Genomic DNA, 144,179 nt, shown 5'->3' with positions numbered 1-144,179 from the left:
GGCACTCATCATTCTTCACATTTTCCAAGCTTTTATTAAATATAAAATACTTACATTTAAAAACAGGTGCAAGGGAGGGAAGGCCTTATCAGTATTCAATTGTGCAAACCACTAATGTCAATAGAAAAATACTACACAGGCCACAAAGATGTACAAAATGGGGCACATTTACTTATCCGGTCCTGTGCGTTCCCCAAATTGGGAGTGTCCAACAGGAATGAACTTTGCCGCAATTCACTTGCATTCTGCGCCCGATTTCCTACATGTGTCGCTCCCCGCTCAGGTCCGCCGGAGTTCAACATCTTTTTCCCAGTGCATATACGTCACAATTTTAAAGTTAAATTCTGCGCTCTGTGCGAATCAGTCGGATCGTCCAACGGCCCTCCCCGATTCCTGTCGCATGAAAGCCGGAGACTATGCGACAAAATACAATCGCGTGCGACATAATCCCCTTCTAAATCCCTGTCCCAGCAGCACAATCCCCGAAAATGTCGGAAAACCCGACGGAAATGCAGCCGCGGGACCCTTAGTAAATAAGGAAGTGGCTGTGGAATTCATGGGTATGTGCATGAGGCCATAGAAAGTAATGCTAACTGCTGAAAAAATGGCTAGCATACTGCCTCAAAACATGTTCGTGTTCAGGAGGTTGTGCCCGCTATCAGGGTTACTGCTCCTTTCCTAGGAGCACTCTTTTTTGCCCCAATTCTTAGTGTCTTCTTTCTTAGGAAATTTTCCTTTTATTTTCCTTATTTGCATAAAAACAGTAATATTATAAAACTTGCTCCATAGAAACTAAAATAAAATGAAATGTATGACATGGGGTGAGTACCAAAACCAATCTTACAGGCATACAAACAAGATAACTACATAGATACAGGACCAGAACCAAGATTACTACATAAATTCATTACCAGAACCAATCTTACTACATAGATGGATTATCAGAACCAAGATTACTACATCCAGTAGGTTTGGTACCAGAACCAAGCAGAGTGATACAGGGTTATACTGCAACTGCTTTTTCACAGTGTCTGATGCTGGATGATAAATGTGATGCAGTATAATACTATCTCCATGTAGGTAGCCTTATAGGAGAACATAACTGAGAGTCACAGCACGAGTGAGATGCTACAGAATTGTGAGCTCATGTGTGAGCTAAAAATAAATCTGGTGACAGGCGATCACTTCTGCCATGACTTGTCTGTGCAGATTTAGGCTACATTCACACGAACGTATTTGGGAACGTATATAAGTGGCCGACGTATATATATGGGCAACGTATATACGCCGTATATACGTCTCCCATACATTTCAATGGCCTCACAGCACCATACGGGAGTGGTACGGTGCCGCACACGCCGGGCCCTATGTTACTCTATGGAGGAGAAGGGGGGGGAAGCACCGCTCACCCCCTTGCTCCTCTCCCTGGCACGACGGTATACGGTGGGCATACATTGTGTGATATAAATCTGGTGACAGATGATCACTTCTGTCATGACTTGTCTTTGCATATCTAGGCTACATTCACATGAACGTATGGGGGACGTATAAAAATGGCCAATGTATATACGGCCGACGTATATACGGCATATATACATCCCCCATACAATGGCCTCAAGGCACCATACAGGAGTGGTACGGTGCCACACACGCCGGGACCCATGTTACTCTATGGAGAGGGGCGGGGCTGAGCAGTGCTCATCTCCTGCTCTTCTCCCCGGCGTAGCCTTAGTCACAGTGCCCCCCTCCACAATGGCCAAGTTACATTGCGTCCCATAGTAGCCGAATCACAGTACCCCCCAATAGTATCCAAGTCACAGGGTCCCCCACACAATAGCCAAGTCCCAGGGCCCCCCATGGCAGCAAAGTCACAGGCATATGATATCCCCACCGCCCATACGGCGCAGACTGTCTTGATGTATCCATCGGGTGGCTGTGAACCATCTATTTCTGCTCCAGGTCCTAACTGTCATGAAAATAAATGCAACCTGGTGACTTATGAAAAGTCACTGGCTTCAGTGAGTGCCTCGGCGCATGGACAGGTACGCCCCACTGCTCGACTGATCCACTGCCCCCTCCATGTCGGCTGCGCCCCCTTTATGCCTCTCCACGCCCCCTTAGCATGAAGGTGCTGTAAATAATCACATAATCTGCTACCTTCTTGATAACATTCCACTTATGGATACTCAACCCATTTTTAAGGTTTCTTATAGAATTTTTAATGAATACAACATTTTTAATGAATCTTGTGAGGTTGTAAGCAGAATCTACTACCTGTCGTAAAGTCATAATCAGTGCAAGAAAATAAGTGTCATGTGTTTTATATTGAATGTTGCAATTGTGAGAAAGATGGGATATTCCATAGAAGTTGAAGTATTTCAATGATTCTTGCCATATAATTACACAATAGAGGAGATAATATTTTTCACTATGTTTTTTTGAGTCATATTTTGTTCAGAAGATGTTAGAAATCAGTAAACCGCAATTCTGACCAATGTTTACACATTGGTGGTTTTCAACTTCTGCATACAAGACCTACCCAGGAAAGCATGATTCATGGAGATACTCGCAGCTTGTAATTTACATGTACACATAACACTCTTGTGGTTTAAAGTGATGAGACCCAATGTTTTGCTTCAGGTCACGGAAATGCTTATTGCTGAATAGGTCATAAATGGTTGTTTTGAGAGATTTGGGGTATCACAATATCCAATGTGAGTTGTAATGATTATTAGCAGTCTATTAATAATAATAATCTTTATTTATATAGCGCCAAAATCATATTATTATTACATACATTATAATTATTACTTTTATTTAGTCATTAGTCAAGTTGAGCTAGGTGGATTGTCCAATTAGAGATTAACAGATGCCCCTATATGAAAGCTCATTAATAGAGATGAGCGAGCACTAAAATGCTCGGGTAGTCGTTATTCGCGACGAACTTTTCCCGATGCACGAGTGCTCGTCTCGAATAACGAGCCCCATTGAAGTCAATGGGAGACTCGAGCATTTTTCAAGGGGACCAAGGCTCTGCACAGGGAAGCTTGGCCAAACACCTGGGAACCTCAGAAAAGGATGGAAACACCACGGAAATGGACAGGAAACAGCAGGGGCAGCATGCATGGATGCCTCTGAGGCTGCTTAATCGCACCATTATGCCAAAATTATGGGCAACAGCATGGCCATGACAGAGTGACAGAATGAAGCTAGATAGCATCTAAAACATCCAATAATTGACCCTGACACTATAGGGGACGGCATGCAGAGGCAGCGGCAGCAGGCTAGAGAGTGTCATGGCGACATACCCTAAATGGACTCAGGCTTCAAACCAATGGGTGGCAGAAAGGAACCAAAGGAGGTGAGCAAGAAGCGCTCAAATAATATCGGTACATGATAAAAGTTTGCCAGTATATTTTGTGGATTACACAGCAGGGTGGCGACAAAGTTAACATGGAAGCCATGAAAACAACCCAAAATTCTGCCTGACACAGCTCGTTTGATAAGGGGACCATGTATGGAGGCAGTGAACTAGTAGTAGATTAAAGGTGCTGCAGTTAAAACTATGTTAGTTGGATCTTGGCATGGAGCTGGCTCGCCGCTGCCAGGCGAGCTTTCGCCAATCCAAGCCCCTGTCTCTAGGCTACTCCCCAAACAGCACTTCTAAGAACCTTTTGTATAAGATCAAGTGTAGTAGCGTTCTTATAAGTTTGGGATATGGCGGGTGAGGGGAATGTAAACAGATGCGCAAGAAGCGCATGATGCGCATGGAGCTGGCGCTCCGCTGCCAGGTGAGCTTTCGCCAATCCAAGCCCCTGTCTCTAGGCTACTCCCCAAACAGCACTTCTAAGAACCTTTTGTATAAGATCAAGTGTAGTAGCGTTCTTATAAGTTTAGGATATGGTGGGTGAGGGGAATGTAAACAGATGCGCAAGAAGCGCTGAAATAATATCGGTAAATGATAAAAGTTTGCAAGTATATTTTGTGGATTACACAGCAGGGTGGCGACAAAGTTAACAAGTTTGATGTGGGATGCCCTGTAATAGCTCTTGGGCGGTGTGCCTTTTATCGCCTAGGCTCAGCAGTTTGAGCACCGCCTGCTGTCGCTTAGCGACGGCACTGCTGCTGTGCCTAGAGCTACCGACTGATGGCGCCATGGCCACGGATGGTAATTCGGAGGAGGAGGAGGTGGAGGAGGGGTGGGAGGAGGAGGAGGTATACTAGACCTTTGAGACCTGGACCGAGGTAGGCCCCGCAATTCTCTGCGTCGGCAGTATATGACCAGCTCCGGGGTCAGACTCAGTCCCAGCCTGCACCAAGTTAAGTGTAGTAGCGTTCTTATAAGTTTGGGATATGGCGGGTGAGGGGAATGTAAACAGATGCGCAAGAAGCGCATGATGCGCATGGAGCTGGCGCTCCGCTGCCAGGCGAGCTTTCGCCAATCCAAGCCCCTGTCTCTAGGCTACTCCCCAAACAGCACTTCTAAGAACCTTTTGTATAAGATCAAGTGTAGTAGCGTTCTTATAAGTTTAGGATATGCCGGGTGAGGGGAATGTAAACAGATGCGCAAGAAGCGCTGAAATAATATTGGTAAATGATAAAAGTTTGCCAGTATATTTTGTGGATAACACAGCTGGGTGGCGACAAAGTTAACAACTTTGATGTGGAATCCATGAAAACAACCCAAATTTCTGCCTGACACACCTCGTTTGATAAGGGGACGATGTATGGAGGCAGCTATATGGACGACTTTTGGAGGTAGCAATGGAGACAACGTGTGGAGGCTGCTATGGAGACAATTTAATTTGGATAGTGCCTGTATGTGGCAGTCCAAAAAAGTTTTCAAACCAGAGGAGCAGGTAGGTGGCCCTCCAGAAAAATGAAATAGATTGAGTGCCTGTATGTGGCAGTCCAAAAAAGTTTTCAAACCAGAGGAGCAGGTAGGTGGCCCTCCAGAAAAATGAAATAGATTGAGTGCCTGTATGTGGCAGTCCAAAAAAGTTTTCAAACCAGAGGAGCGGGTAGGTGGCCCTCCAGGAAAATGAAATAGATTGAGTGCCTGTATGTGGCAGTCCAAAAAACTTTTCAAACCAGAGGAGCAGGTAGGTGGCCTTCCAGTAAAATGGAATAGATTGAGTGCCTGTATGTGGCAGTCCAAAAAAGTTTTCAAACCAGAGGAGCGGGTAGGTGGCCCTCCAGAAAAATTGAATAGATTGAGTGCCTGTATGTGGCAGTCCAAAAAACTTTTCAAACCAGAGGAGCAGGTAGGTGGCCCTCCAGTAAAATGGAATAGATTGAGTGCCTGTATGTGGCAGTCCAAAAAAGTTTTCAAACCAGAGGAGCAGGTAGGTGGCCCTCCAGAAAAATTGAATAGATTGAGTGCCTGTATGTGGCACTCCCAAAAATTGTTTAAAACAGAGGACCGGGTAGGTGGCCCTCCAGAAAAATTGAATAGATTGAGTGCCTGTATGTGGCACTCCCAAAAATTGTTTAAAACAGAGGACCGGGTAGGTGGCCCTCCAGAAAAATTAAATGCATAAAGTACTATAGCTAGAGCCAGTGGGCCCTGTCAAAAAATAGCCAGTTTCCTCTGCTTTACTGTACAAAGAGGAGGAGAAGGAGGAAAATGAGGAGGAGGAGGAGTGGATAAATTATTCAGGTTGAGCTTCCTTCACCTGGTGGAGATTGGAAATTATGAGAAATCCAGGCTTTATTCATCTTAATAAGCGTCACCCTGTCAGCGCTGTCAGTCGACAGGCGTGAACGCTTATCGGTGATGATGCCACCAGCTGCACTGAAAACCCGCTCGGACAAGACGCTAGCGGCAGGGCAGGCAAGAACCTCCAAGGCGTACAGCGCCAGTTCGTGCCACATGTCCAGCTTTGAAACCCAGTAGTTGTAGGGAGCTGTGTGATCATTTAGGACGATGGTATGGTCAGCTACGTATTCCCTCACCATCTTTCTGTAAAGATCAGCCCTACTCTGCCGAGACTGGGGACAGGTGACAGTGTCTTGCTGGGGTGACATAAAGCTGGCAAAAGCCTTGTAAAGCGTACCCTTGCCAGTGCTGGACAAGCTGCCTGCTCGCCTACTCTCCCTCGCTACTTGTCCCGCAGAACTACGCACTCTGCCGCTAGCGCTGTCAGAAGGGAAATACTGTTTCAGCTTGTGAACCAGGGCCTGCTGGTATTCATGCATTCTCACACTCCTTTCCTCTCCAGGGATGAGAGTGGAAAGATTTTGCTTGTACCGTGGGTCCAGGAGAGTGAACACCCAGTAATCGGTGCTGGAATAAATTCTTTGAACGCGAGGGTCACGGGATAGGCAGCCTAGCATGAAATCTGCCATATGCGCCAGAGTACCAACGCGTAAGAATTCACTCCCCTCACTGGCCTGACTGTCCATTTCCTCCTCCTCCAACTCCTCCAACTCCTCTTCTTCTGCCCATACACGCTGAACAGTGAAGGACTCAACAATGGTCCCCTCTTGTGTCTCGCCAACATTCTCCTCCTCTTCCTCCTCATCCTCCTCCACCTCCACCTCCTCCGATATGCGCTGAGAAACAGACCTAAGGGTGCTATGGCTATCAACAAGGGAATCTTCTTCCCCCGTCTCTTGTGACGAGCGCAAAGCTTCCGACTTCATGCTGATCAGAGAGTTTTTCAACAGGCCAAGCAGCGGGATGGTGAGGCTGATGATGGCGGCATCGCCACTGACCATCTGTGTTGACTCCTCAAAGTTACTCAGCACCTGACAGATATCAGACATCCACGTCCACTCCTCATTGTAGACTTGAGGAAGCTGACTGACCTGACTACCAGTTCTGGTGGAAGTTGACATCTGGCAGTCTACAATCGCTCGGCGCTGCTGGTAAACTCTGGATAACATGGTCAGTGTTGAATTCCACCTCGTGGGCACGTCGCACAACAGTCGGTGAGCGGGCAGTTGGAGGCGGCGCTGCGCTGCCCTGAGAGTGGCAGCATCTGTGCTGGACTTCCTGAAATGCGCACAGATGCGGCGCACCTTCGTGAGCAAATCAGACAGATTGGGGTATGTCTTGAGGAAACGCTGAACTATCAGATTTAACACATGGGCCAGGCATGGCACATGTGTCAGTCTGCCGAGTTGCAGAGCCGCCACCAGGTTACGGCCGTTGTCACACACAACCATGCCTGGCTTCAGGTTCAGCGGTGCCAGCCACACATCAGTCTGCGTCGTGATGCCCTGTAATAGCTCTTGGGCGGTGTGCCTTTTATCGCCTAGGCTCAGCAGTTTGAGCACCGCCTGCTGTCGCTTAGCGACGGCACTGCTGCTGTGCCTAGAGCTACCGACTGATGGCGCCATGCCCACGGATGGTAATTCGGAGGAGGAGGAGGTGGAGGAGGGGTGGGAGGAGGAGGAGGCATAGTAGGCCTGAAACACCTGGACCGAGGTAGGCCCCGCAATCCTCGGCGTCGGCAGTATATGACCAGCCGCAGGGTCAGACTCGGTCCCAGCCTCCACCAAGTTAACCCAATGTGCCGTCAGCGATAAATAGTGGCCCTGCCCGGCAGCACTCGTCCACGTGTCCGTGGTCAGGTGGACCTTGTCAGAAACGGCGTTGGTCAGGGCACGGATGATGTTGTCTGACACGTGCTGGTGGTCATCCGGTGTTTCCTTAAAGAACCTCCAGACTTCTGAAAATCTAGCCCTCGCCGCAGGAGCCCTCGCCACGGGAGCTTCACTAGTTGACACATTTGGCGCTGATGCACCAGCTCTGGCCCTGCCTCTCCGTCTGGCCCCACCACTGCCTCTTCCAACCTGTTCTGGTCGAGGACTCTCCTCTGTCTCAGAAGCACTGTGTTCACCCGGCCTATCAACCCAGCTTGGGTCTGTCACCTCATCATCCTCCGATCCCTCAGTCTGCTCCCCCCTCGGACTTCCTGCCCTGACAACAACTTCCCCACTGTCTGACAACCGTGTCTCCTCATCGTCGGACACCTCTTTAGACACTTCTTCCACTACGTCAAGAAGGTCATCATCACCCACAGACTGCGACTGGTGGAAAACCTGGGCATCGGAAAATTGCTCAGCAGCAACCGGACAAGTGGTTTGTGACTGTGGGAAGGGTCCAGAAAACAGTTCCTCAGAGTATGCCGGTTCAAATGCCAAATTTTCCTTGGAGGGGGCAGACTGGGGGGGAGGAGGCTGAGGTGCAGGAGCTGGAGGAGTGCCGATTTCGGTGACATGGGTGGACTGCGTGGAAGACTGACTGGTGGACAAATTGCTCGAAGCATTGTCGGCGATCCACGACATCACCTGTTCGCACTGTTCTGGCCTCAACAGTGCTCTACCACGAGTCCCAGTAACTTCAGACATGAACCTAGGGAGTGTAGCTCTGCGGCGTTCCCCTGCTCCCTCATAAGCAGGTGGTGTCTCACCCCGGCCAGGACCACGGCCTCTGACCCCTGCAGTAGTTGGACGCCCACGTCCCCGCCCTCGTCCTCTACCCCTAGCCCTCGGGTTAAACATTTTTAAAATGAGTGTTATAACTTTAATTTTTTTTTAACTTTTTTTTGTGTTTTTTTGTTTTTTTTTGTGTTTTTTAGTTTTTAAAACCAAACGATGCTATCCTATTGCTATGGCTATTTTCTAGCCAAGTATGAAAGCACACTACTATGCCAGATGAGATGACGCTGAGTTATTAAAAAAATAAACGTAAAATAAAAAAGGAAATGGCAGACTGTGCCTAATTGAAATCCAACCCCTAATAAATTTTCCCACTTCGGTCTTTGCAATGGATATGTGCGTCACTAAGCGCAAAACACAGCGGTCGCAAGTCTCACTACAAATTGCTCACAATTTGCTAGTAGATGCACTGCAGCAAGTACAGCCACCAGCAGATCAACCAGAAATCAAATATATATAACGCTACTGTAGGCGTAAGTAAGCCGTTTGGATTTTCCTATGGCTATTTTCTAGCCAAGTATGAAAGCACACTACTATGCCAGATGAGATGACGCTGAGTTATTAAACAAAATAAACGTAAAATAAAAAAGGAAATGGCAGACTGTGCCTAATTGAAATCCAACCCCTAATAAATTTTCCCACTTCGGTCTTTGCAATGGATATGTGCGTCACTAAGCGCAAAACACAGCGGTCGCAAGTCTCACTACAAATTGCTCACAATTTGCTAGTAGATGCACTGCAGCAAGTACAGCCACCACCAGATCAACCAGAAATCAAATATATATAACGCTACTGTAGGCGTAAGTAAGCCGTTTGGATTCTCCTATGGCTATTTTCTAGCCAAGTATGAAAGCACACTACTTTGCAAGATGAGATGACACTGAGTTATTAGAAAAATAAACGTAAAATAAAAAAGGAAATGGCAGACTGTGCCTAATTGAAATCCAACCCCTAATAAATTTTCCCACTTCGGTCTTTGCAATGGATATGTGCGTCACTAAGCGCAAAACACAGCGGTCGCAAATCTCACTACAAATTGCTCACAATTTGCTAGTAGATGCACTGCAGCAAGTACAGCCACCAGCAGATCAACCAGAAATCAAATATATATAACGCTACTGTAGGCGTAAGTAAGCCGTTTGGATTCTCCTATGGCTATTTTCTAGCCAAGTATGAAAGCACACTACTTTGCAAGATGAGATGACACTGAGTTATTAAAAAAATAAACGTAAAATAAAAAAGGAAATGGCAGACTGTGCCTAATTGAAATCCAACCCCTAATAAATTTTCCCACTTCGGTCTTTGCAATGGATATGTGCGTCACTAAGCGCAAAACACAGCGGTCGCAAGTCTCACTACAAATTGCTCACAATTTGCTAGTAGATGCACTGCAGCAAGTACAGCCACCAGCAGATCAACCAGAAATCAAATATATATAACGCTACTGTAGGCGTAAGTAAGCCGTTTGGATTCTCCTATGGCTATTTTCTAGCCAAGTATGAAAGCACACTACTTTGCAAGATGAGATGACACTGAGTTATTAAAAAAATAAACGTAAAATAAAAAAGGAAATGGCAGACTGTGCCTAATTGAAATCCAACCCCTAATAAATTTTCCCACTTCGGTCTTTGCAATGGATATGTGCGTCACTAAGCGCAAAACACAGCAGTCGCAAGTCTCACTACAAATTGCTCACAATTTGCTAGTAGATGCACTGCAGCAAGTACAGCCACCAGCAGATCAACCAGAAATCAAATATATATAACGCTACTGTAGGCGTAAGTAAGCCGTTTTGATTCTCCTATGGCTATTTTCTAGCCAAGTATGAAAGCACACTACTATGCAAGATGAGATGACACTGAGTTATTAAAAAAATAAACGTAAAATAAAAAGTAAATGGCAGACTGTGCCTAATTGAAATCAAACCCCTAATAAATTTTCCCACTTTGATGTTTGAGGTGGATATGTGTGTCACTAAGAGCTAAACACAACGGTAGCAAGTCCCCCTGCAAATTCCTCACAATATGGTACTAGCTGCAAATAAAAAAAAAAAAGTATAACGTTATTGTAGCCCTAAAAAGGGCTGTTGGGTTCTTGGAGAATCACTCCTGCCTAACAGTAAGCTAATAGAACACCCTAACGCTTTCCCTGACCAGCAGCAGCTCTCTCCCTAGCGGCATCCAGACACAGAATGATCCGAGCAGCGCGGGCAGCGGCTAGTCTATCCCAGGGGCACCTGATCTGGCCAGCCAACCACTGCTATCGACGTGTAAGGGTACCACGTCATGCTGGGTGGAGTGCAGAGTCTCCTGGCTTGTGATTGGCTCTGTTTCTGGCCGCCAAAAAGCAAAACGGCGGGAGCTGCCATTTTCTCGAGCGGGCGAAGTATTCGTCCGAGCAACGAGCAGTTTCGAGTACGCTAATGCTCGACCGAGCATGTTCGCTCATCTCTACTCATTAACAAATGACGGATAGAACTGCCCTCCAAACTCAACTACTGTTTTAAAGCATAGAAATAGCAGAAATTGGTTTCCATCAGGGATTTTGGGGTCCAACTCAGGCAAATATTTAGCCCCCAATCCATATCTAGGTCAAATTACATCATGCAGAATCTCACTTCCATGAAATTGCACAGGCTTATCTAAAAAAGAAAGTTGATTAATGCCTGATGACATCCGCCACTCTGTAAGGCAGACTTGAAACTTGTCTTACTATGGAGAGATGTATGAATCAATGACTCCAGTACTGCTCAGACACAGGCAGAAGTGCTACCAGAAACCTACAGGTGATGTCTGTGCTCCAGTGACGTATTCCGGATATGACTTCACACTGCAGAATTGGCTGGAAGTTTTCTGCTCCTTGAAGCAGATCTAAACATTGAACCACTGTAAATAGCACAGTCAAGTACCATATATAACTATATCCCACACTGTGCACCTAAATGATATATACACCTCAAGACAGTGCTTTGCCAAAGTACCCCTCATACCACAACTGACCATGCTGTCTCTCTTGTACATAACATCAAAAACATTTTGGCTCATCGGTATATTATTTTATATTATATTTCCTGGATAAATAAAAATATAAAATAGTTCCCACTAAATATATATTGTGTGCATACCTAAAAATAATCATTTATGCAGATTTTTCTTAATTAATTATGATACCATATACTCGAGTATAAGCCTAGTTTTCAGCACAAAAAATGTGCTGAAAACCCAAACTTGGCTTATACTCAAGTAAAAAAAAATATATCAAAACTCACCTTTCCGGCTTTCCCTGCTGCTGGCTATATACTGGGGCAGGGGGCTGGCTATATACTGGGGCAGGGGGCTGGCTATATACTGGGGGATATGGGCTTGCAGGCTATATACTGGGGGGCAGGTGCTGGTTATATACTATGGGGCAGGGTCCGGCAGGCTATATACTGGGGAGGCTGTGACCAATGCATTTCCCACCCTCGGCTTATACTTGAGTCAATAGGTTTAGGGGCCTCGGCTTATACTTGGGTCAGTTTATACCCGAGTTTATACGGTATATATAGTCTACCTGAATTTATTAGAACATAGTGTTCTATATGTGTGTGTGTGTCCTGTCAGGCTTTAAAAATTATGCAAATTGGCCTGAGGGGCTCCACAGGTGTTAATGGAGCTTTCAGTCTCAGAAGAGCAGCGCACAATGGTAAGTCCCCTGTGCACTGCTGCGGTAATCTTACATATGTCAATACCTTCTAGTCAGAGTGCATTAGTGTCCCTGTTCTGTAAGATTAAAAAATGAAGACATGTCGGTATTATTTGATGTACCATACGTAGCAGTAATTAGTTAGCACATTTAGATGCACAATTGCAGACTGCCCGGCTCTTCCTCAAACATTTGTTGTCAACACAGATCATGGTCGCCTTTATATGAGGCCTCAATGTGCCATTTATATATCTAATTGGCTCCAGCTATATAAGTTTTGTAGTGTCTTCACATGATGTGTAGGTGCACTTATCTATGAGACACACCGCTGTTTTCAGTTCATACTCAGGGTGCCATTGCAACAGTGCTAGTTTATTTAAGTTATTTTTGTCCATATATCTAGTCTTGACAGGGCAGGCGCCAGTAGTGGGCAAACCTGGGCAAGTGCTGGGGCGTGGAGCTGCTGGGGGGCCCACAAAAGGCTGAACATAAAGAATCCAGGGGGTTGAAGGGATATTTTAGGGAACAGGATGTTTTAGTTTCTGAATTTTTAATGCCACCATTTGAGTTTACTACAAAGGGGCCCACTGAGGTTCTGTCGCAAGAAGCCGACCCTGAGTCCTGATGATGGTGGCTAAGTCCATCAACAAACCATCCAGACAAGTTTTCCTTGAGAGTAATGTGAAGACAAAGCTGTACAAGGTGTGGCAGGGTAGCTGCCACTACAGTAGATTTTGGGTATAGAATGAGTATGTTGCTGGATGGATGTGGGAAAGCTGGGTTTTTTGCCAATAATGAGGATTCATTTGCATCCAGCTGGAAGTCCTGCATAACTACCTGGTGCAGACTTCCCACAATGGCTCCACCCTGGGGAAGAGACAGGCTACGTCAAAGGCCTGTGGAGCTGTGGCAGTGAACTGTTACTGAGTTTTTGGGGTGCCTGGCAGTAGGCCAGCACCTGGTGAGGTAGGGAACCTCAATGTGTAGTTAGTGCCGCTGCTTATTTGCCTCTGACCTATGAGATAAACAGGCATGTTGGAATTGATATTTAATATTTTACCTAACGACACTGTCATTTTAGTGGTGTTAAAGCTGAATTATGACTTACTTGAAATTATAATCATTTGGTGGCCATGGACCTGACACTAAGTACTCTAGCTACGGCAGTAAGTTTGCAGACATAAGACAGTTCTCCATTTGGCATCCATCAATTTCTATCTCCTTGGACTTCTAAAAGAAGACTCTTCGACTTAAAATGAAGGGGAGAAAATATCTGCCCAAATATAGTATCAAAATTTTCAATAAAAATATTACAAGAATTAAGCATTAAATATAGAAGGAAAGTATCAGTCTATAAATGGAACAATCTGAAACATGTGGGTCATTGGGAAAAGATCATAAACTAGAGTAAAAAACCTATCCCACAATGCTCAGCTCATCTTGAGGGCCGTGTGTGAGGTGAGGGATGTTTTTCACATTCACTAGAACTGGATAAAATGTCTGTTTAAATTACTTACATCCAACTTGGTCTCTTTGGGCACAGTTGTGTTTCAGGAATGCTCAGACTGGCTCCCAAAATTCGCCCACCTCGTTTAGTGGAATGCACATTTTTAACCAGCAACGTAATGAGAGCTTGTTTTGTAACAACATCAAAACACGACGGAGAAAAATAATAGTTTGAACATTTTTTAGGAAGCGACTGATAAAATGAGGAGCCTGCAGAATGTCATGGTCTGATCTATTTGGTAAATGCTCAACTTAATTGCTTAAATCCTCTGCCAGGCCCGCCCCGTTCTATTTGACTTCCTTTGCTGCCCTCATATTTGAACTGGAAATAATATTTAGTTAAATAAATAGATGGCTGAAGTGGAAGTCTATTTACAGGACAGGGAATTCAGGAACATATTTTTTTTCATTGGCTTTGCCTAGATGTTTTTTCTGAAGAGGCCTAATCTATCTTGGTGAACATCAAATATTTTTACTATGGCCTCACTAAAATAAGCTCTGTAAAGGCAAACATGGAGTTTTATTTCTATAAGCTTATTAGGATAACACAGGAAACCTAAATTTTTTTTAAAAGCACAAAAAATTACAACGGGGCCATCCAAGGACATGGGAGCCCAGTGCAGGTTTTCCTTTTCCTACGGATACATTGTTATACAACAAGAGTTGAATACGGCTCTGAGTGGCATATTTACTTAAATGTGACCTTTGTGGGGTCCATAACACTCTCAATTGAGAAAAAAGTGACAACTACCTTTATAAGAACTGTAGCAATTGCTGTTGCTTCCTCCAAGGTACAAGGAAATTTTTCTTTCATCCATTGTTACAGCCATCAAAGGGCTTTATATATAGTCTACATATAAAAACTGCCTGATCCATGGTCTCTGATTCTATATAGAGAAAAACCAGTATAGACATACAGTATTTACATACAGTATTTACCTATTTTATGAGTATAGCTCTTCATAACTCATATGGTGGCATTGACGGAAAATGAAACACTTTTTGCAAGGTTCTCCCTGCAACAGTACAGGCAGTCCCCGCTTTACGTACAAGATAGGTTCTTTAGGTTTGTTCTTAAGTTGCATTTGTATGTAAGTCAGAACTGTATATTTTATCATTGTAACTCCAGATAAATTTTTGGTCTCTGTGACGATTGGATTTTAAAAATTTTGGATTGTCATAGGAACCAGGATTAACAATAAAGCTTAATTACAGACACCTTTAATAACTGTTATAGCTGTTTATTGTAACCTTGGGCTAAAGTAGAGTAAATTACCAATTACCATAGGTCCATTTGTAACTAGGGGTTGTCTTTAAGTCGCGTGTTCTTAAGTAGGGGACCGCCTGTGTTCCATATCACCATGTGGCAAATAAGATTGCCCAAAGCCTCAGATTTGTCAAGAACACCCATCTCATAAGAACAAATTATAGGAAATATTTCAATATCACATATACTACAATTTTTGAGACAGAACCATAAATGACGTGTGACTTCGATATGAAATTCGGTTATAGGGAAATTGAAAAATGTTGGAGAGCTCCCTAATAATCCTTATTTTCTCTGTTTTCCAGGTCTGCATTACATGCCAGGGGACTGTCTTTCTCAGGGTGGTCCTACGAGTATCAGTTTGGTGCAACCAGCTCACACTTTTCCCCAGTTGGCAACACACCCTTCCTCATTGCTGAAGAACTAATGGGAAATATTTAGCTTCTACATAGATTTGTAAAAGCAAAGAGTTGACGCATTTTGAATCTTTAAAAATGCTTAGTCATAACTTAATAGCTAGTTTTAGGTATGACTAAGAACCGGCAGCATTGAAATGTGTCAGCTTTATTTATGGAATTAATGTTTTCTTTTTACATAATCGTGGATATGAGTGCAACCTCTTTGTAGATTCACAGTTGCATTTACAACAAGGACGTCAGGGATCTCAGGCGGCCAAATTCTTCCTCTTTAGGAAAGTTACAGTAATAACAATAATTCCTTTATTTATATAGCGCACACAGATTACGCAGCGCTGCATAGGCCATCTGAGCAGGCTAGGGCTGCATTTAATGATAACAATTCCTTTATTTATTTAGCACACACAGATTACTCAGCACTACACAGAGCTTGCCAAATCAGTCCCTGTCACCAATGTGGCTCACAATCTAATCAACCTACCTGTATGTTTTGGAGTGTGGTAGGAAACCAGAGAACCTGGAGGAACCCCGCAAACACGGAGAGAACATACAAACTCTTTGCAGATGTTGACCTGGATGTGACTTGAACCCAGGACCCCAGTGCTGTAAGGCTGAAGTGCTAACCACTGAGCCATCATGCTCAGAGCTCTTGGCTAGCTCTCAGGTCATAGTTACTAATGACTTAATCCCTTGGGTTTCTGTATGTAGCTATAAAAAAAAAAAAACATCCAGACACTCGGCATATATGTTATACTCTTTCAGCCCATAGATGGTAAATTAAGGTCCACTTCTTGTTCAAATGGATAAGGACCAGGAGGCAAAAGAGGTGATCCAATAGGTAGTTAGAATTTGCAGTTACAAATGTCTGTAACATGGAAGCATGTAAACTTTTTAATCTTTAGTATGCTTGAGACCTATGCCCAAAGCTGCCACATTCACTCTTACTGTGAAAATAAGACATGATGCTGGGTGGTGATTATTTTATTTGATGTTTTTGAATGACTATTATTTTAATTTGGCTGAATGCTTTTGTAGGTTACAAACTCTTTGAATATGTCCCTACTATCTTCTTTGTTATTGGATGAAATATAATGGCAACCACATCCAACGTTTATGTGGGCTTGTAGGTTACAGTGAGTCAGGGATTTTCTCTGGCAAGATGCACCATTTGAACTGTTTCCTAAGTCACAAAACCTAAGAACTTATGTAGCATGTGAAAATCAGTGGTTCAATGTCCCAAATTGTAAATCCTGTACCCATCATTCTTAGAAAAGCGGTGTGGTAGATTTCTAGAAGTTAGACCTTTTCCAGGAACATTAATTCTCTAAAGACCTTAGACCTTTTTTCTTTAATATTCTCTTGCCAAAACTTTAGTCCAAAAGTTATAAAATCAGTCAGACTGTTTTTATGAGATAATTATCCTATGTATAAAAAGGAATAATAATTACTATGCCTGCAGTCACTTGAAGACCTTTGGTCATCAATATAATCCTTGCTGAGTTAAAAGAAAAAATGAGGCACGTGTAAACCCTATTTGACTCTTAATCCACTAAAATTAAGATTCCCATAAACATGAATTAGTATCATTGAGTGAATTGAGTGAAACTGAACTAAATCAACTGTTGTTCTAGCTCTACATCTACACAACTACCCAAATAATTAATAAAGCTTTTGGAAATGCCATGATAGCCATCAAGGTCCACCAACCTTCTTTAAGGAACTGATGCAGTCATATTGAAAGTTCACCAACAATAGCATGTCTAGGGAGCTAATAGACCTTGTTTTAGGATTGTACAAACAAGGTCCACCAAAAGTCTTAACATATCCTCTCCCAAAGTCCACCAACAATTTATTGACTAAATAAATGATACATTTTTGCTCACGGTCCATTAACTTTCTGAAGTCTAAAGACAAATCTTTATTAAACTCCATGCTTCCTCTGGCTCTATGCAAACAAACGTCTATGTGTAAATTATGACTCAATAATGTATTATTGTATAATCTTTGCGACTTTTATAATTTTTGCGACTATTTGGGACTTTTCACTGTGACTTATTCTGTGTTTTTTCAAGTACACCTTGGTCAGTGTGCCTCCTGTATCATTGTATCTTTGTTTTCCAGATGTTCTGTGTGATTTTTCACTTATGTATCACTTTTTTTGCTTATTTTTGCGACTTTTCAGGCGCAAATCTGCACCTGGTCCAGGGCAGGTGCAAAGGAAGGATTGTTTTAGGCCACTGGTCTTGCTTATCCAATGCCCACAGAGGCAGACTAGACCTGTGTCTGGCATGTTCCTGTTATGGTTACTAGATGCATAATGTTCTGTGCCAAACTATAAGGGCATGGATTTACTTGGCCAGGCCAGATGAGTATATTGTTGGGACATAAAGCTAGGGCAACTTTAACCAAATTTAACCAAAGATTTGTAGAAATGGGCTACGAATAGTTTGTGCCCAGTTGCCTCCACATATTTTTATGCTGTATACAGTTAGTAAGATGAATAACCTTCTCCAGCCTTTGCATTAAATCCTTATATAACATAACCCACGGTAACTCAGCTCTGTGAGATTCCTGGAAAGAATGTGAAATGTCACATTAAGGTTGCTGATGGTGCATATTGTCAGGAAGCTGGGAGTATTAAAAGCACATGGCCACACAGCTGGGCCTGAAGAGCCGGCTCTTACATCATCATTGCTACACCAGCAATGATAAATGATAACAATATCTATCTATCTATCTATCTATCTATCTATCTATCTATTACTCCGGAATGCTGCCTATTCTTGGACTTATTTACTGCGGTCCTATGCCATTATCTATTTAGCTCATACATGGTAATCTCTCTCTTAATAATATGTATCTATTTCTTCTATCTTTAGCCATCTCATATCTTCCTATCTATCTACATCTATTATGTGCTTCACTTCAATATAAAAAAGGATTTCATCAGTATAAATACTGCATGCATATCTATATCCACTTCCTTATATTTCCGCAATGTCTCACAGCTCACACCAGGCTTGCTGTTGAGTAGATACATGTGTACAGGGTTTAAATGAGGACACTCGCATCTGAAAATCAATTTTAGGTCAATAAGATTTACCTCTCTCACAGTTGGATCCTCTGTGCCAGTTTCTAAGGAGCAATTTAAATGATAAATTCTTAAGAAAAAAATGCTGAGAAGCTGAGAGGCAGCTAATCCTGGCAGAACACCTCCAGGCTGATGGGAGTAAAGAGTGATTGTGTGCCAAACCATCGACACAATAAATGCAATCCCAATGGCTATTGGCAATCATTAACTGGTTCCCAGTTGAGATTCATTGTATTCATTTGTATCCATCTCCCCTAACATTTGAGTATAAACTACTGTGTCAAGGCAATCCTGCAGATCACAGTGATGAAAACTATAGCTTTATAATTATGTGATTATTCTATTACTTATATGCCTTCTCATATAATATATATAACTTATATACCTTCTCATAATATATATATATATATATATATATATATATATATATATATATATATATATTTATATATACACACTACATATAACTTTTCTGTGGTGCCTATGTCTCAGTCTCCTCTCCTCCACACTCATGCAGCTCCCTCCATCCCTCTTCTTTGAGGAGGAAGGTGAGGGAATGGAATGATGTTTAGGAGAGGCACACAGGCTCCTTCAGTTGCTCCCCCCATTTCCCCTGAGACTCACCACATGCTGCTAGTTGGGAGCCAGATAGTGTGAAATAAAGTTTTATAAACTACTGAAATGGTACAGACCATGCTGAGGGGAGTTCAATGTATTCTTGGTATCTGGGCAATTCAGTAATGATGAAGGTTTTTAAATTATCTCATTAGCAAATTACACTCTATAAGGGTAAATTTTCTATTCATTATCATAAGTACTATTCTTATTATCCTTGAAGAAAGTTGGCGAGAATGATCAAAGGGACAATGTTGCGAAAACTCGAGCATTTATGTTTATACCAAGAATACACTGAACTACCCTCACATATAATCACGTTAACCATTTCTGCAATTGTGGTTGACTTCCTCAATACTATAATCATTCCCTAAATAAAAGGAACTTCCTTAGACTGCCTTTATTTGTTACCCAAACCCTCATTGTTTTGCTATTTCATACTTATTTTTTTTATGGAAGTTGGATGAAACCAATGAACCAACAGTTGTCAGACAAGTGTATTGAAATTGGAAAAACAGGTTATTTATTCCAGCTTTCCATAACTAGTAACATCCAAAGTGCAAGGTTCAAGATAATCTTTGTGACATCTCATATGTGTTAAGATATTAAAATGCTATTTAGCTAGTTCAAACTGATCCTGAAAAATCCGGGTGACTGATTTTATTTAATCAGAATAAACCCAGTATTAGATATAAGATAGGTTGGTTGTTTGTCATCCATCTTTTCCAGGTACTGATATGTATTCTGATACAATAAGTGTTAACGGTTTAAATTTTCTTAATCATAATATACAAAATTGGTGAGAAGTGGTATTGCGGTATTCTGCGTCCCCCAGATAATAATTAAGCCGTGATGAATTGTACGCGGCCGCTGTTCGAGGTGGCGGCTCTTTCTGTTATGTGAAATGTGCAGAGTTACATAAAGTTTTATCCTGTCCTTAAATAACCTCAGAAATTGTGCAGCAGCAGCAGGCAGCGAGCGTCTCCTCTCGCTGTAACTTCTATCTTTTCTACGAGAATTTGTGAGCGTTTCTCCTCATATTCTGACTTGATGCCTGTCAGGTGTTAAATAATTTTTTTAAATTCTAATTACTGAGATCTGTAAGAATACACCATAAATATTTCAAGATGTTGGCATCATTTAATTTTTTTTCTTCTGTCTTAAGTACTTTTATGGGAATGTATTTAAGTGAGAAAAAATTTTATTTGATGTTTTGAATTGTCTGTGTACAGGTCAATGATAGCACTGATGGATGATGATGAGATGTAGCAGGGCTAAATGTGTTATTATACTGCTACTTGTCCTACTAAAAGATAATAGGATGACTTGTAGTCCTCTCTTGGCCTAAATAAAGGAGCTCTCCAAGATTTGGACCTCCCCCTTGGGTTTTTATCAGAACAGATGTTATAGGGTCACTTACACTGAGCATGTAGTTGTCAAGCCAATTCATGGCCTTATTGATCACATACTTTTCATTCAATCGTGTCTCTAAAACCCCTTCAAGGTCTTGACTGATTTGCAGATAAAATTGGCCTCTTGATATATCCAGTTGATAGCTTGCAGCAGGACAGTTGAATGCCAGGTCTGCCTGGTGTAAAATTGTGCCATATCCTCCATCGGGCATGGCCTCCTTCACACTCAAGTATTGGTATTTGCTGCAGACAGCTGGTTTCCAGACAGCCAGGATGTGTTGCGTTAAAATAATAGTGAATATGGAATGTCCTGGCTGCCTGGGACTGTAACAAATGAAGAGGGGTGTAGGGAAAAGTGGGTGGTGTATTTGGACTGGGTGTGTGTGTGCATAGGAGGTGTCTTTTTATAGTATGCCTTAGGGTACATACACACGCGGTATGCGTTTCGTGCAGGCATACCGGCGTGTGCTGTAGAGGAGGAGGAGGTGACCCTTCCTCCCTCCATAGAAAACAGCGGCACACGGCCGCACACTCACCGAAAGATAGAGCATGCTCTATCATTTTGCGGCGTGCGGCCCGGATCGGTGCCACACATGTGTCCCCGCTGTGCCGCTATTGCCGTCCATGGGGACGTTCATGCGGCTGCAAATTTGCAAAGAGGCTTGGTTCACCTCTGCCTCGACTTCTTTGCTATTAGGTCTCTTCAATGCGCTACTCTACAACTCTTCTTTAAGTAGTAACTAGCTTCTGCTTGCATACTAAAGCAGTCATAAAGGGTGATTTCCCCATTTGCACAATTTAAATCCTGAAATGTGTTTTTTTCATGTGTTATTAATGAGTTATTGTTGCTACTAACAAAATATACAAAGTTATGGTTATATAGATTTCCAAGGATGCCAGGCTACACTATCTGCAGCTTTGGGTGGTAAAAATTGCTGGTAGATTGCCTTTCAAGTTAAAGGTTTGGTATTAATATGTTAGTGCTGTTTGAGCTACTAGGATTATAGACAGTTGTATGATGTCCTAAATAAGGTAAAGTATTCCTTTGACAGATCAGCTTCTGACATACAAGGCCAAATAAAAGGACCGTGTAGTACCAAATTAAAAGAAAACAACAAATAAAAGTGCCAACAGTGTTACCTGGAGTCTACAGAATGCTACATCCAAGACTAAGAATTATATTAATATTACAGATATCCTGCTTGCCTTGGCCCATCATGGTACTGAATGTCAGCCTCAAGACAATTGTTATGGATTCAGCTCTACAGATATGGAAAACTCATATGCATCTTCTTAATCTCCCTTCTTCTACTTACTTTGTTACTTTGCTAAAACTATAAAATTCTGTTCACACATTGCAATTAAATTTACATAAAGACTGTGTTTTAAAAATGAGTTTTAATTTTTATGTGGCTTTATGCAGTTTCCTAACCCCTTAACTACACAGTTTCATTAAGGAGAGATGAAGAAAGAGCTCATGAGCAGAGGCCGCTTCATACAGGGTGGGTAACTGCTAAATTGTTATAACCTAAAGCACCATCAACTCTGAATCCACCTCTTTAAGATTCATTTGTGATACAATGTAAACTGTAATATTTGAAGGCACTTTGAGTGGGAACTTGCAGCTGCATCTCCCTCCTCTGCTCTGTTCCTGATTTCCTACTTAATCTAGCATTCTGTACTTTTTTGACTAATGTAGAGATTTCTGATCATGTACATAAGATATAGTACACATTTTTGTAGATTTTGTCTGTTGTTAAAGACCATAGAAGGTAGATAATTGAAAATGCAAAACAGGAAGCTGTGTTCAAGGAGCAAAAGCTCATCCCAGCTTAAGCAGTCCCCCAGCCTGGTATGGCAGCTTTCCATGGTCTAACAATAAGTGGAGTGAAAGAAAATAAACACAAAAAGCCCTCGACTAGTTACAGGTTCGTTATTAAACAAAATCCATAAAAGCCATTCACAAACAGCGAGCCGGTGAAAGCAGCAAAAAACAGCGGGGTGAGTGGTGGATCGAGGACAATACAAATCTCCAGGGTATAAGCTAAAACCATGAAATAAAATTGACACAAAAAGCAAATATTTGGGATAGGAGGAGGTCTGGGGGCGACCTGGTGTCAGAACAGAAAGAGCTTATGCTGATCGGATCATAAAATGCAAATTCTTGGAAAGTTTCCTTGTACTGTAAAGACGAGTGTGCACGTACTCGGAAATTCCCACAGGTCTTTACATTAGACTGGGCCTGACTGACAACTCAGAGCTATGGGACTCATTATTTGAAGCCAAGTGACCGCAGAAAGTGCACGTAAACTTAATAACCTTACATTAGGAAAAAAAGATTCATGTGTCCAGTAAATTTACTTATAAAATGGAGTCCAGTACGTAAGAGGGGAACAAACACACCTCATATGACTTGATGTAGGAATTTGGCCCTCGAGCAATGAAGGTTCAGTCTCTCACCCAGAAGAATTATATATAAGAAAAGAGATTTGGAATGGAATAGATTAATGTTCCAGTGGAGGAAATTATTAATTTGTGTTAAATGTCATTTGTTTAAAATTATATTTTTTGCTATTTTTTTTACAGTTATTAAATATGCTTTATGCTAGCACATAATCGTAATTTGTCATAATTGCTTCAAAAAACGGAAAGGTTTTACACAATTTTATACACTTTTCAAACTACCGTAAATCAACAAAAGGGAAATGACTTCATAAAAAAGGGAGGGGCCTTTTCGGGAAAGGTTAGTGTGAAAAAAATTATGAAAATACACCAAATTGTGGGTGAAGTTTTCAAAACAAGAACTGTTCTTAACCCCTTAAGGCACAGTCTTTTTCATTTTGAGTTTACATTTTTCCATATATAGAGCTTTATGAGGGTGTCACAGCCTCATCCGTGATCCTCATCCTTCCGTGTGGCACGGCAACCCCCGGTGTGGACTTCCCTCTCCAACGCTCCTGCTTCCCGACAAGGTCGCGATCCAGCTGCCTGTATGCGCACGACGGCTCTTCAAGATTTAAGGGGCCAGTATCCTCCTGATTGGCACTGGCCAATCTGGCTCGTCCTTATAATCCGGCACCTCCCTTCATTCCTGGCTGGATCTTCAGCATTCTACAAGGAACTTCAAGGTTTCAACACCTCGCATCCCACAGCGGTTCCTGTTGAATAGAAAGCCCTCCCAATGTTTCCAGACGCTCCTGTTCTTCCAGCATTTCCAGATGCCTCCATGTCTTCAGTGTGTCTTCAGCATTTCCAGATGCCTCCGTGTCTCCTGTGTTTCTTCAAGGACCTGTCTGTTCCAGTCTGCCTGGGTCAAGTGGCAGCTCGTTCCTGCTTGCCTGCCGTGAGTTCCAGCTCATCCTTCCAAGCCATATTTCTGCTGTAATCCCAGGCTCGGACTGTGTCCTGTTATCCCTGTTTCCCTGGCTGCCACCGTGGGCCTGGTCGCACCATGCCGCAGAAAGACCATCCCGCTTTGCAGCGGGCTCTGGTGAGGACCAGGTGCCACTTAGACTCCGGTCCCAGGTTGCGGCTAGCTCCATCACCTCCCGTGGTGGTCCAGAGGGGCCACTGGTTCACAGACTCCTCCTCTCAGACTCTTCCCACTTTTCCCAGGCCTATAGAAGGTCTATTTTTTTCAAGGCATTTTTGGACTGTACAACCTTTTTTGTTTACTTATAATTCCAAATTTTATATGTTGCTAAATCGCACAAAATTGTCATTTTGGACATTTGAGTTCTATTTTCTGAACATGTTTATGATTTTGTTGTTTATTTTTTAATCAGTTCTAGGGAAAGGGTTTTTTAAAAATGTTTTTCTTCATTTTTTCTTAAATAGTTATCTAGGGTAGTCATCATCTGAGCCACATTGGCTCATGTTGGGCATTTACAATGTACAACTGGGCTATTAATTCTGTCACTTTTTTCTTAGCTTTTTTCAAGTGTTAGGAAACCTAATCCCAGAGGTCTATATAATTTTTTCTCAGCGCTGTTGTGTCTATCGTATTGCTGAAGTGCTACCACCTGGTTCTCATTACTTAAAGTTGATATTACTTTCTGCACACTTGTACATCATACTTATACTGAAAGAACTAGCAACGATGTCCACATAACTTCATAGCATTGTAATTAATCTGACCATAATTAAAATAGCAGGCTGCTGTTCTCTTTGGAATTAAAACAAATGTATCATATTCACAAATATACTGTACTGCTATATTATGGGCCTTAAAAAGGACTGTAAAGCCAATGGCCAAGTTTTTTGTAAATTCTAAGACATATTAGGCACAAACAGGAAGGCATGGTTAAAATCATGGGGCAAATTTACTTACCCGTTCACTGGAGTTCACTGAAATGGCATTGTCTATAATGTACCGTGCAGCGATTCACTAAGATTGTGCATGTGTTGCTTCCCCACTCAGGTCCGACAGAGTTCACCATCTTTTTAGTGGTACATCTTAGATCTTTGGGCTGTCCGACAACACGCCCCCTAATTTGTGTCGCATAGAAGTCAGCGCAGCTGCGCCTCAAATAAGGTTGCATGTGCCACAATCCCTGCGCATTCACTTTTTAAATGCCTGTGCAAGCGGTTTTAGCCGCAAAAAAAGTGAACAGTCCAACTAAAGTGTGCACGCGACCCTTAGTAAATGAGCCCCAATGTGCCATTGTTTGATAAATCCCCCACTGTGTATATTTAATAACACTGTATAGTGTCCAATTAATAGACCCACACACTTTACAAGTAATATTGTGATTCTGTATCAAGATGCATTAAAATATCACAGTACAATGAAATAAACAAACAATTAGTAAAATTTACACAGCTTTCAATAATATAATGTCTCAGAGCCCATATAAAATACACTGCTTTTATTTTTTACTATTTATTATCTAGCACAAGTCACATTTATCAGTGTTCTCTTAACATACATTATGGAAGAGGTCCCCTTTTAATTTCCTATTGCTGCTCCTTCTACAAAAAAAAAATCGACTTATTTGCAAATCTCCAGATGAAGCAAAGAGGATACAAACCAAAATGTTATTATAACCCCAACATAATCCTGGAGCAGCCGCATAACTAAGCACTGAGTACAGGATTTCTTACCCAACAACACACATATGTTATATTCTAATTGAGATACAAAAATATTGTGCAAAAAAAATTATCCAAAAAAAGTTAACCATAGACGCACACTACAGATTTTTGGGGGGTTTTCAGCCTGCAAAGAGGTTGCTTTACAATATAAGCCAGCAGTGTCTGACAACACCTAATGTGATATCTACCAACTTAACCACTGCTAAAATGGGGACATTCAAGTCCTGCAACAACAATGACTGGTCCCACCCATAAAAGAAGCAGAGCCGTCACTTTGTGTGTGGTTTTACAAGCCTAGTCCCCTTTTTGTACCAGGATCATTGGGGTTCAATGTAAGACCCCCCTCAAATCTCATACTCAAGTGTAGTGGTTTTTCAAACTACTAAAAAGAGGTTTTTCAGCACTATATAGGTCAGCAATTCTAAGTAACTAATAAAAAGATCATGAATGCATACAGCTCCTTCACAGTGTAGTGGCAAAACTGGGTAACTGGAGCTCAGAACCCATTCAAATAAATATTAGCTGATCTGCAGTAATCTAGTCTGACCACTACACAGAGAGGGTGCTTCCTTTTTTCTGTTTCATTCTCTGTTTATCAGATGCTGAAAATAAGTTATCTATGGGACCCCAGCTTATTGATATTAATAACTTATTATATGGATATATTATCAATTTATTTTTAGCCTGGAAAAGAAAAAAAAAAGTCTTCCATTTGTACTATCCATGAATTACTGACTATACACATGAAAAGCAATTGCCTCCGCCATTAACAACTTATTACAGTATCTCTTTTATTGATCTCTACTCCTAGCATCGTCCTATTAGCATGGATTCTGGTTATGGATCAGGAGGAAAACTAATCGTAAAACGGTTGAAGTGCATAAAATTAAAAGTGATTAAAGAGATAATAAAAATAGTGATCAGCACCAGTTGGAAGGCAATACCTTCCACTGTACTATCCTGGTAGATTCTGAATGACATCCTCTCCTAAATACTACTCATGTTGTGCCTAAGCAGCAGTACAGTTGCTTGTGGTAGAACCCACAAGGCAGTACTTGGCTTCAGGGCTAGTCCAAGTGTACTGGCTGTAGTGAAATATGTTCTGTTGAGCACATTCCAATGGTTGGAAAGGCTAAAGTACAAAATGGAGAAATATTCACATGCCACAAAAGCAAAACATGTTTTCAACAGAAGAATGTCATTTATGGGAAACACGCTGCCTACGGTACAGGACATCTTCCATGGCTTTACAACCAATACTTATGGGGGGGGCATAGAAATATAACTCACATTGGCCCACACAAAATGAAGCATATGTCAAAATAGATCTGATAAATCGTGGTCAACCACTGTTGCTGTTTGTGTGGCAAGCTGGGATAATTTGCTTTATTGGCTGTGTTCAATGAACACCACAGCTCCTTGGATAGAGGAGATTCATAGTAAAACCCTGCAGCTGCCTGTGTTGTATTTCATTCTCAATGGAGGCAATCGTTTTTGGTGCACTTTCTCTTCAACTGGAGCCCTTGGAAGCTGCTAAAGATTGTACAGATTTCTCTCATTGCTGCCCACCTGAACTATTGTATGCTGCACCTGGTAGTCACATGGTAGTCAGAGATTACCCACAGGTCCAACCAAAGGATGGCCTATGCAGATCTCGAGCAGCTCCAAAATCTCAGAAAAGGACTTCTCTTTCAGTCCTCTTTACGAATTCTAGATGTAAGAATCCTAGATCGGATTATTAAAGGATATCTATCACCAGATCAAGGATTGTAAATAGAGATGAGCGAACATACTCGTCCGAGCTTGATGTTCGAGCATTAGCGTACTCGAAACTGCTCGTTGCTCAGACGAATACTTCGCCCGCTCGAGAAAATGGCATCTCCCGCCGTTTTGCTTTATGGCGGCCAGAAACAGAGCCAATCACAAGCCAGGAGACTCTGCACTCCACCCAGCATGACGTGGTACCCTTACACGTCGATAGCAGTGGTTGGCTGGCCAGATCAGGTGACCCTGGAATAGACTAGCCCCTGCCTGCGCTGCTCGGATCATTCTGTGTCTGGATGCCACTAGGGAGAGAGCTGCTGCTGGTCAGGGAAAGCGTTAGGGTGTTCTATTAGAATAGTGTTAGGCAGGAGTGATTCAACAAGAACCCAACAGCCCTTCTTAGGGCTACAATAACGTTATACATTTTTTCTTTTATTTGCTAGTGGCTGGGCTTGCTGGCACTAGTAGTGCAGCTAGTACCATATTGTGAGGAATTTGCAGGGGAACTTGCTACCGTTGTGTTTAGCTCTTAGTGACACACATATCCACCTCAAACACCAAAGTGGGACAATTTATTAGGGGTTTGATTAGAATTAGGCAGAGTCTGCTGATTTTTTTTTTTTTTACCTTTATTTCATTTTATAGCTCAAAGTCATCAGGCACAGCACAAAATCCAGTTGTGTGCTGTCAGTGTAGGTTAGAAACTAGCCATAGCAATAGGATAGCATCGTTTTGTTAAAAAATAAATAAAAATTAAAAAAAATAAACACAAAAAAAAAAAAATTAAAAGTTTACACTTTAATTTGGAAAATGTTTAACCCGAGGGCTAGGGGTAGAGGACGAGGGCGTGGACGTGGGCGTCCAACTACTGCAGGGGTCAGAGGCCGTGGTCCTGGGCGGGGTGAGACACCACCTGCTGATGAGGGAGCAGGGGAACGCCGCAGAGCTACACTCCCTAGGTTCATCATGTCTCAAGTTACTGGGACTCGTGGTAGAGCACTATTGAGGCCAGAACAGTGCGAAGAGGTGATGTCGTGGATTGCGGACAATGCTTCTAGCCATTTGTCCACCAGTCAGTCTTCCACGCAGTCCACCCATGTCACCGAAATCAGCACTCCTCCAGCTCCTCCACCTCAGCCTCCTTCCCCCCAGTCTGCCCCCTCCCAGCAAAATTTGGCATTTGAACCGGCATACTCTGAGGAACTGTTTTCTGGACCCTTCCCACAGTCACAAACCACTTGTCCGGTTGCTGCTGAGCAATTTTCCGATGCCCAGGTTTTCCACCAGTCGCAGTCTGTGGGTGATGATGACATTATTGACGTAGTGGAAGAAGTGTGTAAAGAGGTGTCGGACGATGAGGAGACACGGTTGTCAGACAGTGGTGAAGTTGTTGTCAGGGCAGGAAGTCCGAGGGGGGAGCAGACTGAGGGATCGGAGGATGATGAGGTGACAGACCCAAGCTGGGTTGATAGGCCGGGTGAACACAGTGCTTCTGAGACGGAGGCGAGTCCTATAGCAGGACAAGTTGGAAGAGGCAGTGGTGGGAACAGACGGAGAGGCAGGGCCAGAGCTGGTGCATCAGCGCCAAATGTTGCCCGTAGTCAAGCTCCCGTGGCGAGGGCTAGATTTTCAGAAGTCTGGAGGTTCTTTAAAGAAACACCGGATGACCGACGGACTGTGGTGTGCAACCTCTGCCAAACCAGGATCAGCAGGGGTTCCACCACTACCAGATTAACTACCACCAGTATGCGCAGGCATATGAATGCTAAACACCCCACTCAATGGCACCAAGCCCGTTCACCTCCGGCCGGGCACACCACTGCTCCTTCCCCTGTGTCATCTGCTAGTCAGCCCCCTGCCCAGGACCACGGCCCAAACACCTCTCGTGCGAAAACCCCATCTTCGCCTCCACGATCCTCCACAGCATCCACCAGCGTTCAGCTCTCCATACCCCAGACGCTGGAGCGCAAAAGGAAGTATAGCGCAACCCACCCACACGCCCAAGCCCTCAACGTCCACATCTCCAAGTTGCTTAGCCTGGAGATGCTACCCTATAGGCTGGTAGAGACCGAGGCCTTTCGAAACCTCATGGCGGCGGCCGCCCCTCGGTATTTGGTCCCCAGCCGCCACTACTTTTCCCGATGTGCCGTCCCAGCCCTGCACAAGCACGTGTCAGAGAACATCATCCGTGCCCTGACCAACGCCGTTTCTGACAAGGTCCACCTGACCACGGACACGTGGACGAGTGCTGCCGGGCAGGGCCACTATATATCGCTGACGGCACATTGGGTTAACTTGGTGGAGGCTGGGACCGAGTCTGACCCTGGGGCTGCTCATATACTGCCGACGCCGAGGATTGTGGGGCCTACCTCGGTCCAGGTCTCAAAGGCCTACTATGCCTCCTCCTCCTCCCACCCCTCCTCCACCTCCTCCTCCTCCGAATTACCATCCGTGGGCATGGCGCCATCAGTCGGTAGCTCTAGGCACAGCAGCAGTGCCATCGCTAAGCGACAGCAGGCGGTGCTCAAACTGCTGAGCCTAGGCGATAATTACAGGGCATCACGGCGCAGACTGATCTGTGGCTGGCACCGCTGAACCTGAAGCCAGGCATGGTTGTGTGTGACAACGGCCGTAACCTGCTGGCGGCTCTGCAACTCGGCAGACTGACACATGGACCATGCCTGCTGTGTAATCCACAAAATATACAGGCAAACTTTTATCATTTACCAATATTATTTCAGCGCTTCTTGCGCATCTGTTTACATTCCCCTCACCCGCCATATCCTAAACTTATAAGAACGCTACTACACTTGATCTTATACAAAAGGTTCTTAGAAGTGCTGTTTGGGGAGTAGCCTAGAGACAGGGGCTTGGATTGGCGAAAGCTCGCCTGGCAGCGGAGCGCCAGCTCCATCTCAATATCCAACTAACATCGTTTTAACTGCAGCACCTTTAATCTACTACTAGTTCACTGCCTCCATACATCGTCCCCTTATCAAACGAGCTGTGTCAGGCAGAATTTTCAGGTGTTTCACCAGATACATAGTGGAACTCGGCCCATCTGTCGCCGCCATGCTGGAGACCTGAAGTTGCAATCATAGCAGCGCAATATGGATGCCCCATACTGTCGCTCTTAATCATGGAAGTCGTCTCCATGGCTGCCTCCACATGTCGTCCCCTTATCAAAAGAGCTGTGGCAGGCTCATTTTTCGGGTGTTTCACCAGATACGTTATGGAACTTGGTCACTATGTCGCCACCATGCTGTGTTATCAACTAAATATACCGTCAACCTTTTGTTCACATAGGAAATCATTTCACCTCCTTTGGTGAAACCTGAGTCCATTTAGGGTATGTCGCCATGAGACTCTCTAGCCTGCCACTGCTGCCGCTGCCTCTGCATGCCGTCCCCTATAGTGTCAGGGTCAATTATTGGATGTTTTAGATGCTATCTAGCCTCATTCGGTCACTCTGTCATGGCCATGCTGTTGCCCATAATTTTGGCATAATGGTGCGATTAAGCAGCCTCAGAGGCATCCATGCATTCTGCCCCTGCTGTTTCCTGTCCATTTCCGTGGTGTTTCCATCCTTTTCTGAGGTTCCCAGGTGTTTGGCCAAGCTTCCCTGTGCAGAGCCTTGGTCCCCTTGAAAAATGCTCGAGTCTCCCATTGACTTCAATGGGGCTCGTTATTCGAGACGAGCACTCGAGCATCGGGAAAAGTTCGTCTCGAATAACGAGTACCCGAGCATTTTAGTGCTCGCTCATCTCTAATTGTAAACCAAACATACAGACATACTGGTGTGTGCTCCCTCTGGCAGGATCTCCTCTTCTTTTAGCTTCTTTTGCCCTCTGTTTTTAAGAAAAAGGGGCTTTGGAAATTATGCAAATGAGCCAGAGGGGCACGAGGCCCCATTAACTCCTATGGAGACTGGAGCCCCTCCGCTTCATTTACATAATTTAAAATCCTTTTTTCTTCTTAAAAACAAGGGCATTCAAGGCTAAAGGATGAGCAGATCCTGTCAGAGGGGACACACAGTATGTCAGTGTGCTTGGTTTATAATCCTTCATCTGGTGATAGATGTCCCAAGCCAGGAATCTGGCTGTACACGACCTTGAATGGCTTTGCAAATAGCAGAAGTTCTAGGTTTACACCAGATTAAGGGGGTAAAATAGTCCTGTGAGACTTTTTAGCTCACAAAGTCACACAAAACCACCAAAAAAGGCCATGTCTGTTTTTTGGAGCTCTACTGCTTGTCAGATTAATTAAATTAGCAAAATGCATAAACATAAACATCCCAGAACATACGCCAACAGGGGACAGGAGGGACCATGAGACTTTTTATGGGACTTTTTGCAAAGGTCCCAAATCATGTATCTGGCTTGCACTAGCAGTATGTTTACACCAGGATAGTCAAGTGGGGGAAATAGCCCCGTGAAACTTTTTAGCATTGAAAAGTCCCAAAAAACTTCAGTGCAGCTTTTTTGAGACTTTTTTATGCCAAATAATCCCACAAAATCCTATGATAAATAATCCCTATTTGTTATCATTATGGTCACATGACATTATTGCTGAATGCTAAGAAGGCATGATGGATTCAGCCTGAGGAGGCCACGCCCCTTCTGACTCACTGTAGATATCCATGGATACCAGGCAAGATTATAAAGTTGATTACATGGAGATCTGAGGGAAACTATTTTCAGCTGAAAGAAGGGTGTCAGTTAGGTAATAAGGCTCTATTGATACCTGGCATACACAATAGTGTGGGCGGGCACTACTGGAAAAATAGACACTAATGGTATCCCCCCAAGGGCAAAGCCGGAGGGAAGAGAGGAATAACCAATGCAATATGTAAGAATGAACAAAAGTTATTTTATTGCTTACAAAGATATGAATAAACAAGACATATAAACATAGTACATCCAGTGTGGTGATGACACAGAAAGAGTGGCGGTCAGAGCCTAAGGCAGTAAGGGAACTTTAAAAGTATGCATTATAGTGATAAAGCAGGTGGACTGTGTACAACAGGGGATCCACTAAAATGCTGGCTGGTAAAGAATACCGTGCCTGGCCATAAACCAATAATGTGGGAATCTACCCAATATTGACCCAAGTCCTTACCAATTTGCGGTGATGACAGAATGTTCCACTGCCTGGGATGACCGCCCGCCCCGACGCGCGTTTCGGCTCAGGATGAGCCTTCGTCTGGGGGTGAGGGGAGGGATGTGGAGCAGACCCCACGCGTATCGTCACCTGAGGAAGTCACCAGTCAGGTGAGGATACGCGTGGGGTCTGCTCCACATCCCTCCCCGTCTGACTTGGTCTGCCTGCGGCACTGGTTTTCACCTTTATCCAGATAGGTATCGCTCACGCATTGCCCCATTCAGTGGCATTGCATTCCTTTACAGGCAGCCTTGTTCTGATCACCAGGTTTTTGTATACCCAGTTTCATTCAGCTATTGATTTTTCACTTGAAATGATATTGTTAATTGCGGTCTGGACACCTGGTGTCATCCTGTACATTTATTGACACATACCTTCAGATTGTCTGCACGTGGGAGGGACCACAGGGTTCATTGACCCTTGGTAGCTAGATACACCTTGGTGTGTATCTGTTTAAGTGTTTTTAATTTTCTTTTCTGTCCTGTTTATATGTGTGGTTATTTACAATAAAATATTTTGTTATTTATGGTCAGTCCTTTGTACGTATCCCATCTTTTTCTTCAGTGTTGTCATATGCTCTATTGATACCTGTCACTAGCAGTATTTGTGAAAAATGTGGCTAGGGGTTCCTTTTAAGTATACTGAGAAGTGAGCTGGCTTGTTGGATCACCATCTGTGCTTACACCACCCTTTACCTTCCTTTTCACTGTAGCGACCCCTGCAGTAGCCAGCAGACTACAGAGACCAGTCGGATTAGCCCACTAGCTGCTGTGGCTCGAGTGCTAGACAGCCAGCCCGACTTTTTAAGAAGCAAGACTGCCACTAGAGGGACTAGCCATCATAAAGTCTGTGACTGCTGACTAGGGGAAAACCAGCACTCGCTGCATATCTCTATTAAAGATGGAGGAAAAAGACACTAGTCCTGCATCAGACCCACATCATTACAGACCCAAATTATATTCAGACTAGAAAAAAAAAAATATAGACCTCAAGATAAGTACAGTCCTCGAATTAAAGTCAGGCCGCGGAACAGATGGAAATCACCGAACAGATACTGTCAAACCCAAAAAAGTACAACATAAGTGCAACCCCCAAATAAAATCCAGACCCCAGACCAGATTCTTGAATTCAGTTCCCAGACCCCTGACTGAACTCCAAAACACATTCAGATACTGTATTCAAAGAAAACAGAGACCAGAGTAGATACCGTCCTAAAATCCAGAAGTAAATACAGACAAGAGTAAACAATAATTGCAGATCAGAGAATATATTCAGACTCTGGAATAAATTCCGATTTGCACTTATTTAACACTATATGTAATCTTATCAAGTGATAATATTAACAAATGTGCATTTTACAGCTTAAAAAGAAAAGTTAGAGTTTCAACTTGAATAACACATTTCCACATGTTGCAAAATCTCCAAAATTTCCTGTTGTTTTCCTTTTTTTCCCCAACCAAAAATTTAAGACTAATTTTGGAACTTCCCCTTTCTCCATCAGTTGATTTATAACACTTCCTTGAACGGGGACCTTGCACGAACTAATAGAGATGAGAACCACCTGGAGCGAGGCCTGCAGTAACTTGCCAGAAGATTTCTTATCCTAAGCAGCAGACTCGCCGTCAGTTGCTCCAAGTCTCTGCTGCTTTTATTGGCCATTATTCCTATGAATGATTTGTTTTTTACAGCAAGTGGTAGTAAAGCAAAAAATTATGCAACCATTTTTTTAAAGAAAATAAATGGAAATATTAGGTTTGCACATTATCAAAATTATTATAGGGAAGTCCTATGTTTTTTTTATTATTAGTAACAAGGGGCTATTGCTGTCATATAACATACAATACTCTATCATTACCCTAACTAGTATGTAACCACTGATATCTCCAGAACACTAATTTAGTACTAGAAAGAATTGATTAGCATTTTAGAGAAGTGATTTTTATGTTTAATGTACATCAGTTGTAGAAATAAGGGATCTATTTGTTGATTCAAAGATCTGGTACAAATCACCATTTGGATCCATTTTTTAAAATTCATTTAGAACAAACCAATGTGGCTCCAATTGTCCTAGAAATTGGTATATAACTACTTTAGTCCTAAAATTCCTCCTTTAACCCTAATGCTAATGCTAACCCTAATGAAAAGATTTGTAGGAAATTAACAAAATGAGATTTTTTTAAATAAAATAAATCTTTGTTTTAGAGGACTAGAGTAGATCACATATCAATTTCCAGAACAATTCGAGCAACACCAGATCAGACCAATTTGATTTGGACTTGAACTAAATCTTTTGAAAAATGTGACAAAGCTTCAGCTCATATCTAATCAGGTGGTTGATGGACATAGGCCTCTTCCTTTGCTTCCATTGCTCTGCCCTGGACTGTGCCAACACCCCTTGTCTCCACAGCACCTCCTTGTCTGTCCTCCATTTAATTCCACCCGCTGCTGTGACATCCCTGCACTTGATATGATATGCCGGGTATGTAAAACTTGGTAGCTCACCAACACATGCATAGTGAGCTGAGGCACATCTGCCAAGCTGAGGACAACAATGCAGGACACCTGTTTGTAGAGTCAGAGGTTAAGGTTTCTCTCTCACCAAACCAAGGTGCTATAGTTTCCCAGCTGGTATAAGTACAGGTCATCATTATATCTGCTTTGCCATTTTTGTTTCTATAATACCATTCTGGCTGCATGATTGCTGAAGAAGAACTGCTGGTACTGGTGTGAGGAAAAGTCTTTGAAATGAAGTCACTAGTTGTCGGGCCATTCTCCACATTGACCACAGTGTTTGGGCAGTTGGTTTCCCAGGGACCTGAGTGGTTGGCTGTAGTATGGCCTAGTCAGAATGTGTTGCAGTGGCTTGGTCCACAGAAAAAGGCCTTGTACACTCCCATCAGGAAGTGGGAAGATGCAAGAAGAGGGGGAGGCAATGGTGTAGATAAGGAATACTTCTAAGGCAATTCTGTTGTGTATATGGTAACGAATCCCTGGGCTGATGGTGAATGGGAGGCCAGTGGTAGTAGCAGCAGGCCAGGGATCACAGTTGAACATGAAAATATTTAAATTACTCACATTTTCTTTAATGGCACACAGTCCGCACAGCAGTAGGTAGCAATCTGAAAAGGGACCTTTCTGCAGGCACACACAAATTGGTGGATTGGTTGGCTGTTGCAACAATTCCCTTGTGAAGTAGAAATTTAGGAGCTCTGATCCAGTAGTCAGGCTGTTGGAAATAGGAGCCAGGTTGGCTCTGCTGCTTGGGCAACAATCTATGTCCAGAGATAAAAAGATAAAGGCAAAAGACCTATAAATCTAGACAGAAAATCTATAAGGATTCTGGGGATTTCCAGGATACCTACCAATCACAGCCTGTTATTCTGCAGGAAAGATAACAAATGTTGCAACATAACATAAAAATCACATTTCAACCCTTCAGAAATAGGCAGGTGTCAAATACTACATTTGGGCAGTAGTTTGCAGCAAAGGATACTTATTGTAATTATTATCTATCAAAATCAGTGAATAAAGCTGGCCAAACCCTCTCTATCCAACCAGGAAAATAACTGGAGATAAATTTAATTATGATCCGCCCAGCCGGACATTATAGAAGAAGAATCTAGTTCATTTCAGTTGCAGTTTATTAGTATTTGTTCTAGGCCACTTAACTATGATCTGTAGGATAGATTGATTTTGCATTGATTTAGAAAGTCTCAACATGGTTAGGCATTTCCTTCATAACAAGGTGGTAGTGATAATTGAATACTGTGAAGACTGTGGCATGCTGAGGAATTGGTGTGGCTGATAACTGTGGTACTACAAGAGTAGAAGCTGCATACACATGGTTTCCTAACTCAGGAATCTGCAGTACCTCTCTGCTCTGTTTGACTTTCTGATGTTCTGCCATATGCTGCTCTACAGTATATTGTCGTGTAGCTGTCCAGGATTATCTTTCAGCACTCCCGACCACTTCTAATATGCATATAGGCAGTAAAAAGGTAAATGGTTATGAACATCTTTGAGGTCTTTTTATTCTAAACTTCTTCTGTGAAGACACTCTTAGCCCAAATAGCCATGAAATTTTGTTTGTTATCTTTGCATTGAAGATTGAACCAGAAGTGTTTTGCTGTACTGTCAATGTAGCTGTGTGTGGGCTTACTTTTTGTGTGATTATATAGTTTTCGTGTGATTTTATGTGAGTCGTAGTTTTAAATGTTGCCACTTTGGAGTGCAAATCTGATTAACCGCTTAAGGACCAGGCCCTTTCCTGTTTTTTCATTTCCATTTTTCACTCCCCACCTTCAAAAATCTTTGACTTTTTTTATTTTTACACGTAAAGAGCTCTGTGATGGCTTGTTTCCTGCGTAACAAATTGCACTTCCTAGTGATGGTATTCAATATTCAATGCCATATATTGGGAAGCGAGAAAAAAATCCAAATGCAGTGAAATGGTGAAAAAAACACATTTGCGCTGTTTTCTTCCGGGCTTGGATTTTACGGCTTTCACTTTGCACGCCAAATCCCATGGTGATACCAAATTTGTATAGGTTTTATAATGTTTTCATAAATTTACAAAAATTAAAACCTCCTGTACAAAATTTTTATTTTGATTTTGCCATCTTCTGGCGCTACTAACTTTTTCATACTTCGTTGTACGCAGCTGTGGGTGGTGTCATTTTTTGAGACTTTTGATGATGTTTTCAATTATATAATTTTTAGGACTTTACAACCTTTTTATCACTTTTTATAAATTTTATTTATATTTTTCAAAATGGCAAAAAAGTGCCATTATCGACGTTGGACGCTACTTTCTGTTACAGGGTTTAATGCAGTGAAAAAAATGTTATTATATTTTGATAGATCGGGCATTTTCGGATACGTTGATACCTAATGTGTTTAGGATTTTTACTTTTTATTTATATCAGTTCTGGGGAAATGGGGATGATTAGAATTTTTATTTTTTTTAATATAATTTTTTTTTTACTTTTTTTAATTTTTACTTTTTTTCAGACTCCCTAGGGTACTTTAACCTTAGGTTGTCTGATCGATCCTACAGTATGGCAGTATATGGGGATTTTCCTCCTCATTCATTATAATGTGCTAAAATGGGTTAAAACGAGACAGCCTCGGGTCTTTGTCATGGCGACGGATCGCTGCTCCTCGATGATGTCACGGGGATCCGGCAAGATGCCGGCACCCGTCATTTTGAAGCCGGCGGCAAAGACTTAGCGGCTATGGAGAGGGCTCAGCCTGTGAGCCCTCACCATGCACCGGGACCCGATGCCCGCCGTGAATACACGACGGACAGTTGTGAACCGTTTAAAGCGGTTTTCCAGAGGTTGATGAACTTGGCTTATTTCTTCAAAAACTGTTCCACACCAGACAACAGTTTATGCTGGTATTGTAGCTCATCTGTAATGAAATGAATAGAGCTTAAGGACAATAGCACAAACAAAACATGATCAGGTGTTGAGTTAATTTTGGAAGAAAGTATTATGTCTGTTTCTGGGTGAAAAGGAATGAAAACACAATTCTGCAAGTGGGTTTTAAAATGAAAAATTTGTGCAGCACAAAAATAACTAAAATAAGTTCATTATTTGGCACAATTTAATTACAATCATGCTAATGTATATTGTTTTAATGCAGTAATCGCCCTCTTCTCCCCGATCTTAGTGCTGGTCTTCTTCAAGCTTGACACAAAAAAAGCAGCTGGGAGCGCCATGATGGGATGTTAATTATTCATGTCTCCTGTGTGATGCCTCCTCCCTCTCTCAGGACAGAGCTGGCTTTCCAAATCAGTTTGTCCAGGAGCTCCTCTCCTTAACTGAGAAGCTTCTTCCCAAGAAGACTACACCAAGAGATTAAATAGGTCTTACGAAGTGCCCCTGGACTCCAAATGCCCTCAGCAGGCATAGCCTGATCTGACCCTTCCTGTGAAGTACATTTATGTTCTCAGCCCAATCCAGTTTATTGTTGAGGAGGACACCCAAGTACTTATCGGACTTCACTATCTCAATGTCTGTCTTCTGGATGACCACTGGTTGAGAAGGAGGACTGCGCTTACGGACATCCACTACTATCTCATTGATCTTCCCAGCATTTATCCTGGATGCTTTTGCTGGCATCAATCCACAAATCCTCTGGTCAATACTCCGTGTCATTCTCGCTGGTAATGAGGTCTATTATAGCCGAGTCATCATAGAACTTCTGAAGGTAGCAGCTAGTTGAATTGTAACTGAAGTCTGTTGTGTACAATGTGAAGAGGAGAGGAGCCAGGACTGTACCTTGAGGTGCACCTGTACTACAAATCACAGTGTCTGACACACAGTTCCAGTTTAGGTTCCAACTAGAAAGGTTATTGTCCACTCCAGCTAGATCCAGTTTGTCTTTTAGTAATCTTGGCTATATAGTGTTGAAAGCACTGGAGAAATCAAAGAACATAATTCTCACAGTGTTTCTATGTTTTTCCAGGTGAGAAAGAACTTAATGGCATCATCCGCCCCAATTCCAGGCCGATAAGCAAATTGTAGGGGGTCCATAGATGAGCTGACTAAAAGGCAGATATGTGTGAGATCCAACCTCTTTCCAGACTTTTCCGTTCTCTTCTCAACTGGGAACCCATAACAATCACACTGTAACCTGATGACTGACAGCTGGTTTGACTGATCTGGAGATGAGGGCTAACAGCAGGGGATCTAGTGGGGGAGTTTACATTTGTAATAGTCCCATTAACCTGGAATTGAAAACATTTTTGAATTTGAAGTTGCATTTACCTGGAATTGAAAAAAAAATCACTAAATAAAGGGTGGGAACACTGAAAATGTGATCACACAGCACACACTTTAAGCATCACTTCCCGCAAGGCTGTATAGTTAGCCAGGAACCTTTGCACGACTAAGTTGAGCACATGTACAATGGGACGTGTATCACTGGCAGCAACCACTCAACTGGATCCCAGTACACAGATCTATGGTTGCCCAAGTAGTTGTAGCTCGAAACTTCATACTGTGGAATAGCTGCCACCAGGGCCAGATTAAAGGAGGGGCTCCCGGGGCTTGCGCCCTGGGGCCCCCACCACTTTCACTTTTAAGCTGAGTCGTGACTGTCTCTGTGTGCGATGCATCACACAAAGGGGTTTAGGATGTCAGCTGTGTCAGTGAGACACAGCTGCCATTGCTGAGGGAGATCGCCGATGCAGCAGGTTGTGATGGGACGCCGGCGGCAAGTGATGACATCATGCTGTCAGCGTTTGATCACTACATTCTGCTGCCAAAACAGTGCACCCGCGATCTCCCCCAGCAATGGCAGCTGTGTCTTCAGTGGCCGGCGGCTGCCCGAAGAATGAGGAAGAGCCTGCAGCATTGTGGGATCACTGGAATGGAAGATGAGGTAAGTATAAAGTTTATTATTTTTTGGCTAATAGGGGACTGGCGGCTGTATTCTACAGGGGGCTGGTGGCTTTATACTACTGGGGGCTGGCTGGCTGTATACTACTAGGGGCTGGCAGGCTGTATAATGCTGGGGGCAGGCTAGCTGTATACTACATGGGGGCAGGCAGGCTGTATGCTACTAGGGACTGGCTGTATACTACTAGGGGCTGGTTGTATACTACTGGGGGCTGGCAGGCTGTATACTACTGGGGGCTGGGTATATGCTACTGGGGGCTGGTGGCTGTATTCTACAGGGGGCTGGCAGCTATATTCTACAGGGGGTTGGCTGGCAGGCTGTATTCTACAGGGGACTGGCAGCTATATACTACAGGGGGATGGCAACTATAGTCTACAGGGGCTCGCAACTATATTCTACAGGGAGCTGGCTAGCTATATTCTACAGGGGGCTGGCTGTATACTACAGGGGGCTCGCAGGCTATATACTACAGGGGGCTGGCAGGCTGTATTCTACAGGGTGCTGGCTGGCTGCATTCTACAGGGGGCTGGCAGGCTGTATTCTACAGGGGGCTGGCAGCTATATACTACAGGGGGCTGGCAGGCTATATTCTACAGGGGGCTGGCAGGCTATATTCTACAAGGGCTGACTGGCTAAATACTTCCAAAAACATTGTTGGAAGGGCCCCCACCAGTTTGCGCCCACCCTTGATCCGGCCCTGGCTGCCACCAACAGATCTATTAAGCTTTCTGTCTCCACTAGCCTGAATGGGAGCATTTCAAAGGCAAGCAATTTAGAAATGCTCCTATTTAGGACCTGAGCTAGTGCATGCGATGGGCCAAACTTTCACTTTCTCTTCATGATTTGTGGGATGGAGAGATGAACGGATAGTGTGGACAGGCTTGGTGAAGGTGGTGCTGCTGGTGGTGGTAGTAGCGGTGGTGGCATCACATCTTCCCTTAGTGGGGAGACATCCTCTCTGGTGTCTCAGCCACTGCAGCTCACATTTATTCTGCAGGTACCTGGTCATACATGAGGTTCTCAAATTGTTAAAGCTTTGGCAATGCTTTATGGACTGGTGGCAGAGCCTGAAATTGACAAATGTTCTGTCTTCTGCATTCAGTGAGAAAATATGCCATGCTGCAAACACCCTGTAGGATGGCCTTTGTTTCCTGGGTCCTTGGGCGCAGGCAGTAGCAGTCTATCTTAATTAAGATAATTGTGAAAAACTGAAAAAACGGTCAAAAACATAAGGATGCTGTCACATGGTCTTGGTCCGTTTTTTCAACAGACTGAAAACTGAAAAAAGCGTTTTTTTGTTCTATTCAGCAGGCGTTGTTAAACGCATGCACAAGTATTTTCAGTACATTTAAAAATGGTCCGAGAATGCACTCTGACAGCACCCTGAAACTACCTCAAGATTAAAATGTGTGAACCCAGCCTCAATGAATGAACTTCTTATGGCTTGTTACAGCTGTATCCAGTCCAGATAATAATTTAAAAGTAGCAACATTTTTTCTTGTTTGAGGGTGCATTTACACGTGGCATTAACGCATGTGTTTCAAAACATGATGCCTAATTAAATTAATGTTAACATTTGTGTTAACCATTAATGTGTTAACCTTGCATTAATGTGTGTGTTAGTTAACACATTGTTGACATATGCGTTAGAGGTTGTGTTATGTAAACACAACTGTTAACAGCGATTTAATTAGCTAAATCTCTCTTCAGCTGTTGCATTGGGGCAGGTTTACTTACCTGGTCCAGTCGCAATCCCGCGGTGCGTTGTCCGACGTGGATTCGGGTTTCACTAAGATCGTGCATCCGAGTTCCTTCCTGTGTCGCTGCTGCGCTGAGGTTCGCCGGAGTTCACCTGCTTCTTCCTGGTGCATGTGAGCGCTTGATCTTGCGACACAAAACCTTTTTTAAATTCCGCGGTTTGTCCGAATCCATCGGGTTGTCCGACGGCCACGCCCCCGATTTCTGTCGCGTGCAAGCCGGCGCCGATGCACCAAAATCTGATCACGTGCACCAAAATCCCAGGGCAATTCGGCGCAAATCGGAAATATTCAGGAAACCCAACGAAAGTGCGTCCGACGGACCCTTAGTAAATGAGCCCCATTGTGTTTTGAAAAGCATGCATTAAACGCTAGGTGTGGATGCGCCCTAAGAGTTTAGGCAAAAAGTTCTTACCATTCCGAAACATTTTTCCAAATAGCTATTTTTTTTATAAAATACACAAACAATTTTTATTCACCGAAAGCAAACAGAGCTTTGAACGACAGTGAGTACAAAGCAAAAGATTGTTCATTAAAAATTCATGATTATTGGAGACACCGTAACCCCTGATATGATGCAAAATATATACCCCGTGTGTTGTTCCATTTAATGACATGTTTTAATATTTTAATAAATACGGACAGACCACACATAAAAATCCCCCATTATTGAGATCCAAAACTAGGAAAGTGAAACCACTGGAATTATATGAGAAATCTGACTACGCAGGTCCCTCTCCATCTACATGTTTGTGGTCTTTAATTGACATCTTGTAATACTGAATCTACCTAAACCAAAACCCATAGCACAACCTAGTGTTAAATATCGTAATTGCATATTGTAGAGAAAATAGCAGTTTTGGAGGGCAGATCAGTAATGATGAAATATCTGAGAAAATTTCTAAATGGATGTAACAAAGATCCTTGAACCATATGCGCTGAACCATATATTGTCATGTTTTTTTAATTTGTTACACCTATACAAGCAACCTTGCTCAAAAACAACTTGCAGACTCATGGTTGGCAGCTTGTAAAGATAACCACAAAGTTTTATAGCATACTACATGCACAACTGCTACATGAAATCTTACCAATAGGCTGCATTCATGCAGTCATTGTGTGGACGTATATTGCGGCCAGATATACATCCCCATAGGTGGCTATGGCGGCGGATAGAGAGAGAGCATTCTCTACCAATGCCCGTAGGGACAGCCGAGCCGCTCTATTTTCTCCTGCTCTCCAGACGTCGCCATATACTTGCCCGGTTACAGCCAGGCGGACATATGTTAGTGTGAATGGACCCTCCTCTGACTTTTTCATCTTGCCCAGTCAGCTCACACGTGGAGACGTGGAAAACACTGCAATGTATGAATTTATTAAACAAGATGAAAACATATGCTAGCTGCAAATACAGAGACTAGCATTTGGCCCGCAAAAATGATAGAGTGCCAGAGGCCTAAGTGAGGTGTGATACATAAAGACAACAACACTTGGCCCAATCTCCCTAGTGGTGGTAGCCACTGTTAGCACGATTATAGGGAAGCAAAACAACACAAGCCATTTTCATTGTCATTCACAAGTCCCACATTTTTGTGTAATATAGTCTTTAACAAAACCACTTAACTGTGTAATATAGCCTACACCAAAATGTACAAAATATCTGATATTTTCATCCCATTATAGTAACCTAAAGCTATTGACAAAATATCTTTATAAATTATCAATGTTGCCTGTTGCAAGTGTTGCCCTATAAGTGTCTATTTCAAGTGTTGAGTTCCAAGACTGATGGTTTTGGGTCCCTCCGTGGAATGTATGCACTGTAGCCCATTAGTGGATCTCACACTCTGATGACAGTCGGGCCCCAAACAATGGTCCACCGGACTGCACTACAAGAGTAAAGGGAAGGCTCCTGCACAGAAAGTTCTAGCAAGTATAAGTGCACATATTTTTGTATAAGGGCCGACCTACCTCAGGCGAGTGAGTAGTATTGAGTGATCACTGGACAGCAGTTTTGTCATCAGCTGCATGTCCTGGATATTTTGTGGGGGGTTGTGGTTGTCAGAAGGGTTGTCAAAGCCGAGGGTCCTACTGAAGGCCTATATTTTCCAGTAGGCTAGTTTCTTGGAGCGTCAATTTAATTTGGCTGTTTGGTCGCCAATCTGTCATTACGTCCGGATTCGGCAACCTGCGTTTTTCACACTTGTGTCATGCGTGTGTATATGACGTGCAGAAATTGACGTGCACTCTGACCCATTGGGGCTTGTTTACTAAGGGTCCGCGGATTTAATTTCCCAACATTTTTGGGGATTGCGCGGCTGTGACAGCTATTTTGGATTGTGTCACACACGATCAGATTGTGGCGTAGCTGCGGCCGACTGATTCGGACTGAGTGCATTCAAATTGTGTCCCAAGATCAAGCACTTACATGCACCAGGAAGAAGAAGGTGAGTGGACAATGCACTTCGGGTGAACTCCGTCGGGCGGGTAAGTAAATGTGCCCCAGTGTATTCAATGGTTGTGGTTACTCTGACATTTTTTTCATGGGCATTAAAATCTCAGCGTGCTCTACTTTTTCAAGCCAAGAAAAACTCTATGAAGACGCATCAAAAAGGCATTGCACTCTGATGACACATATGCAAGTGCAATGCGTTTTTCACTGATCAATTGGCATAGAAAAGATAGACCACAGTCATGAGTCTTTTTCACGTGCACTGTCTGCGCGTTAAAAACGCATTGAAAACACCAAAAAAAGCACATGAAAAACTGAGACACTGGGGCAGATTTACTTACCCGGTCCATTCGCGATCCAGCGGCGCATTCTCTGTGGAGGGTTCGGGTCCGGCCGGGATTCACTAAGGTATGCGCCCGATGTCCACTAGGTGTCGCTGCTGCACTGAAATCTGTCGGAGTTCACTGAAGTTCACCAAGCTATCCTGGGTGCAGGTAAGTGCGTGTCAAGTGTATTTTTAAAAATACGGTGGTTTTTCTGAATCCGTCGGTTTTTCTCATGGCCTCTCCCCCCTGATTTCCGTCGCGTGCATGCCGGCGCCAATGTGCCACAATCCGATTGCGTGTGCCAAAACCTGGGGGAATTCAGGGAAAATCGGCGCAAAGCGGTAAAATTTGGGTAACCCGGCGGAAAAACACGATTCGGACCCTTAGTAAATGACCAGCACTGAATAAACTCTGACTGAAAACTGATTGAACTCTGATCAGACTCTGACGTGATCTGCAATGCAAGTGTGAAAGGGGTCTAACCCGAACCTCAAACCGGAATGTGGGGTACACTTATCTCTAATTATGATGATGAAGACCGAGCCTGATTCTAATTGTAACCCTCAAAATAGCTTCAGCCTTATTATATACATAAGATTGTATAGTACATACCAGTGTAGATTTATAGTCCATGTGATCATATCTCAGTAGGACAATAATTGTACCTAATTACCCAAACCCAGACACAGGCAGAAGATGGACAATACTTGCTGCACACAATGACATTATTGTATGATAACATTGTTCTACAATAGACATACCAGACATTGCTGGACACAGCTTCCCAAAATTTTACAGAGCATTTCCCATAATCTCTGGCTCATTTGCAGGACTTGGATTTTAAAATAATCAGCTTCATGCCTCCCCCTCATTAGTCATTGTTACATCGTATGCATCATCTGGCAGCCGTCCCCGCTCTGATCGGACGCTCACTACTGCTACTGAACACTTATCCTCATGTAGACTCCCAATCCTTCTTTAATTATCCACAGATTCATAATAAATTGAAATGAGTAAATATTACAAGAACATAAACCAGGGAGAGTTTACAACATTTGGCATTATTCCATACTCCCAAGGTGTCCAGTTTCTATCTATAGCCTTTCTCACATTATTATTATTATTATTATTATTAAAAGCGATAATAATACCCCCTCAGTAGCCAGTAGTCAAAGAAATGCTCACCAGGACAGCCAGGTGTCTCAGAGATGCCCGTTAGAGAAGCCAGTAGTCACAGAGATGCCCACTCAGTAGCCAGCAGTGAGAAAGATAATCCCCACAGAAACCAGTAGTCACATAGATGCCCCCAGAGTAGCCAGAATTTACAAAGAGATGCCTCCAGGAGTAGCCAGCAGTCACAGTGATGCCCCATAGAGTAACCAGTAGTCACAGATATGCTCCTCAGAGTAGCAAGCAGTCATAAGGATGCCCCCAGAGTAGCCAGGTGTCACAGAGATGCCTCCAGAGTAGCCAGGTGTCACACAGATGCCCCCGAGAAAAGCCAGCAGTCAAAGAGATGCCCTGTGAGTAGCGAGATGTCACATACATACCCCCAGAGTAGCTAGCAGTCACAGAGATGACTCTTAGAGGAGCCAGCAGTCACAGAGATTCCCCACACAGTATCCAGTAGTCACAGAGATGCTTCCGAGAGTAGCCAGCAGTCACATAGATGCCCCCAGAGTAGCCAGTATTCACGCAGATGACCCCCAGAGTAGACAGTAGTCATATAAAAGCCCCCAAAGTAGCCATTAGTCACAGAGAGGACCCCCAGAGTATCCAGCAATCATAGATATTCCCCCAAGAGTAGCCAGTAGTCACAAAGATGCTCCTTAGTATAGCCAGTAGTCACATAGATGCGATGAGAGCAGCCAGCAGTCACAGCAATGCCCCCCAGAAAAGCCAGCAGTCAAAGAAATGCCCCGTGAGTAGCGAGGTATCACATAGATACCCCCAGAGTCGCTAGCAGTCACAGATATGACTCCCAGAGTAACCAGCAGTCACTGAGATTCCCCACACAGTAGCCAGTAGTCATATAAAAGCCCACAAAGTAGCCATTAGTCACAGAGAACCCCCCCCAGAGTATCCAGCAATCATAGATATGCCCCCAAGAGTAGCCAGTAGTCACAAAGATGCTCCTCAGTATAGCCAGTCATCACATAGATGCGATGAGAGCAGCCAGCAGTCACAGCAATGCCCCCCAGAAAAGCCAGCAGTCAAAGAAATGCCCCGTGAGTAGCGAGGTGTTACATAGATACCCCCAGAGTAGCTAGCAGTCACAGAGATGACTCCCAGATTAGCCAGCAGTCATAGAGATTCCCCACACAGTAGCCAGTAGTCACAGAGATGCTGCCCAGAGTAGCCAGTAGTCACATAGATGCCCCCAGAGTAGCCAGCAGTCACATTGATGCCCCCAGAGTAGCCAGTATTTACACAGATGACCCCAGAGTAGACAGTATTCACACATATGACCCCCAGAGTAGCCAGTAGTCATATAAAAGCCCCCAAAGTAGACATTAGTCCCAGAGAGCCCCCCCCCCAGAGTATCCAGCAATCATAGATATGCCCCCAAGAGTAGCCAGTAGTCACATAGATGCGATGAGAGCAGCCAGCAGTCACAGCAATGCCCCCCAGAGTAGCCAGCAGTCACAGAGATGTCCCGCAGAGTAGCCAGTAGTCACATAAATGTCCCAAAAGTAGCCATCAGTCACAGATATGCCCTGCAGAGTAGGCAGTAGTCACATAGATACCTCAAGAGTAGCTAGCAGGCACAGTGATGCCCCCAGAGTAGCCAGCAGTCTCAGAGATGCCTACAGAGTAGCCAGCTATCACAAAGATGCTCTCCAGAGTAAACTGTAGTCACAGAGATGCCCCAGAGTAGTCAAGCATTATAGCAATGCCCCACAGAGTAGCCAGTAGTCACAGTGATGCCCCCAGAGTAGCCAGTAGTCAAAGTGATGTTCCCCCAAAGAGTAACCAGCAGTCACAGAGATACCCCCGGAGTACCCTGCCATCAGAAAAGTTGTCGAAACGAGTAACCAGCAGTCATAGAGATGCCCCCCAGAGTAGCCAGCAGTCAAAGAGATGCTCCTCAGAGCAGCCAGGTGTCACAGAGATGCCCCATAGAGTAGCCAGCAGTCACAAAGATGCTCTCTGAGAAGCAAGCAGTTACAGAGATGCTCTCTGAGTAGCTAGCAGTCACAAAGATGCCCTCTGAGAAGCGAGCAGTTACAGAGATGCCCTGTGAGTAGCCAGCAGTCACAGAGATGCCCACTGAATAGCAATCAGTCACATAGATGACCACAAAGTAGCCAGCAGCCCCAGGGATGACCCCCAAAGTAGCCAGCAGTCACAAAGATGCCCCCAGAGTAGCCAGGTGTCACACAAATGCTCCCCAGAACAGCCAGCAGTCGCAGAGTAGCCAGTATGCATAAAGATGATACCATAGTAGCCCGTAGTCATATAAATGCTCCCAGAGTAGCCAGTTGTCACAGAGATGCCTCCAGAGTAGCCAAGTGTCACACAGATGCCCCCAAAAAGTAGCCAGAAGTCAAAGTGATGCCCCCAGAGTAGCCAGCATTCACAGAGATGCCCACAGGGTATCCAGCCATCACAGAGAAGCCCCAAAGAGTAACCAGAAGTCACAAAGATGCTCCACAGGGTTGCCAGTAGTCACATACATGCCTCCAGAGTAGCTAGCAGTCACAGTAATCCCCCCAGAGAAGCCAGTATTCACAGAGATGAGCCCGAGAGTAGCCAGATGTCACAGAGATGTCCCCCAGAGTAGCCAGTAGTCACAAAAATACCCCAAAAGTAGCCAGCAGTCACATAGATACCCCCAAGAGTAGCCAGGTATCACAAAGATGCCCCAAAAGTAACCAGCAGTAACATAGATACCCCAAGAGTAGCCAGGCATCACAGAGATGCCCCAATAGTAACCAGCAGTCACATAGATGATAACAGTGATGCCCCCAGAGTAGCAAGCAGTCACAGAGGTGCCTTCAGAATAGCCAGCAGTCACAGAGTTGCCCCTCGAGTTTCTAGCCGTCATAGAGATGCCCCCCTGAGTAGCCAGTACTCACAGAAATGCCCCGCAGAGTAGCCAGCAGTCACAGAGCTGCTTCCAGAGTATCCAGCCATCACAAAGATACTCTCCAGCTTGGCGTGTAGTCAAGGCGATGCCCCATAGAGTAGAAAGCAGTCACAGAGATGCCCTTAGAGTAGCCAGCCATCACATAGATGCCCCTCAGAGTAGCCAGTACTCACAGTGATGTCCCGGAGTAGCCAGTAGTCACAGTGATGTCCTCAAAGAGTATCCAGAAGTCACAGAGATGCCCGCCAGAGTAGCCAGGTGTCACAGAGATACGCCTTGGAGTAGCCAGCAGTCACAAAGATGCCCCATGAATAATGAGTAGGTACAGAGATGCCCCCTGAGTGGCCTGCAGTGACAGAAATGCTTACTGAGAGTAAGTACCCCGTGAGCAATGAGCAGTTACAGAGATGCCCCTTGAGTAGCCAGCAGTCACAAAGATGCCCACTGAGAGTGAGTGCCCTGTGAGTAAAGAGCAGTTACAGAGACACCCCCTGAGTAGCCAGCAGTCACAGAGATGCCGACTGAGTAGCCAGCAGTCACAAGGATAGCCCCCAGAGTATCCAGTAGTCACATAGATGAAACTAGAGTAGCCATCAGTCACATAGATGAAACTAGAGTAGCCATCAGTCATGGGAATGACCCCTTGAGTAGCCAGTAGTCAGAAAGTTACTCCAAGAGTAGTCAGTAGTCAGAAAGATACCCCAAGAGTAGCCAGTAGTCAGATAGATGCCCCCCAGAGTGGTAAGCAGTCACAGAGATGCCCCCTGAGTAGTCAACAGTCAGAGATGCCAACTGAGCAACCAGAAGTCATTGATATGCCCCCAGAGTGGCCAGCAGTCACAGAGATGCCCACCAGAGTAGTCAGCAGTCACAGAGGTGCCCCCCAGAGTATCCAGCAGTCACAAGGATGCCCCCAGTGTAGCCCGTAGTCAAAAGTAGCCCTCAAAAGTAGCCAGCAGTAACAGAGATGCCCCCAGAGTATCCAGCCATCGCAGAGATGCCCCCAAAGTAGACAGCAGTCACATAGATGCCCCCAGAGTATCCAGTCATCGCAGAGATGACCTCCAGAGTAGCCAATAGTCACTGAGATACCCCCCAGAGTAGTCAGCAGTCACATAGATGCCCCCCAGAGTAGCCAGCCATCGCAGAGATGCCCCCAGAGTAGTCTGCAGTCACAGAGATTCCCCCCAGAGTAGCCAGCCACCGCAGAGATGCCCCCCAAAGTAGCCACCAGTCGCACAGATGCCCCCAGAATATTCAGCCGTCACAGAGATGCTCTCAGACTAGCCAATGGTCACAGTGCTTCACAGGAAGCATGAGATCGGTCACAATATTCTTAAATAACTAAAGGTCTTAAAGAAATTCTTGTCGGGATGGCAGGGAGAGGAGAGCACTTTGGAAACTCTGCTCTGATCGGGTGAAAAGCCTAACCAGCCATTAGCTGTGTTTCTCTGCATGGCCATAGCTCTTCAGTGCATCCATCAAAGCCCATGGGCCTGCAGCCACTGCTCCCCCTGACCCCCCCCTTTCCTTCCCTGGTACCTATGCCTCTGCATTGATGTGATTACAAAGGCTTGTAAAATTAGGAGACCAGGTTTCATAGTTTCATAGTTTATACGGTTGAAAAAAGACACTTGTCCATCAAGTTCAACCAAGGAAGGGAAGGGATTGGATGAGGAAGGGATTTAGGGGAAACAATTCTATATAACATAACCATCAATGTTATTTAGGTGTAAAAAGGCATCTAGACCCTTCTTAAAGCTCTCTGCTGTCCCTGCTGTGACCAGCGCCTGAGGCAGGCTATTCCACAGAGTGACAGTTCTCATAGTAAAAAAGCCCTGTCGCCTCCGGTGATTAAACCGTGTTTTCTCCAGACGGAGACAGTGCCCCCTCGTCTTTTGATTTGATATAATCTGAAACAACTTACCACCATATTTTTTGTATGGACCATTCATATATTTAAATAAATTAATCATGTCCCCTCGTAGTCGTCTTTTTTCCAGACTAAATAAATCTAGTTGTTTTAATCTTTCCTCATAACTAAGACCCTCCATACCCCTTATCAGTTTTGTGGCTCTACGTTGAACCCTCTCCAGCTCCAGGGCATCCTTTTTATGGACCGGTGCCCAGAACTGGACAGCATATTCCAGGTGAGGCCGAACCAGTGCCTTGTACAGGGGTAATATTACATCCCTATCACGAGAGTCCATACCACTTTTGATACACGACAAGATCCTACTAGCTTTAGAGGCAGATGATTGACATTGCATGCTGTTATTCAATTTATGATCTACTAGTACCCCCAGGTCCTTCTCAACAAGGGACTCTCCCAGATTTACTCCCCCAAGGACATATTTTGCCTTTGGATTATTGGCCCCCAGGTGCATAACCTTACATTTATCCACATTAAACCTCATTTGCCAAGTGGATGACCAAACATTCAGTTTTGCCAAGTGGATGACCAAACATTCAGGTGACCAAGCTACAACTCCATTGATAAGAGTTGTAGTCTAGTGTATGTTTTAATGCTGCAAAGAAGAAGGACATGTTGAAAATCATAATGAAATTTACAAAACAAAATAGGGGGATCCCTTTGCAATAAGTTTCTTCAGTAATTTCAGCCAACAAGAATATAAAATAAAGCATACTCTAAAGCATGCTCTACATAGACATTGTAAAGAACAATTTTTAATATTCTAGTTTCTAAATACACGCCAAGCATCTGCTGGAATGGTATAATGGCACCTAGAAACACATTTTCTGGAGCCTGAATGATGTAAAATGGACATGATGGATGTAATAGAAAAGATAAATCTGAGGATTCTGATGGTTGGGTAACAACAAAGCTTGGCATCTGAACCAAATTTGTGGGATCATTTTTCAGAAGACCTTCAACTAGGCAAGGAAGAAGGAGTTGTTAAAGAAGTTATAAAAGTGTCGGAAAACTTCCCTGGTCTTTACCCTAGGAACCTAGTGTGCCGATTAGATCAAAGTATTTAAAGGAATTCTACCATCAAAATCAATTATGAAAAACCAAAAACACTCATAGATCCAGGCACCGTAACTGTGATAATGTTATAATATTTGTTATCCATGGCATCCTGCCTTCTAAAATCAACTTTTATAATGATGCTAATGAGCTAGGAGGGCTCTGGGGGTGTTAGTAGAGCCCCACTGCACTGCACTGTAGCTTCACAGGCTTTCACACTGTGCAGGATCGCTTCCCCTTCTCACTGTGTGCTTAAACTTCATCTGCTGCAGTGGGATAACACCAGGCAGGGTGGGGCAGGGTGAGATGCTAAAGAACAGAGGGGGAGGGAGAGGCAGCCTAACAGCCTGTGAAGCCGCAGCACAGAGGGGCTCTGCTATCACCTCCTTCTGACATAATTAGCGTAATTTAAAAGTTGACTTTCTAAGAAAAAATGCTATAAATAAAACATAAAGATTACGACAGTCACAGTTCCTGGATCTATGAGTAGATCTGGTGGTAGATTTCCTTTGATGTCTAAGCATTGTCATGCCAGGGTTATTGTCATGGTGGCTCAATGCTAGGAACTATCATATGTCAGCAATGAAAAAAAATCCTGAATATCCATTTTAAATTACAAATCAGATGACTACTGCTTATATGTTAAATATAGTATTTCAGTGCTTCACACAAATTCGTTTGCCAGGATTCAATACGGTAACATTAAAGTTGGCAGAGAGTGTTTGGGAGATTTAGCCTATGAAAGTTACAGAGACTTCCCATAGATTTCATTATTAAAAAATGAGTGTCCATCTCTATGGTGCATATGATGAACGAAGAACCATCTATGAGGGCAGGTGGAGCAACGTCCCAAACTGTTATAACTCCAACATCTATCCCATGTGTTCTTCCTTGAAGCTTGTAAGATTAAAAAAAGAGGTTTGAGGAGTATTAACAATTTAGAAGCAAATCAATGTTTCTGCATTGAGAGAAAACTCAGACAACTGGAGGCTGCAACACCAGAACCAAGAAAGGACAAACCTCATATTAATGGCTGTGCTACTGTCATCATACGGACATGTTCTGAGGTTTCAAAAACTTTTTTACTTTTTGAAAAAGAAAGATAGACAAACCAACTGTGACCCTATGTACTTTGCAGCAATAGGAACAAGACAAAGCTCCTGGATTAATAAGGACTGGCCAATGTCTCACAAATTTGGGTTATAGGAATCTTGGGGGTCTGAGACGTCTTAGAGGATTAATGTTCGGAGGTCTTTATGTTGATAGCTAAAAATAGCTACACATATTACTGAAACACCAAGCACAGCGGGGTCTGCCCCAGAAGAATACCTTCATAAATATCTCCAAACAAATACAGAGTACATTCTTTGATAAGATTACTGGGACTCCTTTGCAGGGCAAGGGGCTGGGAAGCTTAAAAGTTGCATTTTCCAAAACAGTTCATTAATTGGGGATTTTTCTCTGTCTATTTTTAGATTCTCCTATTTATAAACGGCTTAAATATTGCATAGGTTTTTTTTGCTCCTTTTAGGGCTAAAGAAAACAATTAGTCTGCTTTAATCGCTATTTTGTTGCTGTTCTATGCTAATGTATAAAGTGGCTGTGCGATCTTGGGAAAAGAACAGATTGGGTATTTAATTGAAGCTGGCAAAGACTACAGCCTTCAAGTCAACACAAATTTACAGTAACCAAAGGAAAATCTGCAATGTTACTAAAGATAATCACTTTTGACAAGGAAATATCTTCTTGGGTTTGTATTGACACGATCATGAATAGAATGCAAGTATTGCAGTAGAGACTGTCATGTCTACTGAGGAAGGTCATGGTACCTTAAAATCACATGAATTAATTCTATGAAAATTATAGGCTATGGAAAGCAAGGTAATATTGTCCCATAATGGGTTTGTTGTCATTCAGATAATTTACACAATTTAAGGCTACTAGATGGATTTATTAGAGTGACCACAGTGTAGAGGACAGCACTTCATGCAGCATGATTATATGCATGATATGATTATATCCTTCCTCCCCCTCAAAACAGCAGCACCTACCTATAATTATAATGACAGTTCAATGTTGTTATCTGGAGAAGAACATACTCCTTGCATCTACATAATTAGTCCTGCCCTCTGTGGTCGCTCCATGAAATCCGGCTAGTATGCATTCCATGATGCAGCAATTAACTACTGTTGTGTATCAGTGGTCTTACTCGTTGTCTTAAATGACAAGTACACTGAGTTAGGCAATGGTATGGCTGCTTACTAGGGAACATGGCTATAACCAAATGGAGTTTTGGGGGTACAAAATACAATGGAAGATCTTGAACCCCTTAATGACCAGACCCTTTTTCGTTTTGAGTTTTTATTTTTTACTCCCCACACTGAAAAATCTATAACTTTTTTTTATTTTTCCTTGTGAAGAGCTGTGTGAGGGCTTGTTTTCTGCTTACCAAATTGCACTTCATAGTGATGGTATTTAATATTTCACACCATTTACTGTGAAGAAGGAAAAAATTCCAAATGCAGTGAAATTGTTGAAAAAAATGCGTTTGTACCATATTCTTGTGGGCTTGGATTTCTACGGTTTTCACTCTGCACCCCAAATGACATGTCTCGTTTATGGGATGTTCTTGGGTTGGTTTGATCATATGGGATACCAAATAAATGATACCAAATTTAGTTAAAGTTTTTTTGTGTTTTAATACATTTAAAAAAATTATAACATTCTGTTATAAAAATAATTCTTCATTTAGTGGTCTTCTAGCGCTAATAATATGTACAGAGCTACATGTCATTTTTTGCAAGTTGAGATGATGTTTACATTGCTACCATTTTTGAGGACTGTCCGACATTTTGATCACATTTTATTACATTGCAAAATGCCAAAAAAGTGGAGCTTTGAACATTTGAGCGCTAATTGCTGGGATAAACCGTTATTATATTTTGATGGTAATGCATTTTGGGACAAGGCGATATATGTATATATGTAGCCCAGTGTATATGTAGCCAGTGGCCCAGCACATGCCCCCAGTATATATGTAGCACATCTGACATTCTTCTTGTTCCCGTATATGTTCTCATCAAGGACGCCAGCAACATGCTTCCAACATTCTCTCTATGAAACACGCAGTGCCGACGACGGGGATTTTAGGTTTTTTAGTGAAAATTTGCACAACTAATAACAAGTATTTTCTACACTAGAATGGAACTGAAGTGAATTTTTGTGCCTAAATGAGCAACTTTTTGAAAAGTTGCACTTCATAAATCTATCTAGCACATCTGGTTTCACTTTATTAATCTGGCGTAATCATCTTAAAGTGATAAAGTTGAGTGTTCTAAAACATAGTGAAACAATGTCACATCTGCATCTGGACATCCATAATTTCTTCTGGAACTATAACAATGACAATGGATGTCTAAACGTACCATTAAAGTGTCCATTGATTCCATTTCATTAGTGTATGTGTCATGTAAACAGAAATATGAAGACTTGAATATTGGGGACTAATCAGGGTAAAGGCTCTGATACATGGTTCTGGAACAGGCTGCATACAGGCTCAGGGTTTTGAGTTCTGCAAAACACAAACGGACAGAAGTACTGCAAGTCACAGGAGAAAGTATAACCAGTCCTGAGTGAACTGGGGAATCGGTTCTTTATCCAGATTCCACTACAGCCAGTTAACTGGCTAGCCCTTGCTTTAATATGATCAGAATGTTTCTGTTCACTGATAGTAATAAATTTAAACTTATAATATTAATATAATAAGTTGAAAAATTTTTTATTACTACTATGTAACACAGACCGCCTCCCACCATGAATTTACTTGCAGTGGTATGTTTGCCTTCATCTTCACAAAGAACATGACACAGCAGGAGACTGTTTTGATGATCTCCTATTATGACACTAAAGTAAAAGTGACAAAATGTTTGGGAAGGTACATCCTGTACACCAACTTCCATAGTAACGTTCCTTTTGTAGCTGCAGCCTAGCAACAGACACCTATTATAGTATCTGCTGTACTAAAATATGCTGCAAAATGGATAAATAAATAGAGACGTCCTGTGAGTGGGGGCAGCAGGTGTTGCTGGGCACATATTGAATATTAAAATTCCCATGTTTTCTACAATTTCACAGCAGTTTCATTCTTTTAAATATGAGAGTGGAAGATTCCATAATATACAGAACTGTCACTTCTCCGACACTAAACCGAGATCATTGTATGTTATTCCATTACTGTCCAGCTCTTTACAGAATATATATTGTCTATCCATTCATCTCTCTATGCTGCTCATGTGGAAGCTATATAGGCACTAAATGGTAGTTTTTTTTTAGTTGGTATTATATATTATTTAGGTACTTTATGTTGATAATATGTTCTCCATGGTGGGATCCGGCTGGCTCTCCCTAGCTCAGGTTGTTAAAAATCACCTCCAGCTGGGAGAAGCAAGGCAAAGAGTCACCTCTCACCTCTGATTTATTGTAGGGAAGCAGGGGAGATATCAGCTTCCTGCTCTGCCACGTTACATCATCTGGTAGGCAGTGCCTCTATGATAATCAGCTGCATCAGCATTTGCTGATACAGCTGATTACTCCAGGGGCAGGGCCAGAACACCATTGGTGCTCTTAGAGGAAGTTCTCCAGCACTCCCATAAGCATGATAGCATTACATGAGTCCTTATTCTGATGCACTGTACACTTAGTTATTGCTATTCCTATATGGCCTCTGTGTCGTCAGGGGTAGTGTGACTTTCGTTAGTCTCTGAGCAGCAGTATTATAAATGACTAGCAGAGCCACCCAGATAGGAGAAGCTGAGCTGGTGATGTCTACCACTGCTGGCAGCCATGTGGTCTCAGGATAATGATGGTCGCCAGATCCTTCTCATGGCCCGCCTTCTATCATCCACCCCTTACCCTGGAGTGAGCAGGACAGTCATTCCTCCCCTGCTGTGATAGGAGTCTTCTCTGCATGCATGTCTGGATGTCGGGTCAGAGGGGGAGGTGCACCTGCAGAATGTTGTGTTGAGAGAAGAACATGCACCTGTACCCATGCACCTGTGGATGTATAATTGTGTGGAAGGCGTATATATGTGTAGTGTATGTGTATATTGTGCAAGAATGCAATATTTGTACATATGTTAGTGAATTGCAAGCTTGTGTTCATTGATGTTTAAACATGGCTGTAGTAATGGATAAATGGAGAAGGCTAGGTTTACATACATTCCCAGTAATGATTCCTGTCCTTCTTCATTATTGGAGCAAAACATCAAAATAATGTAGCTGCAAAACATAGAAACTGCACTGTTCTGATTATATTCACTATAGTGTGACAACCCAGAAGGGAATCCCGATTTTGAATCAGTCTTATGGAGCTTGTATTTCATGCCCCTGTAGCCCTTATGTAGAAAAATATTTGGCTGCATGACTAACATATGACAATAATATAGTAAAAAACTTTGGCACACCAATGATGCTAATTGGTGAAAATATATTTAGTTCCAGAAAATTGCAATCCACAGTATGTGTGTTGTAAATTTTTGGCTAAAAGACCTTCTTCAGACATGAAGGAAGCCATGAGAAATCAGTTGATGAATATGGTGAATAGAAAGACCTGTGTCAACGCCATGGAATATAAATAGCGCCATAGAAATGTAGCATGAACCGCATAGGTACATGAGATGTATCAAGGCTGTCACATTGATTACTTGTCGCTAGTGATAAGCAAACCCAAACCTCCACATTCAGGTCTGTAACTAATTTGGTGAGTTTAGCACCCACGACCCCCGAAGCCAAATAGATGCTGCCATTTGTGCTCCAGGATTGTGTTTGGGGATAAAAGCGCCAGATTGCAGCCCCTTAAAGAGAACCCGTCAGGCAAAATAACCCCCCTAAACTAAATATATTTTCATAAACTGCCATTAGAGAGCATTGCCTCTATCCCTTCATTGTCCCTCTACATGCCTGTAAACCTAAGCAATGAGGTCCTAAAGCTGTATGCAAATGACCTGTGAAATGTCCAATGAACCATTAGCATATTCAAGCTGTCCACTCTATTCATGAGTGGGAGGCACAGCCACACCCCCAGTGCATGACTGACAGCCTGTATAATGATGTGAGGCTTTATAATGATGTGCTTCCTGGTTCTGGTGGCCACGCCCCCTGCAGCCTGTGTGTGTATAGGAGAGATACAACAGCTCCAGGCAGCCATGTTACAGCAGAACATGTCAGATTCATGTGTAGCTGATGTCTGTGTCTCTCACCTGTATATTAGGAGGATGCAGCATGTCAGCAGATGCAGCAAACACACTAGCAATGCTTTACTATACATTACACACAGACATGAGCAGGGGGAGGAGAGGGGAGGGGTAACAGCGGTGACATCACTGCCTCTGACCATGTGACCAGCCTCATTTACATAATAAAGAAAAGATGATTTTACAATGATTAATGTATGAAATGACTAGATAAAGGCTGGGATGGGATCCGTGTGAGCTGCTCCAACAGGTAGTAGTGACAGGACTAGTGACACAGACCTGATGACAGGTGTCCTTTAACAACCAATCTGTGGCCATCGCTGTAATTGACTAGGAGGAACATGCGACACTATTGTATAAGAGCAGGGTCACATGTTCAGATGCCATTACACAGGAGACAGAGCTATGAAGAAGTTGCTGCTCTTCATTGGGTTGGTCAGATTGGCAGGGAGTTCTCAAACAATAACGATTGCCCTTTTCATGGCACTTAGATCGGGATAGAAGGTTGCTGTGATTATGGACTTGGGAAACCTAAAATAGATGCACTTTTTAGGGCACTGTAAAGAACTGCATTGAGCATCAGATAGGCTGCTATAGTGCAGGAGCACAGAACTACCAGCATTTCCAGCATCATCCAGGAATATCTTAATGGCACAATCTCGTTATAGTTTGCCATTCTATCAAAATGCTGACGCGTTATAGTTTGCCGTTCTTCAAAGCCCTATCACTATATAGTTTGCCGTTCCATTAAAATCTTATATGCTGTCACATTATAATACAATGCAGTACAATTTGCAGTTCCATCAAAATCTTTTAGGGTGCTGTTGCAGTACAATTTGTCATTCCATAAAAAATCTTACCACTATGAGAATAACTAGGTCTGAACAACCAGAGTGGCTTTAACTGCAGTTAGAGGAAGGGTGTGTTGTTTTCTTATTGCTCTTTTACTGCTATGAGAATAATTGGGTCTGAAGGGTCTGAACACCCAGAGCACCTTTAACCTCAGTGAGAGGAAGGATGTGTGGTTTTCCCATAGTTTTTTCACTGCTAAGAGAATAACTGTGTTTTATCACCCACAGCACCTTTAACCACAGTGAGAGGAAGGGTATGTGGTTTTGTATGTGTTCTGGTCTTTTGCTCTAGCTTCTGGATCTATTCAGGTAATACAACATTTTTGTATTTATGGGATGGTAAAGGTGCTCTATAAGTCTATAACTTTGCGCTTTGGATCTATAAGTAAATAGTCTGGGCAGGTAAGTATGTAACCAGTATTATTCACAGTTTGCCAAATGTTTATATTAAATTGTGGGCTAGAAGGCTATAAAATTAACAATTGTAAAAAAATAGCTTTGAGATACAAAAAGATAAATTTAAATATTATAATATTCTTGCTCTCAATGTAGGGAACCTACATCCCAATCCCTGTATATAGGGATCTCAGTATAGTAGATCTCAAGCAACATATTGCCAAGATATGCCATTATTTTATGATCAATGTGGTCAAACTTTTGAAACTCTCATCCAATTCTGTGAGTAATTGGTTGAGTGCTGTGGTCCATCTTCTGTATTCATCATAGTAGCAGGATTCCTGTTTACTTTGTGCAGATCCCTGTACAGCTAAGTGGCTGGGAATGCAGCTGACTCTGTTCAGTGGAATAAAACTGGGTTTCAGTTGTCTTGCAAAGCAGGTGGCTGTTGTGCTGCTTAGGGTGCACTGTACACTCTCTACTCTCAGGATCTGAGAGGGTCCCAAGGAAGGACTATCAACAATGTTAACGTGGGGGCATATTGTATCAATATTTTAAGAGATGAAAAGTACTTAAAGTGCATATATACCATTGATTAAGTGTGTTGCTGTATTTATAGTATTGCTGAGTATGTTCCTGTGCAGGGGCATTGCTAGGGCCGCAAAAGATCTGGGGCATGGGCCCTAATGCATATGTACCAAATTTTCAGTAGTATATTTTTTACACAACCCCCTTCACATGTGGTTGTGCCAATAACAACTGTACCTAACATATACAGCTAGAGAAAACACAGAAGAAATCCCCAACCTATTACATCTACATGTCCTGTGACGTGTAGTTGTTCTCGATCTTCTCCATTAGGCCCGGCATCTACACGTTTCCATGATTTGGATAGAAGTTACTGCACATGCGTATTGCTTGTTTGTGGTGCACCACTGGTCACAGGAGACTGAGACCGAGTTGGTTTGTGGCGCACATGTTATTGGTTTGTGGCGCAGTTTGTGGCGCAGTTTGTGGCACGGTTCGTGGCGATCAAAGACTAATCACAGGAGTTTGATTCAGCAACAGAACACAATGGGGCTTAATTACAAAGGGTCCGCAGCCGCACTTTTGTCGGATTTTTGGGTTTGTCACGTCTGTGACAGGTATTTAGCAGGGGATTGTGTCGCACAAGATCGGATTGTGGCACAGTTGCGGTGGCTTCCATGCGACAGAAATCAGGGGGCGTGCTGTCGGACGATCTGACTGATTCGGACTGAGCGCAGGATTTAACTTTCAAATTGCAGACAATGCACTTACATGCACCACGAAGAAGAAGGTAAACTCCGGTGGACCTGAGCGGGGAAGCAACAAATGCAGGATATCGGGCACATGATCTTAGTGAATCGCAGCAGAGTGCATTATCGTCAGACAAAGCACTTTCTGTGAACTCTGAGATCGGGTAAGTAAATGTGCCCCAATGTCCACAGTAGTGGAGACCGATACAATATGCAAACAAATTATGAGCACAGATGCTGCCTTCCCCGCAACCTTCAATTTGTATGATAAAAAGGAACGGCCAATCCTATTAGTATATAGAAGGCATATTTTTGGTATATTTTCGCTAGATATGTTTCGAAGTTTCCAATGTTTTCCTCAGTAGCTTAGTACATATGGATGTAGCACAGCGAAGTGAGTGCATGGATGTAGTAGAGCTGTGTGTGCTGTGCCTGTGTGTGACCAATAGAATCTTGAATTGATGTAAAATATATTTTTCCTTTTTTGGATTAATAAATCTGGGTTGTGTCTTATCAAAAATTTGTATCTTATAGTTGGCAAAAAATGGTAGTTCAATTAAATAAGCAGGGCAGATTTGAGTTGGAAATGTAGTGTTGGTATGACATGGATGCTATAGTATATGGTAACATTCTCTAAACATTATGTAAATGGGCATAGTTTGGTGGTATTTGGTTCCAAAAATTCTTCAGTGTTTCAGTCTACTACAGTATATGTCCAGCTTCCTATCTGCCATAGTGTTTTATAGTAATAATATTACAATACTTTGATAGATATTAAGAAAGTATGTGAAGACCCCTTTAACACAGAATGATGGGAAGCACTCAACCGCTACACTTGCATAACGTAAATCATATCAACCAGTAGCACATTTGTATAAACTACACTGTGCGTTACAAAACAAACTGTCTAAAATTATCCCCATAACAAGCAGCCAGATAGCGAAACTGTTTCTGCAGTAATTAGTGGGTACAGATTGCAGAGATTTGGTTTTGTCTTTTTTGATTTTGTTGAAAGATCCAGGATAATGTTGCCATGGAGTTCTAACTTCATAATGTGCCAAATATTTCAAGTTAGATTCTTCAAGAAAAAAAAAGCTGTGTTATTCCACTAATGGAAGTTTACAGCTGAAAATATAATAGTATCTATCTATCTATCTATCTATCTATCTATCTATCTATCTATCTATCTATCTACAGTATCAAACTATTCATCCATCCATAATCTATCTATCTATAACTTCAAACTTTGGGGGGTATTTATCAGGACTTCCCCCTCCGTGGGGACTGGAGGGGCAAGAAGGGGGTGTGGCTGGCAGGAGTGTGGGTTGGCACGGGTCGTTCCAGTCCCCACACCAGTAGACTTGATGCAATCAGCAACTTCTCAAATGTGAGAAGTCGCTGAATGCACTTCTGGAGGCTCTTGAAGTATCCGGTGGCGCCGGATGTACCCTCACGAACACCGGCATATGATAAATACCCCATTTTTATCTATCCATGCATGTTTAGGCTGCCAAGGGCCCATGTGGGTCCCCACCAGTGTTGCCAGCCCACGATGAGAAGGCAGACTTACCTTACTGATACTGTATTAGTAACAATACACATGCTTTTAAACTAGTTTCACCGCTTTTGCTAGAGAAGGTGCACTCCACAAAACGGCCACACCCATGGTGCCCTTTAATGCTCATTTGCATATATACAGTTGAAGCTTTCTCTGCTTCCTGGACAAGATTTTTCTCAAGAAAGGCATATGTATGAAACAGCAATGTCACTACAATAACATACGCTTGTTTTATAGGGAACTTGTCATATGGAAGGTCCAACTGCACAAGTTGTCTTCTCCTCAATTCCTCCTCCCCTCCTCCTCACTCATTGCCCTCTCCCTCACTGAGGCTCCCTCCTGCCCCCCCCCCCCCACCTGCTTACGGCAGATAACCACCACAAGCAACTGTCATTTGAACTGCCCCCAACACAGGTCTTACCACACAGTGCAGAAAGGGCGCCAGGTAATGCTAGAGAAATTACTAAAAAGCAGTGGAATTATTCTGATGCCCTGCCAGGGGCTATTAGGACCTGTCATCATGTAAAAATGACCTTCCTGGTGACAGGTTTTCTTTAAATTTGACTGGGATTCTGACAGGGTCACTTGAACATATTTTTCGCTTACCGCCTTTTCTGTACCATATTTCCATATCATATATATTAGCCATTTTTAAAGTGAAAAAAGTTGCTATGGCATATCAAAGTGTTTGCAATAGAGGATGACAAGCCAAATGTGGGGTCTGTTTACTGGAAATACAAAGGAATAAGTCCGAGTTTCAGGTTTCACTATACATATTACGGGAAGTGTGCCTGTTATAAAAAACTGACATCTGTTTTAGTTATTAGACCCCCAAATTTTATTTATGATAAGTATAAAAACTGAGTCACCCAGTAACTGAATCACTCTGACCCCAAATCAACCAGCCAAAGTCTCACTGTCCTGTGCAGGCTCTGATGCAGACTCTACCAGTAAACTACTGTTACAGGAATATTTTGGCAAGTGGATAAAGGATTGTGGGGGGATATTTCCCCCTTGTACAACAGCTGAGGGTGTGAGTGACCATTCCAGTAACACTGCAAAGAAGTCATTATTATGCTGTGATGCTGGTAAATAGAGATTAGGGGTATATTGACAGATAATAGACTGATAAACATAGATAATAGGTAGACTGATAAACATAGATGATAGGTAGACTGATAAACAGATAGATAGATAGATAGATAGATAGACAAACGGATAGATAGATAGATAAATTAATAGAAGGATAAACAGAAAAATAGATATACAGATACACCAATAGATAAACAGATAATTAGACCATAAATAGGAAATATATGCACATATATTTATATAAATGGAAATATTAAATTTAATAGAATTGATCAGTTAAAATAGAGAGAAATTTGGAATTATATTGTGTTAATCCTAAATATATACCGTAGACAGATCATCCATGTAAATCAGTTTCCAGCACCACTCATTTCATAATGAAGTCATCTTGCATTTTGTGAAGAAATACTTCCACCTTGTGGAAATGCAAAGACAAGACAGGTTTTTCTTCTCCATGCAATAATAAAGTTTTATATTAGCTCTATATCCTGCTGTGACAGATTGAAGAGGAAAGTGTAGACAGCATAACCAGCAGAAATCAACCAGTGTAAAAAATTTTAAAAAAACACTGCAGATAGATCCTCTGCATCTTGATCCCTGCTCTGTCCTTCGCTAGTCTTGACAAACCGGCCAGAGTGCGTGGACAAGGTGTCTGGCGCCTCTCACGTGATATCACTTCACTTTAATGTTACCAGCATGGGAGAGGGAGGTGCGGGGGCGTGCATAATTAGCAGCCTGGAACGCTGGACATCTTGACCCCTCACTTCGTGCTGCTGATCATAAGTTTCTTTTCTAGGTGACCCTCGCGTGTCAGGAGGAGCATGGGTGAGTATCTGTAGTGGTATTATTTTACTTTTTTACACTGGTTGATTTCCTTTAAGTGTTACCACACTGTGGTCTTGGTCTTTGCTTGTGAAAGACTAAATGTAGCTGGAATATTGCTGTGTAACGAATAAAATAATCTGTGGAGTTTCATTTCATCTTGTTCTGTGCTGCAGTCTTTCTACTATTTCTTGGCTGTGACCTAGAGTTACAATGAGAGTGCATTAATAATATATGTAATAAATATAAAATATATAAATAATAAATATATTATTAGGTGCACTCTGCACACTTCACAGGCAAACTACACAAAGTACAGCCGTCACTAGTTTTACTAAACTCATAGCTCCCAACCATTCCAGATTTAGCGGGACAGTCCCAGTTTTTGGAAGCTGTCCTGCTTTCCCAGGTGGAAGCGAGAATATACAGTGCTGTCCCGCAACGTCCCACTTCCTGGTCTCTGCTCCGATGTAATAGAGGTGCAGAACCGAGACCAGGAGATGGGAACAGCTCCTGCAGCCTCCTCTCTGCTTGAAGAAAAAAACTTTACTTACCTTGCCATCGTCCCTCCGCAGTCCTGCTTCCTCCTCTAACGAGGAGAAGGGGCCACTTTTAAAAAATATTTTTATTAATGACTAGAGATGAGCGAACATGCTCGTTCGAGCTTGATGCTCGGTCGAGCATTAGGGTACTCGAAACTGCTCGTTGCTCGGACGAATACTTCGCCCGCTCGAGAAAATGGCAGCTCCCGCCGTTTTGCTTTTTGGCGGCCAGAAACAGAGCCAATCACAAGCCAGGAGACTCTGCACTCCACCCAGCATGACGTGGTACCCTTACACGTCGATAGCAGTGGTTGGCTGGCCAGATCAGGTGACCCTGGGATAGACTAGCCGCTGCCCGCGCTGCTCGGATCATTCTGTGTCTGGATGCCGCTAGGGAGAGAGCTGCTGCTGGTCAGGGAAAGCGTTAGGGTGTTCTATTAGCTTACTGTTAGGCAGGAGTGATTCTCAAAGAACCCAACAGCCCTTCTTAGGGCTACAATAACGTTCTACTTTTTTTATTTTAATTTGCATCTAGTACCATTTTGTGAGGAATTAGCAGGGGGACTTGCTACCGTTGTGTTTAGCTCTTAGTGGCACACATATCCATAGCAAAGACCGAAGTGGGAAAATTTAGTAGGGGTTGGATTTCAATTAGGCACTAACTCAGTGTCATCTCATCTGGCATATTAGTGTGCTTTGATACTTGGCTAGAAAATAGCCATAGGAGAATACAAACAGCTTACTTACGCCTACAGTAGCGTTCTATATATTTGATTTCTGGTTGATCTGCTGGTGGCTGTACTTTCTGCAGTGCATGTACTAGCCAATTCTGAGCAATTTGTAGTGAGACTTGCGACCGCTGTGTTCTGCGCTTAGTGACGCACATATCCATAGCAAAGACCGAAGTGGGAAAATTTAGTAGGGGTTGGATTTCAATTAGGCACTAACTCAGTGTCATCTCATCTGGCATAGTAGTGTGCTTTGATACTTGGCTAGAAAATAGCCATAGGAGAATACAAACAGCTTACTTACGCCTACAGTAGCGTTCTATATATTTGATTTCTGGTTGATCTGCTGGTGGCTGTACTTTCTGCAGTGCATGTACTAGCCAATTCTGAGCAATTTGTAGTGAGACTTGCGACCGCTGTGTTCTGCGCTTAGTGACGCACATATCCATAGCAAAGACCGAAGTGGGAAAATTTAGTAGGGGTTGGATTTCAATTAGGCACTAACTCAGTGTCATCTCATCTGGCATAGTAGTGTGCTTTGATACTTGGCTAGAAAATAGCCATAGGAGAATACAAACAGCTTACTTACGCCTACAGTAGCGTTCTATATATTTGATTTCTGGTTGATCTGCTGGTGGCTGTACTTTCTGCAGTGCATGTACTAGCCAATTCTGAGCAATTTGTAGTGAGACTTGCGGCCGCTGTGTTCTGCGCTTAGTGACGCACATATCCATAGCAAAGACCGAAGTGGGAAAATTTAGTAGGGGTTGGATTTCAATTAGGCACTAACTCAGTGTCATCTCATCTGGCATAGTAGTGTGCTTTGATACTTGGCTAGAAAATAGCCATAGGAGAATACAAACAGCTTACTTACGCCTACAGTAGCGTTCTATATATTTGATTTCTGGTTGATCTGCTGGTGGCTGTACTTTCTGCAGTGCAAGTACTAGCCAATTCTGAGCAATTTGTAGTGAGACTTGCGACCGCTGTGTTCTGCGCTTAGTGACGCACATATCCATAGCAAAGACCGAAGTGGGAAAATTTAGTAGGGGTTGGATTTCAATTAGGCACTAACTCAGTGTCATCTCATCTGGCATAGTAGTGTGCTTTGATACTTGGCTAGAAAATAGCCATAGCAATAGGATAGCATTGTTTGGTTTTAAAAACTCAAAAAAAAACAAAAAACACAAAAAAAAACAAAAAACACAAAAAAAAACAAAAAAAAGTAAAAAAAAAAATAAAGTTATAACTCTCATTTTAAAAATGTTTAACCCGAGGGCTAGGGGTAGAAGACGAGGGCGGGGACGTGGGCGTCCAACTACTGCAGGGGTCAGAGGCCGTGGTCCTGGGCGGGGTGAGACACCACCTGCTGATGAGGGAGCAGGGGAACGCCGCAGAGCTACACTCCCTAGGTTCATGTCTGAAGTTACTGGGACTCGTGGTAGAGCACTGTTGAGGCCAGAACAGTGCGAACAGGTGATGTCGTGGATTGCTGACAATGCTTCGAGCAATTTGTCCACCACCAGTCAGTCTTCCACGCAGTCCACCCATGTCACCGAAATCGCCACTCCTCCAGCTCCTGCACCTCAGCCTCCTCCCCCCCAGTCTGCCCCCTCCCAGGAAAATTTGGCATTTGAACCGGCATACTCTGAGGAACTGTTTTCTGGACCCTTCCCACAGTCACAAACCACTTGTCCGGTTGCTGCTGAGCAATTTTCCGATGCCCAGGTTTTCCACCAGTCACAGTCTGTGAGTGATGATGACCTTCTTGACGTAGTGGAAGTGTGTAAAGAGGTGTCCGACGATGAGGAGACACGGTTGTCAGACAGTGGGGAAGTTGTTGTCAGGGCAGGAAGTCCGAGGGGGGAGCAGACTGAGGGATCGGAGGATGATGAGGTGACAGACCCAAGCTGGGTTGAGAGGCCGGGTGAACACAGTGCTTCTGAGACGGAGGAGAGTCCTCGACCAGAACAGGTTGGAAGAGGCAGTGGTGGGGCCAGACGGAGAGGCAGGGCCAGAGCTGGTGCATCAGCGCCAAATGTGTCAACTAGTGAAGCTCCCGTGGCGAGGGCTCTTGCGGCGAGGGCTAGATCTTCAGAAGTCTGGAGGTTCTTTAAGGAAACACCGGATGACCGACGGACTGTGGTGTGCAACATTTGCCAAACCAGGCTCAGCAGGGGTTCCACCACTACTAGCTTAACTACCACCAGTATGCGCAGGCATATGAATGCTAAACACCCCACTCAGTGGCAACAAGCCCGTTCACCTCCGGCCGTGCACACCACTGCTCCTTCCCCTGTGTCAGCTGATAGTCAGCCCCCTGCCCAGGACCCTGCCACAAAAACCCCATCGTCGCCTCCACGATCCTCCACAGCATCCACCAGTGTTCAGCTCTCCATACCCCAGACGCTGGAGCGGAAACGCAAATATAGTGCAACCCACCCGCACGCCCAAGCCCTTAATGTGCACATCTCCAGATTGCTTAGCCTGGAGATGCTGCCCTATAGGCTAGTAGAGACCGAGGCCTTTCGCAACCTCATGGCGGCGGCCGCCCCTCGGTATTCGGTCCCCAGCCGCCACTACTTTTCCCGATGTGCCGTCCCAGCCCTGCACCAGCACGTGTCAGACAACATCATCCGTGCCCTGACCAACGCCGTTTCTGACAAGGTCCACCTGACCACGGACACGTGGACGAGTGCTGCCGGGCAGGGCCACTATATATCGCTGACGGCACATTGGGTTAACTTGGTGGAGGCTGGGACCGAGTCTGACCCTGGGGCTGCTCATATACTGCCGACGCCGAGGATTGCGGGGCCTACCTCGGTCCAGGTGTTTCAGGCCTACTATGCCTCCTCCTCCTCCCACCCCTCCTCCACCTCCTCCTCCGAACTACCATCCGTGGGCACGGCGCCATCAGTCGGTAGCTCTAGGCACAGCAGCAGTGCCGTCGCTAAGCGACAGCAGGCGGTGCTCAAACTGCTGAACCTAGGCGACAAAAGGCACACCGCCCAAGAGCTATTACAGGGCATCACGGCGCAGACTGATCTGTGGCTGGCACCGCTGAACCTCAAGCCGGGAATGGTTGTGTGTGACAACGGCCGTAACCTGGTGGCGGCTCTGCAACTCGGCAGACTGACACATGTGCCATGCCTGGCCCATGTGTTAAATCTGATAGTTCAGCGTTTCCTCAAGACATACCCCAATCTGTCTGATTTGCTCACGAAGGTGCGCCGCATCTGTGCGCATTTCAGGAAGTCCAGCCCAGATGCTACCACTCTCAGGGCAGCGCAGCGCCGCCTCCAACTGCCCGCTCACCGACTGTTGTGCGACGTGCCCACGAGGTGGAATTCAACACTGACCATGTTATCCAGAGTTTACCAGCAGCGCAGAGCGATTGTAGACTGCCAGATGTCAACTTCCACCAGAACTGGTAGTCAGGTCAGTCAGCTTCCTCAAGTCTACAATGAGGAGTGGACGTGGATGTCTGATATCTGTCAGGTGCTGAGTAACTTTGAGGAGTCAACACAGATGGTCAGTGGCGATGCCGCCATCATCAGCCTCACCATCCCGCTGCTTGGCCTGTTGAAAAACTCTCTGGTCAGCATGAAGTCGGAAGCTTTGCGCTCGTCACAAGAGACAGGGGAAGAATATTCCCTTGTTGATAGCCAAAGCACCCTCAGGTCTGTTTCTCAGCGCATATCGGAGGAGGTGGAGGTGGAGGAGGATGAGGAGGAAGAGGAGGAGAATGTTGGCGAGACACAAGAGGGGACCATTGTTGAGTCCTTCACTGTTCAGCGTGTATGGGCAGAAGAAGAGGAGTTGGAGGAGTTGGAGGAGGAGGAAATGGACAGTCAGGCCAGTGAGGGGAGTGAATTCTTACGCGTTGGTACTCTGGCGCATATGGCAGATTTCATGCTAGGCTGCCTATCCCGTGACCCTCGCGTTCAAAGAATTTATTCCAGCACCGATTACTGGGTGTTCACTCTCCTGGACCCACGGTACAAGCAAAATCTTTCCACTCTCATCCCTGCAGAGGAAAGGAGTGTGAGAATGCATGAATACCAGCAGGCCCTGGTGCACAAGCTGAAACAGTATTTCCCTTCTGACAGCGCTAGCGGCAGAGTGCGTAGTTCTGCGGGACAAGTAGCGAGGGAGAGTAGGCGAGCAGGCAGCTTGTCCAGCACTGGCAAGGGTACGCTTTACAAGGCTTTTGCCAGCTTTATGTCACCTCAGCAAGACACTGTCACCTGTCCCCAGTCTCGGCAGAGTAGGGCTGATCTTTACAGAAAGATGGTGAGGGAGTACGTAGCTGACCATACCATCGTCCTAAATGATCACACAGCTCCCTACAACTACTGGGTTTCAAAGCTGGACATGTGGCACGAACTGGCGCTGTACGCCTTGGAGGTTCTTGCCTGCCCTGCCGCTAGCGTCTTGTCCGAGCGGGTTTTCAGTGCAGCTGGTGGCATCATCACCGATAAGCGTACACGCCTGTCGACTGACAGCGCTGACAGGCTGACGCTTATTAAAATGAATAAAGGCTGGATTTCTCAGAATTTCCAATCTCCACCAGGTGAAGGAAGCTCAACCTGAATAATTGATCCACTCCTCCTCCTCCTCATTTTCCTCCTTCTCCTCCTCTTTGTACAGTAAAGCAGAGGAAAATGGCTATTTTTTGACAGGGCCCACTGGCTCTTGCTATAGTACTTCATGCATTTAATTTTTCTGGAGGGCCACCTACCCGGTCCTCTGTTTGAAACAATTTTTGTGAGTGCCACATACAGGCACTCAATCTATTCCATTTTTCTGGAGGGCCACCTACCCGGTCCTCTGTTTTAAAAATTTTTTGGGACTGCCACATACAGGCACTCAATCTATTCCATTTTACTGGAGGGCCACCTACCTGCTCCTCTGGTTTGAAAAATGTTTGGGACTGCCACATACAGGCACTCAATCTATTCCATTTTACTGGAGGGCCACCTACCTGCTCCTCTGGTTTGAAAAATGTTTGGGACTGCCACATACAGGCACTCAATCTATTCCATTTTACTGCAGGGCCACCTACCTGCTCCTCTGGTTTGAAACATTTTTGGGACTGCCACATACAGGCACTCAATCTATTCCATTTTACTGGAGGGCCACCTACCTGCTCCTCTGGTTTGAAAAATGTTTGGGACTGCCACATACAGGCACTCAATCTATTCCATTTTACTGCAGGGCCACCTACCTGCTCCTCTGGTTTGAAACATTTTTGGGACTGCCACATACAGGCACTCAATCTATTCCATTTTACTGGAGGGCCACCTACCTGCTCCTCTGGTTTGAAAAATGTTTGGGACTGCCACATACAGGCACTCAATCTATTCCATTTTGCTGGAGGGCCACCTACCTGCTCCTCTGGTTTGAAAAATGTTTGGGACTGCCACATACAGGCACTCAATCTATTCCATTTTACTGCAGGGCCACCTACCTGCTCCTCTGGTTTGAAACATTTTTGGGACTGCCACATACAGGCACTCAATCTATTCCATTTTACTGGAGGGCCACCTACCTGCTCCTCTGGTTTGAAAAATGTTTGGGACTGCCACATACAGGCACTCAATCTATTCCATTTTACTGCAGGGCCACCTACCTGCTCCTCTGGTTTGAAACATTTTTGGGACTGCCACATACAGGCACTCAATCTATTCCATTTTACTGGAGGGCCACCTACCTGCTCCTCTGGTTTGAAAAATGTTTGGGACTGCCACATACAGGCACTCAATCTATTCCATTTTACTGGAGGGCCACCTACCTGCTCCTCTGGTTTGAAAAATTTTTGGGACTGCCACATACAGGCACTCAATCTATTCCATTTTACTGCAGGGCCACCTACCTGCTCCTCTGGTTTGAAACATTTTTGGGACTGCCACATACAGGCACTCAATCTATTCCATTTTACTGGAGGGCCACCTACCTGCTCCTCTGGTTTGAAAAATGTTTGGGACTGCCACATACAGGCACTATCCAAATTAAATTGTCTCCATAGCAGCCTCCACACGTTGTCTCCATTGCTACCTCCAAAAGTCGTCCATATAGCTGCCTCCATACATCGTCCCTTTATCAAACGAGGTGTGTCAGGCAGAAATTTGGGTTGTTTTCATGGATTCCACATCAAAGTTGTTAACTTTGTCGCCACCCTGCTGTGTTATCCACAAAATATACTGGCAAACTTTTACCATTTAGGGATATTATTTCAGCGCTTCTTGCGCATCTGTTTACATTCCCCTCACCCGGCATATCCTAAACTTATAAGAACGCTACTACACTTGATCTTATACAAAAGGTTCTTAGAAGTGCTGTTTGGGGAGTAGCCTAGAGACAGGGGCTTGGATTGGCGAAAGCTCGCCTGGCAGCGGAGCGCCAGCTCCATGCGCATCATGCGCTTCTTGCGCATCTGTTTACATTCCCCTCACCCGCCATATCCCAAACTTATAAGAACGCTACTACACTTAACTTGGTGCAGGCTGGGACCGAGTCTGACCCTCATATACTGCCGACGCAGAGAATTGCGGGGCCTACCTCGGTCCAGGTCTCAAAGGCCTACTATACCTCCTCCCACCCCTCCTCCACCTCCTCCTCCTCCGAATTACCATCCGTGGGCATGGCGCCATCAGTCGGTAGCTCTAGGCACAGCAGCAGTGCCGTCGCTAAGCGACAGCAGGCGGTGCTGAAACTGCTGAGCCTAGGCGATAAAAGGCACACCGCCCAAGAGCTATTACAGGGCATTCCACATCAAAGTTGTTAACTTTGTCGCCACCCTGCTGTGTAATCCACAAAATATACTTGCAAACTTTTACCATTTAGGGATATTATTTCAGCGCTTCTTGCGCATCTGTTTACATTCCCCTCACCCGCCATATCCTAAACTTATAAGAACGCTACTACACTTGATCTTATACAAAAGGTTCTTAGAAGTGCTGTTTGGGGAGTAGCCTAGAGACAGGGGCTTGGATTGGCGAAAGCTCGCCTGGCTGCAGAGCGCCAGCTCCATCCCAAGATCCAACTAACATAGTTGCAGCACCTTTAATCTACTACTAGTTCACTGCCTCCATAATAATAATAATAATAATCTTTATTTATATAGCGTCATCATATTCTGTAGCGCTTTACAAATCAGAGCACAACATTTGTATGGAACAACAGGAGTGAGGTCCCTGCTCGCCAGAGCTTACGGTTTATGAAGATGATGGGGTAACACGAGGTAAAAGAATATTTAATGGTCAAGCCATTCTTTTTAGGGAATAAAAAAAAATATAATAAATGGAATTGCTGTCGCTTGAACCACTCAGCCGTCATCTTATATACCAGGTCCAGGGTGAATGGGACTGCAGAGAAGTCTGGTGCCTGTTGGTTGCTGGATAACAGATGGGAGGACGACACAGGACGGGTTAGTAGAAGAGTTAAAACTTCATGCAGTTAATGAGTGTTATAGGCTTGCCTAAAGAAATGGGTTTTAAGAGCACGTTTGAAACTTTGGAGGTTAGGTATTAGTCTGATAGTCCGGGGCAGAGCATTCCATAGAATTGGTGCAGCTCTAGAGAAGTCTTGGAGACGCGAGTGGGAGGTCCGCACTAGGGTAGAGGTTAATCTAAGATCACTGGCGGATCTAAGAGCACGGGTTGGGCGATAGACTGAGATAAGAGAGGAGAGGTAGGGGGGTGCAGCATTATACAGAGCTTTATGGATGAGGGTTATTATTATTTTAAACTGTATTCGAAAGGAGACTGGCAGCCAGTGCAGCGACTGGCATGAACTGTAAGCATACATGGTCCCCTTATCAAACGAGCTGTGTCAGGCAGAATTTTGGGTTGTTTTCATGGCTTCCATGTTAACTTTGTCGCCACCCTGCTGTGTAATCCACAAAATATACTGGCAAACTTTTATCATGTACCGATATTATTTGAGCGCTTCTTGCTCACCTCCTTTGGTTCCTCTCTGACACCCATTGGTTTGAAGCCTGAGTCCAATTAGGGTATGTCGCCATGCCACTCTCTAGCCTGCTGCCGCTGCCTCTGCATGCCGTCCCCTATAGTGTCAGGGTCAATTATTGGATGTTTTAGATGCTATCTAGCTTCATTCTGTCACTCTGTCATGGCCATGCTGTTGCCCATAATTTTGGCATAATGGTGCGATTAGGCAGCCTCAGAGGCATCCATGCATGCTGCCCCTGCTGTTTTCTGCCCCTGGTGTTTCCATCCTTTTCTGAGGTTCCCAGGTGTTTGGCCAAGCTTCCCTGTGCAGAGCCTTGGTCCCCTTGAAAAATGCTCGAGTCTCCCATTGACTTCAATGGGGTTCGTTATTCGAGACGAGCACTCGAGCATCGGGAAAAGTTCGTCTCGAATAACGAGTACCCGAGCATTTTAGTGTTCGCTCATCTCTATTAATGACCTTGTAGTGGGTATGCACAGTCAAGTTTAAATATTTGAAGATAATACTAAGCTGTGTAAAGTAATTATTACTGAGGTCAATAGTTTAGCATTACAGAGAGAATTGTGGAAGCTTGAGGAGTAGGCGGAGAAAAGGTTGATGAGGTTTAATTTAGATAAATGCAAAGTCATGCACTTGGGCCATGGAAACAAAAAGTATAATTATGCTCTAAACAGTCAATTACTTGGTAAAACTGGAGCTGAAAAAGACTTGGGGGTATTGAGGGATGGTAAACTTAATTTTAGTGACCAGAGCCAGGCGGCTGCTGCTAAAGCAAATAAAATTATGGGATGTATCAAGAGAGGAATAGATTCTCATGATAAGGACAAAAAACAAAATGGACTTGCATCTTTTTCCAGCCTTATATACTATGATGCTATGTCTGAGGCCACATTCACATTTGATAATTGTGTTGTGGTTGCTTTTCATAATGCACAAACTTCCTGCGATCACCTATTGAAATAAGATTTTGTTTATATTGCATTTAGTAAATGCAAGAGGAGTCCTGTGTGTTTTTAAATGCAACGCAATCACCACATGTGAACACAGTCTCAGGTGATTGTTATTTAACAGTACGTTCAGCTTTGTGGTTGCCCTCATGGTAATTTTGTACAAATTACTAATGTATAGTAATACGATTACATCCGGCCCCTTTAATGCAACCGCAAGGCTTATTTGTCCCTGGGTGAAAATGAGTTTGACACCCCTGGTGTAACCTTTCAGGGTCAGTTGGATAAGAGAGGATAAAGTCTACAAAACATAGGAAGAGAGAATATTTTTGTTTTCTTAAATTCAGCTACTGTCCTGCTCTGATAGGACGAGGAGCAGATATGTAATGGTGGTTGTCTACAGACAGGACTGGTTTCCTGTGAATCTGCAGCATGGAGAGGCTCTGGTAATGCCTCCCCCAGAGCCCTTCAGTCTCATTAGCATCATTTAAAAAGTTGATTTTAGAAGGAAGGATACCATGGATAACAAATATAATAATACTACCACAGTCACAGTGCCTAGTTAGAGTAAGTGCCCCTTGTTTATGATTTTGATTTCCCCCTGACTGCTTCCATGTAGTTGAGACGTGTAGCCATATAGCTATATGTTGCTCTTCAAATCTCATTTTAGCCCATGTAACACTGCCGTACGTCAGCTGTTTGAAGTCATGACCTTGTTTCAACATCTACAGCAGTGGGAGTAGACTCATGCTGTGCTCTTATTAGTTTAAACCTATAGATTACGTGCTGTATTCTAGGTTTGGGTATTGATGCCAAAAATATGTTCTCTTGCTGTGGAGGATGGGATGAACTTTCTCTTATTAAGTAAATATTTTAACAACCTGTCTGAATTAACCTGTTAAAGGGGCGCTCTTGGAATTTTCACAATCTGGGGCTATATTCAGCACGTTACGTGTGCCACCGCTTCCTAAAGCGGCCTGTCGACGCGGTGGCACACGAAACATGCGTCGAGGTACTTCATCCACATATAATATACACCATGGGTAAGTGAACTTAGAATAATAGACATAATGGGATTTTTGGGATTGGCGGAAGCCAGAAGAGGAGCCGCACTGATATGGGGGAGCTGGAGGGTGAGTATATAAGTTTTTGGGGTGTTTTTTTAGTGTTGGGATGGCTGTATACTACTGGGAGCTTGCTGGGCTGCCTGTCCACTACTGGGGGCGTGCTGGGCTGGCTGTACACTACTGGGGGCAGGCTGGGCTGGCTGTATACTACAGGGGGCAGGCTGGGCTGGCTGTATACTACTGGTTGCAGGCTGGGCTGGCTGTATACTACTGGAGGCAGGCTGGGCTGGCTGTGTGTAATACTAGGGGCAGGCTGGGCTGGCTATATACTACAGGGGCAGGCTGGACTGGCTGTATACTACAGGGGGCAGGCTATATACTACTGGGGGCTTTCTGGCTATATACTGGGGGAGTCTGTGACCAATGCATTTCCCACCCTCGGCTTATACTCGAGTCAATAGCTTTTCACAGTTTTTGGTGGTAAAATTAGGGGTCTTGGCTTATACTAGGGTCGGCTTATACTCAAGTATATATCGAGTATATGTTTAAATACCTCACCCATTGTTTTTTATTTGTCTCATGGATCTCATCATCTCTCATCTCTGATCTGTCTCATCTCTTTTGTCTCAGATACATAGTAGAAGCTAAATAAAAGTGTATAAAAACCTTATATCCTGATAATCATAGCACATTGTCAGTACACAGCAACTAAAAGCACGGAGGAATCATGAAGTTTCTACTTAGAGAGTACCTGTCCACAAACATTTTACATTGACCACCACTGAGTAGTAGGATCTAAAACAGCAATAAATCTTCATTTTGTAAATTTCACTAGGGGATTAAAATTTGAGAACTTTCTTTCATGGGCAAACCGCTTTAATATTCTGAAATTCTGAAATTGCGAAATATAGGACATGTCCTATCTTTTTACAGGGTGCGGACCAGTACGGTACCGCACGTGGGCTCCCGTTGGGCAAGTGCGCCCATTGCCGTCTATGGGGACGTATATATCGGCCGTATAAACGTCGACCGTATATATATCCCACATACGGCAGTGTGAATGTAGCCTAACTCAGAATCAGTACACTGTATGTAATGTTTTTATATAAACATTAATCTACTATGCAATTTCTAAAATGGTGTGAAAAGATACCCTTTAATATTGTTTACATTTTTTCTGTAACTTATTTATACAGAGAGGTCCCTCAATGACGTCTAATTGTCACTTTTGACATTTTTGCAGCAAATTGGGTACATGTGTTTTTGAATTCACGTAACCAACACAATAATAGTAACAGGGAATGCGTCAGTGCACACGGGAACATATCCAGCTAATTGATAGAAACTAGTGTTTTATTCACCACAGTGTAATTTCACAGGAGGTGACTATGAATCATGGCTCAATCCTAAATATTAAAAAGCTGACTCATTCCTGCTACAACCTTTGTCATGAAAATGAACAAGACATGTTGGAAATGACATCACCAGGTATTGTGTGCTGACAGGTTAGGTGAAGGACAATTATGTGGGGAACATAAGATCTCAGATATGAAATGCAAAGGCAAAATGTTAAATTCTTTATTCAATTTTCTTTTTTTATTACAGGTGCAATTTGTAAAAAAAAATATGAATAGTTTAGTGCATTATTTCCCATGTTTCTATTACTATTGGCTTGAAAGGTCCCACACAGTGACATATATTCCAAGGACGTAGATCGGTACATAGCCCAGTGGTCCCCAAGCTTTTTTCCCCAACCACCAGCTGCACCCAAATATTTTTCTCCGGGACCAGGTCAGGTAACTCACTTACCATGGTCCCTTGGAAAAAAATTGGTTTCCCTGCAAACACTCCATATCCAACTGCAAACCATATAATGTGCCATTTCCAGCAGCCCCCAGTCTAAATGCCCTCATTCCTGCAGTTGCCCCCCCTTCTGTAGCCCCCCCCCCCATACTTGTACTTACTCAAGTATAAGCCAAGTCACCTAATTTAACCACAAAAAAACAGGGGAAAGCTATTTACTCAATTATAAGCCGCCTAGGGAGGGAAATGCAGCTGCTACTGTACTAAAATTAAAATGTTTACTAAATGCAGCTTCCTCTAATTAATGAAATATCCACAGCAGAGACCCCTTTAATGAAATGTTCACAGTAGAACCCCCCTTTAACGAAATGTTCACAGCAGTGTTCCACTTTAATGAAATATCCATAGCAGAGCCCCCCTTTAATAATATACCCACTGCAGAGCCCCCCTTTAATGAAATGTCCACTGCAGAGCCCCCTTTAATAAAATGCCCACTGAAGAGCCCCCCTTTAATAAAATGTCCACTGCAGAGCATCCCATTTACATAATATGCCCACTGCAGAGCCCCCCCCCTTAAAAAACTACAACTCTATACTAACCTCTGGCTTCTTCTATTTGCAGCTTTGTCTTTCTCTCTTCATGGCAGCGCCCTGCAGTCATATACACACTTAATTGAAATACCTTTAAATTGTAAAGCACTATATTCTAAAAGTCATAATTGTTTTATTTTTTTAATTGAAAAAGCTAGTTGAGGGGTCGTTTTTTGCTGGATGATGATGGCAATAGGAACATTATAAAGTAGGGGAGAACGATAAAGTTATAGAGGAAGAGTTATCATTAAGTAGAAATTTGAGTAGTTGTCTATGGGGCTTATTTACTAAGGGTTCTGCGGCCGCATTTGTGTCGCAGGCATTCGGATTGTGTTGCAATCGCGCCGGCTTTCGCGCGACACAAAATGGGGGGTGGGGGGGCGGGCCATCGTAAGATCCGACGGATTTGGACTAAGCGCAGGATTTAACATTTAAATTTTTGTCGCAAGCCAAGCACTCACATGCACCGGGAAGAAGGTGAACCCTGGCAGACCTGAGCGGAGAGCAACACATGCAGGGTCTATGTGGATCATGGCACAATGCATCATCGTCGGGGAACGCACCTCGGGGATCATAAGTAAGTAAATGTGCCCCTTTGTGTTAGACTGGCATCTACAGTGGTAGATGCCTTCAGCTGTGTATGCTCTATGCACATAGACTGCACCAGTCGCACGTATATTTAACATCTGCTCAATTTCTGCCTTTTTGTGATGTTTTTGCACAGGAAATTCTCAGATACCTCAAACAAAAAATTGAGCAAAAACTTCCCCCTGTAGTAGTGTGGTGTAGTTTTGCGATTAAATTTGCGTTCTTTTGAAAATTCTCAGTTGATAAATGTGGTGGTGCACGGTAATTGCACACTCTGTGGTGTAGTTTTTCCGCCATTGCGTGACTTGCATTTCAGTTCATGATACAGCAACTGAAGTATCTGCAAAAGGAATGAGGATTGTCATTGTTCCAAGGTGGAAATGGTAGGTGAAGATTGACACCAAAAGTGGGCGGATTTGGTTGCAGTTGGAGAATGGGAGTGGTGCTGTAGCTTCAGATGAGCAAGTAAAGAAGCAGCCATCTTGCGCAGGCATTAAATTGATCTGTTGTAACTGCAGGTTTGGCTCTCATTTGGAGCTATCTGCTTCTGTGCTCTATGTTTTCCAGACCAGCTTATCTGTACAGGGGCCAGATGTCAAGCCCTCACTGATCAGACAGCAATGGATTATCCTTATGTTAGGAGATCAATAAAAAATATGTGGGCAACCCATTATAATAAATCTCTGTTAAATTAATTTCTGTAATACTGAAGGCATTTGTGATTTTGTTCCTGAACAGAAAAACATGGCCAACTAACTGCTGGCAGTAACCTCTTGTGTAAAAGTGCTTCATTCTTTTATTGTGGATCATCCTGTAACCTGTTTTATTTATCATGTCCCTTTTCATACATCCCGCGGTTTAATTTTCTTTGGTGACTGTAGTGGCTATGTTTTTTTCAAGCATGACCTGTATTAAAGCCTTACTAAAATGTAATTATTTTGGTTAAAATTAGTGTTGAGAATACCTAAACTTTGCAGGGTTGGGTCTGGATTCATCAGTCAGAAGTTTAGATTCATGTCCCCCACCAATAGAGCTGCCATAGACATTGAAAGCAGTGGGGCCTGTGCGCTGCACCTATGCACCGCCATTTGGGAGAGAAACATTGCTCACCAGTGACATCATGGGCACAAAATGATGACGCCCTTGCACCTTTGTGGTTTAATGGCATTTAATGGATTAACGCCCATCTTACCAGAGTGGTAAAGGGGAGGTCAAGTCTGCATTTAGGTTTGGTACCCGGACCTGAATAGAATGTTCTGCTCATCACTAGTCAAGATTTTTTGTGAATTATTTGTGTTTTCAAGGACTTCAAATTTATGAAATAGCGAGGATAAGCAGATCTGTGGGGAACGGCATGATGTGCAGGTGAATGACAAAACTCTCCCCTCTTTTGGTTCCTCTGATGAATTCTCTCATAACGGCCTGATAAAAAAAAAAACCTTTGTAATGAAATTTTCACACATATATCAGGAATGACCAAAATACACAGTGTATGACACTTGTCAAGATTTGTAGAAAGTTTGAGTCTTTTATAGGTTTATTATGTCTAGAAAGACAGCTTCTGGATTAGTAGCAGCAATTTACACATGAATAAATAGCAGCACAGGACATCAATAAGACACAGGAGCATAGCTTTGTACAAGCTTCAGGGTGGCATCCTACCATCCCTTAAATAAGGCTCTCATGAAAATCATGGCATTTTTACTAAACAGCTAGTCCATGTAGCCGGACCCATGATATGGAGCCTTGTCACCCTTCCTCATGGCCTAATGAATCTATGTTGCAATACATCACTGTTAACAAAAAGGAGGGGACAGTGGGTCTGGTACTCAGGTGATAAGTTATCATAGTGAGAGCCCTTTTATGTTTTATGGTATGGGAAAACCCATTTTCCATTTGTATGACAAAGAATTCAAGAATGGATTGTGACAGGTAAACATAAACTGATAGATCACAGAGAACCAGGAATAGAAGCAATTGGGAATGTGAGCTTAAAGATCCAATTTGTATTTACCTATCTCTGGGTCAGTAGCTCACATAACCACAGGTCTGCAGTAGTGTGAAAGATGAAATTCTTATATTTAATATAACATAATAATCATCAATTTATTGTCCTCAAAAGGAAATATAGTTGTTACATACTGCTCCGGATTCAAGACAAAATTCTGACAATATGATGATCTGCTATACAGTTCATGATAGCATCTGTAATGACGCTACCACGGCCACCACATATCTCTGGCAAAAAATGACTCTTTTTAGTTTATTCGCTTATGCATTAGATGGGATTTTTTTTTTCATCAAATAGGTAAACGGTTGAGATTTAACATAAAACAGGGAATTTTACAAGGCTTATTTATATGAATGAGGGTGCAGTTTCATTAGCAGTGTAAAAGCTGTATTTGCTCTAAAGAAAAACTTCAGTCATAATATATTTTAACAATGATCACTTGACAATGAGCTTGACAATAAAAGATTGTATATTACAAACACCATGGCACGTAGATTCCTTAATGAAGCATTTAATAAATGTTTGATAAATCTTTAGCCAAGTGGGAGCTTAGCCTTGCGTGGACTAGCTTGAGGGCACCGATTCTTATACTTTGTTCTAGTACATGATCTTTGATGGAATTATTGTCCTTTTGTACCCCATTTTTGGGCCCATCTTTGTTGTTAACAAATGGCCCCAGCATCTTCCCCCGGTAGTCTGAAACAATTTATCTTTTTCTCCTGGTTGGACATGCATATATGACTCAACCATGTGTCTGTCCATTGTGCCCTATTACTTCTTCCTCTGCTGCAGGAGTTTCTGAAAGAACGCTGCAGGAATACACAGACGATGGACAGAACCTGAGGTCCTTAGTTCCTTTCCAGCCAGAATTAGAGGGATAATTTACTTCTGCTCCAGATTAGTCCACAAAAGATGTTTGTTCATGATAATACAGAGAGATTACAAAATAGCGGACCCATGGCACAAAGGAACAACAGGAGGGCAGAACTAGAAGGCTACTTATTTTCCTTTGGCCTTAAAGATCTTCTTCTTCTGCAATTTTCAAAAAGTTGGTTTAAAACATCTCAGACATTTGTGAATAGTCAGTGTTACTCCAACATCCCCACTCACATTGTGTCGCAGTCCCAGAGGCCCAGAAAGTTAAGATATTGAAAGTAGGTTAGATAATAAATTCTGAACTAATACCTTGTTCTCCAGTATCAAAGCTTCCTGGAATTCCCTGATTTTGCCATCACGGGTGTGAGGGGACACTGGAGCTTTATACAGTAATAAATCCCCAAATTAATAAAGTAGGGAGGGATTTACAAGATCAGAAAAACAAGGCTTCTTTCTGCACCCTACCTGTCCTTTAAGTGTATTGTAGTTCAGCTACATTGAGGTAAATTAAATATTACAATAGCTTGTGGAATGATACAGACACCTCTGTGGACAAAAGCAGTCATGTTTTTCATGTTGTATTCCTAATCTTAATTCGTCCTGGGTTCCTATTGTCAGACATGTTTTCATTTTGGGTGATCAATCTTTCCTAGGAGGTAAACACAGGCAAATTGAATAAAAGCAGCAATAACTCACTTTACAAGTAGCCTAGACTTTTGTATTCCACCTCTTGTATACTGTTACATTAAATAGTGGTGTAATTTCTGTTATAGTTAGCAATTTTAACTTTTTCTGGGAAAATTATTTTGACATCGTTGTCAGCTTCTCTGTTGGCTTTCAAGTAGAAATCCTTTTTCTTGCGGATAAGGTGGCTGTACTTGGCATTGGCCATCCATGTCTCACACTTTGAGAAGAAAACAATTCCCGTTGTGATGAGAACAATAAGGCAAGTAAGAAGACCCAGAACAATGAAGCAAATGATTTGACTCCTGCTGAGGAATGGGTCCATATTGTGGACTGTCTCCTTCATTGTGATTTTCAAGACCTCATGTCCTTGGTGTGGAAAGATCTTGTGGTGCGGCTGAAAATTATATTGATTGACCACGGCATGGATCTTCTTATTGGTATTCAATGCATGACATGTAGCTCCTGCGTATTCAGGAGGACATGTGCACTGAAATCCTCTGTTCTTCACACGACAGGTTCCACCATTGGCACAGGGATTACTACTACACGGTTCTGTGACTTCCTCACATGATTGACCACTGAATCCAACTGGACATTTGCACTCAAATCCTTTATCAACATTGGTGCAGTTACCACCATTTGCACAAGGGTTTGGTTTGCAACCATCTTTCTTCACTTCACAGTTATGACCATCAAAGCCTAAAGGACATTGACAAGAAGCTTGAGAAGCAAAACCATTATTGTCTATGCATGTTCCTCCATTCTTGCAAGGAGACCTGTGGAAATACATAAAATTACATGTGGATAGTCAACACAAGAATACCGTGTCAACTGCAAATAGCCCCCATGCTCCATGTCCTTTCTCTCCCCCATGCTCCAGGGACATGCGCAGGAATTGCTGTTGACATGGTATGAAGTCATGGCAATGATTGATCCCAGCAGTAAAGAAAATAGATTTTGATGTGAAGTTATGTTGGGAATGTATCAAAGGGTCCCGTAAATAATAATAATAATAATAATGGCATTACACATAAATGGGGATGGTGCTAAACAATCATTAAGTTGCTTTTTAGTTGCATAGTCAGATATTATATTTCATTGCACAAATCATCTTAACATTATCCTACCAGTACAAGTTCTAAAACACGTTGCTGGCTAAGAGATCAGACCGTGATATTTTTAGCTGTTTAGAAGGATGGTAGACATTTTAATTGGATCTGAATTGCAAATACCTAAAACAGATAATGAGACATGCAAAGCAGTCGCCCCTAGTACAGGAGACAGCTGTATTTTAATATTAAGACAATTAACACATCCAGCATTTAGAACCTTAGGGTCACATCCTGAAGATTCGGAAAACTGACATTTTCCCGGATTTAGGAACCCATCTCAAATTGTAATCATAGCACTGAAGTCATGTATTGCCACAACCAAGACTTCAGGGTTGTAGTGTAATAGACTCTACTCTAATACATAAGAGTAGCTGGCAGTGATGAGGCAACCCAAACCAGAAGTTTGGGTTCAGGGTAAAACGGAAAAGCTGGTTGATGGGCTGCTGAGCGGGTAATCAGCCTACTATAAGCCCCTAGCAACCAGAGGTATGTCCATACTGGTCATGGCTGTGATTGGAAAGGGGAAGCCATATGACACTGCTGTATACAGAGAGGCGACACAGAGGAGAGGCGGCTTAAAAAATTAAATAATTTCCCTATTAAGGACAAAGTGAAGACCTGCATCTTTATACTGATACTATCTTATCTGAAATGGTCTCAAACCAGAGTGACTGCATCTCAAATGGTCTCATAAACTGTAACTGCCTGTCTAATGTTGAACAGTCTCAAATCACAGTCACTGCATGTCTAATGTCAGTCTCATACAGCAGTCACTGCCTGTCTAATGTCAGACTCACTCATACCGCAATCACTGCATGTCTAATCACAAACAGTCTCATACAGCAGTCACTGCCTGTCTAATGTCAGACTCATACAGCAGTCACTGCATGTCTAATGTCAGTCTTATACAGCCGTCACTGCCTGTCTAATGTCAGACTCATACAGCAGTCACTGCATGTCTAATGTCAGTCTTATACAGCAGTCACTGCATGTCTAATGTCAGACTCATACAGCAGTCACTGCATGTCTAATGTCAGTCTTATACAGCAGTCACTGCCTGTCTAATGTCAGACTCATACAGCAGTCACTGCATGTCTAATCACAAACAGTCTCATATCACAGTTACTGCATGTCTAATGTCAGTCTTATACAGCAGTCACTGCCTGTCTAATGTCAGACTCATACAGCAGTCACTGCATGTCTAATGTCAAACAGTCTCATACCGCAATCACTGCATGTCTAATCACAAACAGTCTCATACGCAGTCACTGCCTGTCTAGTGTCAAACAGTCTCATACCGCAATTACTGCCATCTAGTGCCACAGTCATACACTGACATTTCTATATTCAGACACCTAATTTCCTTTGGATCCCCTTTTTGTAGCACAATGACATGAATAGTATTTTATTTTGTATTATTTTTTTATTTTGTATTTATTGTATTATATTTATTGCTATATTTTATTTTTTATTTTAGGTGCTTTCTAGAGATGAGCGAACACTAAAATGCTCGGGTACTCGTTATTCGAGACGAACTTTTCCCGATGTTCGAGTGCTCGTCTCGAATAACGAACCCCATTGAAGTCAATGGGAGACTCGAGCATTTTTCAAGGGGACCAAGGCTCTGCACAGGGAAGCTTGGCCAAACACCTGGGAACCTCAGAAAAGGATGGAAACACCACGGAAATGGACAGGAAACAGCAGGGGCAGCATGCATGGATGCCTCTGAGGCTGCTTAAACGCACCATTATGCCAAAATTATGGGCAACAGCATGGCCATGACAGAGTGACAGAATGAAGCTAGATAGTATCTAAAACATGCAATAATTGACCCTGACACTATAGGGGACGGCATGCAGAGGCAGCGGCAGCAGGCTAGAGAGTGTCATGGCGACATACCCTAAATGGACTCAGGCTTCAAACCAATGGGTGGCAGAGAGGAACCAAAGGAGGTGAGCAAGAAGTGCTCAAATAATATCGGTACATGATAAAAGTTTGCCAGTATATTTTGTGGATTACACAGCAGGGTGGCGACAAAGTTAACATGGAAGCCATGAAAACAACCCAAAATTCTGCCTGACACAGCTCGTTTGATAAGGGGACCATGTATGGAGGCAGTGAACTAGTAGTAGATTAAAGGTGCTGCAGTTAAAACTATGTTAGTTGGATCTTGGCATGGAGCTGGCGCTCTGCTGCCAGACGAGCTTTCGCCAATCCAAGCCCCTGTCTCTAGGCTACTCCCCAAACAGCACTTTTGTATAAGATCAAGTGTAGTAGCGTTCTTATAAGTTTAGGATATGCCGGGTGAGGGGAATGTAAACAGATACGCAAGAAGCGCATGATGCGCATGGAGCTGGCGCTCCGCTGCCAGGCGAGCTTTCGCCAATCCAAGCCCCTGTCTCTAGGCTACTCCCCAAACAGCACTTTTGTATAAGATCAAGTGTAGTAGCGTTCTTATAAGTTTAGGATATGCCGGGTGAGGGGAATGTAAACAGATGCGCAAGAAGCGCATGATGCGCATGGAGCTGGCGCTCCGCTGCCAGGCGAGCTTTCGCAAATCCAAGCCCCTGTCTCTAGGCTACTCCCCAAACAGCACTTTTGTATAAGATCAAGTGTAGTAGCGTTCTTATAAGTTTAGGATATGGCGGGTGAGGGGAATGTAAACAGATGCGCAAGAAGCGCTGAAATAATATCCCTAAATGGTAAAAGTTTGCCAGTATATTTTGTGGATTACACAGCAGGGTGGCGACAAAGTTAACAACTTTGATGTGGAATGCCCTGTAATAGCTCTTGGGCGGTGTGCCTTTTATCGCCTAGGCTCAGCAGTTTCAGCACCGCCTGCTGTCGCTTAGCGACGGCACTGCTGCTGTGCCTAGAGCTACCGACTGATGGCGCCATGCCCACGGATGGTAATTCGGAGGAGGTGGAGGAGGGGTGGGAGGAGGTATAGTAGGCCTTTGAGACCTGGACCGAGGTAGGCCCCGCAATTCTCTGCGTCGGCAGTATATGACCAGCCCCAGGGTCAGACTCGGTCCCAGCCTGCACCAAGTTAAGTGTAGTAGCGTTCTTATAAGTTTGGGATATGGCGGGTTAGGGGAATGTAAACAGATGCGCAAGAAGCGCATGATGCGCATGGAGCTGGCGTTCCGCTGCCAGGCGAGCTTTCGCCAATCCAAGCCCCTGTCTCTAGGCTACTCCCCAAACAGCACTTCTAAGAACCTTTTGTATAAGATCAAGTGTAGTAGCGTTCTTATAAGTTTAGGATATGCCGGGTGAGGGGAATGTAAACAGATGCGCAAGAAGCGCTGAAATAATATCCCTAAATGGTAAAAGTTTGCCAGTATATTTTGTGGATAACACAGCAGGGTGGCGACAAAGTTAACAACTTTGATGTGGAATCCATGAAAACAACCCAAATTTCTGCCTGACACACCTCGTTTGATAAAGGGACGATGTATGGAGGCAGCTATATGGACGACTTTTGGAGGTAGCAATGGAGACAACGTGTGGAGGCTGCTATGGAGACAATTTAATTTGGATAGTGCCTGTATGTGGCAGTCCCAAACATTTTTCAAACCAGAGGAGCAGGTAGGTGGCCCTCCAGTAAAATGGAATAGATTGAGTGCCTGTATGTGGCAGTCCCAAAAATTGTTCAAACCAGAGGAGCAGGTAGGTGGCCCTCCAGTAAAATGGAATAGATTGAGTGCCTGTATGTGGCAGTCCCAAAAATTGTTCAAACCAGAGGAGCAGGTAGGTGGCCCTCCAGTAAAATGGAATAGATTGAGTGCCTGTATGTGGCAGTCCCAAAAATTCTTCAAACCAGAGGAGCAGGTAGGTGGCCCTCCAGTAAAATGGAATAGATTGAGTGCCTGTATGTGGCAGTCCCAAAAATTCTTCAAACCAGAGGAGCAGGTAGGTGGCCCTCCAGTAAAATGGAATAGATTGAGTGCCTGTATGTGGCAGTCCCAAAAATTGTTCAAACCAGAGGACCGGGTAGGTGGCCCTCCAGAAAAATGGAATAGATTGAGTGCCTGTATGTGGCACTCACAAAAATTGTTTCAAACAGAGGACCGGGTAGGTGGCCCTCCAGAAAAATTAAATGCATGAAGTATAGCAAGAGCCAGTGGGCCCTGTCAAAAAATAGCCATTTTCCTCTGCTTTACTGTACAAAGAGGAGGAGAAGGAGGAAAATGAGGAGGAGGAGGAGGAGTGGATCAATTATTCAGGTTGAGCTTCCTTCACCTGGTGGAGATTGGAAATTCTGAGAAATCCAGCCTTTATTCATTTTAATAAGCGTCAGCCTGTCAGCGCTGTCAGTCGACAGGCGTGTACGCTTATCGGTGATGATGCCACCAGCTGCACTGAAAACCCGCTCGGACAAGACGCTAGCGGCAGGGCAGGCAAGAACCTCCAAGGCGTACAGCGCCAGTTCGTGCCACATGTCCAGCTTTGAAACCCAGTAGTTGTAGGGAGCTGTGTGATCATTTAGGACGATGGTATGGTCAGCTACGTACTCCCTCACCATCTTTCTGTAAAGATCAGCCCTACTCTGCCGAGACTGGGGACAGGTGACAGTGTCTTGCTGGGGTGACATAAAGCTGGCAAAAGCCTTGTAAAGCGTACCCTTGCCAGTGCTGGACAAGCTGCCTGCTCGCCTACTCTCCCTCGCTACTTGTCCCGCAGAACTACGCACTCTGCCGCTAGCGCTGTCAGAAGGGAAATACTGTTTCAGCTTGTGCACCAGGGCCTGCTGGTATTCATGCATTCTCACACTCCTTTCCTCTGCAGGGATGAGAGTGGCAAGATTTTGCTTGTACCGTGGGTCCAGGAGAGTGAACACCCAGTAATCGGTGCTGGAATAAATTCTTTGAACGCGAGGGTCACGGGATAGGCAGCCTAGCATGAAATCTGCCATATGCGCCAGAGTACCAACGCATAAGAATTCACTCCCCTCACTGGCCTGACTGTCCATTTCCTCCTCCTCCAACTCCTCCAACTCCTCTTCTTCTGCCCATACACGCTGAACAGTGAAGGACTCAACAATGGTCCCCTCTTGTGTCTCGCCAACATTCTCCTCCTCTTCCTCCTCATCCTCCTCCACCTCCACCTCCTCCGATATGCGCTGAGAAACAGACCTCAGGGTGCTTTGGCTATCAACAAGGGAATATTCTTCCCCCGTCTCTTGTGACGAGCGCAAAGCTTCCGACTTCATGCTGACCAGAGAGTTTTTCAACTGGCCAAGCAGCGGGATGGTGAGGCTGATGATGGCGGCATCGCCACTGACCATCTGTGTTGACTCCTCAAAGTTACTCAGCACCTGACAGATATCAGACATCCACGTCCACTCCTCATTGTAGACTTGAGGAAGCTGACTGACCTGACTACCAGTTCTGGTGGAAGTTGACATCTGGCAGTCTACAATCGCTCTGCGCTGCTGGTAAACTCTGGATAACATGGTCAGTGTTGAATTCCACCTCGTGGGCACGTCGCACAACAGTCGGTGAGCGGGCAGTTGGAGGCGGCGCTGCGCTGCCCTGAGAGTGGCAGCATCTGGGCTGGACTTCCTGAAATGCGCACAGATGCGGCGCACCTTCGTGAGCAAATCAGACAGATTGGGGTATGTCTTGAGGAAACGCTGCACTATCAGATTTAACACATGGGCCAGGCATGGCACATGTGTCAGTCTGCCGAGTTGCAGAGCCGCCACCAGGTTACGGCCGTTGTCACACACAACCATTCCCGGCTTGAGGTTCAGCGGTGCCAGCCACAGATCAGTCTGCGCCGTGATGCCCTGTAATAGCTCTTCGGCGGTGTGCCTTTTGTCGCCTAGGCTCAGCAGTTTGAGCACCGCCTGCTGTCGCTTAGCGACGGCACTGCTGCTGTGCCTAGAGCTACCGACTGATGGCGCCGTGCCCACGGATGGTAGTTCGGAGGAGGAGGTGGAGGAGGGGTGGGAGGAGGAGGAGGCATAGTAGGCCTGAAACACCTGGACCGAGGTAGGCCCCGCAATCCTCGGCGTCGGCAGTATATGAGCAGCCCCAGGGTCAGACTCGGTCCCAGCCTCCACCAAGTTAACCCAATGTGCCGTCAGCGATATATAGTGGCCCTGCCCGGCAGCACTCGTCCACGTGTCCGTGGTCAGGTGGACCTTGTCAGAAACGGCGTTGGTCAGGGCACGGATGATGTTGTCTGACACGTGCTGGTGCAGGGCTGGGACGGCACATCGGGAAAAGTAGTGGCGGCTGGGGACCGAATACCGAGGGGCGGCCGCCGCCATGAGGTTGCGAAAGGCCTCGGTCTCTACTAGCCTATAGGGCAGCATCTCCAGGCTAAGCAATCTGGAGATGTGCACATTAAGGGCTTGGGCGTGCGGGTGGGTTGCACTATATTTGCGTTTCCGCTCCAGCGTCTGGGGTATGGAGAGCTGAACGCTGGTGGATGCTGTGGAGGATCGTGGAGGCGATGATGGGGTTTTTGTGGCAGGGTCCTGGGCAGGGGGCTGACTAGCAGCTGACACAGGGGAAGGAGCAGTGGTGTGCACGGCCGGAGGTGAACGGGCTTGTTGCCACTGAGTGGGGTGCTTAGCATTCATATGCCTGCGCATACTGGTGGTAGTTAAGCTAGTAGTGGTGGAACCCCTGCTGAGCCTGGTTTGGCAAATGTTGCACACCACAGTCCGTCGGTCATCCGGTGTTTCCTTAAAGAACCTCCACACTTCTGAAGATCTAGCCCTCGCCGCAAGAGCCCTCACCACGGGAGCTTCACTAGTTGACAGTGGCGCTGATGCACCAGCTCTGGCCCTGCCTCTCCGTCTGGCCCCACCACTGCCTCTTCCAACCTGTTCAGGTCGAGGACTCTCCTCCGTCTCAGAAGCACTGTGTTCACCCGGCCTCTCAACCCAGCTTGGGTCTGTCACCTCATCATCCTCCGATCCCTCAGTCTGCTCCCCCCTCGGACTTCCTGCCCTGACAACAACTTCCCCACTGTCTGACAACCGTGTCTCCTCATCGTCGGACACCTCTTTACACACTTCCACTACGTCAAGAAGGTCATCATCACCCACAGACTGTGACTGGTGGAAAACCTGGGCATCGGAAAATTGCTCAGCAGCAACCGGACAAGTGGTTTGTGACTGTGGGAAGGGTCCAGAAAACAGTTCCTCAGAGTATGCCGGTTCAAATGGCAAATTTTCCTGGGAGGGGGCAGACTGGGGGGGAGGAGGCTGAGGTGCAGGAGCTGGAGGAGTGGGGATTTCGGTGACATGGGTGGACTGCGTGGAAGACTGACTGGTGGTGGACAAATTGCTCGAAGCATTGTCAGCAATCCACGACATCACCTGTTCGCACTGTTCTGGCCTCAACAGTGCTCTACCACGAGTCCCAGTAACTTCAGACATGAACCTAGGGAGTGTAGCTCTGCGGCGTTCCCCTGCTCCCTCATCAGCAGGTGGTGTCTCACCCCGCCCAGGACCACGGCCTCTGACCCCTGCAGTAGTTGGACGCCCACGTCCCCGCCCTCGTCCTCTACCCCTAGCCCTGGGGTTAAACATTTTTAAAATGAGAGTTATAACTTTTTTTTTTTTTTTACTTTTTTTTGTTTTTTTTTGTGTTTTTTTGTGTTTTTTGTTTGTGTTTTTTGTTTTTTTTTGAGTTTTTAGAACCAAACAATCCTATCCTATTGCTATGGCTATTTTCTAGCCAAGTATCAAAGGAAGCACACTACTATGCCAGATGAGATGACACTGAGTTAGTGCCTAATAGAAATCCAACCCCTACTGAATTTTCCCACTTCAGCCTTTGCTATGGATATGTGCGCCACTAAGCGCAGAACACAGCGGTCGCAAGTCTCACTACAAATTGCTCAGAATTGGCAAGTACATGCACTGCAGAAACTACAGCCACCAGCAGATCAACCAGAAATCAAATATATAGAACGCTACTGTAGGCTTCAAGAAGCTATTTGTATTCTCCTATGGCTATTTTCTAGCCAAGTATCAAAGGAAGCACACTACTATGCCAGATGAGATGACACTGAGTTAGTGCCTAATAGAAATCCAACCCCTACTGAATTTTCCCACTTCAGCCTTTGCTATGGATATGTGCGCCACTAAGCGCAGAACACAGCGGTCGCAAGTCTCACTACAAATTGCTCAGAATTGGCAAGTACATGCACTGCAGAAACTACAGCCACCAGCAGATCAACCAGAAATCAAATATATAGAACGCTACTGTAGGCTTCAAGAAGCTATTTGTATTCTCCTATGGCTATTTTCTAGCCAAGTATCAAAGGAAGCACACTACTATGCCAGATGAGATGACACTGAGTTAGTGCCTAATAGAAATCCAACCCCTACTGAATTTTCCCACTTCAGCCTTTGCTATGGATATGTGCGCCACTAAGCGCAGAACACAGCGGTCGCAAGTCTCACTACAAATTGCTCAGAATTGGCAAGTACATGCACTGCAGAAACTAAAGCCACCAGCAGATCAACCAGAAATCAAATATATAGAACGCTACTGTAGGCTTCAAGAAGCTGTTTGTATTCTCCTATGGCTATTTTCTAGCCAAGTATCAAAGGAAGCACACTACTATGCCAGATGAGATGACACTGAGTTAGTGCCTAATAGAAATCCAACCCCTACTGAATTTTCCCACTTCAGCCTTTGCTATGGATATGTGCGCCACTAAGCGCAGAACACAGCGGTCGCAAGTCTCACTACAAATTGCTCAGAATTGGCAAGTACATGCACTGCAGAAACTAAAGCCACCAGCAGATCAACCAGAAATCAAATATATAGAACGCTACTGTAGGCTTCAAGAAGCTGTTTGTATTCTCCTATGGCTATTTTCTAGCCAAGTATCAAAGGAAGCACACTACTATGCCAGATGAGATGACACTGAGTTATTGCCTAATAGAAATCCAACCCCTACTGAATTTTCCCACTTCGGTCTTTGCTATGGATATGTGTGCCACTAAGAGCTAAACACAACGGTAGCAAGTCCCCCTGCTAATTCCTCACAAAATGGTAAAAGATGCAAATTAAAATAAAAAAAGTAGAACGTTATTGTAGCCCTAAGAAGGGCTGTTGGGTTCTTTGAGAATCACTCCTGCCTAACAGTAAGCTAATAGAACACCCTAACGCTTTCCCTGACCAGCAGCAGCTCTCTCCCTAGCGGCATCCAGAGACAGAATGATCCGAGCAGCGCGGCCAGCGGCTAGTCTATCCCAGGGTCACCTGATCTGGCCAGCCAACCACTGCTATCGACGTGTAAGGGTACCACGTCATGCTGGGTGGAGTGCAGAGTCTCCTGGCTTGTGATTGGCTCTGTTTCTGGCCGCCAAAAAGCAAAACGGCGGGAGCTGCCATTTTCTCGAGCGGGCAAAGTATTCGTCCGAGCAACGAGCAGTTTCGAGTACCCTAATGCTCGACCGAGCATCAAGCTCGGACGAGCATGTTCGCTCATCTCTAGTGCTTTCATTTGCTAATTTTTGTCAGAGCAAGTGCACTGTTACTACACCTTACTACCAACATTTTTTAAGTTATTTTTGGGTGTTAAAGTTTGGGTCTCAATTGATTTCAATGGGATTCGGGGTCAAGTCTGACTGATATGCTCATCACTACTAGCTACTATTAAACTGCATCAGATCGATTAACGTGTCTTAATGCTGAATGATATAGAAATTTCCAACATCTTACCTGTTCCTTGTAATTTCTATCTATTTATATCACGCTGCTTTGAATCAGTGTAAATCTGCCATCTATACTTAAGGAAATCTACCATTGGAAACCCACTTTCTCATGTAGTTTCTGATGCGAATTTCCCCTCCCTGCAGCAGCTGCATCCAGTTTTTGTCAAATTCCGGAATACAGCTGCTGCCGAAATAAACTTTAATCCATAGGTATGCAAATTATTTTCAAAGGCTACTGGGAGAGTGTAGTAGTCTAAAACAGCTCTGGGAGTTAATGCTACTCCACACCCCCAGTAGCCCTTCATACCAACCTCCCCACGTCTCTGCTTCTTGTTACTGTGCATACCGTGTACTGTGTTAGCCATGGAGAGCAGAAGAAGAATGGAGAATTCAGGCGATACCTTTTTGAGGCTGAGTATATTTGATGGTGAGCTTTCGAGAGTACTAGTTCTCTTTGTCAGACATGATGTTATGCATGAAAATTCACAGCATTTTATACACACTAGGCAGTGATCATCAAAGGAAAAAAAAACATCTTATTTACGACAGGACAGCAATAAACACAATAAAAACCTGTGAGGTGAGATAAGAGAGCCCTGGCACTTATCTGCTTGTGGCCTCCAGGTCCGAGATAGAAGGTCATGAAGCTAACATGAATGTTAAGTCCACTTTGTAAGGTGTTGAATCTGCTCATTAATTTATACTCCTATTCTACATTAGACGACCTGCAGGAAACGTCCCCTTCATCTGATTGTACCTGCTGTGATTGAGGTATGGGGGTCTCAGGGCACTCCGGACAACCAGTTGGTTCAGGTTTGGTAGTTGCCGGAAGGACAGGAGAGGAGGAACTGGGAATATTTCTCTTAGTCTTGTATCTTTACAGAGTACCCCCAGTAGTCACTTTCAGCGCACAACTGCGCTGCGTCATATCGCCGAGGAATTCCAACCAATTCTGCATAAAGGTACAAGACTAAAAGAAATATTCTCAGTCCCTCCTCTCCTGTCCTTCTGGTAACCACCAAACCTGAAACAACTGTTTGTCTGGAGTGCCCTGTGACCCCCATTAGAAAATTGTACCTCATCCTGCCTGCAAAGCAGGTGTAAAACGCAGCACATTCACACAGGTGACCATGTGACCTCAATCACGGGCGGCATGGTGGCTGAGTGAGTGGTAGCACTGCCTTGCAGTGCTGGGCTGCTGGGTTCGAATCCCACCCAGGTCAACTTCTGCAAAGAGTTTGTATGTTCTCTCGTGTTTACGGGGGTTTCCTCTGGGTACTCCGGTTTCCTCCCACACTCCAAAACATACTGTCCATGGGAATAGGGACCAATTTGACATGCTTTGTGCAGTGCTTTGTATCTGTGTGTGCTATATATATATATATATATATATATATATATAATGAATTATTATTATTATCACAGCAGGTACATCAGATCAAGGGGACATTTTTCTGCAGGTCGCCTAATGTGGTCTATCTATTTATGTGTTAACACTGTCCAACCACAGGCCTTTATGTTGGGGAAACCTTCCCAGAGACTCTGACAGCGCATGAACTCACACCTCCCAGTAGCTGCACATTTCTCCAGAGAGGGCCACACTATGGAAAGAATAGGAGTATAAATACCTATACAAAGAGGTCTTAACATTCATGCCAGCTTCATGACCTGGAGGCAACAAGCAGATAAGAGCCAGGGCTCATGTCTCGCCTCACAGGTTTTTAGTGTGTTTATTGCTGTCCTGTTGTAAATAAGATGTCCCTGTATTTATCAATATGTTGTTTTAAAGTTTTGTTTTTTTATATCCTTTGATGATCACTGCCTAGTGTGTATATAATGCTGTGAATTTGCTGTTTCATGCATAACATCATGTCTGACGAAGAGAACTAGTATTTTCGAAAGCTCACCATCAAATATACTATTGTCTGATTTCTTCACTCTTCTTCTTTTCCCCAAACTTACACACATGACAGAAAACTTGAAGTAAAGTGGCTAACCCAATTAAAGGAAATCTACCATACAAATCTAGTAAATAAGGGGCAGTTACTCATATATCCAGGCACCGTGACAGTGGTAATATTCTCATATTTGTTATCTATTGCCTTACTTGTACCAAAACCAACTTTTAAAATTATGCTAATGAACCAAAAGGTCTCTGTTTGTGCTCTTGCTTTAGAGGCTGCCCCCTCCCCTGCTTCCTCAGCACTTTAGTGAGCACTCCTGTGCTGAGGAAGCAGGGAAAAGGGTACGACAGTGTAATATCCTGTAAAGCCAGATCACAGACTGGCTAGGGTCAGGGTCATTAGAATCATTTAAAAAGATGATTTTAGAAGAAAGGAGGCTATGGATCACAAATAGATTACCACAGTCACAGTCTATGAGTAAGTTTATCATGTTTTATTTTGATGGTAGATTTCCTAGTATGTGGAGATCTTAGTGTAACCTATTACTGGCTTCAGCAATTCATTTACAAATGTATGGAATATTCCATACTTTCTCTTTACAGATTGGCAGAAACCCACATTAAACACATTCCAGTTCTTTCATTAGCTGGTCATGTGCTATTGTGCAAGGGCATAATGGAATTGATTGCAAACCATAGCTGAAGAAAAAAAAAATGTAAAAATCACATTGGAGTATTTTTAAAGTAAAGAAGAGTTGCTACACTGCATAAAACAATTGCACAGTGTATGAAAGAAGTACCTAGTGTAATATACAGTCAGGTGCAAAGATATATAGTTGTAATTAGGCCCTATTCACATGATTGTGTGGGGGCCCATGATACAGCCACACAATTTGCAAGCAGATCACAACTTTTATGGAACCCGGTCATGGTCCGGTAAGTGCATATTATCATTCCACACCATGACAGAGCCAGGTGGCCACTCGCCTTTTAATGGAGAGGGGAGGAGTGAGGAGTCCACCCTTACACACCTCTATTCCTACTCAGAACCCCCCATTCTTCTCCCTAACCCTATGTCCTTGAGCCTGCACCTTCCAGTTGTAAGTTAAAGTTGTAGTTGCCACATGCACACTATGCCGGATTTTCTCTTCCCGGTAGTAAGCAGTTAGAACACATTTCCTAGTTATATAATTACATACCTCCCAACATCTGTGAAAGGAAAAGAGGGACAAAATGGCGGCACGCGTAGCGGCGATCCCCCTAAGCCACACCCCCAATCACTCCCTGGCCATGCCCCAAATTTTAGCCATATTAAATAATAATAAAAATCATCTCAATTGAAAAATATAAAAAAATTTCCTCATTGAGATTTGAACCTAGAACCTGCAGTGTCCTTGAACAATAATAACACAGCGCCCAAACCCACTGAGCTATTAGCTCTGTGAATATCAAGGATTAGAATTTTGGTAACTAACTCCCGGGCTGAGTCCTCTTCATACAAGGGTGGGGGTTGTTGCATATTGCAGCAAACCCCCACCGCTAATAACCGCGGTCGTTGCTTGCACCGATCGCGGCTATTAACCGGTCCGTTGCCGCCGCCATCTTTATTCTGATCACCGCGCCCCCGAACGTCGTCGGGGGGCGGCGATCGGTTGCCATGGTAGCCTCGGGACCCGAGCCAGTGGCTCATTGTAATGAATGAGCTGCAAAAATGCCATATATTGCAATACAGAAGTATTGCAGTATATAATAGGAACGATCTGACCATCTAGGGTTAATGTACCCTAGATGGTCTAAAAAAATAGTGAAAAAAAAAAAAGTTTAAAAAAGAAAAAAAATTAATAAAATATTAAAAATTCTAATCACCCCCCTTTCGCTAGAACTGATATAAAACATAATAAACAGTAAAAATCACAAACATATTAGGTATTGCCGCGTCCCAAAATGTCCTATCTATCAAAATATAAAAACGGTTACGGGCGGCGGTGACCTCCGAGGAGGGAAATGGCGCCCAAATGTCCGAAATGCGACTTTTACACCTTTTTACATCACATAAAAAATGGAATAAAAAATGATCAATATGTCGCACAGACCTCAAAATGGTAACAATGAAAATGTTGGCTCATTTCTCCAAAAATGACCCCTCACACATCTCCGTGCGCCAAAGTATGAAAAAGTTATTAGCTTCAGAAAATGGCAATTTTTTTTTTCTTTTTTGTACACATTTGTAAAATTTTTTTAAATGTATTAAAACACAATAAAACCTATATAAATTTGGTATCACTGCGATCGCACCGAACCAAAGAATAAAGCTGAGGTATTATTTTGAGTGCACAGTCAAAGTCGTAAAAACTAAGCCCACAAGAACGTGACACACGTGGGTTTTTTTTTAAATTTTTCTACATTTGGAATTTTTTTTCAGCTTCGCAGTACACGGCATGTTAAAATAAATAACATTACGGGAAAGTAAAATTTGTTATGCACAAAATAAGCCCTCACACAGGTCTGTACACGTAAAAATGAAAAAGTTATGGATTTTTGAAAGTGGAGAGAGAGAAATGAGCAAAAAAAACCTGCGTCCTTAAGGGGTTAATGCCCTGGTATATAGAGAGGGATCTTCTCAGAGATTATTGTAATTATTGCGACTATTATTATTATTATGGAGATTATTATTATTATTGAGATGATTATTATTATTTTTTTCTATTATTAATAATCGTCTCCATAATAATAATAAAAATAATAAAATTTATAATAATAATAATAGTCTCAATAATTACAATAATAATCTCTGAGAAGATCCTTCTCTATATATCAGTGCATAAGTCTGTGTCAGTATAAATGGCAGATAACACTTCTTAGTTACCAGAAATCCTCAGCTCTGTATCACTGGGCTTATAGCTCAGTTAGTTAAGCTCCTGTCTATGGTGTAGAGGGTCCCAGGTTCAAATCTCAGCCTGGCCAAAACTTTATTTAAATTAAATAAAGAGCTTGTGTCTGGGGAAGCCCTGGAGACCATATATGGACAGATGCTGGTCTGAAGCTGATGACGTGGTCCCTGCTCTCTAAGCTAAGCCGACACTTCTCTGAAAAGGATTCCCTGCCCGATGTCTGCTCTGGGGAACCGTAGGAGATGCAGTGACCATATATGGACAGATGCTGATCTGAAGCTGATGACGTGGTCCCTGCTCTCCGCTAAGCCCGACACTTCTCTGAAAAGGATTCCCTCCCGATGTCTGTAGAAGCCATTCTGTACTGTGAGTTCAGACTTTCAAAGTATTTACTATGGGGACACAGCGGGACCTGGGGGGAAAATCCGTGACAATCTCATAGTTGCCCGTGACGCGGGGCAGAGGTACGAAAAACGGGAAAGTCCCGTCAAAATTGGGACGGTTGGGAGCTATGTAATTACAGCAGATGGACTATAGTGGATCACTGATTTATCCAACCTATTTTAGTTTAAAGGTGATCAGTTACCTATTGATACTGCAGGGTCCCCTTTTAACCATGCAGTTTTTTCCTGTAAATCCTGGGGCACAAAGGCAGATGTATCCACCATCTCCAGTTTCAATGCAGGTGGAGTTACTGGAACAGGGAATATCAGCACATGGATGGATATCTGTGGAAAATACACATACAACTTTTAGGTGGTTTTTTTTAGGCTTTGCTTTTTTTTTTTTTACATCACATGTTTTCATGGTATTTTCCCTATACTATGGAGGAGTCTATTAAAAAAATGTAAGTATCCACAGCATTCTGCATCAAAGAAAATACAGCTGCCAGGGGCGTAACTACAGGAGTAACAGCCAAAGCAGCCGCTATGGGGTCGGGAGAGTCAGGGGGCCCCGGCCTCCTGACCTGACACACTGAATAATGGAAGATGTGAACCATTATATACATATTATGCTGCATATCTTCTACAGTTAACAGCCGAGTCGGCAGCTGAGATAAGAATTTAGGAGGGGAACCGGACAGCAGGACAGCGGGACTAGGAATCTCTCATCTTTTTCTCCTGCCATATACTACTCAGTTAAATTCAATTAAGTTTCCCTTGCCCAACTTACTCCATAAGCTCTAAGAAAATATTGAAATTTGTTATTGTGCAAAAATTAACAAATTTGTACCGAAACTAGGAAGCAACTTATAGATTCGCTCATATCTAATAGGTGCAAAACCCTAAGCAAAAAAATCACCAGTAAAAATATAAACTTGCAGTTTGAACAGCAGGTGGCGATAGTGTCACAGTTTCTTTTGCTTTTAACTAGAACATTTGAGATGCTTTCTTTCCAAGTACATAGAGTGATACTTTTGATCTAAATTAATAGACAGTTTCCCTTAGTTATCAATATCAAATGTAATATATAGAGAGAGCAACACAAGAAGAACAAACTACACCCTCTGAACTGTACGTTGTCTTAAAGGACATAGGAAAATATAGTTGGTTCTTAAAAGAAGTCAAAATTTTGTAAATACAAGTCAAGATGAAGAGTTCACAAAAGAAAACAAAAATTGGCAAAACTTAAGAAACAGTGGGGGGGATTTCTTATTTTTGAGGAAAGGTTTTTTTTTTTTTTTTATTGGAATTTAGCAGTATTTTGTACTGTAATGTTATATAGGGGCGCACACCTTTAATGTATTAGGTGCACTGCAAAAAGTTCAGAAGTTGCTCAACTTGCTTTTTGGTCTAATTTTGTGCCACAAATAACACAAAAAAGGTTTGTAAACTAAAAGTGCAGGAAAAGTGTCAGGATTCTACAACTGTGCCCAAATACTGAGACAAAATAAAAAGGCAATTTATTATCCACAAAAGGGAAAAAGAATGTGTCACATGCAGTAAAAACACAAAATACATAAAACACAAAATACAAATACATAAAAACATACCAAATATAAATTTACATATACAAAGACTGCTAATCACCTCATTTTGTAGTCCTACATCTGATTTCAATAAATCTGTCTGTGATTGTAGGTGAACCTATTACATTCTCCTCCTTTTTTATAATTTCCCTGCACTTACAGGAGTCTTGAGCAGATTGAGCCAAAAGCACATACACCGTACAGTAAAGAACTGTATACTACCGACTCCTAGAAAGTAATCAGGAGACTAGCATTAACAGAAAAAGCTCTTACTGATCGGAGGAAGAACAACTTCCCCTGCTGCCCTCCTATATGCCTCATCTACTTGAGTCTGCTAATTTAATTTCTCATTAAGCCTAGATATTTATATTCCTTCACACATTTGATTTCTATCCCATCTACAACTAATGGTACAATCAGTTCTCTCTTATTCCTGGCTAATTCAATTACTATTTCTATAGTTTTTGAGAGATTAAACTTCAAAGTGTTCATCGAGCACCACTCATAATATTCAGCCACCGAAGTCCTATACTCCGTGTCCCCTCCATCTTTTATCAGTCCTACCAGGATAGCGTCATTTGAGTATTTTTGCAGAAAAAACTTTTTGTCATTCCTTCGAAAGTCAGCCACTGAGAGCTGTGTAAATGCCCACTTACTCTCCTCATGCGGGCAGGAAGTCTTTGAGTGTGTGTGAGCTCATCCTGGAATGCAAAGGTGGGGGCTGGAAGATTAAACGTCGAAAACAGAGGCAACTGAAATTGTGTATACCAGGACCTCATGACGTCCTCCGCTCCTCCAGGATGTGGGGCTTATGTGGCTGATCACCAATTTTCTCTCCCTCTTGGAGGTCAAACTCCCACCCTATGTTATTGTTCTTTTTTTGTTATGCTTTCACTTTGTATTTTATAGTTAATTTTAAGTCACAGCAGGCAGAATGGTGGAAGATTTGAGATGGTGGTTGCTTGGTTGGCTTACTTACCAGCTGGGAGTCCAGCTGAGCATACAGCTTCCATGGTTCAAAAATGTATGATTTTATCCCAAGTGGATATTAGGGGTTAATATATGAAAACAATAAAGTTGTGACCTAATTTTCCACCCTGCCTCTAAAGCTAGTAAGATCTTGTCATGTATCAAACATTGTAAGGACGGAGTAGGGTGCCCTGGAGTACAGAGGGTTCAGGGTATGAGAAAACATTAAAGAATTAGATTTATATTTTCTAAAAGAGACGACTAAAGGGAACATCATTAATTTATATAAATATATTAATGGTCCATACAAAAATAAGGGTGGAAAGTTGTTCCGGGTTAAATCAAATAAAAGGACAAGGAGCCATTGTCTCGGCCTGGAGAAAACACGGTTAAATCTAGAGAGAAGGCAAGGCTTCTTTACTGTAAGAACTGTCAATCTGTGGAATAGCCTGCCTCAGGGGCTGGTCACAGTAGAAATAGCAGAGAGCTTCAAGAAGGGTCTAGATGCCTTTTTACATTGAAATAACATTGACGGTTATGTTATAATATAGAGTCGTTTCCCTTACATACCTTGCTTGTACCTGATAGACATATGTCTTTTTTCAACCTTATTAACTACGTAACTATATTATGTAACTATGTATTTATATAACTTATATTATTTAATCACCAATGTTGCAGTGGCTGCCGATCCATCCCTCGTCACAGATACACTGCCAGGGTTCATTACAACTCCCATGGACACAACCAGGGAATGGGACACACTGGTCACAAAATTGCCCTTTCCAGCCAGCGTGACACCTGCACACATAAAACAAGAGTTAATTCAACATTTTATTGAAAAGATTTACATATCCTGATACAAAATGGAAATTAGAATTTTGGGATATTTCTTACAGTGGAAGATGTTGTATTATAATGAAATCTGTGTTTAGGCCGCCTTCACGCGAACCGGTGGGCATATATTCGCCACCATGGAGAGGTGACCCTCACTCCATAGCGATGCATGACGCATCCATTGCCGGTCTATGGGGGACATATGTTTGCGGCCGTATAAACGTTCCCACAATGGTCGTGTGAATGTTCTTGTGAACGGCACAAGGAGCAGTGCTACAGTGATTCATGTGAACATTTATGTTGTGCCTAATGTAGACATGCTGCACAGCACATACCTGCATTCTTCAGGGTTCTCGCAGTAGCCATTTGTAGGGTGGCAGCCTGGCCTGCATGCTCCTAGAAGACATGTATTACGATATATTTTATAATCATGTACTTAAAAATTGATGCTGTTCCTGTTTGGTAATGAAGATTTGCTTTGCTGCTGGGGGTGCACAGATATCATAAGGCCATGTGAAAAAAACATGATTTATCATAACTGTCAGAGCAAAATGGTCTATTTGCTCATGGCAACCAATCCAGAGCTCCGCGGGGGCGGGTATCATGACTGGTGCACAATACTCATCATAGTTGCAAAGAATCCCCCTAAGTAACTTTGTTCACATTCTCGTTTGGCGCCCGCAAGGGGCATAACTTGAGGGGTTGTTGTGATTGCACCAGGGCCCAAAAGGTTTAGGGGGCCCTTATGGTGTCACTTTCCCATATGAGAAGACTATTACTATAAACCATACATTATAGTCGGGGCCTGGCACAGACTTTGCACTGGGGCCCATCAGCTTGTATTTACGCCACTGGCGTTCGCTTAACTAAAAATGACTCCTATCAATTATTGATATATAGAAAATCTTATTACTACTTAAGATCTGCCTAAACAGTATTCAGCAGAGGCAGCAATCCCCTGTGTAATTGCCAGTAACCACACAACCGTCATTAATACACTGATTACTTCCTTATAGCTTTATTTCCATGGCTAACATTTCTGAAGCTATCACCAGGGGGCGATCAGTACATATGAATTTATACTGGCACCAGAAGCTATGAAGTATATTAGAACGTTTTCTATCACCTGCCCTATTTATTTCTGCAATAAAATGTTGCTCTAAATGTCAGGTGGGGGCCCGACGCCTGCAGGTGTTGGCTGCAGTTATCACTGAGTGTGACGCAGTTGGGAGCCTTTCCGACGCACTCTGACCTAAGATGCGCGGCCCTGATATGACATCGCACGGCGGCACATCCCTTCCCAGCACACAGAACAATGTAAGTAATGTACATGATTTTTAATTTTTTTTTGTAAAGGTGTGGGGTGGGGGGGGGTGGAGCGGCAGTGTCTATATGTTAAATTCATGGGGGGGGCAGTATATAAGTGAGCTCAATGTAAAATTCATGGGGGGAGGCTCAGTGTATGGTGAGAGTGTTTTATGTAAAATTGATTGGTGGGAGGACCACTGTGTATCATTAGGGGGCCCAATGTAAAATTAATGGGGGCTGGGGTCAGCGTGTATAATGAGGAGGCCCAATGTTAAATTCATGGGAGAGGGGGCTCAGTTTATGATGAGAGGGCCCAATGTAAAATTCATGTGGGACCAGTGTGTACAATATATGCAGGGGCCGTTTTTATAATGTGGAGGCCCGGTATAAAAAATAATGGAGGGGGGATGGTAATTTATAAAATTGATGGGGGGCAGTGTATATAATTAATGGGGAGTCCAGTATATAGAATACATGAGTGTGTAAAATTCATCAGGGGGCTCAGTGTGTATTATTTCAGGGTGTCCAGTACTGAAATCCATTACCTAGTTTGGAAAATGGAGGTGACAGCATATAAGATGTTTGGGGGTGATATACAGAAATAAAACTATTTATATTTAGAGGGAACTTTTCAGTGAGGAGTTTCCCAGTAACCTGTTGCATGTGCAGCACGTGATCCACTTTTCCAAGTCAGCCTTTCTAACTGTTCTGCATTTCTGATGTGTTTTGTGCATGTGTTGTGTATCCTGGGTTCCTGCGCATGCACAGTTCACACACTGCATCCGAAATGTATAACATGCAGTGGCACCTGGCCACCCGGTCTGTACACTACAGCTTTTTTGAACATCAAAACTGAAAATAGGCTGTAGCGTACAGACCCACTCGTGGCTATATAAGGAACCAGCAGGAGGAAAGACAGTATCCCTAACGAAGGAAGACGATCTTCTTCCGAAACAAGTCGGATGTTTTTTTTTTCAGGTGGCGATCCGTAGCCAAGGAGGCGACATCACCAATAGTGGATTGTGCATCACTATACACTTTTTTTTGTTGGTGTCCGGAAGCAGCCACCGGTCAGGGCAATGCAGGGATCAATTACAAGAAGTTCATTGGGATTTGGAGTAAGAAAGTGAATATTTCCGAACAAGCAACTGATATTATTAAAAGAAAAAGGACTTCAGGTGATTATCGTGAATATCTTTACACATTTATGAACTGTGCTATTATTGTTCAGTAAGTGGCACGATTGCTTTCTAGTTACTAGTTACTGATAGATTTCAGGTTTTGTCATTACTTTCCTTAGCTTTTTGCACCTCTCTTCCTTCATGAGTATTTCTTATTGTTACACATAACTTAATTTACAGTAACGCCTTTAGAAACAAATATATAACTGGGAAATGCCTATTTTCATGCAGAGTTTTTACAAGTTCTCCCATTTTTGAGACTCAGCTGAATTTACCATGATTGCTGCTGATAATGTGGCATATTCCTAGATGTAATCATTAGTGGCTTACTAGTCTAGGCTAACTGGTGGAGTCTGTGGGGAAAAGCTTTCCAGCTTTGTCATCTCTTCCAGCTTCCTAATGATTCAGGGACACAACTCCCCTGATGTACCCCTAATAGGTGTGAGCACAGTCTATGTGAAAGACCCAAACAGGGCTGAATCTACCTCCAGGTTGCAGTTAATGCTCAGTGGCCCTTCTCATTGGAAAGCACATGATATAATGCAATAGCTTCCACTGCCAACCATCATTAGCTTCCTGTCTCTATAGCGAGGGATGAATTATGCTCCATAAACCTTCAAATGGGCTGTCACTTTCAGGTTTTGAAGCTTGGACTCCCATGTATGAAAGTAAATTTATAATGGGCTAATCTAAAATTTGGCAAGGAAGTATCATTAATATTTATGAAATCTATTTGTATAGTTTTATGTTTAATAAATCCTCACTGAACACAAGAGAAATATATTTCATCGCAGAATTGTATTGTAACTATAACACCCCTTTCTTAAAAAGCACTTTCCCTTCCACAAAAGAAATATCTGATATGAAGTCTTACTCATCCATTTGCTGCTCTCTGCAGGTAGCAAATGGACAACCTCACTGGCTCTTCTGCCTGAAGTGAACTCTTCAACCCACCAAATAGTAATATAAGGGTCAGTTCACATCAGTTGTTGCGTCAGTTATTGTATATTAGAATCAAGAAAGGTCAATCACACAGAACTGGTGAACTTGCTCACATAACTGTGATGTGAATTAGCTCTAACATGTAATCCTTTGTCACATGACAAGGGCAGCAATTGTGACTCAAGCTGCTAGACCATGGCAGTGGTCCCTGAAGATATAAAAAGTGCTGTGTGCATGGGTATAGGCAGCACAGTCAGTCTCACATATTTGCTGTACCTCTAGGTCAGTAACATCCAGCGTTTTTTTCACTGCTGTTTCACTCTCCAGGACAGTTGGTTGTTTATCCCAGACAAACATCTCAAGATGGCGCCATGATAGGCTGCCTGTACGTTTGTTCTAGTTCCTTTCCTCCCATTTCCCCCTAAATTCCCTCTCTTTCCGTGGTTTTCATTGGGTCTTTTTTTTGGCCCACTCACCCAGTACCTGCAACAGTACAATGAGGACGCAGCAGAGACCCAGCAGCGGCACCTCGGAGACTAGGTGGTGTGTCGGAGTTCAGCTCAGTCTCCAGCTCCCCTGAGGATCCCAGGCAATGGCAGCCACAGCCGGCTCAGTGTCCCAGCATCGCGGGCAACAGCGATGGAGGTGTCCCAACATCGTAGGCGGCAGTATCCCTGCATCCCAGGTGGTGGTGGAGGTGTTCCTGCATCCCAGACTGTGGCGGAGGTGTCCCTGCATCTGAAGCAGTGATGGTGGTGTCCCTGGATCCAAAGCAGCAGCGGTATGTGCTGTAGAGACTGCTGGAACAAGCCTGAGACCATTGGAGGCCTGTGACCAGATTGAAGGCCTGTAACCAGTGGAAACCTGTGACCACTCAAGGCCTGAGGTCTGTGGAGGCCTGATAGCAGCAGAGGCTTGTGGCCACTAGAGGCCTGAGGCCTCAGGAGACTAGCAGCAGCAGAGGCACATCCCAAGACCACCGCCAGCACCAGAGGTAGCAAGTCTTAGTAGATGTCCACAATGTGCACAATATGAGGTAGCTGCTATGTGAGGGAGAGATGGGGTGCACTATGGGGAAAATTGAAATATGTGAGGGTGGAGTAAGGGATGGGGCAAAAGGTCCGTTTAGTGAAAAAAGATTAGGAAGGTTTTGAATGGAGACAAGCACCAATCTTTCCAATCTAATTCTGGCCCCATCTAAATAGTTCACTATATTAAATAAAGAATTATATTAATAAAACAACATAAAAGAGTTGTTTATTCCTTTACACCACATTTGGAGTTCTCCCCCAAAATTCACATTTTCTGCCCTATCATGGCACCACCACAAGGAGGGACCACAAGGCCACCTATGTCAGACATACCTTTTGCCAACAACACATTCTCATGAATAGTATTTTTTACATATCCAAAGGATATTAATTTCCCACCTCTGGGACTCGCACATATCCCCCTTCCTGTACCCGGGTATAGTTAGTGGGGCTGCCACTTTAAATCATGTTTTTGTAATGTGTGTTGGTGTGGGGGGCAGTATATTAGGTAATTTACCAATATTGCACCGGACCGTTTCTGTATGACGCCATGAGGCCATAGAAGTGTATGGAGGACGTATATATACGTCCCCTATACATTTGTGTGGATGTAGCCTAGCTACGACAAAAGGGGTGCAATCTTAAAAACGTGGATATGGCTTTGTGGGGAAAAGTCAATGCAACATAAATTTAGCAAATGCTCCACATTCTGGCATAGTATTCTTACATCAGATTTACTATCGTGCATTAGACATAATGGGGCAGATTTATCAAGTGTCTGAGCAACTGGAAATATTCTGACTTTCAAACACTTGATAAATCTGCCCCTATGAGTGGAAATAATTAAGACTAGCATTTAGAATGCCAGTCTTAAAATTCCCCCCGCTAGTGATCTGGCTTTGACCTCTTGGTGAATATGGACACACATTCCACCAGTTCCAACCTTTAAACCAGGTTGGAATTGGCACAGCTTATTTGTGCTAGTCTACCACGGCAGGGCCTGGCATAGAAAAAAACGCAGCCGGCGACTTTTCACGTATGAAAAGTCGCCGGCAGCAGCGAGTGCGCAGGCGCGGGGACAGTAACGCCCCGCGCCGGCCCACTCCCGCCCGGCCGCGCCCCCCGCTCGGCCGGCCACACCCCCCCTTCACGCCTCACTGGCATGAAGGTGGCGGATTGGGGAAAATAATCGCAAAAGCTAGCAATAAGCTGGCGGTGCGCAGAGGTCCTGATAAATATCCCCCAATATGTTATTTTTATGGTATGCTGTACGGCCCCAAAAAAAGGGAAACCAGAATTTACTATTTTCTTTTCCTTCATACATTCAAGAGTTAATAAAATCTCATCAATAAGCTAATGACCAACTAGAATGAAGTATTTGTAAAGTGCAACTTATGTCGCACAAAATAAGCCCTTATTTGTCCAAATTGCCAAAAAAATTAAAGTTTGTATAGCCATTAATAAGTGACAATGCAAATCTGCTCTGAATGGCGCAACTTCCCTTCAATGCCTTGGCGTGATCCCATACAACGGGTTACCACCACATACGGGGTATTGTTATACATGGGAGAGATTGGGTATCAAACTTAGGAGCGTTTTGATACTTTATCCAATACTGAGAATTTGTACATTTTTTGAAAAACACATTCATTTAGCCAAAAAAGTGAAAATTTCCGAATTGCATACGATTTTGCTTAATCCCCTGTAAAACAATTAAAGGGTTAAAAAACTTCATGAACGTTGTTTTACTTACTTTAAGGGGTGTAGTTTCTATAATGGGGTAATTTATGGGGTTTTACTTTTATTTAGGCTTCTTGATACCTGAGCAGATGCCTCATTAGCGTTATTTTGTGTTTGAACCTATAGTTCAAAGCACCATAGCATCTTACAAAAATGAGAGGATTCATAAAAAAACCATGGAGACATAAAGCAGAAATTTGCTTAATGTTAGCTATCAAGTTATTTTGCTTTTATGACTATGTGTGGAAAAAGTAGAACATTCGAATTTCAAAAATCAAGAATTTTTCAAAATTTTCATCAATATCATTTTTTTCATAAATAAACGCAAAACCTACCACAACAATTTTTCAACTAACATGATGTACACAGTGTCATGAGAAAACAATTTCAAAATCACTTGGATATGTTAAAGCGTTCCAAAGGTATAACCACTTATAATGACACAGGGCTGATTTGTAAAAATGGGCCTTGTCAGGAAGGTGAAAAGTGGCTTTGGCATTAAGGGGTTAAGATTGTTTGGTAAGGTTGGTAAGCCATATTAATGTTACTCAATGATCCAAAAAAGCGGAAGAGTTTAGTATTAACTCGACTTTTCAATACTTTTGATTCATCTCTCCCAATGTCACAGGCCTGTAAGGGGAAGCAGTTCCAACTGCAGGGCCTTCAAACAGCCGTTCAATGTTTTTTAGACTGATGACTATCCCAAGGATTTGTGATCAAATTAAAAATTCCAAAATAATGGTTCTGCTTGTTTTCAGGAACAGTGCTACATGTGTCCATTGTTTGTGTATGATATTGCAGCAACTGGATCAATGATAGAAGGTCCTCTATTTTGTGGACCTTAATTTATTTAGTAGTGCATAAATAGTCATTTTTGATTAAAAAATAATTGTGCTCACTAACAATTGTGTTCTCTACAGTTCCCTAAAAATTTACATTGCCAACCCGGAGCAACACAGATATTTTTATGAGCCAGATTTCCCACATAGTAACTGTGCCATAATACCTGTATAGCACTAGAAACTGTACCAGAATGACTGACCTAAAGTTACTAATAGTAACTTCAACAGTGCTTCTGGTTTTAATCAGGGGGCATAACTACAGGGGTAGCAACCAAAGCAGCTGCAAGGGGAGCCCCATCATCTGGGGTATTGGATGTGAATATGCTGTTTATGTGTATATGCTCTAAATGTTTATGTATGTATATGTGATGTGCATATGTTGTATATCTGTGTATATGATGCATATACTGTATTTAAGTGGGGCCCCATTCAGAAATCTGCTGTGGGGCCCTGCCTCTCTCACCACTGGTTGTAATGCGACCCAAGAATGCCAAAATAATAATACCGGTACCTGCATTGAATTAAATGTATGTATTGTAAGTCAAAACAGGTATACAGGCGGTCCCCTACTTAAGGACACCCGACTTACAGACAACCCATAGTTACAGACAGACCCCTCTGACCTCTGGTGAAGCTTTCAGAATGCTTTACTATAGTCCCAGACTACAATAATCAGCTGTAAGGTGTCTGTAATGAAGCTTTATTGATAATCCTTGGTCCCATTACAGCAAAAAAATGTTTAAACTCCAATTGTCACTGGGGCAAAATTTTTTTTTGTCTGGAGCTACCATTATAAAATATACAGGTTCAACTTACATACAAATTCAACTTAAGAACAAACCTCCAGACCCTATCTTGTATGTAACCCGGGGACTGCCTGTATTTTGAAGTGTAATTCCAGACAACTTTTTTTTCCATCCATGTGACAATTGGATTTTCATAATTTTCGGAACAAGAAATAACATTTAAACTTAATTGCAAACGCCTTTAATGAATCAAATGTTGATCTGTGCAGCCTTGGGCTAAAGTTTTTATATATGGGAGTGGACACTAATAAGGATCGGTTCCAAACTTCTTGGCTTTAAATGTAATATTTAAAATGTAATATAAGTACGTAATAAGTACATAAAATCAGAACTATAAACATATGTAAAAATAACTCTGAATATAATATCCTTACATCAATAAATGTTTCTGTTCAAATGAAATGCAAAGTATATGAAAACGTCACAGGGATATATGGGGTTTCCTTACATAAAGTAGTATTTCTGCTCAAAGGGCAATATAAAATATTAGTATTTCTGCTCAAAGTGCAATATAAGTTAAAGGGGTATTCCGGGAATATGAACGTCTGACACAAAAACTCATGATGATATAAATAAATTAATACAACAATACTCAATGTCATTAGTCACAAAACGGAGCTTAAATAATTTGATTTTATGATTTACAAAATTTATGGCCTCTCTAAAGTAGGTGGAGTTATCACTAAGATGGCCGCCACTGGAAAATACAAGTCCCATGATACTTTAGTTCTCAGTAACTCCTCCTCCCTCTTATGCTCTGCTCCCTGTGATGATGTAACAGACTTTCTTGCACTGTTACCATAGTAATGATGTGTAACTGCCATCACCACAACACTGGCCATACTGGATGCAGTGCAACCAAATGACTACAGCCAAACGTAGTGGTGATCACATGACCTGCCCAGGCAGGTGCAGAACATGTGATGTGGACATGTGACCAGCAGCCATCTTCTGTCCTGTAACGGACCGCGCGGAGGAAATTAACGGACTGATTAAAGGGCCAGTAGCATTTTAATTCTTCATTGCAGTCTATGTCATCAGCATTTTCTGCTAAGGGGAGCAAAATTTTAAATAACAACTAATTACACATTAGCTTATATTTTGAGTGCCCACTTGTATATGAATTATGCTGATTCCTGGAATACCCCTTTAAGTAAGTTTAGTAAATTATATATACATTTATATGACGTTCAGTAAATTACCAACATCCAGAGATCTTGACCAGAGGTCACAGAGGCCAGAGAGGTAACTAGGAGTACACAAAGGAAAGGGAACAGAAATTGCTACTTGACTGTCTCATCAAGCTGGTTCCTAAATACATGACTGATAGTGTAGATCTCAGACTTTGACAGTGATAAATGGCCAAACTGATTGCCTGTAACTGGACTTAAATTGCTGCAGCAGCCACACAGTTGCCAAAAAATTTATATTTGTATATTTCTCGCACAAGAAACACAATACAGCATACATTTACTAAAATGCAATCTAGGTTCTTCCTATAGGAGTCCATAGGAAGCCAGCAAACTCAGGGATTGTTACAGGTAAGACTCATTCAGAAGGGTGTTTTTGATGTCAGTATGCTATCCTTTTTTTTTTTTCCGAATAGCTATGGATTTCGATGGATCTGTACTCATGTCCATTTTTTTCACAGATGTGCGTGCTGCGAGAAAAAAAAAAGCAGCATGCAGTAGTTTTTTTCTCACATACAGACCACATACCTCCTTAGAAGTCAATGGTACCGCAAAATAATGGTCCGTTTATTTCTCAAATGTTGCTAGGCAAGCAACTGGGTAGGGCAGGAAGTAGAATAGAAACCAATCCTTTTTTTGTGCTGAAAAACTCGGATTACACTCGAGTGTATACATTTCTTCAAATGGATGTTAAAAAAAAGAAACGTCTATGTGTGATGATTATTTCCCATAAATGTACCCATGTTGTCTCTTAGAAACTGTTGCCCTTGGATACAACCACTGCTGCTGGAGTGATTGCACAAAGAAACACATTGTGCATATGAAATGGCCAGATGTTACTGCATGTCCGGCAACCGCTGAATCAAGTTGGTCGCACAGGTCTGGATGGCGCATGTGTGGCAATGCTGTCAGGGTGTCGGGGGATTTGTATCCAAGGATAGCTATCTTATTTCTAAGGGACAACATGGATACATTTATGAAAATTATTTTCACACATGGAATTGAAGAAATGTACATATATAGCAGATAAATTAAATGTGAATGTCCGGATGGGAGTACCCTCTTAATTATTTTATAATTAATAACAATTACAATTTTCATGTTTAATTATTAAATTGTAATTGTTAATCATAATAATATTGTTTGAATTGTGGTTATTAGAAGAATACTAGTAGAAATAACAATATAAATATGCAAAATAAAAGCAATAACCATATTGGCACTAAATAAAACACCAGTTCTTATATTCCTGCTGTTTTATACATTTTTATTAGCAATAGAATCTAATATGTTTTAAGATATCAGTTGTGAAATTCTAAATAGAAATAGTAATATAAGTCTTAAGAATAATAATTAGAGATGAGCGAACACTAAAATGCTCGGGTACTCGTTATTCGAGACGAACTTTTCCCGATGCTCGAGTGCTCGTCTCGAATAACGAACCCCATTGAAGTCAATGGGAGACTCGAGCATTTTTCAAGGGGACCAAGGCTCTGCACAGGGAAGCTTGGCCAAACACCTGGGAACCTCAGAAAAGGATGGAAACACCACGGAAATGGACAGGAAACAGCAGGGGCAGCATGCATGGATGCCTCTGAGGCTGCCTAATCGCACCATTATGCCAAAATTATGGGCAACAGCATGGCCATGACAGAGTGACAGAATGAAGCTAGATAGCATCTAAAACATCCAATAATTGACCCTGACACTATAGGGGACGGCATGCAGAGGCAGCGGCAGCAGCGGCAGGCTAGAGAGTGGCATGGCGACATACCCTAAATGGACTCAGGCTTCAAACCAATGGGTGGCAGAGAGGAACCAAAGGAGGTGAGCAAGAAGCGCTCAAATAATATCGCTACATGATAAAAGTTTCCCAGTATATTTTGTGGATTACACAGCAGGGTGGCGACAAAGTTAACATGGAATCCATGAAAACAACCCAAAATTCTGCCTGACACAGCTCGTTTGATAAGGGGACCATGTATGGAGGCAGTGAACTAGTAGTAGATTAAAGGTGCTGCAGTTAAAACTATGTTAGTTGGATCTTGGCATGGAGCTGGCGCTCCGCTGCCAGGCGAGCTTTCGCCAATCCAAGCCCCTGTCTCTAGGCTACTCCCCAAACAGCACTTCTAAGAACCTTTTGTATAAGATCAAGTGTAGTAGCGTTCTTATAAGTTTAGGATATGCCGGGTGAGGGGAATGTAAACAGATGCGCAAGAAGCGCTGAAATAAAATCGGTAAATGATAAAAGTTTGCCAGTATATTTTGTGGATAACACAGCAGGGTGGCGACAAAGTTAACAACTTTGATGTGGAATCCATGAAAACAACCCAAATTTCTGCCTGACACACCTCGTTTGATAAAGGGACGATGTATGGAGGCAGCTATATGGACGACTTTTGGAGGTAGCAATGGAGACAACGTGTGGAGGCTGCTATGGAGACAATTTAATTTGGATAGTGCCTGTATGTGGCAGTGCCAAAAATTTTTCAAACCAGAGGAGCAGGTAGGTGGCCCTCCAGAAAAATGGAATAGATTGAGTGCCTGTATGTGGCAGTCCCAAAAATTTTTCAAACCAGAGGAGCAGGTAGGTGGCCCTCCAGAAAAATGGAATAGATTGAGTGCCTGTATGTGGCAGTCCCAAAAATTTTTCAAACCAGAGGAGCAGGTAGGTGGCCCTCCAGAAAAATGGAATAGATTGAGTGCCTGTATGTGGCAGTCCCAAAAAGTTTTCAAACCAGAGGAGCAGGTAGGTGGCCCTCCAGAAAAATGGAATAGATTGAGTGCCTGTATGTGGCAGTCCCAAAAAGTTTTCAAACCAGAGGAGCAGGTAGGTGGCCCTCCAGAAAAATGGAATAGATTGAGTGCCTGTATGTGGCAGTCCCAAAAAGTTTTCAAACCAGAGGAGCAGGTAGGTGGCCCTCCAGAAAAATGGAATAGATTGAGTGCCTGTATGTGGCAGTCCCAAAAAGTTTTCAAACCAGAGGAGCAGGTAGGTGGCCCTCCAGAAAAATGGAATAGATTGAGTGCCTGTATGTGGCAGTCCCAAAAAGTTTTCATACCAGAGGAGCAGGTAGGTGGCCCTCCAGAAAAATGGAATAGATTGACTGCCTGTATGTGGCAGTCCCAAAAAGTTTTCAAACCAGAGGAGCAGGTAGGTGGCCCTCCAGAAAAATGGAATAGATTGAGTGCCTGTATGTGGCACTCCCAAAAATTGTTTAAAACAGAGGACCGGGTCGGTGGCCCTCCAGAAAAATTGAATAGATTGAGTGCCTGTATGTGGCACTCCCAAAAATTGTTTAAAACAGAGGACCGGGTCGGTGGCCCTCCAGAAAAATTAAATGCATAAAGTACTATAGCTAGAGCCAGTGGGCCCTGTCAAAAAATAGCCAGTTTCCTCTGCTTTACTGTACAAAGTGGAGGAGAAGGAGGAAAATGAGGAGGAGGAGGAGTGGATCAATTATTCAGGTTGAGCTTCCTTCACCCGGTGGAGATTGGAAATTATGAGAAATCCAGGCTTTATTCATCTTAATAAGCGTCAGCCTGTCAGCGCTGTCAGTCGACAGGCGTGTACGCTTATCGGTGATGATGCCACCAGCTGCACTGAAAACCCGCTCGGACAAGACGCTAGCGGCAGGGCAGGCAAGAACCTCCAAGGCGTACAGCGCCAGTTCGTGCCACATGTCCAGCTTTGAAACCCAGTAGTTGTAGGGAGCTGTGTGATCATTTAGGACGATGGTATGGTCAGCTACGTACTCCCTCACCATCTTTCTGTAAAGATCAGCCCTACTCTGCCGAGACTGGGGACAGGTGACAGTGTCTTGCTGAGGTGACATAAAGCTGGCTAAAGCCTTGTAGAGCGTACCCTTGCCAGTGCTGGACAAGCTGCCTGCTCGCCTACTCTCCCTCGCTACTTGTCCCGCAGAACTACGCACTCTGCCGCTAGCGCTGTCAGAAGGGAAATACTGTTTCAGCTTGTGCACCAGGGCCTGCTGGTATTCATGCATTCTCACACTCCTTTCCTCTGCAGGGATGAGAGTGGCAAGATTTTGCTTGTACCGTGGGTCCAGGAGAGTGAACACCCAGTAATCGGTGCTGGAATAAATTCTTTGAACGCGAGGGTCACGGGATAGGCAGCCTAGCATGAAATCTGCCATATGCGCCAGAGTACCAACGCGTAAGAATTCACTCCCCTCACTGGCCTGACTGTCCATTTCCTCCTCCTCCAACTCCTCCAACTCCTCTTCTTCTGCCCATACACGCTGAACAGTGAAGGACTCAACAATGGTCCCCTCTTGTGTCTCGCCAACATTCTCCTCCTCTTCCTCCTCATCCTCCTCCACCTCCTCCGATATGCGCTGAGAAACAGACCTGAGGGTGCTTTGGCTATCAACAAGGGAATCTTCTTCCCCCGTCTCTTGTGACGAGCGCAAAGCTTCCGACTTCATGCTGATCAGAGAGTTTTTCAACAGGCCAAGCAGCGGGATGGTGAGGCTGATGATGGCGGCATCGCCACTGACCATCTGTGTTGACTCCTCAAAGTTACTCAGCACCTGACAGATATCAGACATCCACGTCCACTCCTCATTGTAGACTTGAGGAAGCTGACTGACCTGACTACCAGTTCTGGTGGAAGTTGACATCTGGCAGTCTACAATGGCTCGGCGCTGCTGGTAAACTCTGGATAACATGGTCAGTGTTGAATTCCACCACGTGGGCACGTCGCACAACAGTCGGTGAGCGGGCAGTTGGAGGCGGCGCTGCGCTGCCCTGAGAGTGGCAGCATCTGTGCTGGACTTCCTGAAATGCGCACAGATGTGGCGCACCTTCGTGAGCAAATCAGACAGATTGGGGTATGTCTTGAGGAAACGCTGAACTATCAGATTTAACACATGGGCCAGGCATGGCACATGTGTCAGTCTGCCGAGTTGCAGAGCCGCCACCAGGTTACGGCCGTTGTCACACACAACCATGCCTGGCTTCAGGTTCAGCGGTGCCAGCCACAGATCAGTCTGCGCCGTGATGCCCTGTAATAGCTCTTGGGCGGTGTGCCTTTTATCGCCTAGGCTCAGCAGTTTGAGCACCGCCTGCTGTCGCTTAGCGACGGCACTGCTGCTGTGCCTAGAGCTACCGACTGATGGCGCCGTGCCCACGGATGGTAGTTCGGAGGAGGAGGTGGAGGAGGGGTGGGAGGAGGAGGAGGCATAGTAGGCCTGAAACACCTGGACTGAGGTAGGCCCCGCAATCCTCGGCGTCGGCAGTATATGACCAGCCGCAGGGTCAGACTCGCTCCCAGCCTCCACCAAGTTAACCCAATGTGCCGTCAGCGATATATAGTGGCCCTGCCCGGCAGCACTCGTCCACGTGTCCGTGGTCAGGTGGACCTTGTCAGAAACGGCGTTGGTCAGGGCACGGATGATGTTGTCTGACACGTGCTGGTGCAGGGCTGGGACGGCACATCGGGAAAAGTAGTGGCGGCTGGGGACCGAATACCGAGGGGCGGCCGCCGCCATGAGGTTGCGAAAGGCCTCGGTCTCTACTAGCCTATAGGGCAGCATCTCCAGGCTAAGCAATCTGGAGATGTGCACATTAAGGGCTTGGGCGTGCGGGTGGGTTGCACTATATTTGCGTTTCCGCTCCAGCGTCTGGGGTATGGAGAGCTGAACGCTGGTGGATGCTGTGGAGGATCGTGGAGGCGACGATGGGGTTTTTGTGGCAGGGTCCTGGGCAGGGGGCTGACTATCAGCTGACACAGGGGAAGGAGCAGTGGTGTGCACGGCCGGAGGTGAACGGGCTTGTTGCCACTGAGTGGGGTGTTTAGCATTCATATGCCTGCGCATACTGGTGGTAGTTAAGCTAGTAGTGGTGGAACCCCTGCTGAGCCTGGTTTGGCAAATGTTGCACACCACAGTCCGTCGGTCATCCGGTGTTTCCTTAAAGAACCTCCAGACTTCTGAAGATCTAGCCCTCGCCGCAAGAGCCCTCGCCACGGGAGCTTCACTAGTTGACACATTTGGCGCTGATGCACCAGCTCTGGCCCTGCCTCTCCGTCTGGCCCCACCACTGCCTCTTCCAACCTGTTCTGGTCGAGGACTCTCCTCCGTCTCAGAAGCACTGTGTTCACCCGGCCTCTCAACCCAGCTTGGGTCTGTCACCTCATCATCCTCCGATCCCTCAGTCTGCTCCCCCCTCGGACTTCCTGCCCTGACAACAACTTCCCCACTGTCTGACAACCGTGTCTCCTCATCGTCGGACACCTCTTTACACACTTCCACTACGTCAAGAAGGTCATCATCACCCACAGACTGTGACTGGTGGAAAACCTGGGCATCGGAAAATTGCTCAGCAGCAACCGGACAAGTGGTTTGTGGCTGTGGGAAGGGTCCAGAAAACAGTTCCTCAGAGTATGCCGGTTCAAATGGCAAATTTTCCTGGGAGGGGGCAGACTGGGGGGGAGGAGGCTGAGGTGCAGGAGCTGGAGGAGTGGCGATTTCGGTGCCATGGGTGGACTGCGTGGAAGACTGACTGGTGGACAAATTGCTCGAAGCATTGTCAGCAATCCACGACATCACCTGTTCGCACTGTTCTGGCCTCAACAGTGCTCTACCACGAGTCCCAGTAACTTCAGACATGAACCTAGGGAGTGTAGCTCTGCGGCGTTCCCCTGCTCCCTCATAAGCAGGTGGTGTCTCACCCCGCCCAGGACCATGGCCTCTGACCCCTGCAGTAGTTGGACGCCCACGTCCCCGCCCTCGTCCTCTACCCCTAGCCCTCGGGTTAAACATTTTTAAAATGAGAGTTATAACTTTAATTTTTTTTTTACTTTTTTTTGTGTTTTTTGTTTTTTTTTGTGTTTTTGAGTTTTTAAAAACAAACGATGCTATCCTATAGCTATGGCTATTTTCTAGCCAAGTATGAAAGCACACTACTATGCCAGATGAGATGACACTGAGTTATTAAACAAAATAAACGTAAAATAAAAAAGGAAAAATGGCAGACTGTGCCGAATTGAAATCCAACCCCTACAAAATTTTCCCACTTCGGTCTTTGCAATGGATATGTGCGTCACTAAGCGCAAAACACAGCGGTAGCAAGTCTCACTACAAATTGCTCACAATTGGCTAGTAGATGCACTGCAGCAAGTACAGCCACCAGCAGATCAACCAGAAATCAAATATATAACGCTACTGTAGGCGCAAGTAAGCCGTTTGGATTCTCCTATGGCTATTTTCTAGCCAAGTATGAAAGCACACTAATATGCCAGATGAGATGACACTGAGTTATTAAACAAAATAAACGTAAAATAAAAAAGGACAAATGGCAGACTGTGCCTAATTGAAATCCAACCCCTACTAAATTTTCCCACTTCGGTCTTTGCAATGGATATGTGCGTCACTAAGCGCAAAACACAGCGGTCGCAAGTCTCACTACAAATTGCTCACAATTGGCTAGTAGATGCACTGCAGCAAGTACAGCCACCAGCAGATCAACCAGAAATCAAATATATAACGCTACTGTAGGCGCAAGTAAGCCGTTTGGATTCTCCTACGGCTATTTTCTAGCCAAGTATGAAAGCACACTAATATGCCAGATGAGATGACACTGAGTTATTAAACAAAATAAACGTAAAATAAAAAAGGACAAATGGCAGACTGTGCCTAATTGAAATCCAACCCCTACTAAATTTTCCCACTTTGGTGTTTGAGGTGGATATGTGTGCCACTAAGAGCTAAACACAACGGTAGCAAGTCCCCCTGCTAATTCCTCACAAAATGGTACTAGATGCAAATAAAAAAAAAAAAAAGTAGAACGTTATTGTAGCCCTAAGAAGGGCTGTTGGGTTCTTGGAGAATCACTCCTGCCTAACAGTAAGCTAATAGAACACCCTAACGCTTTCCCTGACCAGCAGCAGCTCTCTCCCTAGCGGCATCCAGACACAGAATGATCCGAGCAGCGCGGGCAGCGGCTAGTCTATCCCAGGGTCACCTGATCTGGCCAGCCAACCACTGCTATCGACGTGTAAGGGTACCACGTCATGCTGGGTGGAGTGCAGAGTCTCCTGGCTTGTGATTGGCTCTGTTTCTGGCCGCCAAAAAGCAAAACGGCGGGAGCTGCCATTTTCTCGAGCGGGCGAAGTATTCGTCCGAGCAACGAGCAGTTTCGAGTACGCTAATGCTCGACCGAGCATCAAGCTCGGACGAGCATGTTCGCTCATCTCTAATAATAATCTTGCAGGAAGTTTAACAGCTGTCACATCCCACAAGTGAAATTCTGTAGGATACTTTATACATTTTCCATACCTTTATTGTTTCCCAATAATCTGCTGTTTCAGAGAAAATTCTCATGTTATCATTGTGTAAATTCACTTGGTGCACTAGGGGTGGGTCATTGCCTACTGGTGCCCCTGTTTTATGCATTCTATAACATATTTATTCCTAGGAAGAGAATCATTGTATAAATGGATGGGGAAAGGAAACATTGAGAGAAGGCACATGGCCACACCCCTTGTTAACTAATAACTAGAGATGAGCGAGCACTAAAATGCTTGGGTGCTCGTTATTCGAGACAAACTTTTCCTGATGCTCGAGTGCTCGTCTCGAATAACGAGCCCCATTGAAGTCAATGGGAGACTCGAGCATTTTTCAAAGGGACCATGGTTCAGGAATAAAATGTGTTATTTAATTGAAAAAGAATGTCTTCTGATAAGTTATCAGATGTATGCAAACATCTGCAATCTATTCTTCACTGTTCCGTGCGTATATTATCTCCCGACAAGTTAACAGATGTGAAGAACAGTGAAGAATAGAATAAAAACAGTGAACACAGGATCATTTAAGTGAAAAACACAGTGAAGAATAGATTGCAGATGTTCGGCACATCTGCTTACTTGTCGGGAGATACGCTGTCCCGGGATCCGCTCCTCTTCTTCCACTGAAGTCTCCACGATGTCTCCCTGCTGCCCGATGTCTCCCTGCTGCCCGATGTCTCCCTGCTGCGCGCGATGTCTCCCTGTTGCCCGATGTCTCCCTACTGCGCCCGATGTCTTCCTGCTGCGCGCGATGTCTCCCTGCTGCGCCCGATGTGTCTCTGCTGCGCCAGATGTGTCTCTGCTGCGCCCGATGTGTCTCTGCTGCGCCCGATGTCTCCCTGCTGCGCCCGATGTCTCCCTGGTGCGCGATGTCTCCCCGTTCCGCGTGTATCTTCCGACAAGTAAGCAGATGTGCCGAACATCTGTAATCTATTCTTCACTGTGTTCTTCACTTAAATGATCCTGTGTTCACTGTGTTCACTGTTTTTATTCTATTCTTCATTGGTCTTCACTGTGTTTGTTTTATTAAATGCTCGATCTCGAGCAGGGGAAATACTCGCCCGAGCAACGAGCCGTTTCGAGTACCTTAATACTCGAACGAGCATCAAGCTCGGACGAGTATACTCGCTCATCTCTACTAATAACCTAACTTTCAATCTGTTAGTTTCCCTTAAAAATTACATGTTGATGGCCAAATATTACACCTAGCAAAATGGTGGACACAAAAACAAAATCCAGTAGTCAATCTTTTAGGCTTTGTGATGTTTGTACTGTAATGTTAAACATATAGGGCTTTGTTATTTCACTACTGCTGTATTACCACAGTTATTTTAGTTATTATCAATATACCGTATATACTCGAGTATAAGCCAAGTTTTTCACCACACAAAAAATGTGTGGGGGGATAGGTGGGTATGGGGCTCGGAAGGTGAGCACACTTTTTTTTTCTCTACAGGCATTATATTGGAGGCAGGGCTGGTAGTCTATATACTAGAGGAGGCTGTCAGGTTATATACTAGAGGGGGCAGGCTACATTCTAGAGGGGGCTGGCAGGCTATATACTACTGGGGCTGGCAAGATATATACTACAGGGGCGGGCAAGATATATACTACAGGGGCTGGCTGGCTATATACTACAGCGGCTGGCTGGCTATATACTACAGGGGCTGGCAGGGTATAGACTATAGGGGCTGGCAGGGTATAGACTAAAGGGGCATGGCTGGCTATAGACTACATGGGCTGGCAGGCTATATATTAAAGGGGACCGGCTTATACTCAAGTCAATAGGTTTTTCCATTTTTTTGTGTTAAAATAAGGGGTCTCCACTTATACACCGGTCTGCTTATACTCGAGTATAGAGTATCATTATTGTTAGTGGAAGCATTGTAACAATGAATAGATTGCTTTTTCTTCCTTTTCTACTACGAGTATTGGATAGTGGCAGTTATAAGTAGAATTATAACTAATTAGAGCTCTGCCTCTATTAGTTGCTGGTTTATGTACTTGGCTTGTTTGCAGCCTCCTGACCTTGCTCCCCTTGACCTCACATAGGTTGTCATCAGCAGAACTATAAATACCTGCAGAAGTCCAATTATTATTTCTACTGCTGGATGGCAACATTCTGTAAATCTCAGCACAGATAATGAAAATGTCCTTCGATTCTAGGGCCTCTCATAACACAAAAGGAAATCTGTGTGTGCCTAATAATTATGTAATATTCACATATTGTAACCTAGTGCATAAGGTCAAATGACTACACAAGGGCAAACTTTACAGTTTTCACTGAGCCATTGACTTGCATTGATTATCTTCTGTTTTTTTAAATCTTTGGTTGGTCCATAGGGAAAAAAGGCAGAAATAAAGAAGCCCTAGAAGAAAGAAGCCTAAATAAACTTAAAGGGGTTGTACACTTTCATTGACATTGTTTGTGTAATGAAAAGTTACAGTATACAATTTTCTATATCAATTCCTCGCCATTTTCTAGATTTCTGCTTGCTATGATTCTACAGAAAGCTTAATTTTTTTTTACTTCCAATGGATATAAACTAGTAATTTCACTGCACTGCTCGGTATAACACACAGCTGTGATTATTGTATACTAACCTGTGCACCTGTGTGACATCACATGACCCTGGACCAGTATATATCCACAGGAAGTAAACATTGAAACTTCCTATAGACTGACAGCAAGCACAGACCTGGAGAGCAGTGAGGAAGTGATACAGAAAGTATATTGGAAAATTGAATAACTTTTAATTACACAAACAATATTGATTATTTGCTGAAAGTGGACAACCCTTTTAAAGACATGAATATGCGCTCAGTTATATTAATAAGCATCCATGGTTATTAATGGATTGAGAGCCTCAGATATTGATGTGTAATTTAAAAGAGAGTTTTTATGGGTTCCCATACATATTAGGCATCAGTAGTCTGTATTGATTTAGGTGCACTTAGACCACCATCTAATGTGAATGGGACCTCTCAACTCGCCAAGGCTCTCCTTCTATCAGTTGTCTATGATTTTACATCCCTTGAATTGGTCATAATCTTTTCCAATATTGGACAACTTATTTAACTAGAATAAAAAATCCAAAGCATGCTAAATCCGTCAACAGGAGGTAACATGTCTGATAATATTTGTTCTTAGTAAGTGAAAGATGGAAAAAAGCCAATAACAATGTATTACCAGATTTTATAATTACTATCTACAGAACCTGCCATAATAACAGTGACTGCTGCACAGAGAGTTAATATTGTCACCTAGAGTTCTATGGAAACACAGTGGTATTTTTAACATCAGTTCACAGCTTCATCCTGTTTCATTAATTCTGAGAATTAGTGCGAAAGACAGAAACTAAGTGTCATCTCACCATAGGATACAAAGATACAGGAATATTACAGAAAATCCTCACCTAAACAGTTGTTAAAATACATTCATGGGTTTCAGATATCAACAATCAGAAACATGAAAGGGAATTTTCCTTAAAATACAAAATGAACTAGTTGGGTGCCAATGAATTTGGTCATCCTACAAAATTGCCACCCAAAGCTCTGAATGACAGATGTTCCTATCAGATATCCTAGCATGGATACCCCATGGCCCCCAGCTATATATACACTCACCGGTCACTTTATTAGGTACACCATGCTAGTAACGGGTTGGACCCCCTTTTGCCTTCAGAACTGCCTCAATTCTTCGTGGCATAGATTCAACAAGGTGCTGGAAGCATTCCTCAGAGATTTTGGTCCATATTGACATGATGGCATCACACAGTTGCCGCAGATTTGTCGGCTGCACATCCATGATGCGAATCTCCCGTTCCACCACATCCCAAAGATGCTCTATTGGATTGAGATCTGGTGACTGTGGAGGCCATTTGAGTACAGTGACCTCATTGTCATGTTCAAGAAACCAGTCTGAGATGATTCCAGCTTTATGACATGGCGCATTATCCTGCTGAAAGTAGCCATCAGATGTTGGGTACATTGTGGTCATAAAGGGATGGACATGGTCAGCAACAATACTCAGGTAGGCTGTGGCGTTGCAACGATGCTCAATTGGTACCAAGGGGCCCAAAGAGTGCCAAGAAAATATTCCCCACACCATGACACCACCATCACCAGCCTGAACCGTTGATACAAGGCAGGATGGATCCATGCTTTCATGTTGTTGATGCCAAATTCTGACCCTACCATCCGAATGTCGCAGCAGAAATCGAGACTCATCAGACCAGGCAACGTTTTTCCAATCTTCTACTGTCCAATTTCAATGAGCTTGTGCAAATTGTAGCCTCAGTTTCCTGTTCTTAGCTGAAAGGAGTGGCACCCGGTGTGGTCTTCTGCTGCTGTAGCCCATCTGCCTCAAAGTTCGACGTACTGTGCGTTCAGAGATGCTCTTCTGCCTACCTTGGTTGTAACGGGTGGTGATTTGAGTCACTGTTGCCTTTCTATCAGCCCGAACCAGTCTGCCCATTCTCCTCTGACCTCTGGCATCAACAAGGCATTTCCGCCCACAGAACTGCCGCTCACTGGATGTTTTTTCTTTTTCGGACCATTCTCTGTAAACCCTAGAGATGGTTGTGCGTGAAAATCCCAGTAGATCAGCAGTTTCTGAAATACTCAGACCAGCCCTTCTGGCACCAACAACCATGCCACGTTCAAAGGCACTCAAATCACCTTTCTTCCCCATACTGATGCTCGGTTTGAACTGCAAGAGATTGTCTTGACCATGTCTACATGCCTAAATGCACTGAGTTGCCGCCATGTGATTGGCTGAATAGAAATTAAGTGTTAACGAGCAGTTGGACAGGTGTACCTAATAAAGTGGCCGGTGAGTGTATATATCCCATTATATGCCAAATCCTGAGGTAGGTGTAATGGCAACATTTAAATTATCACCCAGCTATGTAACACCAATTATGTGTTATTATAGAGTATTATTGCTAGCCTCATATACTAGTTTACCAGGACTTCTACCCATTGGGGTCCAAATAGTCTGAGCCACTATTTTATTTAAAAAAGTCATGTGATGCTATTCTCTAGCAACCAATCTTATTCCAAGCAATAGATTTTAAAAAACTGTCAGCAAATACCTGTGAATTAAATACTTAGACTCATTAAAGAAAAAGACTGCAAGACATGTGAAAGGGTGTATAAACCCAAACTTTATCTTCATTCCATTGAGATTCCCATAATCCCATGGAGGAACCTAGTCCAATGCTGCGCTCAAACTGAATAGCATTGCTTTTTTTCCTATATGTGTACATTGGAGGGAGACAGAAATCATAATTTCCCATTCTAGTAATAGGTGGTGGTCCTAGCAGCCATACCCCTACATGCGCGGCCGTCTGCGCTGCTCATCTCCTCCCATGTTAAAGGTGCACCGCAAAAAAGTTGGTGAACTCTGTTGGGCCAGTGCAGGGAAGCGCCATATTCATGAATCTGAAGCACCGGACATTATACATGGAAAAAGCACTTTTAGTGAAGTTTCCCAAATCCTTAGTAAATGTCCTCCTAAGTGTATAATATTTGTTCTGTAAAAGTGCTGTTTGTAGTATCTCTGTACTTTGACAGCACTGTTTGTATTCTATTTGTACTTCAACATCACTGTGTGCATTCTCCCTGCACTGCGACATCACCATGTGTATAGTATCTGTACTGTGACATCACTGTGTGTATTATCCCTGTACTGTGACATCACAGTGTATGTTTTCCCTGTACTGTGACATCACTGTGTGTATTATCCCTGTACTGTGACATCACTGTGTGTATTCTCCCTGTACTGTGACATCACCATGTGTATAATATCTGTACTGTGACATCACCTTGTGTATTATCCCTGTACTGTGACATCACTGTGTGTATTCTCCCTGCACTGTGACATCGCCATGTGTATAATATCTGTAGTGTGACATCACTGTGTATATTATCCAGGTACTGTGACATCACCATGTGTATTCTCCCTGCACTGTGACATCGCCATGTGTATAATATCTGTACTGTGACATCGCTGTGTGTAGTATCTCTGTACTGTGACATCACTGTGTGTATTCTCCCTGCACTGTGACATCACTGTGTGTATTCTCCCTGCACTGTGACATCGCCATGTGTATAATATCTGTACTGTGACATCGCTGTGTGTAGTATCTCTGTACTGTGACATCACTGTGTGTATTCTCCCTGCACTGTGACATCACTGTGTGTATTCTCCCTGCACTGTGACATCGCCATGTGTATAATATCTGTACTGTGACATCACTGTGTGTATTCTCCCTGCACTGTGACATCACCATGTGTAAAATATCTGTACTGTGACATCACTGAGTGTGTTTTCCCTGTACTGTGAAATGTGCAGTTGAGGGGGTCATATTCTAAGTTTTGCTATGGAGCCCCATGGTTACTAGTTACACCATTATATTAATATAACATTTCAAAACAAACCCATGAATGTATTGTCCACTCGGCTTCTAGGACGTCTTGTGAAATAATATAGTCATCCCTCTTTCCCTGTGGTACCATTTTCAAGATCTCTACTTGCTGTCACTGAACACAGGAAGCAGAGATCCAGATGGGTTTATTATAATTATATCACATCTTCATAATCCTGGATAAATTACAGCAAACATCAGGGCAGGAGAGAGATTTGTGTCAATATTTGATGTGATTTAAGTGTATGATGATTATTAATAACACAAATACATTTTTTACTAGTCAGAGCAAAGTGAGTTAACAAATATACATTAAAATTAATAAAACCTCATCAAATCTTGGATCACACACCGCAAAAATATATCCACAGGGATATCCCACAACAGTGTGTACTCCATAACCATCGCCCCCCAAAACTGTAGAAAATCATATGGTTATTAACATGGCTGATATACAGATTTATCTGCAGTTCCCCTGTGGGTTTTCACCTTAGAGAAGAAAATCTGCAGAAGAGATCGACATGCTGGGGATTTTTAATCTGCAACACATGTGTCATGAATGGATCTTACTGATTTAAATAGAGTCCATGTATGACACTCATGGGGTGTTGTAGGGTTATTATTACGCAGCACGTGTCTCTCTATACCCTGTATCAGATTGTATGGACACTGTGGACACACTTTAACTGTTTATATTGGGATTTCTAAGATTAATGAGACATCATTACATAATTCAATACTTCATTAGTTACCAGTGGGAGTCAGGGAGGAGGCAAAAATTAGATAAATGTATCTATACAATATATCACCAGGGGACTGAGTAGTGCAGGCACTCAGCAGGACTCTCATGTAGCATTGCTGCTGGCAGAATTATGGGATGAAAGGTTATGATGAAGAGCGTACAACAGCAAAATATTGATGCACTGGATAAAGAGGCAAAGCTCATGGGGCAATTCATATAATAATGCAGAATTATAGGCATCGGGATATCATGCATGTAGATGACAGGTATAGGTATATGAAACAGGATGCAATTGTTCATAAATAGGCAGACTTAAATACACCTTAATGTAATTTCTTTTAGTGTGTTATATCCTGTGTCAGATTATTTCCCAGTATATGGGGTTATATACTATACAGGGATTATCCTATGCAAGGTAATTTATTAATGGCTCTGTTTCCCATAAAGGGCTATATCTTATTCAAGGTTATTTTCCAGACATTGTTAGGATGTAATTATCAATAAATGAGTCTCTCAAGACCATATTTCTTATAGGATTATATCTTATGCATGATAATAACCTGTACAGAGAGCGATAATATACACTGCTATTTCTCTGAGATTGTTATATTCTACCATACAGGTATAGAAATAGTACTTCTATGGGCAGTAGTCCTGTTTTATCATTGCAGACGAGCACAATGTATCATGTAAGTGCAGGCTATAGATATTATGTACAAGGTAAATCATAAAGAATAACTGCTAATAACCAATCATTATATTGTACTGAACATCAGTTTCCCCCACTATCCCCACATTAATGTTAACCCTTATCTGTAGGACATAGCAGAGCAAATATCTAGCTGAACATCCTATTTAAAAATCACATATTTACCAGATCATCTCCTTACAATTAGTTGTATAATTAATAACAATGGATTCACATTAACCCTCTGATATGATTCAACATAACACAGGGGAGTTAATTAGTAATAAATATGTATTTAATATTTTTTCAGAAATTAAAAGTTCTTCGTGGATAGTTAGTGGCATGCAGCGGAACTACTTGGTTTTGTGACTCCTGTCAATTCCTATCACTCCTGACAATTCCTATCATCCCCTGTATGATGTGAATAATAGTCTCAATGTAGCAAAAGAGCCACAGGTTGCTAGACAATAATGATACAAAAATGAAATTCATCATAAAGGTATATTTACCTTGAGTGGCTGACACTATAGATTGGCATAAGATGAAGCACAACAGTAAAACTGGCTGCTCCATCACCACTTGCTCCTGGAGAAACCTGAAACACAACACACGTGTTAGCAGCCAAGACCCGTATTAGTCACAATGCTATTGAAAATGACTACGTTGGCACAAGGGTGGCATCATAGCAATACTAACCTTAATTACTGTGCCCAATGGTAATTATTATCAAGTCACCACTATTTTTTCTCCATTCTTTGCCCTTCAAGGATTTTTTAGCCAAACTTCTAGAATTCTACTAATTTAATGCTCTTTAGATGCCAGCCCTCGCTCACTAGTTCATTGGAAAACTAGAAAGCAGAGCAGATGCCCAAATTTTCTTCAAATCAGTTGCTCTCGAAGAAGTGTAATGTCTTACTCCAATGAATCCCAGGAATCAGCAGGAATCTTCCAGCCTTACAGAAAACAAAGCGATTCACTATTCATGCAGCTCCGCAATCATAAAGCAGCAGATAATGAGAAGCCATCGCCTGAGCTGCCCAGCATCAATTCTTCTCAAGCCAGAACCACTCCATCTCTTCACGGCAACAACTGAACTAAGGATTATTTTCCACGGCTCACAATAAGCACGCCTCCTACTCTGCTGCTACTCACTCACTAAGCTCCTCACAAAACATGAAGTGGATCTGTATCCCAAAAAAAGGCAGTGATGTTGGATGTAAATTCAAATTTGAACTGGGGCAATATACCTGGGAGAGAGCTTAATATTAACATAAGAGCAAATCAAATGCTTTTTTCTTCCAAAAAATACACCTTTCCTGTGTGGTTTAATACAAGGGATGTTAATTCTCCTGTGTGGTGCGGTATGGAGGATTTGTCAGTTGTCAGCTGTCTTTACTTGTGTTTCAAGAGATTTCAGGGGCCCCTGACTGGGAATTGTTCTGGGTCCATGCACCTTATATTCCCATCTTATACTATTACCTCATATCACAAACATAAGTGTCACAACCTGTCCAGCAAACAGCACAGCCACAAGTAGACTTAGCACAAGTTGTCAGACTGGGTAAGTGGTGGTGAACTAACCCTGCAAACCCAGCTAATGCTCTGCCTACAGCAGATAAGACCATTCTAAGAAGGTGAAGCAGCTATCTGGAACTAATGGCCCTCAGAGACCCTACAAGGTGACATGGAAGACTTACTATGTCTGGCATCTGCTGGATGGTGGCGTGGACAGGTAACAGGAGGTCAGAGAACCAGACCAGTATTCAAACTAGTACACAGAAAAGTGTCAAGCCAATAACATAAACATAAATGTGAGACAGGGAAAGCTAGGTCACACCGAGAGTGAACAAACAACAGACACAGACAGACAGAGTCAGACAAAACATGGTCACAACCAAGAAGGTACATAATCAAAAACCGATAGACATAGCTGAAGTCAAATACACCAGATAGCAAAATAGCAAAAGCAGAAGCAAAAGAAAAGTGTCACGGCTTACAAGGAAGCAGGAAACCATATAAAGAGAGCAGCAAGAACTACGGAAACAGGTAAGGGAAAACTGTCCCTTACTCTATGGTTAATCTAGTCCCTGCCTGGGGGTGACGGTCAACTTACCCAGGCTAGCTCAGAAAACAACTTTTCTCTCTCTGAACATGAAGACCTTCCCAGATAGATAGTAGTAAATTTGTAGGATCTGGTATACCAAATTTGGGCCCCACTAACAAAACAATTGCTGCAGGTAAAACTCGTCGAACAAGCAATCCCTGCATGAACACAAACACACAACCGAGACTGAATACAGCAAGAAGGGCCATAGAGAGGACAGAAATAGCGGGTAACAACCAGAACAGGTCCAAAAAACACTCCCTATAAAAAAAAAACACAGATAAAGGGGAACAGACAGGAAAGCAGTGAGAGAAAAGACAAACTTCAAAAAATATCTTACCACAGTCAAAGAAACAAGCTACTTAGTAAATATAGATATTTCTACAGAACAGAGCCAGGGATAAGCTGCAGACACAACAATACTTAGCAAATACTGAATGACAAAAATTGGAGCCTGACTACTCCTGATAGCATAATTAACACAGCTGACTTAGAAACACCAGCAGGTAAAGCAGAAACACCAGCAACAAAAAGACACATTAAAATAATCAGGCCACATAGCACAGTGGTAGAGAAGTGACTAGAAAGTCCACAGGATGCCGGTTCAAATCCTGACAAGAAGAACTGCAATAACTAGCACTATCTGAAGGAACTGGACAGAATATAAAGGGAGTAATGGACATTGCCCCCAGCACTGACTGTTTCAGCTGTCCATCACTCATGTCAAATCTGCCCACATAGGAAGAAGTAATGGGACCTTACAACATATTGGGGAATTAACAACAATTCTTTGTCAATAAAGCTTTTTTCATGTTGTATTTTTTTTCAATATATTAATAGTACTGCTACAATATATAATAATAATAGTATAATAATATAGTCACAATGCCCCCCGTAGCCCATCATCTCAAAACCTAAAGCTGTTCTCTTGTTCCTAGATATCCCTATTATGTAAACACAGTAGTCAATATAGTAACAGTGCTCAACAGTAGTCAATATAGTAACAGTGCCAATATACAGTATCCAATATAGTTATAGTATGGCAACCCTAAAGTATCCAATATAGTAATATTGCGCTGACAGAAGCCTATATTTATATTAACAGTGCCACTACAGTAGCGAAAATAGTAATTTTGCCCCCAAAGTAAAACATATAAGAAGATTACCACAGTTACAGTGCCTGGATCTACAAGTAAATCTCTGGTCTATCCCACTTTATTTTTATGGTAGATTTCCTTTAATAAATTCCCCTGTTTATAGAACATTCTATAGAGTAGATTTGTGGATCTACCATTTAAAATTGTGCTTTTATGCAACTCTGATCAGGATGTAGAATCAGGCAAGGTCACCGGTTAAGAGTGCATTGTGTTATTTTTACACATCACTTTATGTCTATGCTGGTGATGTTTGGATGTGCAAGTGTAGTACCACTATAAAAGCAGTAAAGAAAGTAAAGAGATATTTCACCCAAAGAATAATACTGCTTCTTTTTATGCGTTGATTTGTAATCATTGCTCCAAGGCAATTGCAATAAATATGCACAAGTACAGTACTTTGTGTTTAGATATGTTTAGATAAAGAGAGAGCTCCATGCCCTTAGAATTTTATGTTTCTCAAAACATAACAAAAACTATCTAGTCCTTAGAACTCCTTAAAATCCTTTTCCATGTGATTTAAAGTTGATTAGTGAAGTTGTAACACCCTGCACCTCCGCTGATCAGATGCTTCACACTGTGGTAAAGCTCAAATCATAGTGTTTGAGTCATAGATCCTGGGTTGACAGTGCTGACGCCTTTTCTTCCTGGAATTGTGTAAACCGATGCCTGAAAACTCCAGTCCAGCAAACTTCCAAAACTTCTGCTTTTATAGATGTGGACACACTTGCTGAAGATCGGTTGTTTAAGGTCAAGCTGCAACTCACCCTTTCAATGCTATAAAAGCAATAATAGTGGAGTTATATTTCACAAGGTGGTTCTGAATTTTGCTCTACTTTTTGGTACATACAGCACAAAGGTAACAATATTTCGAAATTTTGACTTTCAGACTTGATATCTCACACAGCTCCACTACAGCTTTGAACATGAAACTATCATAATTTTATAGAAATTAATCCTATACATAAATTTGACTTATTATTATTAGCATATACCTAATTATGCAGATTCTTGTCATGTAACTGGATTGTTATTGTTTTGCTCTTGATGGTGGAACAATCTTATTCTTCTTATATGCTGTAAATTTAATAGCTCATTGGGGGGATTTATAAATGCACTTGTGCCACTATTCTGATGGTTTTGTGCCATTTTGTCTAAAATGCTTTGCACCACAGTTTGGCACTTTCCCAACTTGTTTGATTAAGAGGGCATGGCCTCTTGGAGATGGGCGTGGCCTCTGCAGAAAAGGGCGCAATTTGCAGGAAATCATCCGTAGGCCCAAAATTCTGGCGCACAGTTTAGACCAACTAAAAGTAGGTTTAAAGTAGGAACCGACAGTCTTATAATGCACCAGAATTCATCATCACAGTGATAAGTCATATAAGTGATATAAGTCACCATATTACAAGGTCCATAGGTTCTGGCTAGACAAACATGGCAGTGGAGGTGGATCCTATGCTTCATTGTCTTTGAGATCACAGATGTCCATGCAAGCACACATTTCGCAAGTCTGGAATTGTGCCCCCTAAAAATGGGATGAAGTCTTTATTTCAATATTGTTATAAGAAATGCTGGTTTGAGTTTGCAAAAAGATTTAAAAAATGGAAAATAGAAGATTGAAAACTAGTGATTTGGAGTGATGGATTGAGAAATAGAAAGAACTGTTATGTTTAGTGGTGGAATCCTGATGATATGAGGTTGTTTCAGGGCCAAAGGCATTAGATACTTAACTAGTATCAAAGGTGTTCTCAATACTGAGCTACATATGAGTATTCTTCAAAAGAAGTTACTTTGTATACTAGAGTAGAACGGGTATAAAAAGATAACAAAGTGTTACAGCAGGAAAACAACCACAAGTATAAGTCAAGATTTGCAAATAAATGGTTCGACAATGAAGAAAGGTTGCTGGATTGACCCACACAGCCCTCAGACCTGTTTAGGACACTTGTGGGTAGAGTTGAGGAAAAAACTGTATTCATACCCAAGTGAGTAAACTAGTATGCACCTACAGCAGTGAGAACAGTGAGGACATGTACAAGGAACATGGGATCAGATTTTCGTTAAGATAGGGGCAACACAGTAACAATGCAGTTATATAAAATAATCTGCATAATTAAGCTTATACTAAATAATTGCAACACAGATTTAGGTATGAAATTACCAAGATTATGGTCTGTAAAATGATGGCAATTGCACATTCAAGACTGTAGTGGGTGGTGAGATATGGAGCCTAAAAGCGAGATTATCAAAACATGGTTACACTTTTGGTCTTCATTGTATGTAATGACATTATGAACTGTGGTGTGTTCATGTGCTCACAGTATCACCAAGGGAGAAAAAGAGTCGTTTTTATGGGTGAGTGCCGCTACTCTTTCTCTTCCTTGGATATATTGCCTCTTTCACCTATTGCCTCGCACCCTCAGATCGACTGACCCATTGCAACCGCAACAGCTATTGCTTATCTGTTCACATTTAGGATGTCGGATGAAGATTGTGGGTAGTGCCGGTCTATTCACTCTCTTACCACACAATTTTACATGCTCGTAGTATTTACCCAAATTTGTGACCTTTAAATTGGAAAAACATCAACTTATAGCCAGATTTAATGTGGTGAAATAGACGGGTTCCCAAAACCAGGAAAAAAAGAGGAAATAATAAAAGGAGAAGATCAGTGTGCACTACCTCAGAATAAATAGATGGAAATTGTATATTCTTTAATTATTTTATATTTCATTATTGTGTATCCTTGTAGATGCCATGTATATATAAATTTTAATTAATATTATAATAGTATCTACACAGTATAATAATACAGTATAATACAGTATAGTAAAATGCAGTGTCATACAATAAATCATAATACTGTACATTCATAAATTCTAATAAATGATACATTAAAGTACACAAAACAAACATTAGAAAACACTCCAATACCACATGGGAATACAAAGCAGGGTGGGTTGTATGAACCTGACCTAGTCTGGCCAGTTCACTCTGATCTTCTTCTTTTATTATTTTGACCTTTGAAGCCATTTTTTATTACTTCCTAAAACATAAAATCACAGAATTCATAGAGAAAACCCAGAGGGGACTGAAAGACAGAAGATGCACAAATCTCTCTATTATACAATATCTCTGTGTTATCTCCACTTCCAATGTTGGCTTATAAATACTGAAATGAGTTTAAGGTCTTATGCTTAACAAACAAAAAATATTCAAAGGTACAAACCAAAGTCAAAACCAGATTGAAATGCTGCACAAATTCAGGAGTTAAGGGGTGGTAAGAAAATACTGCTGAAAAAAGGCATCTCAAATTCAGGTCAGGCAGAATAAATACACTTGGGTAGATTTATCAGCGCTTCTACACTAGTTTTTTGGCATAGAAGCACTGAAATCATTCCAAATTCAGCAAGAATTCTCGGTTATTATCGAGACTATGCAACCTCCATGCTATCTGGGTGTGGAGGGACTGTGCTGCCGGAGAGGACAGGCAAGGGGTATTCCTGCCCTCTGCCTGCATACTTTTAAAGAACCTGCAAATTCTCATTTGCAAGTTTTTGTCCAGTGGCCGTGCCACCCGACACATACAACAAGAGACCTACGCCTCTTGATGTACCTGCTGGGACATGTAACACCTTTCACGCTGTGACTGGTCTTTGCGGTTCTTTCATGACAAGCTTTCCTTCCCCATGCACAATAATCTATAGCACAAAAGGTGCAATATACAACATTTTTTGCAACTTTTACTCAAAAGTGCATACTCATTGAGTTACAGTCTGCTGGAGGAAGGATTGGTAAGCTTGAGTGGAGAAGAAGGGGGGCAAACATGCAGAATCCCCTTACATGTCATGCTTCACTGTGGTGTATAAGGGGTTAACACCCACAATCAGAGTCATCTCCAATGATGGGTGGGGAGCTGTGTGTCAGCTGTGGTATACAGCTGATACCAGCTCTGAATGGCCATGGTTTACCTCCTGAGTCTCTACAGTGTCTGCACATCTGAATAACTTAGCAACTAGATTGTCACTATTTTACGTCTTCACCACTTGAAACATAGGGACAAGACCCTCATCTGGATTGATGTGATATATGGCTGAGCTATTGGGAGAACGGTGCGTGGTGAAGCCTAGGCGTGGAACAATTAAGGTGCAAAAAAAGCCACAAAAATGTAAACTACATCTAAATATACAACCTATATTGTGGCATGTGTGCTTCCTCATGTTTCTAATGTTGCCTATTTTTACTGTTACCACTGCAAACAGGGAATGTGACATCCTTTGAATAATAAGATTTTGATGGGTCAAATAATAATTTTAGCTCTGCTGTATTGACAAACTATGTTATTGCCAGTTCTGTGGCCTACAAGACACAGAAAAATAGCAACTATCCGGCCATGTACTTTTCCCTACTTGTGGCAGAATCCTGGTTCAGGTTATTCGGCAGCAGGCTAGAGCTATTGTACAATTCAGTATAGAGCCCTAGTAACTAACTGACACCTTTCTTTTAGCTAAAAATGATTCCCCTGAGATTCCCATATATTCAACTTTATAGTTTTCCTGGTATCTAAGCATGTCTACAATGAGTCGAGGTGGGTGTGGCCTCCTCAGCCTGAATCCAGCAGCTCCCATCCATCCTATCTCCATATGCAGCTCTAAAGTCATGTGACCAGGATGACATCATAACAGGTCCTTTGAACTTTTTAGCATTAGAAAACTGTACACCAAGCATGTCTCTCATGAAATCACAGCATATTGTATCACATGAAATCACAGTAGCCTGCATGGAGAGGAGAAGAAGTCCATGGAAGCTGCTGTGATTGTTTTATATCGTCAGATATGTGCATGTTAAGTAGCTTGAGGAACTGTGATGTCACCCTGGTCACATGACATTGGGTCACGCCCATTGACTAGCTCCAAAGTTGCATAGATACCAGGCATAATTATAACTCTGATTTTATGGGGATCTGAGGGGAACTATTTTAGGTAAAAGAAGGGTGTCAGATAGTTACTAGGGCTCTTTCGGAACCTGCCACTAGTTTGTGAGACATGTGGGGACAGGTTCCGTTTAAGACAGTCATACACTTACATTTGATGCTTAGTTCAAGAAAAACAATCCTATCCGTCCTCTAGTTTATATGGAGTTAAGCTCTAGAATGAATCACTGCCATGGTATCTTCAAATAAACTTGCCTGGAGCTGAGGTCAGGAGAGGTTAAGAATTGTCAATTCCCTTCCTGAGAAACAAGGCTGATATGAAGAAGTGCGGACATAACTTATTCTCACACATTACAACAGCAGAACTCAATTGATAACTGAAGAAATACATCAATACTATGCAGTAAGAACAAACAGACACCTCAATAGTCTGGAATCTGTCATTTTAGAAGTCCAACCTATCCAACATCCTCCTTATTACAGGTGGTCCACGACTTAAGAACACCCGACTTGCAGACAACCCCTGGTTACAAACGTTCCTCTGGATACTTGTAATTTACTGTAATTTAGTCCCAAAAAACAATGATCAGCTGTAAGAGTTATCAAAGCAGTCTGCAATGAAGATTTATTGTTATTCCTGGTTCTTATGACAACCCCAAGCTCTGTCTGTATATCCCATTCTGTAAATTATAAGACTAAGGCTAAATTCACACTGCCATTGCCCGCCATACCGTACCGTAGCGGGCAACGGCAGTGCACGGGGAGAGGAGGAGGAGGTGAGCACAGCTCACCCCCGCCCTTCTCCATAGGAAGTTATGGCGCAGTAAACTTAGAAAATCTCCCGTCAAATACAAAAACTACTTTAAATTGGTAGTGGAATTTTGATAATTACATTTTTCTACTACATAGGGAAAGTATTATAGCAGTTATGTTCTTGTACTTAGAGTAGTGTTCTAGTAGTTATGGTATATTATTGTATATGGGATGTAGTATTTAAGTAATTATATTATTGTTTTTAGGGCAGTGTTATATTCCTATACATATGAACAGTATTATAGTTATATGTAGTTATATTCTTGTACAAAGGAGGACGTATTATAGTAGTTATAGTCTTATAAATAGGTGTAGTATTATAATTGAAACCTTGAAAATTGTTGCACTTATTCACTTTCGACTAGACTACTGTAACTCCCTACTAATTGGTCTTCCTCTCAGTAAACTCTCTCCTCTTCAATCTATTCTTAATGCAGCAGCCAGGCTGGTCTATCAGGCCAAACGCTACACGGATGCCTCCAGTTTGTGCCAATCACTGCACTGGCTACCTGTCTCCTTCGGAGTTCACATTAAAATAATAACCCTAATCCACAAAGCTCTGAATAATGCTGCACCTCCCTATCTCTCTTCTCTCCTCTCAGTCTATCGCCCTTCCCGATCTGCCAGTGACATTAGATTAATCTCTACTATAATTTGAACCTCCCATGCACGTCTCCAGGACTTCTCCCGAGATGCTCCATTTCTCTGGAATGCCCTTTCCTTGGACCCTCATACTAATACCCAACCCCCAAAGCTTCAAACGTGCTCTTAAAACCCATCTCTTTAGGCAAGCCTATCACACTCACTAACTGCATGAAATGTCAATTCTCCCTTTACTAATCCATCCCTTTACTAATATATCCCACATACAGCAGATATATACCAAGCTCCAGGCTTCTCTACAGTCTTTTTCACCTTGCACCCTGTAAATAAGATGGCAGCTTATGGCTGGTTCAAGCAGCAGAATTTTTATTTATTTATTTTATTATTTTATATTGTTCCCTTATAAAGAATGGCTGGACCATTATACAACCTCTTATACCCCATGTGTCACCCTCTCATCCGCAGAGACTGTTAGCTCTTGTGAGCAGGGCCTTCACTCCTATTGTTCCATATGACTGCTTGTTCTTTGTAATGTAATATAGTTGTATATGTCCCCTATGATTCGTAAAGCGCTGCAGAATTTGATGACGCTATATAAATAAAGATTATTATTATAGTAGTTATATTCTTGTACATAGGAGGCAGTATTATAGTAGTTATATTCTTGTACATAGGAGGCAGTATTATAGTTGTTCTATTCTTGTACATAGGGGGCAGTATTGTAGTAGTTCTTTTCTTGTACATAGGGGGCAGTATTATAGTAGTTCTTTTCTTGTACATAGGGCGCAGTATTATAGTAGTTATATTCTTCTACATAGGGGGCAGTATTATAGTAGTTATATACTTCTACATAGGGGGCAGTATTATAGTAGTTATATTCTTCTACATAGGGGGCAGTATTATAGTAGTTATATTCTTCTACATAGGGGGCAGTATTATAGTAGTTATATTCTTCTACATAGGGGGCAGTATTATAGTAGTTATATTTCTGTACATAGGGGGCAGTATAATAGATGTTATATTCTTATACATTTGAATAGTACTATAGTAGTTATAGTCATGTACAAAGGAGTAGCGATGTAGTAGTTATATTCTTATACATAGGCGTAGTATTATAGTGGTTATATTTGTGTACGTAGAAGAGGTATTATAGTAGTTATAAATGTGTACATAGGAGCGCCATTATAGTTGTTATGTTTGTGTACGTAGAAGTGGTATTATAGTAGTTGTGTACATATGGGCCAGCATTATAGTAGTTAAATACATAGGGGTAGTATTTCAGTAAATTGTTCTACACAAGATGGTACCGTAATAATTATTTTCTTGTACATATGATATGGTACTACAAAAGTCATATATGACTTTGTAATCTAGGTGCAATATTATAATTAGTTTCAGTATTATAATAGTAATATTCATGTCCATGAGGCATGTTGCGATTGTATATACATGTACTTGGTTCAGAATTAATACAACTGCATTTTTGTACAAACAGTAGAGGGCAGTATCATAGTAGTTATTTTTGTGTTTAGGGGCACAAGGATCTTTTATAAGTTAAATCCTTTGACATAGTAGACAGTATTATACAAGTTATATATTTTGATTGTTAAATATATACTCGGACAGTATTTTTTTAATATATTTCTGCACATATGTGGCAGTATTATATTGTTATATGTAGTATAATATAACAGTGGAATGATAATTATATTCTTGGGGGCAGAATTATAGTAGTAATAGTTCTATACATTGGAGACAATATTAAGATATATTTTGTAAAGCTACAGAGCAGTATCACATTTAGTAGGGAGCATACAATATTGTAGAATCTACTATATTTGGTGTCAAGATGAGTTTGCAGGTTATTGTCTGGACTTTTATATGAGATGGAGCTGTTGTTTTTGAACCAAATCATCTTAGTAGATTACTCCTGACAGTTGTGTCATCTTATTGACTTTGCTTTATTGTAGAGACTTCAACTATCCAGGTCTGTCAAGTGACATGTACATCTCCATTACCTCCCATATAAATAAACCTGGTGACTGGTGGGATTCAGACTCAATCAACTGCAGAATGTACCAATGCTTTCACTATATGCCTATAGGCTACAAAACGAATGTGTTAAAATAAGCTGCAAATAAAAGTTTATATTGTTGGATAACAAACTGTAAACTTTTATACCTCTAATTTACCTCTGTCAGTGATGCCACAGATGGCTGTTGTTAAGCAATTCCCTTCCACACTGGGCTAAATATGGAGTGAAAATGTACATGTCAGACACACCCCCTCTTTCCCTGCTCTGCTCTCAACTGATTTCCTCATGGCTGCTATAAGTTCTTATGTGCTCCCAGGGGCCCTAACAAAATACCTACACTCTTATCTTTCCATGTACAACCTCAGTTTTCCCTACACTTGTATATAAATAAATAATAAACAGTCCCCCCCCCCCCTTCACCTCATGGCAGCAGCAAATGGCAATGAGCAGTGCATGTCCAATTCTTCAATCTGTCCCATGTGCTGTGCTGCAGTTTTATATAGATAGACATGAGATGGATAGATAATAGATAGATGATTGAGAAGATAGAAGGTGTGATAGATGGAGGGGAGGGGTAGGACATTTCATTATTACGCTCTTCTGTAGTTCTACCACAAAAAGGAAACAATTTTATTTATATTTATTAACCCCTTCAGGACTCAGCCTATTTTGGCCTCTAGGAATCTACCCCATTTTTCAAATCTGCCCTGTGTCACTATAAGTGGTTATAGCTGTAGAACGCTTTAACATATCCAAGGGATTTTGAGATTTTTTTCTCGTGACACATTGGGGCTCATTGCGGATCGCACTTTCGTCGGATATCCCAAGGATTTCCATTTCGCGCAACTGGGACAGGGATTTAAAAGGGGTTCTGGGCGCATGTAATCAGATTTTGGCGCAATCATGCGACACAAATCAGGGGGCCGTCTGACGATCCAACGGATTCACTTACATGCACCGAGAGGAAGATCTAAGTGAATTGCGGCAGTTGTGCATTCCCGACCGGACAATGCATTTTCGGGAACTCCGAGGAACTGGTAAGTAAATGTGCCCCATTTTATTTCAGACAAGTTTAAAAATATAGATGATATCTTTTGTGTTAGGTTATGAAAAAAAGCCATTTGGCAAAAATTTTGAACAATTCTTCATTTTCAAAGTTCTAAATTTTCTACATTTGAAGCAGATAGTCAGAGCACCCAAATTAATTTATAATTTACATTTCCCAAATCTCTGGTTTATCTTGCCATGGTTTTTTTTTAAAGATTCCACATATTATACAAGAATGTTATGAGGCTTAGAATTTGGGTGCCATTTTACAAATTCTTTGGAATTTTTTCACTTTTTTTTGTCACATGAGATGCACTTTTCTGGTACATAATTTTGGGGCATCAATAGCTTATTGATGAAAATCATAAATTTTAATGCATTATATGTATTCTATGGGTCACCACGATTACGGAAATACCTCATTTATATGGTGAAAATCTTGTAAATTTTAGCTTCAGCCTCGCAGCGCTGGGGACCTGGGTTCAAGTCCCAGGGTCAACATCTGCAAAGAGTTTGTATGTTTTCTCCGTGTTTGTGTGGGTTTCCTCTGATTCCTCCGGTTTCCTCCCACAATCCAAAACATACTGGTAGGTTGATTAGATTGTGAGCCCCATTGGGGACAGGGACAGATTTATCAAGATATGTGCAGCGTTGCATAACCTGTGTGCGCTATATAAATAAAGAATTATTATAACATTTTTATTTTTAGGCTGACATATCTGGTGAAGGGCTTATTTTTTGTGATAAGAGTTGTTCTTTTTAGTGGTGTTATTGTTACGGTGTTTGCCATGCGGGTCCAATGACAATTCCGTTTTATTATGTATATTGTTGCAGATGCCAATTGGTTGGCGTTTTTTGTGTATTTTTGTTTTTTATACTTTATTAATAGAGATGAGCGAACATACTCGTCCGAGCTTGATGCGTTAGGGTGTTCTATTAGAATAGTGTTAGGCAGGAGTGATTCTACAAGAACCCAACAGCCCTTCTTAGGGCTACAATAACATTTTATTTTACTTTTTTTTGGTTTGCCTGTGGCTGGGCTTGCTGCCATTAGTAGTGCAGCTAGTACCATATTGTGAGTAATTAGCAGGGAAACTTGCTACCGTTGTGTTTAGCTCTTAGTGACACACATATCCACCTTAAACACCGAAATGGGACAATTTATTAGGGGTTTGATTTGAATTAGGCAGAGTCTGCTGATTTATTTTTTTTTACCTTTATTTCTTTTTATAACTCAAAGTCATCAGGCACAGCACAAAATCCAGTTGTGTGCTGTCAGTGTAGGCTAGGAACTAGCCATAGCAATAGGATAGCATCGTTTTGTTTAAAAAAATATAAAAATAAAAAAAAATAAACACAAAAAAAATTTAAAGTTTACACTTTAATTTGGAAAATGTTTAACCCGAGGGCTAGGGGTAGAGGACGAGGGCGTGGACGTGGGCGTCCAACTACTGCAGGGGTCAGAGGCCGTGGTCCTGGGCGGGGTGAGACACCACCTGCTGATGAGGGAGCAGGGGATCGCCGCAGAGCTACACTCCCTAGGTTTATCATGTCTCAAGTTACTGGGACTCGTGGTAGAGCACTGTTGAGGCCAGAACAGTGCGAAGAAGTGATGTCGTGGATTGCGGACAATGCTTCTAGCCATTTGTCCACCAGTCAGACTTCCACGCAGTCCACCCATGTCACCGAAATCAGCACTCCTCCAGCTCCTCCACCTCAGCCTCCTTCCCCCCAGTCTGCTCCCTCCCAGCAAAATTTGGCATTTGAACCGGCATACTCTGAGGAACTGTTTTCTGGACCCTTCTCACTGTCACAAACCACTTGTCCGGTTGCTGCTGAGCTATTTTCCGATGCCCAGGTTTTCCACCGGTCGCAGTCTGTGGGTGATGATGACATTATTTACGTAGTGGAAGAAGTGTGTAAAGAGGTGTCGGACGATGAGGAGACACGGTTGTCAGACAGTGGTGAAGTTGTTGTCAGGGCAGGAAGTCCGAGGGGGGAGCAGACTGAGGGATCGGAGGATGATGAGGTGACAGACTCAAGCTGGGTTGATAGGCCCGGTGAACACAGTGCGTCTGAGACGGAGGCGAGTCCTATAGCAGAACAGGTTGGAAGAGGCAGTGGTGGGGCCCGACGGAGAGGCAGGGCCAGAGCTGGTGCATCAGCACCAAATGTTTCCCGTAGTCAAGCTCCCGTGGCGAGGGCTAGATTTTCAGAAGTCTGGAGGTTCTTTAAAGAAACACCGGATGACCGACGGACTGTGGTGTGCAACCTGTGCCAAACCAGGATCAGCAGGGGTTCCACAACTACTAGCTTAACTACCACCAGTATGCGCAGGCATATGAATGCTAAACACCCCACTCAATGGCACCAAGCCCGTTCACCTCCGGACGGGCACACCACTGCTCCCTCCCCTGTGTCATCTGCTAGTCAGCCCCCTGCCCAGGACCCCGGCCCAAACACCTCCCGTGCGAAAACCCCATCTTCGCCTCCACGATCCTCCACAGCATCCACCAGCGTTCAGCTCTCCATAACCCAGACGCTGGAGCGCAAAAGGAAGTATAGCGCAACTCACCCACACGCCCAAGCCCTCAACGTCCACATCTCCAAGTTGCTTAGCCTGGAGATGCTGCCCTATAGGCTGGTAGAGACCGAGGCCTTTCAAAACCTCATGGCGGTGGCCACCCCTCGGTATTCGGTTCCCAGCCGCCACTACTTTTCCCGATGTGCCGTCCCAGCCCTGCACAAGCACGTGTCAGAGAACATCATCCGTGCCCTGACCAACGCCGTTTCTGACAAGGTCCACCTGACCACGGTCACGTGGACGAGTGCTGCCGGGCAGGGCCACTATATATCGCTGACGGCACATTGGGTTAACTTGGTGGAGGCTGGGACCGAGTCTGACCCTGGGGCTGGTCATATACTGCCGACGCTGAGGATTGCGGGGCCTACCTCGGTCATGGTCTCAAAGGCCTACTATGCCTCCTCCTCCTCCCACCCCAACTCCACCTCCTCCTCCGAATTACCATCCGCGGGCATGGCGCCATCAGTCGGTAGAAGGCAGTGCTCAAACTGCTGAGCCTAGGCGATAAAAGGCACACCGCACAAGAGCTATTACAGGGCATCACGGCGCAGACCAATCTTTGGCTGGCACCGCTGAACCGGAAGCCAGGCATGGTTGTGTGTGACAACGGCCGTAACCTGGTGGTGGCTCTGCAACTCGGCAGACTGACACATGTGCCATGCTTGGCCCATGTGTTAAATCTCATAGTTCAGCGTTTCCTCAAGACATACCCCAATCTGTCTGATTTGCTCACGAAGGTGCGCCGCATCTGTGCGCATTTCAGGAAGTCCAGCGCAGATGCTGCTACTCTCAGGGCAGCGCAGCGCCGCCTCCAACTGCCCGCTCACCGACTGTTGTGCGACGTGCCCACGAGGTGGAATTCAACATTAACCATGTTATCCAGAGTTTACCAGCAGCGCAGAGCGATTGTAGACTGCCAGATGTCAACTTCCACCAGAACTGGTAGTCAGGTCAGTCAGCTTCCTCAAGTCTACAATGAGGAGTGGACGTGGATGTCTGATATCTGTCAGGTGCTGAGTAACTTTGAGGAGTCAACACAGATGGTCAGTGGCGATGCCGCCATCATCAGCCTCACCATCCCGCTGCTTGGCCTGTTGAAAAACTCTCTGGTCAGCATGAAGTCGGAAGCTTTGCGCTCGTCACAAGAGACGGGGGAAGAAGATTCCCTTGTTGATAGCCAAAGCACCCTTAGGTCTGTTTCTCAGCGCATATCGGAAGAGGTGGAGGAGGATGAGGAGGAAGAGGAGGAGAATGTTGGCGAGACAGAAGAGGGGACGATTGTTCAGTCCTTCACTGTTCAGCGTGTATGGGCAGAAGAAGAGGAGTTGGAGGTCTAGGAAATGGGCAGTCAGGCCAGTGAGGGGAGTGAATTCTTGCGCGTTGTACTTTGGCGCATATGGCAGATTTCATGCTAGGCTGCCTATCCCGTGACCCTCGCGTTCAAAGAATTTATTCCAGCACCGATTACTGGGTATTCACTCTCCTGGACCCACGGTACAAGCAAAATCTTTCCACTCTCATCCCTGGAGAGGAAAGGAGTGTGAGAATGCATGAATACCAGCAGGCCCTGGTGCACAAGCTGAAACAGTATTTCCCTTCTGACAGCGCTAGCGGCAGAGGGCGTACTTCTGCGGGACAAGTAGCGAGGGAGAGTAGGCGAGCAGGCAGCTTTTCCAGCACTGGCAGGGGTACGCTTTACAAGGCCTTTGCCAGTTTTATGTCACCCCAGCAAGACACTGTCACCTGTCCCCAGTCTCAGCAGAGTTGGGCTGATCTTTACAGAAAGATGGTGAGGGAGTACGTAGCTGACCATACCATCGTCCTAAATGATCACACAGCTCTCTACAACTACTGGGTTTCAAAGCTGGACATGTGGCACGAACTGGCGCTGTACGCCTTGGAGGTTCTTGCCTGCCCTGCCGCTAGCGTGTTGTCCGAGCGGGTTTTCAGTGCAGCTGGTGGCATCATCACCGATAAGCGTACACGCCTGTCGACTGACAGCGCTGACAGGCTGACGCTTATCAAGATGAATAAAGCCTGGATTTCTCCGGATTTTCATTCTCCACCAGGTGAAAGAAGCTCAATCTGAATAATGTATGCACTCCTCCTCCTCATTGTCCTCCTTCTCCTCCTGTTTGTACACTAAAGCAGAGGATACTGGCTATTTTTTGCCAGGGCCAACTGGCACTAGCTATAGTACTCTATGTATTTAATTTTTCTGGAGGGCCACCTACCCGGTCCTCTGTTTTAAACAATTTTTGGGAGTGCCACATACAGGCACTCAATCTATTTAATTTTTCTGGAGGACCACCTACCTGCTCCTCTGGTTTGAAAACTTTTTTGGACTGCCACATACAGGCACTCAATCTATTTCATTTTTCTGGAGGACCACCTACCTGCTCCTCTGGTTTGAAAACTTTTTTGGACTGCCACATACAGGCACTCAATTTATTTAATTTTTCTGGAGGACCACCTACCTGCTCCTCTGGTTTGAAAACTTTTTTGGACTGCCACATACAGGTACTATCCAAATTAAATTGTCTCCATAGCAGCCTCCACATGTCGTCTTTTTAGCTGGCTCCACACGTTGTCTCCATTGCTACCTCCACATGTCATCGCCATAGCTGCCTCCAAAAATCGTCCATATAGCTGCCTCCATACATGGTCTCCTTATCAAACGAACTGTGTCAGGCATAATTTTGGGTTGTTTTCATGGATTCCACATCAAACTTGTTAACTTTGTCGCCACCCTGCTGTGTAATCCACAAAATATACTGGCAAACTTTTATCATT

General features: G+C 43.2%; 1 protein-coding gene and 1 long non-coding RNA gene across 2 annotated transcripts; one reads left to right on the top strand and one right to left on the bottom strand.

Moving 5' to 3' along the window:
- The first annotated feature begins 62,188 nt into the window (after positions 1–62,188).
- Positions 62,189–126,945, top strand: LOC140069918 (uncharacterized). The gene is made up of 2 exons (XR_011848877.1): positions 62,189–62,253; positions 126,424–126,945. It is a non-coding gene; the product is annotated as an uncharacterized lncRNA (long non-coding RNA).
- DLK1 (delta like non-canonical Notch ligand 1) lies at positions 79,478–126,947 on the bottom strand. The gene is made up of 6 exons (XM_072116193.1): positions 126,810–126,947; positions 126,623–126,708; positions 101,240–101,300; positions 100,738–100,868; positions 97,716–97,857; positions 79,478–82,308 (listed from the first exon to the last, which is right to left on the bottom strand). The coding sequence occupies exons 2-6, from the start codon at positions 126,684–126,686 to the stop codon at positions 81,591–81,593; spliced, it is 1,116 nt and encodes a 371-aa protein (XP_071972294.1). The 5' UTR covers positions 126,687–126,708; positions 126,810–126,947; the 3' UTR covers positions 79,478–81,590.
- Positions 126,948–144,179: the final 17,232 nt, after the last annotated feature.

This window comes from Engystomops pustulosus, chromosome 7, assembly GCF_040894005.1.
Source record: "Engystomops pustulosus chromosome 7, aEngPut4.maternal, whole genome shotgun sequence".
In the NCBI taxonomy this organism is placed as follows: domain Eukaryota; kingdom Metazoa; phylum Chordata; class Amphibia; order Anura; family Leptodactylidae; genus Engystomops; species Engystomops pustulosus.
Note: the sequence above shows the minus strand (reverse complement) of the source record. Positions and strands in the feature narration are given on the sequence as shown.

What these genes read in the sequence shown, in the direction of transcription:
- DLK1 (XM_072116193.1), bottom strand. Translation starts at nt 126,686, where the DNA reads ATGGAGCAGCCAGTTTTACTGTTGTGCTTCATCTTATGCCAATCTATA. An exon ending in TATAGTGTCAGCCACTCAAG is followed by an intron (nt 101,301 to 126,622) that starts GTAAATATACCT and finishes CATGTCTTCTAG; the next exon opens with GAGCATGCAGGCCAGGCTGC. An exon ending in GGACCCTGCAGTATCAATAG is followed by an intron (nt 82,309 to 97,715) that starts GTAACTGATCAC and finishes GTATTTCCACAG; the next exon opens with GTCTCCTTGCAAGAATGGAG.